This window comes from Coregonus clupeaformis, chromosome 18 (genome assembly GCF_020615455.1).
Source record: "Coregonus clupeaformis isolate EN_2021a chromosome 18, ASM2061545v1, whole genome shotgun sequence".
Lineage (NCBI taxonomy): Eukaryota > Metazoa > Chordata > Actinopteri > Salmoniformes > Salmonidae > Coregonus > Coregonus clupeaformis.
Genome location: NC_059209.1, coordinates 10,465,825 through 10,596,597, shown reverse-complemented (window position 1 = coordinate 10,596,597; position 130,773 = coordinate 10,465,825). Strand labels below are relative to the sequence as shown.

The window sequence follows — 130,773 nt, the reverse complement described above, 5'->3', positions numbered from 1 at the left end:
GTGTCCCGTCCTACATGTCTGCAATTGCTATCGTGTAATTAGTTACGTTTTCTTGTCTTTGTATTTTTGTTATCAGTCGAGTACTTGTAAAAAGTGTATATATTTGTTTTCTTACAGTAATTGCTTTAGAAATAACAGAAATGTTTGGTATGTCTTTTACATGGAAAATATCTAACCAGGAAAAAACACTAAATGGTCTTAATGCTAGCTAATATAAATCAATTGAAATGTCTAGACAATAAATGTTTGTTTTTTCTAACAAACGTATTTTCTCTGGCTTCCAAAGTAGTGAACTGTAACATTCTTGTTCTTGGTGAGGTCATGGTCTTTCATCCAACAAGGCCAGTATTCAAAAACGACATGGGCTAACTCATATGTAGATGAGACTGATCAGATATGGGTGAGAATGTCAAATGGCACTCATTGCTGTAGTCATAATCTAGATTTTCTTAAAGCTCATCAATGGTAGAGAGGTGATGAGGTTAACATTGAGAACATAGACGTCTGAATGGTGCCTCTGGGAGGTTCATTAGCTGAGCACGGCAGAGCAGACGGTCACAGGTGTTGAGCAGGTCCATTCACACAGTAGTAGTGATTGTGGGTTAATGCTAACGCAATTATCATTAATGCTGCGGTGTGGAGGTTAATTTGCAGGCTAATGACCATTAGCGGAGGGCTTCCAGGGGGAAGTGGAGGCGGTGCTGCTGCTACTGAAAAATGAGCTGCTCTACGCAATGAAACTGGCTACATCCGCAATTGGAGACTGTGTGCATGTGTTTGTGCGGTTGCATGTACACGTGTGTACGTCAACATTTATTTGTCATCTGCACAGGATACAGCGAAGTGTGCACAGTACAATTAACAGTACAATTAAATGCTTAGATGTGTGTGTATGTTTGTGTGCTTAGTGCTCTGGACCTTTGCTCTACGTGTTGCATGGTATACCGAATTGTCAGTACTTCTTCGATAAAAAAACAACTAATCGGAATAATTTTTTATACGTTCGGTAAGCTACTTCTGTCAAATGTGTCTCACGTGATTGAGAGGATCAACTCTGTATCAGCGCAGCCCCATTATAGCGCGAAGAGCATAGTGCCAGCTCCACTTATTCATTGCTAGAGCTGTCTGGGCTGCATTGTTAGCTCCCCACTGCACAGAAGTTGTAACACACTTGAATAATTCAATATGGCATGTAGAAATTGAAGCTGTTCACAAGACAATGTCCATGCAGGCTAGAAGTTACACTTTACAATGGAAGACGATACCGGTAGCTTCTAGCTTTAATTGTAGGCTAACGTTCCTTGCTAGCTTACAGCTGAATTCACTACCCTAGTACTTTGTTTGTGATAATATGCAAACCGTAATGCAAAATATGCTGATTTCAAAGCTGATTGTGACTAATAACTTTATTAATTCACTTCGTCTCCCTCGCCACCAAAAATTAATTCACTTAATCTTCCTCGCCTCCCGTCTGGTTTCTACCATAATCACCATAATAATACCATAATCACAAAGTCAGATTCCACAGGCACATCAAAGACAGTACAGTATGAAGATAGGCAAAAACTGCTTCTCCAATAGAAATCCCCGATCACACCTGTAGGCAGTGTCATGGCGACATTATTAAGTTGTTTTTGACCATTTCAAACGTGTCAGTTTGTCACTTTCACAAGGTTGGAGTAATAACATGATCAACTACTTAAGGCATTGACTCGAATCTAGGTTGTGGCTTTTTAGATTTCGAGAAAATGAACAACTAAGGAATAATTTTTCACTTCTCAATAACTTCTCAAACCCTGGCCTGGACTACTTGGTATGTTTCCCAGAAGTCTCGCGGTGTTGCGCCTCGGTTTAGAAACACTATGGCCACATTCTGCCTCACCAAGGGCATCATTACTTTCTTAAAGAGACAGCGCACAGTTTTATAAAAGAAGCGATTGCTTCTTTTATGAAAATGTTGACCAATACAATAAAATATGTTCTCATAGCAGTTGCCAATAAAACAAGTCTTAAATGGAAGGGATTGTTTGTCATCTGTAGCCCTGTGAAGTCAGCTAAAACAAGCTCAATAACTCAATGCATGCACACACTCCTATTGAATAATATGCATTCACCTGTATTGTGAGTAGATTGGCTACATTTTGATTTACCCAGTTTATCAGTAGAGATTTACCATTCAAATAAATGATTAGTGAAAACAAAGCCAAATTGATTGTATAATTGATTCATTAATGCATTACATGGTTGTCTAAAAAAAATGGACATAAAAATGTTCAAATGTAATGACATTGAACTCAAAAGATGCCCAACAATTGAACAGAGCAGTAGCTGAGTTTATCTGTCTGGATCAAGTGCCATTCTGTGACTTTGGCTAATATCACTTTTCTTTTGCTGTGGTATCGTTTTGGTATCATTTTGGTATCGAATATCGTGATGGTATCGAGTATTGTGATACTAAACCTGGTATCGGTATCGAAGTAAAAATGTTGGTATCGTGACAACACTACTTTGTACAGATGTGTGGAGTCGTACACATGGACGTAGGCAGGGCAAACCCGTTTTGCGGCTTTCTGGTGGTTTGAACAGCGACTGTGTTCTGCTGAAACTACCACAACTCAAAAACCACATGGAAACTGGAGATATTTCTACATCACCTGCAGAACACAGTTCCTCTCTCATGTGGTCTATGCGGTCTGTGTGTATTTAACCTAACATAGCAGGCATAAAATATCTGTATATAATGACGAGATGCTCATGCCTATGCCCTAACAATGGGAGTCGTGGTCCCAAAGGTGGGAAGGTAGGTGACAAGCTTAGGTCCAAAATAAGCCCATAGAAACGCATTAGTTTTTTTGGGACGGATTTTGGTGAAAGTGAAACCTCTCGCTTCACCTCTTCCTCTCTGATATATTGGCCGGGGAAAAAAACTGTTGGAATGGATTGTGGTTAATTACCATGTTTCTACTCTGAACTAGGTTGAATATTTGCTTAATGAAAACTACAACTCCCTTCAGCCCAGCGTCCCAAATAGTTGTTGACTTGATTTCTCAGATTTCTCTTGTGAATGATTTGTTATGTAGCACTATATTAGATCATTCCAATATGGTATCCTTCGCTTGGCAGGATACATTCCGAGTAAGAATTTCAGATTAGTACCGGGTAGTGCTGCGGCTGACTCCCTTAAGTAGCTGCCGCCGCACTACACCCACCTCTTCCTTTTCTCGGCTCATTCCAGAGAGGATTCGCTTGGTAAGAGCTTTATGTTAGAGTGTATAAGCGCAGAAGTATACCCGCAGCTATTCAATAGATTGGAGCAGCTAGCTAGCTAGCCTCTCCACCTGGGTGCTCTGCTGTCCCCCCACTCGGTTTGGCTTGTGCCATCTCGTTTGGGTTTTGTCCTTGTTTTTAATTACTTGTGACAGTGTACCAACCTGGGCGATACTCTGTTTGGTCGACCAGTATTGCGGCGCTGAGGGTTTGTCCTAGTTGTCTGTGTCTTGTCTGTCCACCGGAACCCTCCCGGTTAGCCTTCGGGCTCGGGGACCGCGCCTATCCCCGCAAGATCGGGAGTCTGTGTATGTTTCGCTCCGGCGGGCTTGCAGTTCTCCCCGGAGAGTGAGTCATGTGTCGCTAGGCGCACCACGCTTATCTCTCACAGGGTGCAGCCATCTTGCCTAGACTCTTGTGTGTTCCATGGTGAACGAGCTATGCAGTAGCTATCTTAACGAGAGCAGACCACTGCAGGACTAAGCACACTCCCTACATTTGCCAACACCCCCACGTATAGTAGAATAAACTATAACGTGGCGTGAGTTACAGCCGACCCACACATACAAGCTAAGATTGAGCTAAAGTATGTGAGTTTGTGTGCTCTGCCCCTCCCACACGATCAGGCAGTTCACACCCAGTTCACGTCTCTTCTCATTCAGATAGTGTATGAGACTAAGGCTGGTACTGTAGGTCTGTAGTATCTGACTATTACAGTATTGCGCAGTGTATACTATAGACACACTAGTAATATCACACTGTTGGCTTCACTTTCACAGAGAAGCTAGATACAGTGAGGGAAAAAAGTATTTGATTCCCTGCTGATTTTGTACGTTTGCCCACTGACAAAGACATGATCAGTCTATAATTTTAATGGTAGGTTTATTTGAATAGTGAGAGACAGAATAACAACAACAAAAATCCAGAAAAACGCATGTCAAAAATGTTATAAATTGATTTGCATTTTAATGAGGGAAATAAGTATTTGACCCCTCTGCAAAACATGACTTAGTACTTGGTGGCAAAACCCTTGTTGGCAATCACAGAGGTCAGACGTTTCTTGTAGTTGGCCACCAGGTTTGCACACATCTCAGGAGGGATTTTGTCCTGCTCCTCTTTGCAGATCTTCTCCAAGTCATTAAGGTTTCGAGGCTGACGTTTGGCAACTCGAACCTTCAGCTCCCTCCACAGATTTTCTATGGGATTAAGGTCTGGAGACTGGCTAGGCCACTCCAGGACCTTAATGTGCTTCTTCTTGAGCCACTCCTTTGTTGCCTTGGCCATGTGTTTTGGGTCATTGTCATGCTGGAATACCCATCCATGACCCATTTTCAATGCCCTGGCTGAGGGAAGGAGGTTCTCACCCAAGATTTGACAGTACATGGCCCCTTCCATCGTCCCTTTGATGCGGTGAAGTTGTCCTGTCCCCTTAGCAGAAAAACACCCCCAAAGCATAATGTTTCCACCTCCATGTTTGACGGTGGGGATGGTGTTCTTGGGGTCATAGGCAGCATTCCTCCTCCTCCAAACACGGCGAGTTGAGTTGATGCCAAAGAGCTCGATTTTGGTCTCATCTGACCACAACACTTTCACCCAGTTCTCCTCTGAATCATTCAGATGTTCATTGGCAAACTTCAGACGGGCCTGTATATGTGCTTTATTGAGCAGGGGGACCTTGCAGGCGCTGCAGGATTTCAGTCCTTCACAGCATAGTGTGTTACCAATTGTTTTCTTGGTGACTATGGTCCCAGCTGCCTTGAGATCATTGACAAGATCCTCCCATGTAGTTCTGGGCTGATCATTGCAATCATTGCCGTTCTCATGATCATTGCAACTCCACGAGGTGAGATCTTGCATGGAGCCCCAGGCCGAGGGAGATTGACAGTTCTTTTGTGTTTCTTCCATTTGCAAATAATCGCACCAACTGTTGTCACCTTCTCACCAGGCTGCTTGGCGATGGTCTTGTAGCCCATTCCAGCCTTGTGTAGGTCTACAATCTTGTCCCTGACATCCTTGGAGAGCTCTTTGGTCTTGGCCATGGTGGAGAGTTTGGAATCTGATTGATTGATTGCTTCTGTGGACAGGTGTCTTTTATACAGGTAACAAGCTGAGATTAGGAGCACTCCCTTTAAGAGTGTGCTCCTAATCTCAGCTCGTTACCTGTATAAAATACACCTGGGAGCCAGAAATCTTTCTGATTGAGACGGGGTCAAATACTTATTTCCCTCATTAAAATGCAAATCAATTTATAAAATTTTTGACATGCGTTTTTCTGGATTTTTTGGTTGTTATTCTGTCTCGCACTGTTCAAATAAACCTACCATTAAAATTATAGACTGATCATTTCTTTGTCAGTGGGCAAACGTACAAAATCAGCAGGGGATCAAATACTTTTTTCCCTCACTGTAACTATTTAGGTGTTTAATTAAATTTTTTAAACAATTTTTATTGGTGTTTTCTTTCACAGTTACAGTAAACAATGCTTGAAATACAGTACATTGCACATGTGGTTTTATACATTCGATATACCATGGGAACATGCTTTTTGAATGAGGAAGGAATGTATATGCCCATACAAAATATAAAATACTTAAGTAATACTTTCATAACAAAACATACATTAGAAACAACAAAGTGCACACAAAAGAAACATGGCTAGTCTTCAAAACGAATAGAACAATTATAATAAGACAGGATAATATTAAACACTCACAAAGGTATATCAATTAAATACAAAGCCTAGGTAGGCAGTTTACTGTAGAGTAGAGGGAAATTGCAGTGTCTCTACATAGGTAAAGAAAGGTTGCCACATTCGGTAGAATTTGTCAGAAGAACCCCATAGGGTATATTTTATCTTCTCCAATTTACTAAAGTGTAAGACATCTTTAATCCACACAAAATGAGAGGGAGGAGAGGATTATTGCCACAGAAGTAAAATCAACCTTCTTGCCAACAAACTCACAAAGGCTACAAAGTCAGATGTGTATTTTGGTAGTGTTATAGTATCAGGTATTATCCCCAATAATGATGTTATGGCAGTAGGAGCAAAAGGAACTTGTAATACTTTAGATATCGTATCAAAGATAGCAGACCAATAGTTATGTAGAGAAGAGCAGGACCAAAACATATGTATCAATGAAGCAGGAGCTTGCCGACACCTGTCGTAAACAGGGTTGACATCAGGATAGATCTTAGAAAGCGTGAGTTTAGTCCAGTGAGTGCGGTGGAGGATTTTGCATTGGATCAAACCATGTTTGGCACAAATAGAAGAGGAGTGGACACGGTACAGAATATCTTCCCATGTGTCATCAGTAAACTCATCACCTACATCCTGTTCCCATAAAGTTTTAATAGCTGCGAATGAAGGATTGTGAAGAGAGTAAATGTTATCATAACTATAAAAAATAATACCTTTTACTGTTTGGGATGGTGTGAAAAATGCATCATTGGGAGGGCCCACAGGAAGAGTGGGAAATTGAGAGGTCATGTCATGGACAAAGCTGCACACTTGTAAATATCTAAAGAAATGACTTATCGGAAGGTGGAATTTAGCTGAGAGTTGTTGGAACGATGCAAACGTGCCGTCGATATACAAATCATTGAATGATTTGATGCCAAGGCTTAACCACATGGAGAAGGCTCCATCTACTAGAGATGGATGGAAAACGTGATTTCTAAGTAGAGGGACCCTTAATGAATAGGTTTGCAAACCAAAGTGACGTTTAAACTGGTTCCAGATCTTGAGAGTGGTTTTTACTAAAATGTTTTTGGTATAACTTGAAGTAGCAGAATGAATAGGGGAATGTGCCACAGCAGCCAGTGAGGATGGCATACATGAGGAAGATTCTATCTTCAACCATGCTGGAATTATATGTGGGGTATCTGCACGGATCCAGTACTGAATTACACGGAAGTTGGCAGCCCAATAATAGAACTGGAAATTAGGTAGGGCCATGCCCCCTAATTTCCAGTTCTATTAAGGGTTTAGGCCTTTGCAGGAACACCTTGCGGATCCATGGATTTTTTTTTATTCCAGATGAAGTGTGAGATAGTCCCATCGAGTTTGCAGAAAAAAGATTTGGGAATAAAAATAGTAAAAAGAGGTAGGAGAATTTAGGAAGGGTATTCATATGAACCAAAATCATTTGACCAGCTAATGATAGGGGGAGTAGTGACCATCGTTCAAAATCTTTCTCCACCAGAGTAAGGAGAGGAGTAAAATTAGCCTTAAAAAGGTTATCAGATTTGTCTGTGACGTACCCCCAAGTATGTAAATGTTTTGAGAACTACTCTGAAAGCCAATGTGTGTAATGGGTAGTTACGAGCTGCCGCATTTAAAGGGAAAAGCTCGATCTTATTCAGATTTAACTTGTAACCAGAGACTGGGCCAAATGCATTAAGAACAGATCGCACAATGGGTAAGGATACATCGGGGTTTGAGATATAGAGAAGCAAGTCATCAGCATAAAGTGAGACCCTTTGTTTGATGTCGCCTCTGAACGCTCCTGTTATATGTGGGTTGGATCTAAATACAATTGCGAGGGGCTCGATGGCGATGGCAAAAAGCAAGGGAGACATTGGACACCCTTGTCTAGTGCCTCTGAAGAGAAGGAAATAATCTGAGTGGGTGTTATTCGTTCTGACAGATGCAAGTGGGGAAGTGTATAGTAACTTGATCCAAGCAATACATTTTTTGCTGAAGCCCAATTTTTCTAAGGTATGAAAAAGGTAGCCCCACTCTATCAAAAGCCTTCTCAGCATCTAGCGAGATTAGAATCTCGGGGAGATTTGAGATAGAAGGATTATACATAACATTAAACAGTCATCTGATATTTGAGAAAGAATGTCTATTTGTTATAAAACCTGTCTGGTCAGAGGAAATAACAGATGGTAAGACCTACTCCAAACGCATAGCTAATAGTTTAGCCAAGAGCTTAACATCCACATTGGGAGTGAGATTGGACGATAGGACCCACAGGAGAGAGGGTCTTTATTATTTTTCAATATCAATGAAATGGAGGCCTGTGTTAAGGATAGAGGGAGAGAGACTGATTCAAAGGATTCAATAAACATATTAATCAAGAGCGGGGCTAATTTATCCAGAAACTTCTTATAAAATTCTATTGGGTACCCATCTGGTTCAGGACATTTACCACCTTGCATTGCACATGCCGCCTCTGAAATATCTTCCATGGTGATAGGTTCCTCCAATTGAAGCTTGGAGACTGAATCAATTGTTGGGACAGTTAGGGTATTAAAAAATGTATCAAGAGCAGAGGGGTCAGCAGACTGTTTCGAAGTGTATAAAGAGGCATAGAAGTCCTTAAACTGGTTATTTATTAGCTGGGGATCTGTTGTTGCACCTGTAGGTGTTTGAATTTGAGACATTTGTTGAGCAGAGGAAGATTGGCAAAGTTGATGAGAAAGCAATTTACTTGCCTTGAGTCATCCTTTGAAAAAAAAAAGAAAATGAGTGTAGCCTTTTAAATGTAAGCAGAAGAGTGTCTTCCCAAACATGACACGCACATCCCCCCTAGTATATAAGCTCCTAAATACTCTCCAGGAAACATAGTGGTTCCAGCAGCTAGGCTAAACTCTTACCAAGTGGAGCGTTGTGACAATTATATTAATAAAAGAGAAAAAAATATTGTATTTATTTTATTTATTGAAAGCACAGTTTACCAACAGTGCCAAGTAAAGTGACAACAGTGTGTTAAATCAAATAACATAGGCAGCATGACAGCTTATGGCCTCGACAAAATAAAAGGGAACCTGTTCCACAAGCCTACATAGAAAACAATGACAAAATAATGAATAGAGGCTTACTATTTCAGCCAACAATGAGGAAAATGTACATATAATGCAAATAAAACACAGGAGGCCTTACATGTGTCGGGCCTTACCTATCAAACACTGCCCTGCAGATGGGCTAAATATCCATCTCGTTGCTCCGGTCAGTCTGGGGGAGCAGTTTCCTTCAAGTTCTTGTTGATAAAGAAAATTGCAGCAGTCGGGTCATTGAACTTGTGAAGTGCTCCGCTTGGTTGTGTGATCCTGAGCTCGGCTGGGAAGAAGAGGCTAAACTTGACTCCCGGACAGGTGTGCAGAAGCCGCTTTGCGTTACCAAACGCCACTAATTTCTTGGCCACGGAGGCATTAAAGTCTGGGAAAATGGACAGTCTCTTGCCTCAGTACAGTAAGGGTGATGCTTCTCCAGCTCGGCGCATGATCTGGTTTTGGACGTGGTAGCAATGCGCTCTAATGACGAAAGGCCATGGGGAGTCACCCTCTCTGGGTCTAGCTCGCAGTGACCTATGGGCACAGTCTAAGAGGGGATTTTCTTCAAGGTCAAGTCCTCAGCAATAGGACTCCTCAGCAATACCCCCAGGCGTATATTGTGGCGGCGTTGACGTCCTTCTAGGTCCTCACATTTTTCTTTAAGCGCTTTAACATCAGATGAAAGCTAATTCACTGTGGCCTGAAGGGTGGTTAGGTCTTCACTGTAAGACACAGCAGAGCGCTCTAGTTCAACTATGGTAGTGCCCTGTGTACTCACTGTTGCCTGTAGTGTAGCTACAGATTATTTCAGTTCTTCCTTAATTAAGGACATTTCTGAGCTGAGAGTTGTGGAGAGAGTGTCGATTTTCGTGTCAAGTTTATCATATATGTCTCTTTTGAGCCCATCCAAAGCTTCTGTGAACTTCCTCAAACTAAGGGCAGCATCCTGGCCATCACTGTCCTCCTTCCACCCTGGCGAGTTGCTTGGCAGGGTTGCAAGCCTGGGGCTTTAATGGGGCCTCCTTTGGGAGGGTCTCTTTTAGAGCAAGTGTCTCTTTTATCTGCCATTTCCGGAATTTGTGGAACAGTGAAGAGTCAGATTATGTTTTGGAAATGAAGCTCAGCAATAGAAGTCAAGTTGTAGACTAGACTGTAGTTTTAAATAACAGAAATATGACCGTTTATTCAATTAGCGGCTGTGCTAGCTTGCTGACGAAATTTCGGTATGTCAAGTCGCGTTTACACCGATTATATCGATTTTTTCACTGTTATGAAGAGAAAAGAGATGGAAAACCTTGCTTTGGATATTCTGCCGACCAAGGCAACTGAAACTGTGTCAAGAGCAGACAAATATGCCCGCCTCTCCAGATGCTAAATCGTTCAGGAAAATTCAAGGCTTTGCTGCAGCCTCCTTTAGCAATCTTCCATTCAGCAATTCACTGCCATTATTACCGTTCGGAAGAGCAACGAGATATGAAACTATGTAAGCAATACTTAGTAAAGCTAAATTAATTAAACAATAAATTAAACTGTGATCTAAATTAAATAAAGTTTGTCACAACTTGGCAGAGCTCCGGGAAATGTGTGTTACGTCATTCGTACCCCTGGAGATTTTGCCATTACTCTCCTCATGGTGTTTCATTGTGAGAGATGCGGGGTACCCCTGCCTACGGGGGATGCACACTCTGCCTGCATGACCTGTCTTGGGTTAGTGATATTATGTGTTTTACACAGGATTTGTTAATGTGTTTGATATTACGTGTAGGACTTTGAGGATGAGGACATTCCATTTATTTATGTCACTGGTGGGTGCCAGAAGGTATGCGTGCCAAGGAGGTCTAAGGGGCCCACTTGTGTTAATCTTAGAATGAGTACGTGATGGAATGTCCTGACTGGGGTGCAAGCAGACTGGGTTGCAAGATGATACTATTGTAGTTGGGAGTGACACCCAATAATGGTTGGCAACTGTGGGCTAGAATTGGATGGCAAAGCATTATATAAACTGAGAGATTTTCTATGTCTATTCATTCAAATGGGACGAGGCAATTGACTTGTGTCTTGTTATGTTGAATCCGGTACCGTATCAATTAAATACTTTGTATCAACTCTCCATATAATTGTTTAAGTATAGTCTTGCATCCTGAATTATTTGATACCAGAGAAACTCATCATAACAGATTGGCTTCTTAACGAACAGGATACAGTCAACGGCCGAACCAACAGGTAAGCAGACTTTCAATTTTTTGTTGTTGATTATGTTAAAATTTGCTTATCTGTGGTAAAGCTGAACTGAAAAGAACGTTAAAATTCAATAATTTTGAGGGGGAAGATGAGTTGTATTGAGTTATTTAATGGGATGTGAGGAGAAATATCAAATTAGACAAAGACATGGTGCTATGATTAAAAACAGGGTGCGTTCAGATTAATGTGTAAGGCATTATAAAGAGGATAAAAGATTGGGCGCAGGAACCCTTAATGTGTAAGGCATTATAAAGCGGATAAAAGATTGGGCGCAGGAATCCCTTAATGTGTAAGGCATTAAAAAGAGAATGATGGGTTTGAGTCCCTTAGTAGGTTTGAGTCCTTTGGTGTGTTGAATCATCATAAAGTGTTAGGTTTGAGTCCTTTGGTGTGTTGAATCATCATAAAGTTGTTAGGTCCAGAATGAGTCCTTTGTGAATTACTCAAAGCATGTTGAATCATGGCACCAATGACTAAATAGACACACTTTTCGTGTCAAGAGAGGACCAGAGGACATTTCTCCAAAAAGTATGATATTTGTCCCCATGTGCAGTTGCAAACCGTAGTCTGGTTTCTCTATGGCAGTTTTGGAGCAGTGGCTTCTTCCTTGATGAGAGGCCTTTCAGGTAATGTCAATATAGGACTCATTTTACTGTTGATATAGATACTTTTGTACCTGTTTCAGCCACCATCTTCACAAGGTCCTTTGCTGTTGTTCTGGGATTGATTTGCACTTTTCGCACCAAAGTACGTTAATCTCTAGGAGACAGAATGCGTCTCCTTCCTGAGCGGTATGACGGCTGTGTGGTCCCATGGTGTTTATACTTGCGTACTATTGTTTGTACAGATGAACGTGGTACCTTCAGGTGTTTGGAAATTGCTCCCAAGGATGAACCAGACTTGTGGAGGTCTACAATTTTTTTTCTGAGGTCTTGGCTGATTTCTTTTGATTTTCCCATGATGTCAAGCAAAGAGGCACTGAGTTTGAAGGTAGACCTTGAAATACATCCACAGGTACACCTCCAATTGACTCAAATGATGTCAATTATCCTATCAGAAGCTTCTAAAGCCATGACATCATTTTCTGGAATTTTCCAAGCTGTTTAAAGGCACAGTCAACTTAGTGTATGTAACTTCTGACCCACTGGAATTGTGATACAGTGAATTATAAGTGAAATAATCTGTCTGTAAACAATTGTTGGAAAAATTACTTGTGTCATGCACAAAGTAGATGTCCTATCCGACTTGCCAAAACTATAGTTTGTTAACAAGACATTTGTGGAGTGGTTGAATAACGAGTTTTAATGACTCCAACCTAAGTGTATGTAAACTTCCCACTTCAACTGTATTTGGCAAAGGTGTACGTGAGGGGTGGGAGACAATAAATAAAAAAATTCTGAGTTGGTGCGGTTTATGGATCATTTGATAGAGATAAGGTTAAGCATTGTATGACTGTCTACAAACTAGGGGTAATAGTCTTAGAAACTGATTGGCGTATGTGTAACGATCCCGGCTGTCTGAGTCGGGTCCTGGCTGGTGACTAGTGTTCCTGTTCGTAATCTCCAGTTTCCCGAGGGTTCGGGAACGCTCCGGGGAGCGCTCTTGTTTTCCGCACCTGCATCCCATCAGCAATCTGCACACCTGGTCCTGATCATCACCCTTCTTAGGCTCTGGCCTAACATCCAGTTCCTGCCGGATCGTTAGCTATGAACAGTATGTTTGTCAGCGTATCAGCCTCTGAGCCATTAGTGTTAGTTTTGTTGTTTTGCACCTTGTGACTTGCTGTGTACTGACCTCCGTTTTTGTTCTGTCTGCAGTCTCTCACCCGGAACCTTCACCCAACCTCTGCCTGATGGTCGGCGGCTGCCGAGCCAGTACCGGACCAACCACTGCACCCTCAACAACCCATCCACGCCACCCGCTCTGTTCCCTGGATTATTCAGCCTCACTCGGTATCGATTAAATAAACACTCACCTTTCTCTCAACGTACCTTGTCCTGGTCTGCTTCTGGGTTCGGGCTTAGTAAACCGTGACAGAACGATCCGGCCAGTAATGAACCCAGCGGACCTGGACTCTGTTCGCCATGCTATTACCCAGCAGGAGAAGATGTTGGGCCATCATAGCACGGTACTACAGGAGATCGCGTTGTCAGTTCGGAACCTTTCTACCGGTCTGACGGAGGTCCAGAACCAACGCAAGTGTCCGGTGGAGGATCCACTACCGGTTTCACCCATCTCGCCTGCCGCTTCTGAAGCTGTGTCCATCCGTGAGCCCAAGGTTCCGACGCCGGATAAATATGAGGGGGAGCTGGGAAGATGCCGTTCCTTCCTTATGCAGTGTGGATTAGTGTTCGATCTACAGCCCTACTCTTATGCCACAGACAAGGCTAGGATAGCCTTTGTGATTGAGTTGCTGCGTGGTCGAGCGCTGGAGTGGGCTTCAGCCGTTTGGGAACGACAGGATCCCTGCATGGCTTCATACCAGGGGTTCACGGCCGAGATGAGGAAGCTCTTCGACCATTCCGTCCGAGGGAGGGACGCAGCTAGGCGCCTGTTTTCGCTTCGCCAAGGAACTCGCAGCGTGGCCGACTTCGTGATCGAGTTCAAGACGTTGGCTGTGGAGAGTGGGTGGAACGAGGAGTCTCTGCAAGCGGCCTTTTACCAGGGTCTGTCGGAGCAGCTCAAGGATGAGTTGATCTCCTATCCGGAGCCTAGTGACCTGGACAGCTTGGTAGCCTTGTCTATTCGGGTGGATAATCGAGTCCGAGAGCGAAGGAGGGAGAAGCAATGGGGTCCGTCCAATCGATCAGCTTCTCAGTTCCCAGTCGGGTCGGGTGGTGGACCAGAACACGTCGATCATTCTCCACCACAATGGATTAGTGGAGAGGTCCTCTCTCCCGATTCTGAACCCATGCAAGTGGGGCGGCACGGGTTAACCAAGGAGGAGCGTCAACATAGACGTAAGACCAACTGCTGCCTCTACTGTGGTAGCTCGGGACATTACATCTCCACTTGTTCCCGGCGGTCGTCAAACTGCCCGGCTCGCTAAAGTTGGGAGGACTTTTAGCGAGCCAGTTTCAACCTCTCAGTACCTCTGTCAGACCCCGTTTCCCGGCTACCCTTGTGAACAGGAATCAGAGCTTAGCGCTTAACGCCTTTATCGATTCAGGTGCCGATGGAAGCTTTCTTGATGCCGAGTTGGTGGAACAGCTGGGGCTTTCCAAGGAGCAATTGCCGGAAGCCATTGAAGCGACCACTCTGAACGGCAGTAGTCTGGCACGTATCACGATGAGGACTGAACCGGTTAAGATGCGGTTGTCGGGGAATCATTCTGAGATGATTTCATTCTTCATTCTGCCGTCTTCCCATGTTCCTCTGGTCCTTGGATACCCCTGGCTGAAGGAACACAATCCCACGTTCGATTGGGTGACGGGCAAGGTAACGAGTTGGAGCCTTGATTGTCATGCTAACTGTCTCAAGACTGCCTGCCCCCATTCGGTTCCCAGTCAGGTGATTGAGGCTAAACCCCCAGATTTGTCCCTGGTTCCCGAGACATATCACGATTTGGGGGAAGTTTTCAGTAAGCAGAAGGCTCTGTCACTCCCTCCCCACCGACCATATGATTGTGCCATCAACCTGGTCCCTGGAGCTGTCTACCCCAAGGGAAGGTTATACAGTATCTCCCGACCTGAACGTGAGGCGTTGGAGACCTACATCAAGGAGTCCCTAGCTGCTGGTCTCGTTCGTCCCTCGTCATCACCCCTGGGGGCAGGATTCTTCTTTGTGGGTAAGAAGGATGGCTCTCTTCGACCGTGTATTGATTATCGGGGGTTGAATGACATCACGGTCAAGAACAAGTATCCCCTGCCCTTGATGAGTTCTGCCTTCGACTCCTTACAGGGTGCTACGGTGTTCACCAAGCTAGACCTACGCAATGCGTATCACCTGGTCCGGATCAGAGAGGGGGACGAGTGGTTGACGGGTTTCAATACACCGATGGGTCACTTCGAGTATCAGGTGATGCCGTTTGGACTGACCAATGCTCCAGCGGTATTCCAGAGTATGGTGAACGACGTCCTGAGAGATATGATCGGTCTCTTTGTGTTTGTTTACCTGGATGACATTCTGATCTTCTCGAAGGAACCTTCCGACCACGTCCAGCATGTCCGGCAGGTTCTGCAGCGATTGTTGGAGAATCGCCTGTTCGTGAAGGCCGAGAAGTGCGAGTTTCACGCCCACACGACATCCTTTCTCGGGTACATCATCTCCAGGGGAGAGATTAGGATGGACCAGGAGAAGGTTAGAGCGGTTCTGGAATGGGCCCAGCCCGGTACGAGATTGCAGCTCCAGAGATTTTTGGGGTTTGCGAATTTCTACCGCAGATTCATCCGGGATTACAGCCGTGTGGCCGCTCCGTTAACTGCCTTGACTTCCAGTATCAGGACCTTCAAGTGGAATCCGGAGGCGGATCGAGCGTTTCTGGATTTGAAGAGGCGATTCACCAACGCACCGATTCTCTCTCAACCAGACACGGCCCGTCAGTTCGTCGTTGAAGTGGACGCGTCTGATGTGGGAGTTGGCGCCATCCTGTCGCAGCGATGCTCCACGGACAGTAAACTCCATCCCTGCGCCTACTACTCTCGTCGCCTTTCGCCTGCGGAGAGGAATTACGATGTGGGTAACCGGGAGCTTCTCGCGGTGAAACTTGCCTTGGAGGAGTGGCGCCACTGGTTGGAGGGGGCGGAGCAACCGTTTATTGTCTGGACTGACCACAAGAATCTTGCTTACGTGCAATCGGCTAAACGTCTCAACTCCCGCCAGGCCAGGTGGGCGTTGTTTTTCGGACGATTCAAGTTTGCCCTGACGTTCCGACCTGGATCTAAGAACGGCAAGGCGGACGCCTTGTCCCGGATGTTCTCCAAGACGGAGGAGAGTGGGTCCAAGACCGAGACAATCCTCCCCCGGAACTGCGTCGTGGGAGCAGTTATGTGGAAGATTGAGGAGGAGGTGCTGGCGGCCCTTCGGACTCAGCCCGGTCCCGGTAACGGTCCACCCGGTCGGTTGTTTGTGCCTGAGTCGGTTCGTCCTGCTGTCCTCAAATGGTCCCACGCCAGCAAGATGGCTTGTCACCCTGGCGTGGCTCGGACAATGGCGTTTCTTCGCAGACGCTTTTGGTGGCCTGCCATGGCCGAGGATACTCGGGGTTTTGTTGCTGCCTGTCCAGTGTGTGCGCAGAATAAGAGTACCAATCGGCCCAGCTCTGGACTACTTCACCCCCCTTCCTATTCCCCGCGACCATGGTCGCATCTGGCCCTGGACTTCGTCACTGGGTTGCCCGCTTCTGAGGGGAACACGGTCGTTCTGACTATCGTGGACAGATTCAGCAAGTTCGCCCACTTTGTGCCAATTGCCAAGCTTCCCTCTGCCTCGGAGACGTCCGAGATCCTGGTTAGGGAGGTTTTCAGGGTCCACGGTTTGCCCAGTGATATCGTTTCCGACCGTGGCCCTCAGTTTACCTCTGCTGTCTGGAAGTCCTTCTGTTTGGCCATTGGAGCTACAGTCAGTCTCACATCTGGTTTTCACCCCCAATCCAATGGTCAGGCGGAGAGAGCCAACCAGAAGATGGAATCCACGCTACGCTGTCTGGTCTCTTCCAACCCCACCTCCTGGGTCTCTCAGTTGCCTTGGGTTGAGTATGCCCACAATACTCTTCCTACATCTGCCACTGGGATGTCTCCCTTCCAGTGCCTGTATGGCTACCAACCTCCCCTGTTTCCTTCTCAGGAGAAGGAGCTCTCAGTGCCTTCTGTTCAGGCCCATATTCGTCGTTGCCACCGGACCTGGCATCGGGCCAGAAAGGCACTCCTTAGAGTTTCGGACCGGTATCAGCTCCAGGCGAATCGTCGCCGGATCCCCGCTCCCACCTATACCATCGGAGATAGGGTTTGGTTGGCCACACGGGATCTTCCGTTACGGACTGAGTCTAGGAAGTTGTTACCGAAGTTCATTGGTCCGTTTGTGGTGGAGAAGGTGATCAATCCAGTGGCAGTTCGACTCAAACTACCGAGGACGCTCAGAGTCCATCCCACCTTTCATGTCTCCTGCCTCAAGCCTGTCTTCCTCAGTCCTCTGTTGCCTCCTCCGCCTCCTCCTCCTCCTCCTCGGATGATCGGAGGTGGTCCTGCCTACACGGTGCGTCGCATCATGGATTCCAGACGGCGGGGCCGGGGTTTCCAGTATCTCGTGGACTGGGAGGGGTATGGCCCTGAAGAGAGGAGTTGGATTCCGCGGCGACAGGTCCTAGATGCGGACCTCATCAGTGACTTCTACCGCCTCCATCCTGGCGCTCCGGGAGTCCGCCCGGTGGCGTTCGTCGGAGGGGGGGTACTGTAACGATCCCGGCTGTCTGAGTCGGGTCCTGGCTGGTGACTAGTGTTCCTGTTCGTAATCTCCAGTTTCCCGAGGGTTCGGGAACGCTCCGGGGAGCGCTCTTGTTTTCCGCACCTGCATCCCATCAGCAATCTGCACACCTGGTCCTGATCATCACCCTTCTTAGGCTCTGGCCTAACATCCAGTTCCTGCCGGATCGTTAGCTATGAACAGTATGTTTGTCAGCGTATCAGCCTCTGAGCCATTAGTGTTAGTTTTGTGGTTTTGCACCTTGTGACTTGCTGTGTACTGACCTCCGTTTTTGTTCTGTCTGCAGTCTCTCACCCGGAACCTTCACCCAACCTCTGCCTGATGGTCGGCGGCTGCCGAGCCAGTACCGGACCAACCACTGCACCCTCAACAACCCATCCACGCCACCCGCTCTGTTCCCTGGATTATTCAGCCTCACTCGGTATCGATTAAATAAACACTCACCTTTCTCTCAACGTACCTTGTCCTGGTCTGCTTCTGGGTTCGGGCTTAGTAAACCGTGACAGTATGTCAATTTTTTGGAAAACATAGGTGTAACTATTAAGGTTTAAGGGATTTTGTCTGTCCGGGTACAACATGTAAGAAAAAACTGCCATAAGGTTTGGAAATTAACTATGTAACTTATAATGTAGTACAAGTCCAATTTAGGGTTTCCATCAAACTAATTATCATTATGGAGCTAATGTAATTGGGAAATGAGAATGTAGAATTGAATTGTTTGGGTAGACTGGAATGACAATAATGTTTGCTAACAAGGTGAATGCAAATATGCTATTAGTTAATGGTGGTTTGGGGATAGGCTTTACTAATGCCATGTTTTACTCCGCGGGTGAAAAAGAGTCGTGCTCGCTGGGCTATATCGAGATGTAAAGGACGTAGTGGGAGATTTGAAGCAGAGATCTGAATAGTTGAATCAGGATTTTAAAAAAATAATTTCTAATTATTATTACTTAATTCTATAGTTGCGTAACACCAGTGATTGATGCAAGCAGTTACTGAATTCTAAAGATGATAATCTGTTTCCGTTACGTAGAACAGTGGAGTGCAGGTAGTTTTGACTATTACGCTGGTAGGGCAGCACCAACTCTTTGAAGGTTCTAGATTTGTTAATCAAAAGGTTTATATTTTTACTAAATCAATGCAACAGCTTGTGATGATTAGATTACCGGAAAGGGGTTATGGGTTTGTTTGTTTAGATGGTGTATATTCCACTTAATGGAACATGTTATTATCTGATGTGTCTTGAGTGAGATTCTTTCTTTTCCAGGACAGGTGGAAGTCCCTTACAGTAGGTATGTTAAGGGAAACGTAGGATACCACTTCTCAAACAATTTTTAATAGGCGCCGGGGATAAAATATCACCTGATTCCTTACGCGGAGTAATTTATTATATTTGCGACTGAATAAAATATGACATTTAGAAGGGTGACAGGAACAATCTAAGGCGAAACAGCTATTTCCTATGTCGTTGATCCAGTAACGATACCACAATAATTTGACATGGGAGCAAATGGAGACGATTTTGGGGTTGAATAATCCTTGTGTGAATTACAGACAGTTGAGTCTAAAGGGTAATCAATTAAAAATAATTGCAAAATCAGAGAACCTTGGGTGGTTTTCATCTTGTGAGAGATTTTAGGTCATCTTATTCTGGAGTAGTAACGAGGAATTAAATTTGAACATCGATTAAGATATGAGGGAAGATAGACGAATTATCGTCGTCATGATTGTTACTGAATGTTAACAATATGTATACTTTTTCTTACAGGAGAAGGGGGTTTCATTATATTTTTCAGATGTTCCCGAGTATGTGGTCTTGGGGAGAGATGTTAGTTAAATTCAGCAGTTTTATAAGTATTAAGATATCCGGAGTAGGCAGTGAAGGGAGCTACCAAATAAAACAAGGCCTGACCATTTTATTTTATTTTATTTTGTTTGTTTTGTTTACCATATGGTTTGCAAATAACCACACAATACACTTGTTATGTATATTTGGTAGTGGCGTTAAAACGTGTTTGACTCACTGAGTGGACTATTTCATTTCGTTTAGTGGGTTTTCACGGGTTAGTGCCAAGGTATCTTAAAGGGACTTTTTTGAAGTTTTATTTTCTGAGTGAGTTTTAAGTAAACATATGTGATTTCTTTTGAAAAGAAGTACAGACTAAGGACTTACTGGACACTTGGGATATGAAATGTTTTGTCTGTTGTTAATGATTAGTCTACTATAGCAGGAAACACTTCTTTGAAGGATTTGAATGACCTCTGACCTCTGTTCTGACTTTCTGGTGGGATTTGATCACCCTCACTAGAGAGCCTAGAAACATTGGGAGACAATTAAATATAATAGGTAAACACTAATGATTAGGAAGAAGTTTATAATTTGGCAATAGTCCTACATATGATTCGGACCATGACAAGGACATTTACATTTTAGTCATTTTAGCAGACACTCTTATCCAGAGCGACTTACAGTTAGTGAGTGCATACATTTTTCATAAGGACAGAGAGAGAGCGCTAGCCCTGAATGAGGGACATATGTCGCTAGTCAATTTTACTATTCCTTGAATTACATTATGGGATACAATTAAGTTAAGATATTATCAAAGGTTGTCATTCTAATTTAATGTATTATTTTGGTTTAACAGGCAGTGTTGTTGTTGTTGTTTTGGGCTGCATGAATCATGATGTGAGTCATGTGTACAAAGGGGGGAATTACTGGTCACCTGGGGCCTTTTGGTAAATATGCACATTTTATTAAGAAAATGAGCAGTAGTAATTAATGTGTTATGGGTTAGATTGAATGTTTTATATGCAAATGTATTTGTGGCAGGAGATAAAGTACAAAGGGGACCTGTCTCTGAAACTAGTGGACTGCAACAAGCTGCAAGAATGTGCACTTCCTAATCTCAGGGCTTCTCTTGACTGAGAAGAAGACATGGTACAGTAGTATTATGTGTCTCACCTAACAATGTTCTTAAGACTTTCTTCCCATGGGTGAAGGCTTCTATGCGCAACCTAGCTGGAGAATCTGGGCATAAGCTGTGCCCTGGAGACTTTGTGACAGTAAAAGATTCCGGATCATGTGACTCTACGGTGTAGCTGATAGGGTGATAAGGGGAGTATATTAGAAATTGGTATTAAGAATAATTGGTAAAACATAATAATTTGTCATATAGTCAATGCTTATATAGATTTATTGGATTAGAAATGAACTCAACTAAACTGTTGTGATCTGTCCTCTCTCGAGATAACTACAGATAGTGTCTGGAATGCATAGCAGGGATAATTCGGTGAAGAACGGTTTGAACCTTAAAACCCCTTCTTAACCAGCTGAAGATAGTCCTGTCCAGCAACACTTCTACCTGCAACTGGTGTACAGCATACAATCAAAGCTATCAACTGCTTTTCTCTCATGCTTTTCTCTGAGGAGTGTGACAGGAGTCCATGTGGAGTGGGCATGGAGAGAGAACCATTCAAATATAACATTTCTCATGTTGCTGGTATACTGGTTGGCAAATGGACGAGACAGAATGGGGGGTAGAGATGGTAGCTACTCGGATGAGACATTGAAATTAGAACATTGTCATGGGCAATCCAAGTTGAACTATGAAACTGTCTGAAGAACATAATGAAGATACGCCAGAAGATTGAGTGCCGGGGAAGGACGGGGTTGATCAGCTGTGTCTATAATTGATTTGGATTTATCTAAATTTGATAATTTTGGGATGAGGTTGATGTAGGAGGTATATACACTGCTAAATGTATAGTAATTTGGACTAAGAATGCACTGAGATAATGATCTGTAGTTATTCTCATGATGAGGAAGGTAATTCTAGAATTCTGGATAGTTATACTGTATGGTAATATAAGTGTACATTCTGACAGTGGTAATGTGTGCTAAGCTGAGGGTTTTTAACTGTGAGTGGTATGACCAATGTGAAGCACTAAGAATTATCATTGTAAATTTGGTTTGGGTAATTCATTTGGTTTTGATTATGAGTTATAAGATGACTGAGTGATGTCAATAAGTCTTTAATAATAACTAAATATGTTGAAACTATTCTCAGCATGCCATGGTATTGCTTATACAATCGCAAGATAACTGTTTTAAATGGATATTATGGTTAAAACAACGATACATTATTTTTAATGTGTTAGGACACACTTATATTGGTTATTTCGAGTAGAAACCTCTGAATCTTACTGTTTGGAAAATATAAAGTTGATGCAAGGATTGGGCCTTATATCACAAACATGTTATTAGGTTACTGTATTCATATATTAGTCACTATATACATTTTAAGTATTTGGATGTATTGATATGGGACCTATGAAGTCCCACAGATGGGGGATTGATGTGTATTTGACATTGATGTGGATTTTTAGATTGGTACATATGTGTTGCTAGGCAATAACTTAATTGGTTCATATAACTGGGGTTGGTGTGTGAAAGAGGAATGTTTGTTTTCTATCTTTATCTGATCTGACCTAGGGTTGAATTCCTCACTACTACCTAATCCAAGGCTGTCCTGATTTATCAGTGACTGAAACCAGAGTGTTATCCTTTGTCTCTATCATAAGGCATATTACTGGAACAGAGTCAGGGTTGAACAGAGTTCAGGCTAAACCTGGTACCTACTAACAGTCATGAGTTTTCAAGCAATTGGCTCTGAAATGGCACTCATTAGACAATATGCAATTGATAATTGCATAGCATTGGATGCTATAACAGCAGCTCAAGGGGGAGTGTGTGCGATTGTAGAGGGAGATACATGTTGTACATACTTACCATCAGAATCGGAAGGTCTTGGGAATTTAACTAAAGCTATGGGAAATATTAGAGAAATATAGGATGGGATTAGGAATACGAATAGGGATGCAAAGATAGTAGGGGGATATAGCAATGTGATCGCTATTGAAGTCTTTTCAAGGTTTTTTAGTGGTAATTCAATAGGAACATGGATGGCAAGCATTCTAGGTCCCCTAGTGGCCATAGTAATTATTGTAGCCATGGTCATGGGGTGTTGTTTTCCCATATTTCGGGGATGATTTTGAGATCTGTACCAACGATTACTAACATGCCAATGATTATAGCTACAGTCGTGGTCTAACATTTTGAGAATGACACAAGTATTGGTCTTCACACAAAGTTTGCTGCTTCAGTGTTTTTAGATATTTTTGTCAGATGTTACTATGGTATACTGAAGTATAATCACAAACATTCCATAAGTGTCAAAGGCTTTTATTGACAATTACATTAAGTTTATGCAAAGAGTCAATATTTGCAGTGTTGACCCTTCTTTATCAAGACCTGTCAATTAACTTCTGGGCCACATCCTGACTGATGGCAGCCCATTCTTGCATAATCAATGCTTGGAGTTTGTCAGAATTTGTGGGTTTTTGTTTGTCCACCCGCCTCTTGAGGATTGACCACAAGTTCTCAATGAGATTAAGGTCTGGGGAGTTTCCTGGCCATGGACCCAAAATGTTGATGTTTTGTTCCCCGAGCCACTTAGTTATCACTTTTGCCTTATGGCAAGGTGCTCCATCATGCTGGAAAAGGCATTGTTCGTCACCAAACTGTTCTTGGATGGTTGGGAGAAGTTGCTCTCGGAGGATGTGTTGGTACCATTCTTTATTCATGGCTGTGTTCTTAGGCAAAATTGTGAGTGAGCCCACTCCCTTGGCTGAGAAGCAACCCCACACATGAATGGTCTCAGGATGCTTTACTGTTGGCATGACATAGGACTGATGGTAGCGCTCACCTTGTCTTCTCCGGACAAGCTTTTTTCCGGATGCCCCAAACAATCGGAAAGGGGATTCATCAGAAAAAATGACTTTACCTCAGTCCTCAGCAGTCCAATCCCTATACCTTTTGCAGAATATCAGTCTGTCCCTGATGTTTGTCCTGGAGAGAAGTGGCTTCCTCGCTGCCCTTCTTGACACCAGGCCATCCTCCAAAAGTATTCGCCTCACTGTGCGCGCAGATGCACTCACACCTGCCTGCTGTCATTCCTGAGCAAGCTCTGCACTGGTGGTGCCCCGATCCCGTAGCTGAATCAACTTTAGGAGATTGCTTGCTGGACTTTCTTGGGCGCCCTGAAGCCTTCTTCACAACAATTGAACCTCCTTGAAGTTCTTGATGATCCGATAAATGGTTGATTTAGGTGCAATCTTACTAGCAGCAATATCCTTGCCTGTGAAGCCCTTTTTGTGCAAAGCAATGATGATGGCATGTGTTTCCTTGCAGGTAACCATGGTTAACAGAGGAAGAACAATGATTTCAAGCGCCACCCTCCTTTTTAAGCTTCCAGTCTGTTATTCTAACTCAGGGGTGTCAAACTCATTTTAGCTCAGGGGCCACATGGAGGAAAATCTATTCCCAAGTGGGCCGGACCGGTAAAATCATGGTATATATAACTTAAAAACAACAACTTCAGATTGTTTTCTTTGTTTTAATACTATCAACATAAAACATAAAGCTGGAGCCTGAGGACAGTGTGTCCAAAATAGTACAAGCACAACATCACTATTAATCATAAAACACGTCAAGTTTGTTTGAAAATTCTAAAGAAAAAGAACACACAAACACACAATGCCTCAGAGATTAACAGAACTGTTTCACAGATCACAGAACTATATCAGGGTGTCATTTCTCAGGCAGAAATGTAGATAAAAATAATGAAATCCTGTTCCCCAAACAAGTGCAAGAACCACAGAGTCAAGAATAGGTTAAATATACAAATAAAATAAAATCAATTAAAAACAATAGCACATCAACATAAAAACATATAAACATAAATCTGAAAGCATTGCTCAAACTCCCTTAACAGTCCCGTTATTTTATCTTTGAACCGCTGCCACATGTTGGGTCGCGCACACATTTTTCAGACAGGGGAAGTGAGCTGCATTACCACCGGCAAGTTGCGTCTCCCACAATGACAGCTTCAACTTGAAAGAACGTATGCTGTCATAATACTGCGTGACAACTTTGTTGCGCCCTTGCAGCTGTTTGTTCAAGTTATTCAGGTGCTCTGTAACATCCACCATAAATGCAAGGTCCTGCATCCATTCTGCGGAATGAAATTCTAACACTGGTTTGCCCTTTTCTTCCATGAACTGTTCAATTTCTTCTCGTAAATCAAAGAAACGCCTCAGCACAGCACCTCGGCTTAACCATCTTACCTCAGTGTGGTATGGCAGGCCATAGATGTGGTCTTTCTCTCTGAGAAGGCTGTCAAACTGACGGTGATTCAGGCTTCTGGATCGGATGAAATTAACAGTTTGGATGACCACCTTCATGACGTTATCCATCTTTAATGACTTGCAACACAAAGCCTCCTGGTGCAAAATACAGTGAAAAGTCAAAAAATCACGTCCTCCATTTGCAGATTGCACTTTCTCTCTGAACTTTGTCACAACGCCTGCTTTTTTCCCGATCATTGAGGGCGCACCATCTGTAGCCAGGCTGACAGCGCGGGACCAGTCCACTCCGACCCTGTCCAGCGCGCCCGATGAGTGCGGTAAAAATATCAGCTGCTGTCGTTGTATCTGTCATCGGCACCAACTCCACGAACTCCTCGGTGACGGTCAATGTGTCATCAACTCCGCGGATGAAAAATGGCCAGTTGTGCAACATCTGTAATGTCCGTGCGTTCATCAATTGCAACCGAAAACGCAATAAATGACTTTACTTTTTGCTTCAACTGGCTGTCCAAATCCACTGAAAGATCGGAAATCCTGTCTGCAACTGTGTTTCTTGTCAGGCTGATATTTGCAAAAGCCTGCCGCTTTTCAGGGCACACAATCTCCGCTGCCTTCATCATGCATGTTTTTACAAATTCACCCTCACTAAATGGTTTTGAAGCCACTGCGATTTCATTAGCAATGAGGTAGCTAGCTTTCACTGCAGCGTCACTGATGTCTCGGCTGTGAGTAAACACAGACTGCTGTTTCTTCAGACCCGCCAACAGTTCATTCACCTTCTCTCATCTCCGCTGTCCTTGAAAGTTGTCATATTTGTCGGCATGAAGACTCACATAGTGGCGACGAAGGTTATATTCTTTCAGCACTGCAACATGCTCTGAACAAACCAAACATACAGCTTTCCCATTCAATTCCGTGAATAAATAGGATGACTATTTTTCTTGGAACACTCTGCACTCTGCGTCCACTTTTCTCTTTTTTGACAGAGACATATTGGGGCAATGAGGGTGCCAAAGCACATAATGTTAAAAGTAGAAGCCGTAATAAATATCGCGGGCAAAACAAAGTAGCTCATTGGCTGCATGTGCTTGACCTACTTGCTCTGCCCCGGTATAAACAGTTTGCTTGCTTAACACAATTGCTATTGCGCCATCAAGTGGACGCAATTGGAACAGCAGTTTATTTTATTGAAAAATTGCAGCGCATTTTTATACTTAAAAAAAATAATAATAATAATAATTTGGGGTTGTTTTTTTATTATAATTTTTGGGGGGAAATCATCTCGCGGGCCGGATTAAACCCGTTTGCGGGCCTGATCCGGCCCGCGGGCCGTACGTTTGACACCCCTGTTCTAACTCAATCAGCATGACAGAGTGATCTCCAGCCTTGTCCTCGTCAACACTCTCACCTGTGTTAACGAGAGAATCACTGACATGATGTCAGCTGATCATTTTGTGGCAGGGCTGAAATGCAGTGGAATTATTTTTTTGGGATTAAGTTCATTTTCATGGCAAAGAGGGACTTTGCAATTAATTGCAATTCATCTGATCACTCTTCATAACATTCTGGAGTATATGCAAATTGGCATCATAAAAACTGAGGCAGCAGACTTTGTGAAAATGTATATTTGTGTCATTCTCAAAACTTTTGACCACGACTGTAGAGATTTATCAGTCAACATTAATGTAAGGAGAGAAAGTACAAATTCTTCATCTATATCATCTTATTCAAGTATAGAGTCCATTGATAATGTTGATTGAGAATTTGGGAATGTGATGTGAATGGTTTAGTTTAAGTAATGTTATGTCTGGGGACTTTTACTTACAACAGATAAAGAGAGAAAAGGGGGGATTGATATGACGTGTTTTACACAGGATTTGTTAATGTGTTTGATATTACGTGTAACATAGGATTTTGAGGACATTCCATTTACAGTGAGGGAAAAAAGTATTTGATCCCTGCTGATTTTGTATGTTTGCCCACTGACAAAGACATGATCAGTCTACAATTTTAATGGTAGGTTTATTTGAACAGTGAGAGACAGAAAAACAACAAAAAATCCAGAAAAACGCATGTCAAAAATGTTATGAATTGATTTGCATTTTAATGAGGGAAATAAGTATTTGACCCCTTTGCAAAACATGACTTAGTACTTGGTGGCAAAACCCTTGTTGGCAATCACAGAGGTCAGACGTTTCTTGTAGTTGGCCACCAGGTTTGCACACATCTCAGGAGGGATTTTGTCCCACTCCTCTTTGCAGATCTTCTCCAAGTCATTAAGGTTGAGGCTGACGTTTGGCAATTCGAACCTTCAGCTCCCTCCACAGATTTTCTATGGGATTAAGGTCTGGAGACTGGCTACTCCACTCCAGGACCTTAATGTGCTTCTTATTGAGCCACTCCTTTGTTGCCTTGGCCGTGTGTTTTGGGTCATTGTCATGCTGGAATACCCATCACGACCCATTTTCAATGCCCTGGCTGAGGGAAGGAGGTTCTCACCCAAGATTTGACGGTACATGGCCCCGTCCATCGTCCCTTTGATGCGGTGAAGTTGTCCTGTCCCCTTAGCAGAAAAACACCCCCAAAGCATAATGTTTCCACCTCCATGTTTGACGGTGGGGATGGTGTTCTTGGGGTCATAGGCAGTATTCCTCCTCTTCCCAACACGGTGAGATGAGTTGATGCCAAAGAGCTCGATTTTTGTCTCATCTGTCCACAACACTTTCACCCAGTTCTCATCTGAATCATTCAGATGTTCACTGGCAAACTTCAGACGGGCCTGTATATGTGCTTCTTGAGCAGGGGGACCTTGCGGGCGCTGCAGAATTTCAGTTCTTCACGGCGTAGTGTGTTACCAATTGTTTTCTTGGTAACTATGGTCCCAGCTGCCTTGAGATCATTGACAAGAGCCTCCCGTGTAGTTCTGGGCTGATTCCTCACCATTCTCATGATCATTGCAACTCCACGAGATGAGATCTTACATGGAGCCCCAGGCCGAGGGAGATTGACAGTTCTTTTGTGTTTCTTCCATTTGCGAATAATCGCACCAACTGTTGTCAACTTCTCACCAAGCTGCTTGGCGATGGTCTTGTAGCCCATTCCAGCCTTGTGTAGGTCTACAATCTTGGCCATGGTGGAGAGATTGGAATCTGATTGATTGATTGCTTCTGTGGATAGGTGTCTTTTATACAGGTAACAAACTGAGATTAGGAGCACTCCCTTTAAGAGTGTGCTCCTAATCTCAGCTCGTTACCTGTATAAAAGACACCTGGGAGCCAGAAATCTTTATGATTGAGAGGGGGTCAAATACTTATTTCCCTCATTAAAATGCAAATCAATTTATAACATTTTTTACATGCATTTTTCTGGATTTTTTTGTTATTCTGTCTCTCACTGTTCAAATAAACCTACCATTAAAATTATAGACTGATCATTTCTTTGTCAGTGGGCAAACGTACAAAATCAGCAGGGGATCAAATACTTTTTTTCCCTCACTGTATTTATGTCACTGGTGGGTGCCAGAAGGTATGCGTGCCAAGGAGGTCTAAGGGGCCCACTTGTGTTAATCTTAGAATGAGTACGTGATGGAATGTCCTGACTGGGGTGCAAGGAGACTGGGTTGCAAGATGATACTATTGTAGTTGGGAGTGACACTCAATAATGGTTGGCAACTGTGGGCTAGAATTGAATGGCAAAGCATTACATAAACTGAGAGATGTTCTATGTCTATTCATTCAAATGAGAAGAGGCAATTGACTTGTGTCTTTTTATGTTGAATTCGGTACCGTATCAATTAAATACTTTTTTATCAACTCTCCATATAATTGTTTAAGTAAAGTCTTGCATCCTGAATTACTTGATAACAGAGAATCTCATCATAACAGTTAGATTACGCAAGGAGAGCGGTTAGAGAACTCAATAGTTGTTTGGTCTGCGCTGCCTTTGGAGAACGCATGTGCTTAACACGCCTGGAGGGGATGAGGGCCACAGTACCTTCCTCCCCATCTGATGACCGCATTCCCCCCTCTGGGGTGATGCGTCATCGCGGCAGCACCCCTTCCATGGCTTTGGGCCCTCCCCCCACTCCAAACTCAGTACGGCGGAGGAGTTGATCCGCCTCGAACGTCAGGCGGAAAGCCTGCTGGAAGAAGTGGACACTTTACGGGATGATGACGGTGACGACGCCCTCTCTCTCCACGCTGGAGATGAGTTGGAGTTGGGTAACAGTGCTTCAGTGTTCTGAGCACATCAGGGATCGACCCAGTCCACAGCGCCATCTGTAGCTGGGAGCGTTGCTACGGAGGCACCCCCTGTGGTGATGGAGTGGCAAGCACATAATGTGCTGGAGCTCAGGGCGGTTCACCTGGCACTCCAACAGTTCCGGCCCTACTTGGAGGGGAAGCATGTCCTGGTCAGATCAGACACAAGGGGGGACTGAGATCGTGGCACCTCCACGAAATGACTCGGGAGCTCTTGCTGTGGGCTCAGACCTGCTTAGTGTCACATTCCCGGGGTCTTGAACCGGGCAGCAGACATTCTTTAGAGAAATGGCTCGCCGGAGGGGGACTGGAGTCTACACCTTCAGGTGGTATTACAGCTGTGGGAAATTTTCCAGATTGACTGACCTTCATGTCCTAAAGTAATGATGGACTGTCGTTTCTCTTTGCTTATTTGAGCTGTTCTTGCCATAATATGGACTTGGTCTTTTACCAAATAGGGTTGTCTTCTGTATACCACCCCTACCTTGTCACAACACAACTGATTGGCTCAAATGCATTAAGAAGGAAATAAATTCCACAAATTAACTTTTTACAAGGCACACCTGTTAATTGAAATGCATTCTAGGTGACTACCTCATGAAGTTGATTGAGAGAATGCCAAGAGTGTGCAAAGCTGTCATCAAGGCAAAGGGTGGCTACTTTGAAGAATCTCAAATATAAAATATATTTTGATTTGTTTAACACTTTTTTGGTTACTTCATGATTCCATATGTGTTATTTCATCGTTTTGATGTCTTCACAATTATTCTACAATGTAGAAAATAGTAAAAATAAAGAAAAACCCTGGAATGAGTAGGTGTGTCCAAACTTTTGACTTGTACTGTACCTAACCTTCGATTTCTCTCTAGAGAAAAGGCGCGTTGGGCTCACAAAAAAACTAAACTAAACGGAATTCAAGTAATTGAACTGACGTCGGTCAATTAGTTGTTTAATAACCGGCAAAAGAAAAGTTGATTCATCGCTCAGAACTACAATTTGTAGAAGACAGCTTTTTGAAATTTGCATTTTGATTCAAGTGAATCGCCAATGCGGTAAGGGTAAAGCTCAAATCACACAGAGAAACGCTGTCAATGGCTTAAAAATTTGCACGCAAGAGTAGAGAGCGTCAATTCACATACACTGCATAGTGTATGCCAACTTAATTGTCACGAGAATCCATAATAAACTGTTGTATTTGTTATGTTCACTATGTAGCCCTTTATTTTTGACTCACCTTATGTCCTACGGGAGCCACCCTTCCTGCCTGTGAGGAGAGTTGTAGCTAATACACCCAAGCAGTTTATAAAGAATTTCGCTTGTCTCGTTCTTTCTACTAACTGTATTCTCTCTTGAAATCGGATTTCCTCGAGTTTCCCAACCGTAGCCTGCCTAGGTTATATGCCTGTGATCGAAGTCAACACAGGTAGGCATAACGTTATTATTTTCAAGTATGTATTATTGGTTCTGGCAGTTCAACTTATCGACACTAAATAGACACTTTTTAACTATACATGTCACAATTTCAGACATAACAATGCCCAAACAGTATATTTCCTGGCAATTTATCCACAAATTTACAAGCATTGCTTCGTGTAGACGCGAGAAAAATAGACTTGCTATCTAATTTGGTGTTTTTCCTATTTTGTTGCATTACAACCTGTAATTTAAAATGAATTTTATTTGGATTTCATGTAATGGACATACACAAAATAGTTCAAATTGGTGAAGTGAAATGAAAAAAATAAGTTGTTTCAAAAAATTCAAAAAAATAAATAACGGAAAAGTGATGTGTGCATACAGTGGGGAGAACAAGTATTTGATACACTACCGATTTTGCAGGTTTTCCTACTTACAAAGCATGTAGAGGTCTGTAATTTTTATCATAGGTACACTTCAACTGTGAGAGACGGAATCTAAAACAAAAATCCAGAAAATCACATTGTATGATTTTTAAGTAATTAATTTGCATTTTATTGCATGACATAAGTATTTGATACATCAGAAAAGCAGAACTTAATATTTGGTACAGAAACCTTTGTTTGCAATTACAGAGATCATACGTTTCCTGTAGGTCTTGACCAGGTTTGCACACACTGCAGCAGGGATTTTGGCCCACTCTTCCATACAGACCTTCTCCAGATCCTTCAGGTTTCGGGGCTGACGTTGGGCAATTCGGACTTTCAGCTCCCTCCAAAGATTTTCTATTGGGTTCAGGTCTGGAGACTGGCTAGGCCACTCTAGGACTGTGAGATGCTTCTTACGGAGCCACTCCTTAGTTGCCCTGGCTGTGTGTTTCGGGTCGTTGTCATGATGGAAGACCCAGCAACGACCCATCTTCAATGCTCTGACTGAGGGAAGGAGGTTGTTGGCCAAGATCTCACGATACATGGCCCCATCCTTCCTCCCCTCAATACAGTGCAGTCGTCCTGTCCCCTTTGCAGAAAAGCATCCCCAAAGAATTATGTTTCCACCTCCATGCTTCACGGTTGGGATGGTGTTCTTGGGGTTGTATTCATCCTTCTTCTTCCTCCAAACACGGCGAGTGGAGTTTAGACCAAAAAGCTCTATTTTTGTCTCATCAGACCACATAACCTTCTCCCATTCCTCCTTTAGATCATCCAGATGGTCATTGGCAAACTTCAGACGGGCCTGGACATGCGCTGGCTTGAGCAGGGGGACCTTGCGTGCGCTGCAGGATTTTAATCCATGACGGCGTAGTGTGTTACTAATGGTTTTCTTTGAGACTGTGGTCCCAGCTCTCTTCAGGTCATTGACCAGGTCCTGCCGTGTAGTTCTGGGCTGATCCCTCACCTTCCTCATGATCACTGATGCCCCACGAGGTGAGATCTTGCATGGAGCCCCAGACCGAGGGTGATTGACCGTCATCTTGAACTTCTTCCATTTTCTAATAATTGCGCCAACAGTTGTTGCCTTCTCACCAAGCTGCTTGCCTATTGTCCTGTAGCCCATCCCAGCCTTGTGCAGGTCTACAATGTTATCCCTGATGTCCTTACACAGCTCTCTGGTCTTGGCCATTGTGGAGAGGTTGGAGTCTGTTTGATTGAGTGTGTGGACAGGTGTCTTTTATACAGGTAACGAGTTCAAACAGGTGCAGTTAATACAGGTAATGAGTGGAGAACAGGAGGGCTTCTTAAAGAAAAACTAACAGGTCTGTGAGAGAACTGGAATTCTTACTGGTTGGTAGGTGATCAAATACTTATGTCATGCAATAAAATGAAAATTAATTACTTAAAAATCATACAATGTGATTTTCTGGATTTTTGTTTTAGATTTTGTCTCTCACAGTTGAAGTGTACCTATGATAAAAATTACAGACCTCTACATGCTTTGTAAGTAGGAAAACCTGCAAAATCGGCAGTGTATCAAATACTTGTTCTCCCCACTGTATGTATTCACCCCCTTTGCTATGAAGCCCCTAAATAAGATCTGGTGCAACCAATTACCTTCAGAAGTCACATAATTAGTTAAATAAAGTCCACCTTTGTGCAATCTAAGTGTCACATGATCTGTCACATGATCTCCGTATATATACAGTGGGGGGAAAAAGTATTTAGTCAGCCACCAATTGTGCAAGTTCTCCCACTTAAAAAGATGAGAGAGGCCTGTAATTTTCATCATAGGTACACGTCAACTATGACAGACAAAATGAGATATTTTTTTCCAGAAAATCACATTGTAGGATTTTTAATGAATTTATTTGCAAATTATGGTGGAAAATAAGTATTTGGTCAATAACAAAAGTTTCTCAATACTTTGGTATATACCCTTTGTTGGCAATGACACAGGTCAAACGTTTTCTGTAAGTCTTCACACACTGTTGCTGGTATTTTGGCCCATTCCTCCATGCAGATCTCCTCTAGAGCAGTGATGTTTTGGGGCTGTCTCTGGGCAACACGGACTTTACATTTACATTTTAGTCATTTAGCAGAGCGACTTACAGTTAGCGACTTATCCAGAGCGACTTACAGTTAGTGAGTGCACACATTATTTTTTTATTTTTTTCATACTGGCCCCCTGTGGGAATCGAACCCACAACCCTGGCGTTGCAAACGCCATGCTCTACCAACTGAGCTACATCCCTGCCGGCCATTCCCTCCCCTACCCTGGACGACGCTGGGCCAATTGTGCGCCGCCCCATAGGTCTCCCGGTCGCGGCCGGCTACGACAGAGCCTGGATTTGACCCAGAATCTCTAGTGGCACAGCTAGCACTGCGATGCAGTGCCTTAGACCACTGCGCCACTCGGGAGGCCACGTTCAACTCCTTCCAAAGATTTTCTACGGGGTTGAGATCTGGAGACTGGCTAGGCCACTCCAGGACCTTGAAATGCTTATTACGAAGCCACTCCTTCGTTGCCCGGGCGGTGTGTTTGGGATCATTGTCATGCTGAAAGACCCAGCCACGTTTCATCTTCAATGCCCTTGCTGATGGAAGGAGGTTTTCACTCAAAATCTCACGATACATGGCCCCATTCATTCTTTCCTTTACACGGATCAGTCGTCCTGGTCCCTTTGCAGAAAAACAGCCACAAAGCATGATGTTTCCACCCCCATGCTTCACAGTAGGTATGGTGTTCTTTGGATGCAACTCAGCATTCTTTGTCCTCCAAACACGCCGAGTTGAGTTTTTACCAAAAAGTTCTATTTTGGTTTCATCTGACCATATGACATTCTCCCAATCCTCTTCTGGATCATCCAAATGCACTCTAGCAAACTTCAGATGGGCCTGGACATGTACTGGCTTAAGCAGGGGGACACGTCTTGCACTGCAGGATTTGAGTCCCTGGCGGCGTAGTGTTACTGATGGTAGGCTTTGTAACTTTTGTCCCAGCTCTCTGCAGGTCATTCACTAGGTCCCCCCCGTGTGGTTCTGGGATTTTTGCTCACCGTTCTTGTGATCATTTTGACCCCACGGGGTGAGATCTTGCGTGGAGCCCCAGATCGAGGGAGATTATCAGTGGTCTTGTATGTCTTCCATTTCCTAATAATTGCTCCCACAGTTGATTTCTTCAAACCAAGCTGCTTACCTATTGCAGATTCAGTCTTCCCAGCCTGGTGCAGGTCTACAATTTTTGACAGCTCTTTGGTCTTGGCCATAGTGGAGTTTGGAGTGTGACTGTTTGAGGTTGTGGACAGGTGTCTTTTATACTGATAACAAGTTCAAACAGGTGCCATTAATACAGGTAACGAGTGGAGGACAGAGGAGCCTCTTAAAGAAGAAGTTACAGGTCTGTGAGAGCCAGAAATCTTGCTTGTTTGTAGGTGACCAAATACTTATTTTCCACCATAATTTGCAAATAAATTCATTAAAAATCCTACAATGTGATTTTCTGGATTTTTTTCTTCTCAATTTGCCTGTCATAGTTTATGTGTACCTATGATGAAAATTACAGGCCTCTCTCATCTTTTTAAGTGGGAGAACTTGAACAATTGGTGGCTGACTAAATACTTTTTTCCCCACTGTATATGTGTTTATATATATGTATGTGTATATTAATATGTGTATGTATGTATATGTGTATATATATATATATATATTTGTGAAAAACAAGCATACAGTGAGGGAATAAAGTATTTGATCCCCTGCTGATTTTGTACGTTTGCCCACTGACAAAGAAATTATCAGTCTATAATTTTAATGGTAGGTTTATTTGAACAGTGAGAGACAGAATAACAACAAAAAACTCCAGAAAAACGCATGTCAAAAATGTTATAAATTGATTTGCATTTTAATGAGGGAAATAAGTATTTGACCCCTCTGCAAAACATGACTTAGTACTTGGTGGCAAAACCCTTGTTGGCAATCACAGAGGTCAGACGTTTCTTGTAGTTGGCCACCAGGTTTGCACACATCTCAGGAGGGATTTTGTCCCACTCTCTTGCAGATCTTCTCCAAGTCATTAAGGTTTCGAGGCTGACGTTTGGCAACTCGAACCTTCAGCTCCTCCACAGATTTTCTATGGGATTAAGGTCTGGAGACTGGCTAGGCCACTCCAGGACCTTAATGTGCTTCTTCTTGAGCCACTCCTTTGTTGCCTTGGCAGTGTGTTTTGGGTCATTGTCATGCTGGAATACCCATCCACGACCCATTTTCAATGCCCTGGCTGAGGGAAGGAGGTTCTCACCCAAGATTTGACGGTACATGGCCCCGTTCATCGTCTCTTTGATGCGGTGAAGTTGTCCTGTCCCTTTAGCAGAAAAACACCCCCAAAGCATAATGTTTCCACCTCCATGGTTGACGGTGGGGATGGTGTTCTTGGGGTCATAGGCATAATTCCTCCTCCTCCAAACATGGCGAGTTGAGTTGATGCCAAAGAGCCCCATTTTGGTCTCATCTGACCACAACACTTTCACCCAGTTCTCCTCTGAATCATTCAGATGTTCATTGGCAAACTTCAGACGGGCATGTATATGTGCTTTCTTGAGCAGGGGGACCTTGCGGGCGCTGCAGGATTTCAGTCCTTCACGGCGTAGTGTGTTGCCAATTGTTTTCTTGGTGACTATGGTCCCAGCTGCCTTGAGATCATTGACAAGATCCTCCCATGTAGTTCTGGGCTGATTCCTCACCGTTCTCATAATCATTGCAACTCCACGAGGTGAGATCTTGCATGGAGCCCCAGGTCGAGGGAGATTGACAGTTCTTTTGTGTTTCTTCCATTTGCGAATAATCGCACCAACTGTTGTCACCTTCTCACCAAGCTGCTTGGTGATGGTCTTGTAGCCCATTCCAGCCTTGTGTAGAATCTGATTGATTGATTGCTTCTGTGGACAGGTGTCTTTTATACAGGTAACAAACTGAGATTAGGAGCACTCCCTTTAAGAGTGTGCTCCTAATCTCAGCTCGTTACCTGTATAAAAGACACCTGGGAGCCGGAAACTTTCAAGTTGAGAGAGGGTCAAATACTTATTTCCCTCATTAAAATGCAAATCAATTTCTAACATTTTTGACATGCATTCTTCTGGATTTTTTGTTTGTTATTCTGTCTCTCACTGTTCAAATAAACCTACCATTAAAATTATAGACTGATCATTTCTTTGTCTGTGGGCAAACGTGCAAAATCAGCAGGGGATCAAATACTTTTTTCCCTCACTGTATGGGGGATTGGAAGTGATGCAGACAATTACATTGATGGAAGTTACAATCTATCTGCAGTATTAAAGCTGATCTACCTCCTAAAATAAAAGAATAAAAGGCATATGACAGCCCGCTTGTAGTTTGCCTAAAAGCACCTAAAGGACATATCATGAGAAACAAGATTCTCTGGTCTGATGAAACCAAGATTGAACTCTTTGGCCTGAATGCCAAGCGTCACGTCTGGAGTAAACCTGGCACCATCCCTAAGGTGAAGCATAGTGGTGGCACCATCATGCTGTGGGGATGTTTTTCAGCAGCAGGGACTGGAAGATTAGTCAGGATAGAGGGAAAGATGAACGGAACAAAGTACAGAGAGATCCTTGATGAAAACCTGCTCTAGGGGGCGAAGGTTCACCTTCCAACAGGACAACGACCCTAAGCACACAGCCAAGACGACGCAGAAGTGGCTTCGGGACAAGTCACTGAATGTCCTTGAGTGGCCCAGCCAGAGCCCGGACTTGAACCCGATCGAACATCTCTGGAGAGACCTGAAAATAGCTGTGCAGCGACGCTCCCTATCCAACCTGAGAGGATCTGCAGAGAAGAATGGGAGAAACTCCCCAAATACATGTGTGCCAAGCTTATAGCGTCATACCCAAGAAGATATGAGGCTGTGATAGCTGCCAAAGGTGCTTCAACAAAGTACTTATGTAAATGTGATATTTCCGGGTTTTTTTAATTATAAATTCATTATGGGGTATTGTGTGTAGATTGATGAGGGGGAAAAAAACAATTTAATCAATTTTAGAATAAGGCTGTAATGTAACAAAATGTAGAAAAAGTCAAGGGGTCTGAATACTTTACGAATGCACTGTATTTCTCACTAGTTTAACCATTTTGAGATGTTACATTTTTTTACCGTAAATGTAAATGTAAAAAATGCTCTTATGCACAACTCTCTAGAAAGAGCTCCCCGTAGTGACTTCCCTAGATGGAGTACTAGGTGCCCTAAAATGAAACAATCTGTGTAAATGGAATCCATGTTAAATGGAGACAAATCTGCTGCTAAATAGTTACAACCATGGCAACTAGACTAAATCAGCACTGTACAGTATTTGGTCAATATCTGACAATTACACAGGACAGGGTGACACAATTCCACTGATTCTCCGAGTAAAAATAGAAAATGTCAAGCCTAAATTCCATCCATCTGTATTCTGAGAGAGAGTGTTCTCTTTTGATCTGCGCCAAGGCTGCCCTTCTCTAGTATCTGGAAGGATTATTCTCTAAATCTCTCTCAAATCCGTAATCCCATTTATCCCGACGGCACACCAAAGGTGTTCTCACTGCGTGTGTGTTTGTATGTGTCCGTGTCAGTCTCCAACTGCTTGTGTCCAATGTATGTCTCAAACAAAGAACAGTAGCACAGTATTTGATGGGGCTCAGCATCACTTTCACAACATTCTAGGAACATGTTCTCCTAGATATTACATCTTCGATGCTACCCTAAATAGACAGAACAGAACCCATTAAACGTCTAGATGTACAGTGGGGGAAAAAAGTATTTAGTCAGCCACCAATTGTGCAAGTTCTCCCACTTAAAAAGGTGAGAGAGGCCTGTAATTTTCATTATAGGTACACGTCAACTATGACAGACAAATTGAGAATGTTTTTCTCCAGAAAATCACATTGTAGGATTTTTTATGAATTTATTTGCAAAGTATGGTGGAAAATAAGTATTTGGTCACCTACAAACAAGCAAGATTTCTGGTTCTCACAGACCTGTAACTTCTTCTTTAAGAGGCCCCTCTGTCCTCCACTCGTTACCTGTATTAATGGCACCAGTTTGAACTTGTTATCAGTATAAAAGACACCTGTCCACAACCTCAAACAGTCACACTCCAAACTCCACTATGGCCAAGACCAAAGAGCTGTCAAAGGACACCAGAAACAAAATTGTAGACCTGCACCAGGCTGGGAAGACTGAATCTGCAATAGGTAAGCAGCTTGGTTTGAAGAAATCAACTGTGGGAGCAATTATTAGGAAATGGAAGACATACAAGACCACTGATAATCTCCCTCGATCTGGGGCTCCACGCAAGATCTCACCCCGTGGGGTCAAAATGATCACAAGAACGGTGAGCAAAAATCCCAGAACCACACGGGGGGACCTAGTGAATGACCTGCAGAGAGCTGGGACCAAAGTAACAAAGCCTACCATCAGTAACACACTACGCCGCTCAGGGACTCAAATCCTGCAGTGCCAGACGTGTCCCCCTGCTTAAGCCAGTACATGTCCAGGCCCGTCTGAAGTTTGCTAGAGTGCATTTGGATGATCCAGAAGAGGATTGGGAGAATGTCATATGGTCAGATGAAACCAAAATATAACTTTTTGGTAAAAACTAAACTCGTCGTGTTTGGAGGACAAAGAATGCTGAGTTGCATCCAAAGAACACCATACCTACTGTGAAGCATGGGGGTGGAAACATCATGCTTTGGGGCTGTTTTTCTGCAAAGGGACCAGGACGACTGATCCGTGTAAAGGAACGAATGAATGGGGCCATGTATCGTGAGATTTTGAGTGAAAACCTCCTTCCATCTGCAAGGGCATTGAAGATGAAACGTGGCTGGGTCTTTCAGCATGACAATGATCCCAAACACACCGCCCCGGGCAACGAAGGAGTGGCTTCGTAAGAAGCATTTCAAGGTCCTGGAGTGGCCTAGCCAGTCTCCAGATCTCAACCCTATAGAAAATCTTTGGAGGGGAGTTGAAAGTCTGTGTTGCCCCAGCGACAGCCCCAAAACATCACTGCTCTAGAGGAGATATGCATGGAGGAATGGGCCAAAATACCAGCAACAATGTGTGAAAACCTTGTGAAGACTTACAGAAAACGTTTGACCTGTGTCATTGCCAACAAAGGGTATATAACAAAGTATTGAGAAACTTTTGTTATTGACCAAATACTTATTTTCCACCATAATTTGCAAATAAATTCATAAAAAATCCTACAATGTGATTTTCAGGATTTTTTTTCTCATTTTGTCTGTCATAGTTGACGTGTACCTATGATGAAAATTACAGGCCTCTCTCATCTTTTTAAGTGGGAGAACTTGCACAATTGGTGGCTGACTAAATACTTTTTTCCCCCACTGTAGGATAGTGGTGCTCTGAGCTGTTGTGCTGTTTCCTCTCCTCACCTTCCCTCGCTCTACTCTCGTCTTTCCCAGGCATATGTATGGCCCTCTCTGCTGTTGTGTTCAGTCAGTAGTACTGTGACAGTGGGAGTGTTAGCAGGCTAGTGAGCTTCCCTCTGTCTCCCAACCTGAGGCGTTGAGCCATACTGGGCCTGATCAGCACTGTTTGAGCTGCAGGTATCTGACAGAAACACCTGCCTGGCTCTGTACACCTCTGTCTTCCATCCCCTCCACCTCCTCCCTCCATTCCTGCCACCACACCTCACCACACTGCACATGGCAGATGGCACAACTCAGTCCTGTCAACACACAGGATAATCAGCAGCAGGGGATTCTGGGTAAACCGTAATAATCCCTCACATGGAAAATGGAAAGCATCAGAGTTATTCAATAGGATAGAGATAAAGGTGGAAAAACTACTGTGTGTGTGTGTGTGTGTGTGTGTTACTGTCTGGCTGCTGGGTGTGTGAAGGGAGAGTGTGTGTGGTGTGTTTTTGTATGTGTGTGCACCAGATGTGTGTATGTTCATGTGAAATTGCCAACAATATATTTCATGGAAATAAAAAATGTTGTAAGCAGAGCCCTCCAAATCCCAGAGAAGCTACCACTGCTCGACACCCTTCAACAATAACATCCTCTTAATTTTAAATCAATCCCCAAAAGCCTAATTTAGTCAAATGCAACAGATCATTCCCATTTCACATTCTCATCTTAATCAAGCACCTCGGTCTGAGACAAATCTCATGAGCCATATAAAATCATATCTTTATTTGCAGTTTTTTAAGGCTAATTATGATGCCATATACTGTGTGAATGTCGGCTCTTGTGCGAACATTTCCGTGTTAATGACAGTCTGTAAATGTCAGAGAAAAGGAGAGCATCAGAGAGACTGAGAAGAAATAATGCTGATGTGAAATGTTAATGACCTCTTTTCACTCTCTCTCTATCCCTCTTTTCTCCTCTTTCATCTCATCTCTCTTTTCTAATTTCTTCACTACTGGGATGATTAGTGTAATCAGCTGCCCGTGAGAATGATGTTGTCATTAACCGGTCCACTGTCAGGAGGCTTTCTGGAGCAGAGGAGGATTGTGGGAGCAGGCAGGGATTGTGTAGCTTCATTTCAGATAAGTGGCACTCAATACTAATTGCCTCTTTAGAGTCTTAAAGAGGGAGGCTAAGAAATATCTCTTCCCTACACAGGCAAAATGCAGAGAATATCACACAAATACATTGAGCGCACAACACAAACCCCATCACCCTACCATCCCAAATACCTGGCCTTCTATGCCGCTCTTCTCACTCATTGCTACTCATCATGAGTATACTGCCAAAGCCCTGACATACAGTGCATTTGGAAAATGTTCAGACCCTTTGACTTTTTCCAAATGTTGTTATATTACAAAATGCAAAGAATTGCAGGAAATTAGTTTTAAAACTTCAACATTGTCTCTCAGCTCAATGGAAAAATGTGTAGAATTGCAGAAAATGTGCTTTAAAACAGCAAACTGTTCTCTACGCCGCCAAGATACCGTTCTAGCTAATACTATAGATTATTAGTTTACACTTCCTCTTCCAATTAACTGTGGGGAGCTCAAAATAATGAAATTCTCTACCAAATCTATTCATTTTAAAATGTTGATTACATCTACACGCAATTATCATTCAACTGATAAGGCAATACGTGATTCAATTTTTTTGGGCTCCCTGGGTTGCCGGTTTGCCTGGGCGGCTAGGGTCTCTGGGCAAGAAAAGTTTGAAAACCCTTGGTCTAGATCATGTAAAACCTTTGTTAATTATGTTTTGGGAAAAAATCGCCAACGGCTACAGAGCCTGAGCCCAGCAGACCCTCCCCAGAGCCCAGATTTCGAGGGTTTTAATCGGTTGAATATGTGCGCGTGACATCACAAATCTCAAAGTAATCTCAGATACTTTTTATAGGATTGCACACAGCAGCGGGATTATGCCGCCACAGATCAGAACTCATTTCCATAATCCTCTGATTCTGATAAAACAAACATTTGTCCTGTTAAAATAAATGTGCAATTTAATCTTAAACTCCCGTTGCCATTGAAGGGGCAGTGCAGTTAAAAACGTGAGGTCGAAATAACACTCTTATTCTACAGCCTTATTCTAAAATGGATTACATTGTTTTTTCCCCTCATCAATCTACACAAAATACCCTAAAATGACAACGCTAAAACAGGTTTTTAGACATTTTTGCAAATGTATTAAAAATTAACAACTGAAATATAACATTTACATGCAGTACCATTCAAAAGCTTTGACAGACCTACTCATTCTAGGGTTTTTCTTTATTTTTACTATTTTCTACATTGTAGAATAATAGTGAAGACGTCAAAACTATGATATAACACATATGGAATCATGTAGTAACCAGAAAAGTGTTAAACAAATCAGAATATATTTCCTTCTTAATGCGTTTGAGCCAATCAGTTGTGTTGTGACAAGGTAGGGGTGGTATACAGAAGATAGCCTTATTTGGTAAAAGACCAAGTCCATGGTTAAAGACATTATAGTCCACAGACGCTAAGACTTGATAGTCCGACGTCCCATTGACATAGCTACGCGGCTCTGAGACTACCATCCGCGGGAGATGCAATTTCAAAAGAAGTCATATAATTAATTGGAAAATCTTTTGTCATCATTGTGATTTCTCCACTGAATTTTAGCTAGCTAACGTTAGCATTGCTTGCTATTTTTTACGGACTTGGCTAGCTAACGGCAACATTGTTAAATTTGACGACATCATAGTGATGGCATAGTTGTTTCCTACTAATTATTTGCCTACTTCAGCATTGTCATTGTATTTCCACATCACTATAGTGTAATTTAGACGAAACAGTCATTAGATAGTAGCATAGCATAGCTGTTTTAGCAGCAGTAGCATCATCAATGCTTAATTGATAAACTGATGAAATTCTAATTTACAGTTTCAGCCACTTAGTTATAACTTGTTCACTATTTATTCAATTAACCAACTTATCAATATTGAATGGGGGGCTACCCAACCCTCTTGGACAGTTGGCTGGGTTTTCCATGCATCGGCAAGACAGAACAGCTACCTCCAGTAAGACAAGGGGTGGTGGTCTGTGTCTATATGTCAATAACAGCTGGTGTGCGAAATCAAATATTAAATACGTCTTGAGGTTTTGCTCGCCTGAGGTGTAGAGTATCTCATGATAAGCTGACCACACTATTTACCAAGTTTTCATCTATATTTTTCATAGCTGTCTATTTACCACCACAAACCGATGCTGGCACTAAGACCGCAATCGACGAGCTCTATAAGGCCATAAGCAAACAAGAAAATGCTAATCTTAGTGGCCGGAGACTTTAATGCAGGAAAACTTAAATCTATTTTACCTAATTTATACCACCTTTACTCCACACACAGAGATGCGTACAAAGCTCTCCCTCGACCTCCATTTGGCAAATCTGACCATAATTACATCCTCCTGATTCCTGCTTACAAGCAAAAACTAAAGCAGGAAGTACCAGTGACTCATTCAATACGGAAGTGGTCAGATGACTGTTTTGCTAGCACAGACTGGAATATGTTCCGGAATTCATCCGATGGCATTGAGGAGTATACCACATCAGTCAATAAGTGCATCGATAACGTCGTCCCCACAGTGACCATACGTACATACCCCAACCTGAAGCCATGGATTACAGGCAACATCTGCACTGAGCTAAAGGGTAGAGCTGCCGCTTTCAAGGAGCGGGACTCTAACCCGGACGCTTATAAGAAATCCCGCTATGCTCTCCGACGAACCATCAAACAGGCAAAGCGTCAATACAGGACTAAGATTGAATCCTACTACACCGGCTCTGATGTTCGTCGGATGTGGCTGGGCTTGCAAACTATTATGGACTACAAAGGGAAGCCCCACTGCGAGCTGCCCAGTGACACGAGCCTACCAGACGAGCTAAATGACTTCTATGCGTGCTTCGAGGCAAGCAACACTGAAGCATGCATGAGAGCACCAGCTGTTCCAGACAACTGTGTGATCATGCTCTCCATAGCCGATGTGAGTAACATTCACAAGGCTGCAGGGCCAGACGGATTACCAGGATGTGTACTCAGAGCATGCGCTGACCAACTGGCAAGTATGATCACTGACATTTTCAACCTGTTCCCGACAATGTCTGTAATACCAACATGTTTCAAGCAGACCACCATAGTCCCTGTGCCGAAGAACAACAAGGTAACCTGCCTAAATGACTACCGACCCCTAGCACTCACATCTGTAGCCATGAAGTGCTTTGAAAGGCTGGTCATGGCTCACATCAACACCATTATCCCAGAAACCCTAGACCCACTCCAATTCGTATGCTGCCCCAACAGATCCACAGATGATGCAATCTCTATTGCACTACACACTGCCCTTTCCCACCTGGACAAAAGGAACACCTATGTGAGAATGCTGTTCATTGACTACAGCTCAACGTTCAACACCATAGTGGCTTCAAAACTCATCACTAAGCTAAGGACCCTGGGACTAAACACCTCCCTCTGCAACTGGTCTTGGACTTCCTGAAGGGCCACCCCCATGTGGTAAGGGTAGGCAACAACACATCTGCCACGCTGATCCTCAACACGGGGGCCCCTCAGGGGTGCGTGCTTAGTCTCCTCCTGTACTCACTGTTCACCCACGACTGCGTGGCCAAGCACGACTCCAACACCATTAAGTTTGCCGACGACACAACGGTGGTAGGCCTGATCACCGACAATGATGAGACAGCCTATAGGGAGGAGGTTGAGAGCTTCAAGTTCATTGGGTCCCACATCACCAACAAATTATCATGGTCCAAACACACCAAGACAGTCGTGAAGAGGGCACGACAATGCCTATTCCCAATTAGGAGACTGAAAAGATTTGGCATGGGTCCTCAGATCCTCAAAACGTTCTACACCATCGAGAGCATCCTGACTGGTTGCATCACCGCCTGGTATGGCAACTGTTCGGCATCCGACCGCAAGGCGCTACAGAGGGTAGTGCGTATGGCCCAGTACATCACTGGGGCCAAGCTTCCTGCCATCCAGGACCTCTACACCAGGCGGTGTCAGATGAAGACCCTAAAAATTGCCAAAGATTCCAGCCACCCTAGTCATAGACTCTTCTCTCTGCTACCGCACGGCAAGCGGTACCGGAGTGCCAAGTCTAGGTCCAAAAGGCTCCTTAACAGCTTCTACCCCCAAGCCATAAGACTGCTGAACAGCTAATCAAATGGCTATTTGCATTAAATCCCCCCCCCCTTTTTTTTTTTACTCTGCTGCTACTCGCTGTTTATTATCTATGCATAGTCACTTTACCCCTACCTACATGTACATATTTCCTCAATTACCTCGTCTAACCTGTACCCCCACATATTGACTCGGTACTGGTACCCCCTGTCTATATAGCCTCGTTATTTTCATTTTATTTTGTTACTTTGTTTTTAACTTTAGTTTATTTAGTTAATATTTTCTTAACTCTTATTTTTCTTAAAACTGTTGTATTTGGCGCATATGACAAATACAATTTTATTTGATCTTGTTATTTTCCCCAATCATTCTAATTGACATTTTTTTTACAGTGGGGAGAACAAGTATTTGATACACTGCCGATTTTGCAGGTTTTCCTACTTACAAAGCATGTAGAGGTCTGTAATTTTTATCAAAGGTACACTTCAACTGTGAGAGATGGAATCTAAAACAAAAATCCAGAAGATCACATTGTATGATTTTTAAGTAATAAATTTGCATTTTATTGCATGACATAAGTATTTGATCCATCAGAAAAGCAGAACTTAATATTTGGTACAGAAACCTTTGTTTGAAATTACAGAGATCATACGTTTCCTGTAGGTCTTGACCAGGTTTGCACACACTGCAGCAGGGATTTTGGCCCACTCCTCCATACAGACCTTCTCCAGATCCTTCAGGTTTCGGGGCTGTCGCTGGGCAATACGGACTCTATTGGGTTCAGGTCTGGAGACTGGCTAGGCCACTCCAGGACCTTGAGATGCTTCTTACGGAGCAACTCCTTAGTTGCCCTGGCTGTGTGTTTCGGGTTGTTGTCATGCTGGAAGACCCAGCCACGACCCATCTTCAATGCTCTTACGGAGGGAAGGAGGTTGTTGGCCAACATCTCGCGATACATGGCACCATCCATCCTCCCCTCAATACGGTGCAGTCGTCCTGTCCCCTTTGCAGAAAAGCATCCCCAAAGAATGATGTTTCCACCTCCATGCTTCACGGTTGGGATGGTGTTCTTGGGGTTGTACTCATCCTTCTTCTTCCTCCAAACACGACGAGTGGAGTTTAGACCAAAAAGCTCTATTTTTGTCTCATCAGACCACATGACCTTCTCCCATTCCTCCTCTGGATCATCCAGATGGTCATTGGCAAACTTCAGACGGGCCTGGACATGCGCTGGCTTGAGCAGGGGGACCTTGCGTGCGCTGCAGGATTTTAATCAATGACGGCATAGTGTGTTACTAATGGTTTTCTTTGAGACTGTGGTCCCAGCTCTCTTCAGGTCATTCAGGTCTTCAGTTGTTGCCTTCTCACCAAGCTGCTTGCCTATTGTCCTGTAGCCCATCCCAGCCTTGTGTAGGTCTACAATTTTATCCCTGATGTCCTTACACAGCTCTCTGGTCTTGGCCATTGTGGAGAGGTTGGAGTCCGTTTGATTGAGTGTGTGGACAGGTGTCTTTTATACAGGTAACGAGTTCAAACAGGTGCAGTTAATAAAGGTAATGAGTGGAGAACAGGAGGGCTTCTTAAAGAAAAACTAACAGGTCTGTGAGAGCCGGAATTCTTACTGGTTGGTAGGTGATCAAATACTTATGTCATGCAATAAAATGCAAATTAATTACTTAAAATCATACAATGTGATTTTCTGGATTTTTGTTTTAGATTCCGTCTCTCACAGTTGAAGTGTACCTATTATAGAAATTACAGACCTCTACATTCTTTGTAAGTAGGAAAACCTGCAAAATCGGCAGTGTATCAAATACTTGTTCTCCTCACTGGACTACTGTAACTCACTACTCTCTGGCATCAAAACCACCTCCCTTCATAAACTCCAAATCGTTCAAAACTCTGCATCCCGACTTCTCACCCACAGCAAGTCCTGGCAGCACATCACCCCTGTCCTATTACTTTTTCAGTGTAGTGGTTAAACCATGCCCTATAACCGATTTAGTAGGAATTTTCAATGGGTATGGTCTATGTCTATCTGTGTTTGACTGTATGACTATTTGAAGAGACATTTGTAGTGTGTGTAGGGGCAGTGGTCACCAACCATCATCCTGGACATCTATTCTCCTGTAGATTTTCACTCCAACCATCCCATATCACAACAGATTACGCCGAACAAGTTCTTGGTGAGAAGCTAAGTGTAATTGTGTGTGTGCAATACGTGTGCAATACGGAAACTCTCCCACTTTTCCTGTCAGGGATGAGATTATAGTTGTATAGTAATGTCAGTGTTCGAGAGCTGGTGATGACAATGTAAATAAAACCACTACTTTTTTTGTACTTTATACCATCGACGACTACTCTGTTGCTGCACTATACCTCGTATCTGATTATGTTTAGCTAGCAACCTCTTAGTTTCACCATTATCTGTTTTCCTCTTACAACCTTACAGAGCTTGAGCACATGTAAAACAATAACTTAAAGATACTTACATGCCATGACTTTGACTTTCATCTTTTTTGTCCTACGGGAATAATTTTGAGGAAAAAGCTAATGTCTCTACCTATTTATTGATGTCAATATATTCCCGTTCTGACTCCAAGTTCGTCCACTAGATTGCAGTAGGAGATCTCTTGGCTAGTTGCATCTGGTTTGGGTAGTGAGTAACTGTGCCAAAATGTCTGAACAGATTTTCAAGCCTGACATTTTAAAATGACCCTAGCAATCAGGGCTATCAAGTTTATTTTACATTTTTAAATAAGACAAACAGGTGAGGAAACTTCAAACTTCTTGTCCCATTCACTTTTCTTATTGTAAACAAACGAGAGAGTTTAACGGTGCATGTGGAGGATGCATACAAGGTCATGTGGATGGAGAACGAAATGCATTGCTTTACATTGACCATCAGGGTGTACCCTTTTCATGCATACTGAATGTTTGCACTTTTTGTGACTTGACTTTCAAAGATCTGACTGAGTTACAGACAGTTCATATAAGGAAATCAATCAATTGAAATTCATTAGGGCCTAATCTATGGATTTCACATACAGATATGCATCTGTTGGTCACAGATACCTTAAAAATAAAAGTAGGGGTGTGGATCAGAAAACCAGTCAGTATCTGGTGTGACAACAATTTGCCTCATGCAGTGCGACACATCTCCTTCGCATAGAGTTGATCAGGCTGTTGATTGTGGCCTGTAGAATGTTGTCCCACTCCTCTTCAATGGCTGCGCGAAGTTGATGGATATTGGCGGGAACTGGAACACGCTGTTGATCCAAAGCATCCTAAACATGCTCAATGGAGTGACATGTCTGGTGAGTATGCAGGCCATGGAAGAACTGGGACATTTTCAGCTTGGAGATTCTTATGACATTGCCAGCAGTCAGATTTGAGTCAAATTTACAAAAAGACAATGGTTGTAACTTTAAAATGTAACTTTCTATTTTCTGACTAAAATTCGCCGGGCCTGGTACCGGTTCCAAAACAACCGCTCAGAGTTTAATAGGCTAAGTATTTTAAAATGAGGTGATATTAGTGTAGGCAGGGCTCTATTTTGGTTGCATATGCGCCTAGATATTTTGTTGTGCGACCTGACATTTTATTTTGAGAGCACCAGTGCGACCAGGAAAAAAAATACCCAGATAATAATGGTTGTAATGATAGGCTTCACTGCATTTGTTTCCGAGTTCCCCACAGAAAAAAAGCGAGCGCTGATTCATTCTATCCAAAGCCTACATGTAAATAATATTAAAGAAAGCATCAATAATTCGTATTTCTTGCATCTTTATGAAGACAACATCATGGGAATGCCTGTGGGTAGATCTCAATTGCATAGTCCTCAATTGCATGTCCTTTCTCCTCGTCTCCTCAAAACCCATTGGAGGAGAAGGTCAGAGGAGAGGGGCTTCTGGCTTTCTTATCCAATAGGTTTTTAAGAAGGACACGAGGAGAGAGGACACGAGGAGTGTTTGTTTTGCAAACTATGCTGTTTATTGTGCATGCAGTACAGAAACACCAACACCATCAGCCAAACACCAGTGTCTTGAGGTGCGCAATTGAAATTAAATAGCAACTATACTCTTCCAAAAATAAATATTTTCTTCCCCAGACCTCAAAAGTGATCTCCATATGTGGTTTGAACATTGTTGTGTACTTGGAACATCCAATTTTGTTGTTTTTCGATTAAAAAAGTGTGATTATGAGAATGAAAACCTGAAACAAACTGGGGGAAACCCGAAACCTGGAAAAACAAAACCTTGCAAACACATTTTTTTTTGTTTTGTTTTGTTATTATGGTGAATAAATTTAATGGCTGGTAAGATTTTTTCATCTACCTGCCAGAGTGGCTGGTGGAACCAAAAGTTAATTTTCAGGCCCTGTTCATAAACCATGTCGTGGGTCGCTCCAGTACTACTCACGGGGGTTTACACCTTGTTCAGTCATGTTATCTCTTTAGCTAGCACCCTAAATGAGGCGAAGCCCTCTGTTTTCGGTGCCCAACACCGAAAATGATCATCCTGATGATGTTAATAATGACAATCATTACAAGTGCACTAGATCAATTACAACTAGTCAATGAAAATATCTGTATGTTTGTGTGTGTGTGTGTGTGTGTGTTTGCATGCACTAAAGGAGTGCATCTGTGTGTGCATGCATGTCTGCATTTTGATGTCTCTTCGATGAAACTCTTGCGGCCTCTCCACTATCCTCCATTTTCCGCTCAGTGAGTTTAGTGAAATCCTTCGTGTGGAGAAGCGCTGTGATAAACTGGGGAGGACGGCGGGAGGGGAGGGCAGCCCGGAGGCGAGTGGGAGGGGGCACGCTCTGCTGACTCCATCACTACTGGAGTGGGGGGAGTAGGGGGGGGTCAGGAGTAAAGATGGGTGCAGACCCTGGGCCTGCCTACAGTCAATGCTCCATAATCATCTGCAATCTTTCTCCATCTCTCTCTTTCCACTCCCCTCTCTCTTTATCCCTCTCCTCCTCTCCATTCTCCCTTCCCTTCATCTTCCCCCCCAGTCCACTCTGTCTCCTCTCTTGTCTCTCCATCTCTCTGTCTCTATCTCACTCACATACACAGACACTGCTGCCAGATTAGAGCTGGTGAATTGATGCTGCCTCTGCCCTCAATAAATGCTCTACAAGCTCCATTGGCGTTTCACTGGCCAGTGACGGGCATCTGTTCCACTCTACTACTGCTCTCTCTACCAAATCACTCAATCATCCTCACTTTCTCTCTCCCACTCTGTCTTCCTAATGACCCCAGTCATTTGCTGGCATTCTCTCTCTCTCTCTCTCTCTCTCTCTCTCTCTCTCTCTCTCTCTCTCTCTCTCTCTCTCTCTCTCTCTCTCTCTCTCTCTCTCTCTCTCTCTCTCTCTCTCTCTCTCTCTCTCTCTCTCTCTCTCTCTCTCTCCATAGCTGTTATGTTATTTAGATTTAATGATTTATGTATTACTCACTTCATTGAGTGTGTCATATTTTGCCCACATCTAATAGTGAAACTGTAAGAAAATATTATATTGTATAGTGACATATATTGTATGACCCTAGCAATCAGGGCTTTCAAGTTATTGTATTTATTTTAAATAAGACAAACAAGTGAGGAAACATCAAACTTATTTTCCCATTCACTTTTCCTATTGTAAACAAGTGAGATAGAGCAATGGTGCATGTGGAGGATGCATACAAGGTAAAGGAATTTGCTTTACATTGACCATCAGGGTGTACCCTTTTCATGCATACTAAATGTTTGCACTTGTTGTGACATGACTTTCAAAGATTTTACTGAGTTACAGTTCATATAAGGAAATCAATCAATTGAAATAAATTCATTAGGCCCTAATCTATGGATTGCACCTGACTGGGAATACAGATATGTTGGTCTCAGATACCTTTAAAATAGTAGGGGTTGTGGATCAGAAAACCAGTCAGTATCTGGTGTGACCACCATTTGCCTCATTCAACGTGACACATCTCCTTCACATAGAGCTGATCAGGCTGTTGAATTGTGGCCTGTAGAATGTTGTCCCACTCCTCTTCAATTCATCTAATAGTGAAACTGTAAGAAAATATTACATTGTATAGTGACATATGTTGTAAGTTCTATAATAATAAAAATAAAATAAAAAACGTAATGGCACCGGAGAAGATGGCTGCCGTTTTACAGCCCTCTAACCAATTCTACTATTATGTGTGTTTTTTGGCGTTATTTGTAATTTATTCTGTACATAATGTTTCCGCCACCGTCTGTTATGACCAAAAATAGCTTCTGCATATCAGGACAGCGATTACTCACCTCGTATTGGACGAAGATTTTTTCTTCAACGAGTCGGACGCAAAGGATTTCCTACAGACAACCGACAAGGCCCAAATCCCCGTCATTCGCATGAGAAAGAGACTGAGATATCGTGGACGTAGGTCGGGGTGCCTTGTAAGGATCCGACGGCGAGCGAGTAAACTGCCTCTTCCATCAATCCTATTAGCCAATGTTCAATCATTTGAAAATAAGGTAGACGACCTAAGATTACGGTTATCCTACCAACGGGACATTAAAAACTGTAATATCTTATGTTTCACCGAGTCGTGACTGAGCGACGACATTGATAACATACAGCTGGTGGGATATACGCTACATCGTCAGGATAGAACGGCTGACTCCGGTAAGACAAGGGGTGGCGGTCTGTGTATAAAAATCTAATACTAAGGAAGTCTCAAGGTTTTGCTCGCCTGAGGTAGAGTATCTCATGATAAGCTGTAGACCACACTATTAACCAAGAGAGTTTTCTTCTATAGTTTTGTAGCTGTCTATATACCACCACAAACCAATGCTGGCACTAAGACTGCACTCAATGATCTGTATAAGGCCATAAGTAAACAGGAAAACGCTCATCCAGAGGCAGCGCTCCTAGTGGCCGGGCACTTTAATGCAGGGAAACTTAAATCCGTTCTGCCTAATTTCTACCAGCATGTTAAATGTGCAACCAGAGCAAAAAAAACTCTACACCACCTTTACTCCACACACAGAGACACATACAAACTCTATCCCTCAGCCAGGGCATTGAAAATTGGTCGTGGATGGGTATTCCAGCATGACAATGACCCAAAACACACGGCCAAGGCAACAAAGGAGTGGCTCAAGAAGAAGCACATTAAGGTCCTGGAGTGGCCTAGCCAGTCTCCAGACCTTAATCCCATAGAAAATCTGTGGAGGGAGCTGAAGGTTCGAGTTGCCAAACGTCAGCCTCGAAACCTTAATGACTTGGAGAAGATCTGCAAAGAGGAGTGGGACAAAATCCCTCCTGAGATGTGTGCAAACCTGGTGGCCAACTACAAGAAACGTCTGACCTCTGTGATTGCCAACAAGGGTTTTGCCACCAAGTACTAAGTCATGTTTTGCAGAGGGGTCAAATACTTATTTCCCTCATTAAAATGCAAATCAATTTATAACATTTTTGACATGCGTTTTTCTGGATTTTTTTGTTTTTATTCTGTCTCTCACTGTTCAAATAAACCTACCATTAAAATTATAGACTGATCATTTCTTTGTCAGTGGGCAAACGTACAAAATCAGCAGGGGATCAAATACTTTTTTCCCTCACTGTATATGTAGTAAAGTGGCAGTACCAGTACTATAGTGGGAGTATCTGTAGTATAGTGATAGTGTAGACTGTACTATAATGGCAGTATCTGTAGTATAGTTATAAACTGGGTGGTTCGAGCCCTGAATGCTGATTGGCTGAAAGCCGTGGTATATCAGACCGTATACCACGGGTATGACAAAACATTCATTTTTATTGCTCTAATTACGTTGTTAACCAGTTTATAATAGCAATAAGGCACCTCTGGAGTTTGTGGTATATGGCCAATATACCACGGCTAAGGGCTGTATCCAGGCACTCCGCGTTGCGTCGTGCTTAAGAACAGCCCTTAGCCGTGATATATTGGCCATATACCACACCCCCTCGTGCCTTATTGCTTAATTGCAGTATCTGTAGTATAGTGGCAGTATCTGTAGTGGCAGTGTCTGTTCTATAGTCCCAGTCAATATTAAATACAGTAGAACGTCACCTACGTTACCCCATTGGTCAGCAAATACTGTACTTGACCTTTTTCAAATGCAATTTTCTTTTTGTCTGCTTGTTTTAGTCAATTACAAAACTACATTTAAGAAAAGTACATGTCTAAAGATTACTTTTCAACATTGCCTGCTCCCGAGATTTCTCACTAATTAGAAAAATCTAATATTGTAAGGATTCCCTCATGCCCCTTTTCATGACGGTGCTAGCAGCCACGTGAATGAGTGACTGCTAGCTAGCTACCGACCGGAACATTAAGCTAGCCAAGACCAACAACACAAACAAACTGACTATACAGTAGTGAGTGAAGTTACAAACAGACTATACTAAACAAGTTACAATTCTTACCTGTGATTAAATGTTTTCCACACACATAGCTACAGTTGAAGTCGGACGTTTACATACACCTTAGCCAAATACATTTAAACTCAGTTTTTCACAATGACTGACATTTAATCCTAGTAAAAATTCTCTGTTTTAGGTCAGTTAGGTTCACCACTTTATTTTAAGAATGTGAAATGTCAGAATAATAGTAGAGAGAATGATTTATTTAAGCTTTTATTTCTTTCATCACATTCCCAGTGGGTCAAAAGTTTACGTATACTAAATTAGTATTTGGTAGCATTGCCTTTAAATTGTTTAACTTGGGTCAAACATTTTGGGTACCCTTCCACAACCTTCCCACAATAAGTTGGTGAATTTTGGCCCATTCCTCCTGACAGAGCTGGTGTAACTGAGTCAGGTTTGTAGGCCTCCTTGCTCGCACAGGCTTTTTCAGTTCTGCCCACACATTTTCTATAGGATTGAGGTCAGGGCTTTGTGATGGCCACTCCAGTACCTTGACTTTGTTGTCCTTAAGCCATTTTGAAACAACTTTGGAAGTATGCTTGGGGTCATTGTCCATTTGGAAGACCCATTTGCGACCAAGCTTTAACTTCCTGACTGATGTCTTGAGATGCTGCTTCAATATATCCACATCATTTTCCTTCCTCATGATGCCATCTATTTTGTGAAGTGCACCAGTCCCTCCTGCAGCAAAGCACCCCCACAGCATGATGCTGGCCCCGTTTTTCCTCCAAATATAACGATGGTCATTATAGCCAAATAGTTATATTTTTATTTCATCAGACCAGAGGACTTTTCTCCAAAAAGTAAGATCTTTGTCCCCATGTGCAGTTGCAAACCGTAGTCTGGCTTTATTATGGCGGTTTTGGAGCAGTGGCTTCTTCCTTGCTGAGCGGCCTTTCAGGTTATGTTGATATAGGACTCGTTTTATTGTGGATATAGATACTTTTGTACCTGTTTCCTCCAGCATCTTCACAAGGTCCTTTGCTGTTGTTCTGGGATTGATTTGCACTTTTTGCACCAAAGTACGTTCATCTCTAGGAGACAGAACACGTCTCCTTCCTGAGCGGTATGACGGCTGCGTGGTCCCATGATGTTTATACTTGCGTACTATTGTTTGTACAGATGAATGTGGTACCTTCAGGCGTTTGGAAATTGCTCCCAAGGATGAACCAGACTTGTGGAGGTCTACAACTATTTTTCTGAGGTCTTGGCTGATTTCTTTTGATTTTCCCATGATGTCAAGCAAAGAGGCACTGACTTTGAAGGTAGGCCTTGAAATACATCCACAGGTACACCTCCAATTGACTCAAATGATGTCAATTAGCCTATCAGAAGCTTCTAAAGCCATGACATCATTTTCTGGAATTTTCCAAGCTGTTTAAAGGCACAGTCATCTTCGTGTATGTAAACTTCTGACCCACTGGAATTGTGATACAGTGAATTATAAGTGAAATAATCTGTCTGTAAACAATTGTTGGAAAAATTACTTGTGTCATGCACAAAGTAGATGTCCTAATCGACTTGCCAAAACTATAGTTTGTTAAAAGGAAATTTGTGGAGGGGTTGAAAAACGACTATTAATGACTCCAACCTAAGTGTATGTAAACCTCCGACTTCAACTGTACGTGTAGCCTACTTGGACACCGGGTCCCCACATTTCCCACTCTCCCACGACAAATAGCCTGAAGCCACAGGGCTGTTCTCACAGGCTCTATTTCCCTACATAGGAGCACTGCAAACCATATGTCGGTATTTCTGACCTGGTTACAGTACATTGAACAACACTGCAGCTTTTTGGCATGTTTTGTTATTTTTGTATAACAAAAAATTGACTACAAAGTTGGCTCTTTTGCAATGTGGGTCAATAGCAAAGAATGTTTGTTTTCCCCAATTTGTGAGCGTGGTTGAGGGGAATTCCTTATTATTACGTGAATATCGACTCTGAGTATAGTGGCATTATCTGTAGTATAGTGGCAGCATCTATAGCGTAGTGGCAGCATCTATAGCGTAGTGGCAGCATCTATAGCGTAGTGGCAGTGTCTGTAGTATAGTGGCAGTGGCACTAGTACTATAGTGTCTATGGTGAGATCTACAGTAATAAATAAAAGATGTAACTGTGCGTCTCTAATCGGCCCAGAGCAGCAGAAACAAGGCCGTGACTCATCACTGAAAGAAGAGATAATTGCTGCCTCCTTCTTGTCTTTTCCCCCTGCTTTAATTCCTCTTGCTCTCCAGCCGAGTGATTACCCCTCGTTAAAATCAGAATAATAAGTGTTAGCGCCGATCGTTAGTGCTCTCCTGCTTCTAACACGCTCAGTCATTTTCACTCAGCCTTTCACTAAATGAATGGCCTTTGAGGAATGTTATTCTAATTCCAATTAGCTCTCAAAGCTTGGAGGGGAGCCAAGGTAGGGAAACACAGACGCCTGCGCGCACACACACACTCACACACAAACACACACGTACTGAATTGCACACGTACACACACACAGCCAAGGCACAGGCTCAGAACAGCAGCTAATGGCTCCAGCAAGTCTCTCAGGGAACTCAAGAGCAATTACGCTTTAAACTACACATTGTAAATCCCTCTCCGATTGGTGAATTCACACAGTGCTCCATAACCAGTGTTTATCTGCCACCAATTACCACTCACGGCCACCAGAGACCTTCCTATACAAATTAGCTCTACACAAGCACATATGCACGCACACACACACGTACACAAACACACAGAGGTAGTCTTAACAGCAGATTGCTGGGTGTCTTCTATGTCCATGTTTGTATGACGAGAGGATTTAGTCACATGACCTGAGAGACAGGAGCAGTCAGGCGCCAAACCTAATTTCCACCTTCAAAGAGTCTCTTAGCTCTTCGCAAACAGCTCACCTTGTGTGTGTGCATGTGAGTGACAGAGTGTGTATTAGAGAAAGTACGTTGAGATTTGATGCGGGTGCTGTTTATTTATATATAGTATTGTCAATTTATATACCTTGAATGCGTTTAACAACAAAAATCCATAGGTGTACCCTCTGCCTGTCTGTCTGTCTCTCTCTCTCACTCACTCACTCATTCACTCACTCACACTCTTTCACACATACACACACACAAGCCAAGGTCCCAGGGTGTGCTGTCTCCCACCACTCAGCTAGGGTTGCCAGGGTGATGTATAACGGCTCCTACTGTGGTCATCTAGCTCAGCACGATCACTGTAGCGACTCCAACTGCAATCTTCCCAGCCAATCAAACGGTTGTGCTGACCTGTGGAGAGCAGTGCGCCAGCCTGTGTCCTGGCCTTCAACGCTACACTAATCAGAAACGTATTAGGATAATCCAACAGAGCTCAACTATAACACCACACAGACCAGACGGCAATAAACAGCATTTTTAATAATAAACACAGACAAGCATAAGAAGATTTCTGATGTATGACAACATTATACTGTCAACATCCTATAGCTGTGCTCTGATTTAAAAAATGTTTTTTGCCAGTATATTATGTTACAACAACCTTTGTCTGTGATAGGAGGTAGATAATCTACAGTTGAAATCGGAAGATTACATACACCATAGCCAAATACATTTAAACTCAGTTTTTCACAATTCCTGACATTTAATCCTAGTAAAGATTCCCTGTCTTAGGTCAGTTAGGATCACCACTTTATTTTAAGAATGTGAAATTTCAGAATAATAGTAGAGAGAATGATTTATTTCAGCTTTTATTTCTTTCATCACATTCCCAGTGGGTCAGAAGTTTACATACACTCAATAAGCATTTGGTAGCATTGCCTTTAAATTGTCCCTCCTGCAGCAAAGCACCCCCACAGCATGATGCTGCCACCCTCATGCTTCACGGTTGGGATGGTGTTCTTCGGTTTGCAAGCCTACCCCTTTTTCCTCCAAACATAAGAATGGTCATTATGGCCAAACAGTTCTATTTTTGTTTCATCAGACCAGAGGACATTTCTCCAAAAAGTAAGATCTGTCCGCATGTGCAGTTGCAAACCGTAGTCTGGCTTTTTTATGGCGGTTTTGGAGCAGTGGCTTCTTTCTTGCTGAGCGGCCTTTCAGGTTATGTCGATATAGGACTCGTTTTACTGTAGATATTGATACTTTTGTACCTGTTTCCTCCAGCATCTTCGCAAGGTCCTTTGCTGTTGTTCTGGGATTGATTTGCACTTTTTGCACCAAAGTGCATTCAACTCTAGGAGACAGAACGTGTCTCCTTCCTGAGTGGTATGACGGCTGCGTGATCCCATGGTGTTTATACTTGCGTACTATTGTTTGTACAGATGAACGTGGTTTCTTCAGGCGTTTGGAAATTGCTCCCAAGGATGAACCAGACTTGTGGAGGTCTACAATTATTTTTCTGAGGTCTTGGCTGATTTCTTTTGATTTTCCCATGATGTCAAGTAAAGAGGCACTGAGTTTGAAAGTAGGCCTTGAAATACATCCACAGGTACACCTCCAATTGACTCAAATGATGTCAATTAGCCTATCAGAAGCTTCTAAAGCCATTACATCATTTTCTGGAATTTTCCAAGCTGTTTAAAGGCACAGTCAACTTTGTGTATGTAAAGTTCTGACCCACTGCAATTGTGATACAGTGAATTATAAGTGAAATAATCTGTCTGTAAACAATTCTTGGAAAAATTGCTTGTGTCATGCACAAAGTAGATGTCCTAACCGACTTGCCAAAACTATAGTTTGTTAACAAGAAATTTGTGGAGTGGTTGAAAAACAAGTTTTAATGACTCCAACCTAAGTGTATGTAAACTTCCGACTTCAACTGTACCTACCTTGCCCTGCTGTGTGTGTGTGTGTGTGTGCATGTCTGAGACAGAGCGTTAAGGTGTCAGAGATGGCTTCAGTGTTTTGATCCAGGGTGCCACAGAGCAGTAGGAAGTAGGAGGGGATTGTGATGCTCTGGCATGTGTTTACCAAGCTCTCCATACGAAAATGAAAGTTATGCTAATGGTTAATGACTGGTAGTTAAGGCATTCTGTGGTGAAGTTGATCGCTTTAGGGATTAAAGTCATTAATGGAGCATGAAGGCCTAATCCTGGAATAGTGTGCCGTCAGTTGACTAAAATACTCCAGAGGACTTAAATCATTCAGTGTGGTTGTTTGATCTGTGGTGAGAATAGGAGGCCACTTCATTTATAGATAAATACTGCTCTCTGGTGGTCAAGATGGACAGCTTTTCATCCTGTCTTGAGCCAAACACAAATACATGCAAAGCAATCTTGTCTTTCCATTTCACTTCATTAACCTGCACAAAGGAGAATTAATGAAAATTCTGATTGAAAACCAAAAATATGCACAGTATTAATGAGTTTCCCAAGGCAGTTGGTGACTTCAGCAATTGCTTGATAACCACTATTATGTTCTATTCTAACTATCCCTGCTCCAGGTTCACGTTTTTCAAAGGCTCCTCCTGAATGTTCCATTTTCACGCAAAGGGCAAGAGAGAAAAATAAAAGAGTCAACAGTGCCCACCAGTGGTTAACAGAGCACATCGTTTTTGTCACACGCCAGTGGTGCAGTACAATACATCTCAATTCAATTTGATATGGAAAGATATGAAACGTGATAGGGTTTAGAAATAAAACACTTAATCTTACAATATATATTTTTTTTACTATTCAGCCAACCATCCTAAAATCTCATTAGAAATTAGGTGTTTTTGGTGTAACAGTAATGTTATAGGCCTGCTACACTATTCGGTTCTGTTATATAAAATACTTATTCATCGTTATGTGATCTTGCAAGACATTGATTCAGCTTTGATCAAAATTTACTAAACAAGCACCATTGAACAGCCATAATATCAATAATTTTGGTGTGGTGTATTCATGCATCTCAATAAACTATAACCTAAATGCATTATTACCTCCAACTTGGCCCAATTCACATTTCCAATTACCCACCCTGACATAGCCTACTCTAACGGGTCCTGCATCTCAACCAATAGTCAATATAGGCTAAAGATCCCAAGTAGGGCTACTGCAACTTCCAGAGAGGGTCAGTCTCTTGGGCTTTATGGTGGACACTGGTTTGGGTGTCCTCGACAGAACGGTGTTGCTGTAACTAAGTGGTCACATATCGTTCTCTGTTCCACTGCACAAGAGCAGGTCAGTGGAGTCTTCTGAAAATCAAGGCAGACAGGTGAATTTTCATTTTTGTACGTTCTGAAGTTGTCAAGCCCCCAATGGGCCTCTGCAGTGCACACATGTAGCCTACAGTTCTTCATCATTCGCCAGAGACAAGACTGGGAAGAAACCACCATTTACCTTCCTCTGGGCTGCTGTAGCCTACATATTTATTTGGTTTGTCATTCTATCGTTTTTCATGGACTTTTTGTGGTAATTAATTATAATTTATTTAGAATTTATCAGAATTAATGTTCCATGTATTCTCAAATTGAAAAAAGTGACATTGTAGAATAATAGTGAAGACATCAAAACTATGAAATAACACATATGGAATCATGTAGTAACCAAAAATGTGTTAAACAAATCAAAATATATGTTATATTTGAGATTCTTCAAAGTAGCCACCCTTTGCCCTGATGACAGCTTTGCACACTCTTGGCATTCTCTCAACCACCTTCACCTGGAATGCTTTTCCAACAGTCTTGAAGGAGTTCCCACATATGCTAAGCACTTTTCCTTCACTCTGCGGTCCAACTCATCCCAAACCATCTCAATTGGGTTGAGGTCGGGTGATTGTGGAGGCCAGGTCATCTGATGCAGCACTCAATCACTCTCCTTCTTGGTCAAATAGCCCTTACACAGCCTGGAGGTGTGTTGGGTAATTGTCCTGTAGAAAAACAAATGATAGTCCCACTAAGTGCAAACCAGATGGGATGGCGTATCGCTGCAGAATGCTGTGGTAGTTATGCTGGTTATGTGTGCCTTGAATTCTAAATAAATCACCGACAGTGTCACCAGCAAAGCACCCCCACACCATCACGCCTCCTCCTCCATAATTCACGGTGTGAACCACACATGCGGAGATCATCCATTCACCTACTCTGCGTCTCACAAAGACATGGCGGTTGGAACCAAAAATCTCAAATTTGGACACAGACCAAAGGACAGATTTCCACCGGTCTAATGTTCATTGCTCGTGTTTCTTGGCCCAAGCAAGTCTCTTCTTCTTATTGGTGTGCTTTAGTAGTGATTTCTTTGCAGCAATTTGACCATGAAGGCCTGATTCACACAGTCTCTGCTGAACAATTGATGTTGAGATGTGTCTGTTACTTGAACTCTGTGAAGCATTTATTTGGGACACAATCTGAGGTGCAGTTAACATTTACATTTACATTTTAGTCATTTAGCAGACACTCTTATCCAGAGCGACTTACAGGAGCAATTAGGGTTAAGTGCCTTGCTCAAGGGCACATTGACAGATTTTTCACCTAGTCGGCTCGGGGATTAGAACCAGCGACCTTTCGGTTACTGGCACAACGCTCTTAACCACTAAGCTACCTGCCGCCCCAGGTTAACTCTAATGAACTTATCCTCTGCAGCAGAGTTAACTCTGGGTCTTCCTTTTCTGTGTCAGTCCCCATGAGAGCCAGTTTCATCATAGCACTTGATGGTTTTTGCAACTGCACTTGAAGAAACGTTCAAAGTTCTTAAAGTAATGGACTGTCGTTTCTCTTTGCCATATTTGAGCTGTTCTTGCCATAATATGGACTTGGTCTTTTACCAAATAGGGCTATCTACTGCATACCACCCCTACCTTGTCACAACATAACTAATTGGCTCAAACGCATTAAGAAGGAAAGAAATTCCACAAATTAACTTTTAACAAGGCACACCTATTAATTGAAATGCATTGCAGGTGACTACATCATGAAGCTGGTTGAGAGAATGCCAAGAGTGTGCAAAGCTGTCATCAAGGCAAAGGGCTACTTTGAAGAATCTCAAAAAATATAAAATATATTTGTTTAACACTTTTTGGGTTACTACATGATTCCATATGTGTTATTTCCTAGTTTAGATGTCCTCACTATTATTCTACAATGTAGAAAATAGTAAAAGTAAAGAAAAACCCTTGAATGAGTAGGTGGGTCTAAACTTTAACTGGTACTCTATGTGCATGGGATGTATGACTACAAATTAAGTTGTTGTCGCTGTATGTAGTATGTAGAGTAGCGGTATTCTATGTAATTCTCATTCCTGTTATTATTATGTTATTACTGATATTGTCTGCAATGATGATGGTACCTGGCGCCAACGAAGATGGCGGCCTCACGACTAGCTCTTAGGAAACTTTGCGTATTTTGTTTTTTTTATGTATTATTTTGTACATTATTAGCTCAGAAAGTTTGCAGGTGGAGGAGAGGCACTCGGAGCGGCCTACTCGTTCGTACCGCTTCCAAGTATATTACTCGCTAATGTTCAGTCTTTAGATAACAAAGTCGACGAGCTCAGGGCAAGGATTTCTTTCACGGAAACATGGCTCTCTCTGAATATTCTGTCGAAATCGCTCCAGCCACATGGGTTCTCAGTTCATCGCGCAGACAGAAATAAATATCTCTCCGGGAAGCAGATGGGCGGAGGTGTGTGTTTCATGATTAACGACTCACGGTGTAATTGTAGTAATATACAGGAACTCAAGTCCTTTTGTTCACCCGACCTAGAATACCTCACAATCAAATGCTGACCGTATTATCTCCCAAGATAATTTTCTTCGGTTATAGTCACGGCCGTGTATATCCCCCCTCAAGCTGATACCACGACGGCCCTTAAAGAACTTCACTGGACTTTATGCAACCTGGAAACCACATATCCTGAGGCTGCATTTATTGTAGCAAGGGATTTTAACAAAGCAAATTTGAGGACTAGGCTGCCGAAGTTCTATCAACATATCAACTGTTGTACTTGGGCAGCTAAAATTGTCGACCATTGCTATTCGAACTTCCGGGATGGTTATAAGGCCCTCCTCCGCCCTCCTTTTGGCAAATCTGACCACGACTCAAACAGGAAGTACCCGTGCTAAGGACTATTCAACGCTGGTCTGACCAATCGGAATCCACGCTTCAAGATTGTTTTGATCACGCGGACTGGGATATGTTACGGGTAGCTTGCGAAAATAATTTTGACGAATACACTGAAACGGTGACTGAGTTTATCAGGAAGTGTATAGGAGTTGTTGTACCCACTGTGACTATTAAAACCTACCCTAACCAGAACCCGTGGATAGATGGCAGCATTCGCGCAAAACTGAAAGCGTAGACCACCGTATTTAACCATGGCAAGGTGACTGGGAATATGGAAGAATACAAACAGTGTAGCTACTCACTCCGCAAGGCAATTAAACAGGCAAAACATCAGTATAGAGATAAAGGGGAGTTGCAATTCAACAGCTCAGACACGAGACGTATGTGGCAAGGTCTACAGACAATCACGGACTACAAAAGGAAAACCAGCCACGTCGCCGACACCGACGTCTCGCTTCCGGACAAGCTAAACACCTTTGCCCGCTTTGAGGATAACACAGTGCCACAGACGACACAACAGTAGTAGGCTTGATTACCAACAATAACGAGACAGCCTACAGGGAGGAGGTGAGGGCTCTGGGAGTGTGGTGCTAGGAAAATAACCTCTCACTCAACGTCAACAAAACAAAGGAGATGATCGTGGACTTCAGTGGAGAAGGTGGAAAGCTTCAAGTTCCTTGGCGTACACATCACTGACAAACTGAAATGGTCCACCCACGCAGACAGTGTGGTGAAGAAGGCGCAACAGAGCCTCTTCAACCTCAGGAGGGTGCACAATTGAGAGCATCCTGTCGGGCTGTATCACCGCCTGGTACGTCAACTGCACCGCCCACACCGCAGGGCTCTCCAGAGGGTGGTGCGGTCTGCCGAACGCATTACCGGGGGCAAACTACCCGCCCTCCAGGACACCTACAGCACCCGATGTCACAGGAAGGCCAAAAAGATAAATCAAGGACATCAACCACCCGAGCCACTGCCTGTTCACCCCACTATCATCCAGAAGGCGAGGTCAGTACAGGTGCATCAAAGCTGGGACCGAGAGAATGAAAAACAGCTTCTATCTCAAGGCCATCAGACTGTTAAAATAGCCATCACTAGCACATTAGAGGCTGCTGCTGCCTATTGAAATCACTGGCCACTTTAAGAAATGGAACACTAGTCACTTTAATAATGTTTACATTTCTTGCGTTATTCATTTCATATATATACTGTATTCTATAATATTCTACTGTATCTAAGTCCATGCCGCTCTGTCATTGCTCGTCCATATATGTATATATTCTTAACTCCATTCCTTACTTAGATTTTTGTGTATTGGGTATATGATCTGAAATTGTTACTTATTAGATATTACTGCACTGTCGGAGCTAGAAGCACAAGCATTTCGCTACACCCGCAATAACATCTGCTAAACACGTGTATGTGACAAATACAATTTGATTTGATTTGATTTGCTCGTGTGTTTTCCGTGCCATAGCCTACTCTTTGTATAATATACAGTCCTTGCCATTATTCTTACTGTGCTATTGCCATGCTAGTCATTAATCTGGTGTTACTATGTAATACATGGTTGTTTGGTCAATATTAGATACAGTCCTTGTTGTTCAATCCCATATCCCATTATATCGGATTATATTATATCAAATTCCTGAGGTTCAAGTACAAGGTAGCTGTTCCAGAAGGACCTAAGAACTGAAGCTGTGCGCCAGAAGAGGAAATAACTTATCCCAGCAATGAAAGCTGCCAGAGCGCGTGGGGACATTGCTTACATCCGCTATGACAGGCTCATTGTCCACCCTCCCTCCCAGAAGCCTGGAAGGGATGAGAGAGCCAAACCTATGGGTTCGTAGCTTCAACCCCACAGCACACAAACACCAATTGATTAATGGACTGCTGAATGTATATTTTTATCTCTTGCTTTGTTTGCTCTTTTCAGTATTATGTCTATCTCTGATAAGCTACCCAGGAAAGGGCTGAAAATAGCCCACATTAATATATGTAGCCTTAGAAATAAGGTTCATGAAATCAATAACTTGCTAACATCAGATAACATTGATATATTAGCCATTTCTGAGACTCACTTAGATAATTCATTTGATGATACAGCAGTAGCAATACAAGAATATAACATCTATAGAAGAGACAGAAATGCTTATGGGGGAGGTGTTGCTGTATATATTCAGAGCCATATCCCTGTAATGCTTAGAGAAGATCTTATGTCAAGTGTTATTGAAGTGTTGTGGTTGCAGGTTCACTTGCCACATCTAAAGCCTTTTCTTTTGGTGTGTTGCTATAGGCCACCAAGTGTGAACAGTCAGTATCTAAATAATATGTGTGAAATGCTTGATAGTGTATGTGATGTAAACAGAGAGGTCTACTTTCTTGGGGACCTGAATATTGACTGGTTTTCATCAAGCTGTCCGCTCAAGAGGAAGCTTCTTACTGTAACCAGTGCCTGTAATCTGGTTCAGGTTATTAATCAACCTATCAGGGTGTTTACAAACACTACAGGAACAAGATCAGAGGTGTAAAGTACTTAAGTAAAAATACTTTAAGGTACTACTTAAGTAGTTTTGGGGGGTATCTGTACTTTACTTTACTATTTATATTTTTGACTACTTTTACTTCACTACATTCCTAAAGAAAATTATGTACTTTTTACTCCATACATTTTCCCTGACACCCAAAAGTACTCGTTACATTTTGAATGCTTAGCAGGACATAAAATGGTCCAATTCACATACTTATCAAGAGAACATCCCTGGTCATCCGTACTGCCTCTGATCTGTCAGACTCACTAAACAAAAATGCTTTGTTTGTAAATGATGTCTGAGTGTTGGAATGTGACCCTGGCTATCCATAAATTTTAAAAAACAAGACAATTGTGCCGTCAAATTTTTAATATTCATACTTTTACTTTTACTTTTGATACTTAAGTATATTTAAAACCAAATACTTTTAGACTTTTACTCAAGTAGTATTTTACTGGGTGATTTTCACTTTTACTTGATTCATTTTCTTTCAAAAGGAGTGGCTAATAAGTCTGGCTGCACATCTGACTGGTTGACTTACTGCAAATTTAGAAATTGTGTGACTAAACTCAACAAAAAGAAGAAGAAACTGTATTGTGAAGCCAAGATCTGTGAAGATTAGAGAGGATTTCATGTTAAATACTGTTGAAGTAATATGGCTACAGGTTCATCTGCCTCCCCTAAAGCCCATTCTGGTGGGAAGCTGCTATAGACCACCAAGTGCTAACAGTCAGTATCTGGATAACATGTGTGAAATGCTTGATAATGTATGTGATATCAATAGAGAGGTATGCTTTCTGGGTGATTTAAATATTGACTGGTTTTCATCAGGCTGCCCACTCAAGAGAAAGCTTCAAACTGTAACCAGTGCCTGCAACCTGGTTCAGGTTATCAGTCAACCTACCAGGGTAGTTACAAACAGTACAGGAATTAAATCATCAACATGTATTTATCATATCTTTACTAATGCACCAGAGATTTGTTTGAAAGCAGTATCCAAATCCATTAGATGTAGTGATCACAATATAGTAGCTATATCTAGGAAAAACAAAGTTCCAAAGGCTCGGCCTAATATTGTGTATAAGAGGTCATAGAATAAGTTTTGTAGTGATTCCTATGTTTTTGATGTAAATAATATAATTGATGTTGGTCCATGGTGTGTAATGAGGAGCAAACAGACACTGCACTTGACACATTTATGAAATTGCTTATTCCAGTTACTAATAAGCATGCACCCATTAAGAAAATGACTGTAAAAACTGTTAAATCCCCGTGGATTGATGAATAATTGAACAATTGTATGGTTGAGAGGGATGAGGCAAAAGGAATGGAAAATAAGTCTGACTGCACAACCGATTGGCAAGCATATTGCAAATTGAGAAATCTTGTGACTAAACTGAATAAAAAGAAGAAGAAACTACACTATGAAACAAAGATAAATGACATAAAGAATGATAGTAAAAAGCTTTGGAGCACCTTAAATGACATTTTTTGGGAAGAAGGCAAACACAGCTCCATCATTCATTGAATCAGATGGTTCATTCATCACTAAACCAACTGATGTTGCCAACTACTTTAATTATTTTTTAATTGGCAAGATTAGCAAATTTAGGCATAACATGCCAGCAACAATTGCTGACAATACACATCCAAGTATATCTGACCAAATTATGAAAGACAAGCATTGTAATTTTTTATTCCGTAAAGTGAGTGTGGAAGAGGTGAAACAATTATTGTTGTCTATCAACAATGACAAGCCACCGGGGTCTGACAACTTGGATGGAAAATTACTGAGGATAATAGTGGACAATATTGCCACTCCTATTTGCCATATTTTCAATTTAAGCCTACTAGAATGTGTGTGCCCCCAGGCTTGGAGGGAAGCAAAAGTCATTCCGCTACCTAAGAATAGTAAAGCCCCCTTTACTGGCTCAAATAGCCAACCAATTAGCCTGTTACCAACCCTTAGTAAACTATTGGAAAAAATTGTGTTTGACCAGATACAATGCTATTTTACAGTAAACAAATTGACAACAAACGTTCAGCATGCTTACAGAGAAGGACATTCAACAAGCACAGCACTTCCACAAATGACTGATGATTGGCTGAGAGAAATTGATGATAAAAAGATTGTGGGGGCTGTTTTGTTAGACTTCAGTGTGGCTTTTGACATTATCGATCATAGTCTGCTGCTGGAAAAAACGTATGTGTTATGGCTTTACTCCACCTGCTATATTGTGGATACAGAGTTACCTGTCTAACAGAACACAGAGGGTGTTCTTTAATGGAAGCCTCTCCAACATAATCCAGGTAGAATCAGGAATTCCCCAGGGCAGCTGTCTAGGCCCATTACCTTTATCAATCTTTACTAATGACATGCCATTGGCTTTGAGTAAAGCCAGAATGTCTATGTATGCAGATGACTCAACACTATTCATGTCAGCTACTACAGCGACTGAAATGACTGCAACACTTAACAAAGAGTTGCAGTTAGTTTCAGAGTGGGTGGCAAGGAATAAGTTAGTCCTAAATATTTATAAAACTAAAACCATTATATTTGGGACAAATCATTCACTAAACCCTAAACCTCAACTAAATCTTGTAATAAATAATGTGGAAATTGAGCAAGTTGAGGTGACTAAACCACTTGGAGTAACCCTGAATTGTAAACTGTCATGGTCAAAACATTGATACAACAGTAGCTAAGATGGATAGAAGTATGTCCATAATAGAGAGCTAATATTAATAATATGCATGTCAATCTCTCCTGGCTCAAAGTGGAGGAGTGATTGACTTCATCACTGCTTGTGTTTATGAGAGGTGTTGACATGTTGAATGCACCAAGCTGTCTGTCTGAGCCCATGCATACCCCACAAGACATGCCACCAGAGGTCTCTTCACAGTCCCCAAGTCCAGAACAGACTATGGGAGGGGCACAGTACTACATAGAGCCATGACTACATGGAACTCTATTCCACATCAAGTAACTGATGCAAAAAACACCTTATGCAACAGCGGGGACAGTGAAGCAACACAAACATAGGCGCAGACACATGCATATACACACGATAACATACACACTATACACACACGTACACATGGATTTTGTACTGTAGATATGTGGTAGTGGTGGAGTAGGGGCCTGAGGGCACACAGTGTGTTGTGAAATCTGTGAATGTATTGTAATGTTTAAAAAATTGTATGAACTGCCTTAATTTTGCTGGACCCCAGGAAGAGTAGCTGCTGCCTAATAAATACAAATACAAATATAAAGAATGATGGAAAAAAAAACTTTGGAGTACTTTAAATGAAATTATGGGCAGAAAGACAAATTCAACTACATCTTTCATCGAATCAGATGGCTTATTCATCACAAAACCATTTGATGTTGCCAATTATTTCAATGATTACTTCATTGGCAAAGTAGGCAAACTTAGGCAGGAAATGCCAACAATGAACAGTGAGTAATCGTATTCATGCATAAAAAAACAAATAATGAAAGAAAAGAAAGCAAGTTTGAATTTTGTAAAGTTAGTGTGGGAGAGGTGGAAAAATGATTGTTATCTATCAATAATGAAAAACCTTCTGGCATTGACAACTTAGATGGAAAGCTACTGAGGATGGTAGCTGACTCTATAGTCCCTCCTATCTGTCATCTCCTCAGGCCTGGAGGGAAGCCAAAGTAATTCCGCTACCCAAGAATGGTAAAGCAGCCTTTACTGGTTCTAACAGCAGACCTATAAGCTTGCTGCCAGCTCTTAGCAAACTGTTGGAAAAGATTGTGTTTGACCAAATACAATGCTATTTCTCTGTAAACAAATTAACACCAGACTTTCAGCATGCTTATAGGGAAGGCCACTCAACATGTACTGCACTGACACATATGACTGATGATTGGTTGAAAGAAATTGATAATAAGAAAATTGTGGGAGCAGTACTGTTAGATTTCAGTGCAGCCTTTGATATTATTGACCATAACCTGTTGTTGAAAAAACGTATGTGTTATGGCTTTTCAACCTCTGCCATATCGTGGATTCAGAGCTATCTATCTAATATAACTCAAAGGGTTTTATTTAATGGAAGCTTCTCTAATGTCAAACATGTAAAGTGTGGTGTACCAAAGGGCAGCTCTCTAGGCCCTCTACTCTTTTCTATTTTTACCAATGACCTGCCACTGGCATTAAACAAAGCATGTGTGTCCATGTATGCTGATGATTCAACCATATATGCATCAGCAACCACAGCTAATGAAGTCACTGAAACCCTTAACAAAGAGTTGCAGTCCATTTTGGAATGGGTGGCCACTAATAAACTGGTCCTGAACATCTCTAAAACTAAGGGCATTGTATTTGGTACAAATCATTCCCTATGTTCTAGACCTCAGCTGAATCTGGTAAAGAATGGTGTGGCTGTTGAACAAGTAGAGGAGACTAAATTACTTGGCGTTACCTTAGATTGTAAACTATCATGGTCAAAACATATAGATTCAATGGTTGTAAAGATGGGGAGAGGTCTGTCCATAATAAAGAGATGCTCTGCTTTTTTGACACCACACTCCAAAAAGCAAGTTCTGCAGGCTCTAGTTTTGTCTAATCTTGATTATTGTCAAGTCGTGTGGTCCAGTGCTGCAAGGAAAGTCCTAGTTAAGCTGCAGCTTGCCCAAAACAGAGCATCACGTCTTGCTCTTCATTGTAATCAGAGGGCTGATATAAATACTATGCATGCCAGTCTTTCTTGGCTAAGAGTTGATGAGAGACTGACTGCATCACTTCTTCTTTTTATAAAAAAACATTAATGTGTTGAAAATCCCAAATTGTTTGCATAGTCAACTTACACACAGCTCTGACACACACACTTACCCCACCAGACATGCCACCAGGGGTCTTTTCACAGTCCCCAAATCCAGAACATATTCAAGAAAGCATACAGTATTATATAGAGCCATTATTGCATGGAACTCCATTCCATCTCATATTGCTCAAATAAACAGCAAACCTGGTTTAAAAAAACAGATAAAGCAACACCTCACGGCACAACGCCTCTCCCCTATTTGACCTAGATAGTTTGTGTGTATGTATTGATATGTAGGCTACGTGTGCCTTTAAAAAATGTTTTATGTAGTTCTGTCCTTGAGCTGCTCTTGTCTATTAATGTTCTGTATTATGTCATGTTTCATGTTTTGTGTGGACCCCAGGAAGAGTAGCTGCTGCTTTTGCAACAGCTAATGGGTATCCTAATAAAATACCAAATACCAAATATCGTACTTTGTAAATATCTATTCAGGCAAGTGTATTTATCTATTGTATAGCATATGTATTATCTCTCTGTTTCTGTCCATTACAGAACTATACCCAAATTAATTGTGGTAGAAAATTCCCATGACGTTCTTATTCATAATCAGCTTTATTGTGGCCATGGAACCTTTGGGCCAGCATAGTGCCCACCAAAATTCTAATGACAAACACCATACGAGAGCTTTTATACCTAAGCCCTACTTTCAGCATTGTACACTTTTGTAATTACTATATCCTGTGGGAGCAGCCAGAACATTTTGGTACTGAAGTTGAAAATAGCTCTAAAAATATGACAGACCAGGGGCACAAATGAGACCTCTACAAAAAATACCAGATATACCACATTGGTACACATTATTGAAATTAGGACAGGGATTGGTGTGTTTTACTTGCGTTTTACTGAGCCAAAACCAACTGGAAAATGGGCTTTATGCTTCAAGTTACCCTTTGAAATGTCGAATTTAGCGAAGTTTAGGATGAGGGGGATAAAGTCGTTGATGTTGTCTGGCAGCCTGGCAGCGTGGGATTGGTGCCAACAGCAAAGCAACTTCCCCTAATGTATCCTGGAGAGAAAGAGAGAGAGCATGTGGCAGTGGAGGGATCGTTCAAATGATGTAAAAGGCATGCAGTATTCTAACACACAGGTAACAAGTAAATAGCCTGATGTGGACACCAATTCAGAGGCAAACTATGTGAAAGTGACTAGGAGTCATCTATAGGTAATATAACACAACACGAGAAAGAGAGACACCTTGAGAGCATCATGCCAAACAGGAAGCGTAAGAAAGGGGCTTTCCTTGAAAGACAGGGTGGGAGAGGAGGGTCTCAGCTGAGGTCCAAGCATTCTGATATATTTTGTCCAGTTGTCCCTCAAACAGGCATGTAGGTGCCATCAACCAGCTTGAGGATGATAGAGAGAGAGAGAGAGAGAGAGAGAGAGAGAGAGAGAGAGAGAGAGAGAGAGAGAGAGAGAGAGAGAGAGAATCACTGTTGAGGATTCTATTTTTTAAAATAGTGTAATACTGTTCTAGAGTCAGATTGTCTCAGCAGGTAGGGTACAGCAGGGTTAGAGAGATATGCAAACTTACCATCATGGGGCCAGGCTTTTTGCTTCTCATCTGGGTGTTGTAGGAGGAAGTAGTGTAGGACCATGAGAGCTTCTGGATAGGGCTGAGTGACTGGACTTCGTGAATGGTCCTGTGAATGAATGAGAGAGAGGGAGAGAGGGTGTGGGGGGAATCTGTCATTAAGTAATATCAGACTTTCTCCGTATCATTGATCATCAGCCCCCCTGTAAGGTGGTTGGTATACATTCAGAAATTTACCCACACCAATACATATGTGAATTATACCCACACCAATTTTAACTTACTGTAATGGCTGAAGTAACTGGATGAAGTTCATGATGATCTGCTCAGATGCCCTTCTCCTGCGGACACATTCTGAACCCACACACTATCAGCATTGACTGTAGCTTAACTGGATATTGTTGTATTGAATGTGTAAGGAATAGCTTGGCAAAGGGCCAGATAGGTAACCATTTACAGTAACTGCAGTTCATTATTAGCCTACTCAGTCAATAAGCACCAGCCAGACAGAAGATCTAGCTAAGAAAGTAACATAGAAATCTCACCTTTCTGCAGCAGGTACCTCTGGCTGGGCCGCTTCATCTTGTAGCAGGTTGAGGGACTGACGTTAGCTTCTACTAGCTAGCTAGTATGAGGGACTAACTTACTTCCACTAGCTAGCATGACTATAGCCAGTAGCCAGGTGGGGCCTGCTAGCTAGTCAGCAGGAACGTTAGCCAGCTAATGCTAGCTAGCTAGGTAGTTCAAGCCAACTTTGTTCAGTTGTTGTTTGAGTTCGTTCTATTGGCATGCTAACTTCAAGACATGTTAAGCATCTTACTTAACATTACTATTTTTATCTTCTTGTCACACAAATGTCTAATCCTTTCTCTTTGCTGCCAACACTGCAGCTCCACCCAGACTGTAAACACACCCACTAGGCGTGTTCCGGAGACATTTAAAACCCCACCTCTTTAAGGAATACCTGGGATAGGATAAAGTAATCCTTAAACCCCACCCAGGTCCTGCCGTGTAGTTCTGGGCTGATCCCTCACCTTCCTCATGATCATTGATGCCCCACAAGGTGAGATCTTGCATGGAGCCCCAGACCGAGGTTGATTGACCGTCATCTTGAACTTCTTCCATTTTCTAATAATTACGCCAACAGTTGTTGCCTTCTCACCAAGCTGCTTGCCGATTGTCCTGTAGCCCATCCCAGCCTTGTGCAGGTCTACAATTTTATCCCTGATGTTCTTACACAGTTCTCTGGTCTTGGCCATTGTGAAGAGGTTGGAGTCTGTTTGATTGAGTGTGTGGACAGGTGTCATTTATACAGGTAACGAGTTCAAACAGGTGCAGTTAATACAGGTAAGTCTGGATCATCCTTGGGAGCAATTTCCAAACGCCTGAATGTACCACGTTCATCTGTACAAACAATAGTATGCAAGTATAAACACCATGGGACCACGCAACCGTCATATCGCTCAGGAAGGAGACTCGTTCTGTCTCCTAGAGATGAACGTACTTTGGTGCGAAAAGTGCAAATCAATCCCAGAACAACAGAAAAGGACCTTGTGAAGATGGTGGAGGAAACAGGTACAAAATATCGACATAACCTGAAAGGCCGCTCAGCAAGGAAGAAGCCACTGCTCCAAAACCGGCATAAAAAAGCCAGACTACGGTTTGCAACTGCACATGGGGACAAAGATCATACTTTTTGTAGAAATGTCCTCTGTTCTGATGAAACAAAAATAGAACTGTTTGGGCGTAATGAACATCGTTATGTTTGGAGGAAAAAGGGGGAGCTTGCAAGCTGAAGAACACCATTTCAACCGTGAAGCACGGGGGTGGCAGCATCATGCTGTGGGGGTGCTTTTCTGCAGGAGGGACTGGTGCACTTCACAAAATAGATGGCATCATGAGGAAGGAAAATTATGTGGATATATTGAAGCAACATCTCAAGACATCAGTCAGGAAGTTAAAGCTTAGTCACAAATGGGTCTTCCAAATGGACAATGACCCCAAGCATACTTCCAAAGTTGTGGCAAAATGGCTTAAGGACAACAAAGTCAAGGTATTGGAGTGGCCATCACAAAGCCCTGACCTCAATCCTATAGAAAATGTGTGGGCAGAACTGAAAAAGCGTGTGCGAGCAAGGAGGCCTACAAACCTGACTCAGTTACACCAGCTCTGTCAGGAGGAATGGGCCAAAATTCACCAACTTATTGTGGGAAGCTTGTGGAAGGCTACCCAAAACGTTTGACACAAGTTAAACAATTTAAAGGCAATGCTACAAAATACTAATTGAGTGTATGTAAACTTCTGACCCACTGGGAATGTGATGAAAGAAATAAAAGCTGAAATAAATAATTCTCTCTACTATTATTCTGACATTTCACATTCTTAAAATGAAGTGGTGATCCTAACTGACCTAAGACAGGGAATTTTTAGGATTAAATGTCAGAAATTGTGAAAAACTGAGTTTAAATGTATTTGGCTAAGGTGTATGTAAACTTCCGACTTCAACTGTACTTCCCAATCTGTTTGACTGTGATCCTGGCTCAGTTGACATGTCGGTAAGTGAAATCGAACAGCTGATCGAGCTGTCATGTGACCAAATGCTGCAGACAACGCATTCACGGGTCACTATGGAGGAGTTTTGGTTCTTGACTCAAAGGGAATACCCTGTTGTCTCCCTCTGAGCATTAATGGCGCGTTCAAAACAACTGGGAAGTCGAAACTGGGAACTCGAAACTGGGAACTCGGAAATCTCCGACTTCCGACTTCAGTGCGTTCAAGACAACTGTGAACTCGGAAAGAAATTGATTTTATTAATTTTTTATTTAACCTTTATTTAACTAGGCAAGTCAGTTAAGAACAAATTCTTATTTACAATGATGGCCTACACCGTCCAAACCCAAGCTCCGACTAGGAAAAATCGTTTTGAACGGTCATCCAACTCCGAATTCCAACTCGGGAACTCTTTCTAGGGCTCCGACTTTCCCACCTAAAGATCACTGACGTCATGATTTGACCTTATATTTTTCAGAGTTCGCAGTTGTCTTAAAAGCACCATAAAACTCATGGTAGGCTACCCTTCGCCAACTCATATCTGTGTGAAGCTGGATTCAGTGCTCGCGTCAGCATTAAAACCAAATATCAATCCAGGTTGGATGTGACAGCTGAGATGAGGTGCACACTGTCGACCACGCTCCCCCAACTTTGAGAAGCACCGACACAACATTCATCAAGCACACCCATCACTAACCCCTTCAGAGAGGACACAGGGTACACAGTCTGCTTCCCCACCTCCTACACACACAAACACACACACACACACACACACACACATCTCCTCCCTCCTCCCTCATCTTACCAGTAACGGCTGTACCACAGGGAGTGTTGTCAATAGCTCCATAGCTTTGTGCATGCAGTATAAGGGCTGCTCCCCGCTCTGGTCCTCTCCACAGTCACCTTGAACTCTCCCAGCTCCCGGCCAACCCCTCAGACACTGTCACCAGAGAGTCTTCATACACACCGCTGCATCTCGGCAGCCCCTACACACACTTGAAGTAGCTAGCAAGCTAACACATCATCACATATTAGCCTATAGGCTGTGTATGATGGTTAGTACAGAGACACACAAACTCTTACTAACATTCAAATCAAATCAAATCAAATGTTATTTGTCAAATACACGTGTTTAGCAGATGTTATGGCGGGTGTAGCGAAATGCTTGTGCTTCTAGCTCCGACAGTGCAGTAATATCTAACAAGTAATATCTAACAATTTCACAACATATACCCAATACACACAAAACTAGTAAGGAATGGAATTTAAGAATTGATAGCATGTAGCAAGCCTACCGTTAACGTTACAGTAGATGAATTAATAATTAATAATAGATTAATTAATAGATAGTAGATTAATCAAAAAAAGTTAGAAGGGTTAACTCTTACTTTGAAGGGATAGGAAGTACTGGCTGTGCATTTGGCCCATGACAGACATTCCACATTTAACCCCACCCACTTGTGAAAATCGAGATATCACGTTTCAAGATAACAGAAAAACAAAAACGAAATAGCCACAAAAAGTGCATTTGTTTTTGTTTATGTGCACACAAAAAAGCGAAAAATAACAAAAATAACATTCATCTGGCAAAAACGAGATACCAAAAATCGAGGCGTTTTTTGTAAAAATAAAAGGAGAAAATGTAAGTTTTCACGTTGCTGACAATGCCGTCTTACATCAGAAAACCATTAGCCACGATATACAGTGGGGGAAAAAAGTATTTAGTCAGCCACCAATTGTGCAAGTTCTCCCACTTAAAAAGATGAGAGAGGCCTGTAATTTTCATTATAGGTTCACGTCAACTATGACAGACAAATTGAGAAAAAAATATCCAGAAAATCACATTGTAGGATTTTTTATGAATTTATTTGCAAATTATGGTGGAAAATAAGTATTTGGTCACCTACAAACAAGCAATATTTCTGGCTCTCACAGACCTGTAACTTCTTCTTTAAGAGGCTCCTCTGTCCTCCACTCATTACCTGTATTAATGGCACCTGTTTGAACTTGTTATCAGTATAAAAGACACCTGTCCACAACCTCAAACAGTCACACTCCAAACTCCACTATGGCCAAGACCAAAGAGCTGTCAAAGGACACCAGAAACAAAATTGTAGACCTGCACCAGGCTGGGAAGACTGAATCTGCAATAGGTAAGCAGCTTGGTTTGAAGAAATCAACTGTGGGAGCAATTATTAGGAAATGGAAGACATACAAGACCACTGATCATCTCCCTCGATCTGGGGCTCCACGCAAGATCTCACCCCGTGGGGTCAAAATGATCACAAGAACGGTGAGCAAAAATCCCAGAACCACATGGGGGGACCTAGTGAATGACCTGCAGAGAGCTGGGACCAAAGTAACAAAGCCTACCATCAGTAACACACTACGCCGCTAGGGACTCAAATCCTGCAGTGCCAGACGTGTCCCCCTGCTTAAGCCAGTACAGGTCCAGGCCCGTCTGAAGTTTGCTAGAGTGCATTTGGATGATCCAGAAGAGGATTGGGAGAATGTCATATGGTCAGATGAAACCAAAATAGAACTTTTTGGTAAAAACTCAACTCGTCATGTTTGGAGGACAAAGAATGCTGAGTTGCATCCAAAGAACACCATACCTACTGTGAAGTATGGGAGAGGAAACATCATGCTTTGGGGCTGTTTTTCTGCAAAGGGACCAGGACGACTGATCCGTGTAAAGGAAAGAATGAATGGGGCCATGTATTGTGAGATTTTGAGTGAAAACCTCCTTCCATCAGTAAGGGCATTGAAGATGAAACGTGGCTGGGTCTTTCAGCATGACAATGATCCCAAACACACCGCCCAGGCAACGAGGAGTGGCTTCGTAAGAAGCATTTCAAGGTCCTGGAGTGGCCTAGCCAGTCTCCAGATCTCAACCCCATAGAAAATCTTTGGAGGGAGTTGAAAGTCCGTGTTGCCCAGCGACAGCCCCAAAACATCACTGCTCTAGAGGAGATCTGCATGGAGGAATGGGCCAAAATACCAGCAACAGTGTGTGAAAACCTTGTGAAGACTTACAGAAAACGTTTGACCTGTGTCATTGCCAACAAAGGGTATATAACAAAGTATTGAGAAACTTTTGTTATTGACCAAATACTTATTTTCCACCACAATTTGCAAATAAATTCATGAAAAATCCTACAATGTGATTTTCTGGATTTTTCTTCCTCATTTTGTCTGTCATAGTTGACGTGTACCTATGATGAAAATTACAGGCCTCTCTCATCTTTTTAAGTGGGAGAACTTGCACAATTGGTGGCTGACTAAATACTTTTTTCCCCACTATATATAGCCTTGCTATTGTTATTTTTATTGCTGCTCTTTAATTATTTGTTACTTTTATTTAGTGTTATTTTATATTGTATTTTTGTGTGTGATTTTTTTTGGTATTCTTTCTTTAAACTGCATTGTTGGTTAAGGGCTTGTAAGTAAGCATTTCACTGTAAGGTATACACCTGTTGAATTTGGCGCATGTGACAAATAACATTTTATTTTATTTGTTAACTAAAGGGAAAAACTCTAGAAATTTGAGTGAAGTTCAATCTCGTGCTTCTCTGCACGTGCTGATATTTCTTCTGCGCTGCAGTCCCGGGGAGCTCCGCGCCCACGCACTCCCGCAGTTTAGAGGGAACATTGGTTATGGGGTGATTGGTGGATGTCATGGTTACCTGCAGGAAGTCCCCAGAGTGCTGTGCATAGAGGAGAGCCAAGGCAACCTACTTGGAACAGAATGGACTCCTGTATCTCCTGTCTCTGTCAGTTGAGCAGAAAACAACTTCACCACCACATATTAGTGACAGTTATCACATCTTCATTGCAATCAGATTGTATCTCAAAGTATGGTTAGCGGTTTACAATATTGGCTATTATTTGGTTCAGAGCCTGACCTCTCTTGGCTCCCCCTCTTCAATCACTGACCTCTTCCCCAGTGAGGGTCTTCCCTGTCTGTTCTCACCCTGCCTCTCACCCTTCTTCTGCCACCCAGTCATGCTGGTCTTCCAAGTCCTCCTCCTCTACTAAACCCCTCCTCAACTTAGGTACAAAGCTCTTAATTAAACCAAAGATGGTATAGAAAACTAAACCACTTTGGCTTTGGTTAAACCACAAGGTTAAACATTAGCTAACGTTAGTTAGCTAGCTGACGTTAACCTAGCTTGCCTCAATAGCCTGCTTTAATGACAGCAGAACAAATAACTACTTACTTCAATTTCAATATTGAAATCATATTTGATTAGCTAGCTAGTTGGTCAGCTAGTTTCTCTACTGAAAAACTAATCGAACCAACATCTTTATTATTGTCAGCCATCGTTCACCTTTCACCATCCCCTTTCATCTCAATGTAAGAAAATCAGGTTAGAGAGCAGTCAAGCCGTGATTGGTCCAAAACCTGACCAATTGCATTTCAGTAGACTGCTACAGGCTATGTGCATTGGCTAGAATGGCCCCCTGCTATACAATTATAGTAAGCAGTTGAGAGAACAAAATGGATTTTGGAGAGCAAACTGGAAAATTGGTGTGAGAGTGAGAAAAGACATCTGTGTGTGGAGTCGGGATGCATGCAGTCATTTCTGAGTCTTGACATGAGTCCTGCGCTCACGGGACCTGTCCTCTGCTCGCTCGACCACATTTCTTCTCTCTCGACTCAAGTGTTTGCTCGCGCAATGATGATTAATCTCGCTTGCATGCGCCATCTCTAGCCCGTTCAACTTTTGAATCAGATTTGACACCATACTATTCACATCGTTTATCAGTGCAATTTTGACAGCCAACTAGCTGAAACAGTTAGAGAGGATTTATTTAATGTTCCCTCGTTAGATTTTAGCTCATCTCGCTCTGGCTAGCATTAGTTGTTGATCTTGTTGTTGTTGATGTGCATAACTGAGGGAGAGACAGCCTACCTTCTGATGGTTGTTTGATCAATAAGTCTGTAAAGTTCCCAAATGTAATAGAACTCCCATGGTATTTACATATTTGCAGAAATCCATTCAGGTATATTTTGTGGCTTTTGGCGAATGCGTTCTAATGATCTAAAGTCGCGCTGTTGCTACTGCCTGTAAACATAGTCCAGTTCAAAGTGAATGATGGCAGGCCCATGTGGCAAATTGCTTATTTGCATAAAGGCCTACTGTAGCTCTAATTGGCTATGGCACACCAGTCTGTTCCTTGATGAGACAGATGTTTTTTGGGGGTTTTATTTACCGCAATGTCTATTAATTGTCAAAACGCATGGCCGCTTTCCCACTCTATATTGCTATAGAATTCTCATAAATGCCTTGGGCTACTCTACGTCATTCCCAAACAATGTATGAATTTATGAAAACGTGAAAATGACCATATACTGTAGAAGTGCTCACTTGTAAAAAATAATAATAATAATAATTTAAAAAATATATATAATAATAATATTTTTATTGTCATTCTTCCTGGGGGTGTATTTGAACAGATTGTTTATACGATTTCATAATGCTAAAACGCTGTCAGTTCCACTTTAAACACACACGTTCTGTAGTAGGTCCACGTGCTGATCTCTTTGGTCATGTCTACACTTGACACTTACATGCGACTTCTGCTATCAGAATACAAAGGTCACATTTAAAAGACTGGTCTAGACCCACAAAAGTCGCTTTGTGGTCTGATTGTGTTCAGATCTGTGTGCGGATTTCTCCTCAGTCTGGAAGTCACGTTTGCAATCATATCGCGTGAAACAATGCACGAGCCGGCAGCACGGTCATGGCTAGATTAAATGTTTTGCATTTTAGCTAAACCTCACCCTTTTCCTAACCTTAACCTAATTCTCTGAACCTGCTACCTTAATTCTCCTAATCTGTTACAAAAAGTCAAATCTGACTTTAATTTTACAAAAGCTGTATCCCTTCTAGCCATGACCGGCAGCGCAGGAACTCTAGTCAGGGTGGAATCGCCCATTATAAATATGAACCAGTCCATGGGTGATTAATGACACTTGTTTCTACTATTATGAGAAAAACTTGGATTGTATTAATATTGATATGAAATGTATGTATATGTAGGGAAATAAATTATTGATCTATTATGAGTTAGTATTCGGCTGAATGGATTAATTTACTTTTTTGGAGGCCTATTTTTGCCAACAATGTGGCCTCAACACCCCTGAGTCAATACTTTGTAGAAGCACCTTTGGCAGCGATTACAGCTGTGAGTCTTTTTGGGTAAGTCTCTAAGAGCTTTCCACACCTGGATTGTGCAACCTTCGCCCATAATTCTTTAATAAATTATTCAAATTAGCTGTTGATCATTGCTAGACAACCATTTTCAGGTCTTGCCATAGATTGTCAAGTAGATTTAAGTCAAAACTGTAACTTGGCGACTCAGGAACATTTACTGTCTTCTAGGTAAGCAACTCCAATGTAGATATGGGTTTGTGTTTTAGGTTGTTGTCCTGCTGAAAGGTGAATTCATCTCACAGTGTCTGGTGGAAAGCAGACTAAACCAGGTTTTCCTCTAGGATTTTGGCTGTGCTTAGCTCCATTCCATTTTTAAAAAACCCTAAACTATTACAAGCATACCCATAACATGATGCAGCCACCACCATGCTTGAAAATATGGAGAGTGATACTCTGTAATGTGTTGTATTGGATTTGCCCCAAACATAACACTTTGTATTCAGGAGAAAAAGTGAATTGTTTTGCCACATTCTTTGCAGTATTACTTTAGTACCTTGTTACAAACATGACGCATGTTTTGTAATATTTGTATTCTGTACAGGCTTCCTTCTTTTCACTCTGTCAATTAGGCTAGTATTGTGGAGTAACTACAATGTTGTTGATCCATCCTCAGTTTTCTCCTATCACAGCCATTAAACTCTGTAACTGTTTTAAAGTCACCATTGGCCTCATGGTGACATTCCTCATGGTGACATTCCTCTCCGGCAACTGAGTTAGGAAGGACACCTGTATCTTTGTAGTGACTGGGTGTATTGATACACCATCCAAAGTGTAAATAATAACTTCCCCATGCTCAAAGGGATATTCAATGTCTGCTTTCTTTATTCTTACCCATCTACCAATAGGTGCCCTTCTTTGCGAGGCATTGGAAAACCTCCCTGGTATTTGTGGTTGCGTCTGTGTTTGAAATTCACTGCTTGACTGAGGGACCTTACAGATAATTGTATATGCTGTGTACAGAGATGAGGTAGTCATTCAAAAATCATGCTTAATTAATTAGTACAAATTTCAAAAAACATTATTACACTTTGACATTACGGGGCATTGTGTGGAGGCCACTTCCCAAAAATCTATATTTAATCAATTTTAAATTCAGGCTGTAACACAACAAAATGTGGAAAAAGTCAAGGGGTGTGAATACTTTCTGAAGGCACTGTATATATGCACTAATGCAGCATTGAGACCTGAATATCACACACATATCATATTGTTGCAAATAATTAATTTAATACAAATAGTCAGCATGTTCATGACATGCCCAAGAGGGCAGAGGACAAAGAAAGGTAAAGAAGAATACTGATTGAGATACAGGTCTTCCATGATGGATTCATATAAGTACTTCATAGGAGACAACCAAAGAAAATAAAACATGGAACAGAAGAGGCAGGATTAGTAATAAATAATACAAGCAAGGTATTGTTTTGGTAGAGCCATTGCCCTTCTCTGCTGAATTCATTAGGGAAGATATACTGTATATAGTGTTTCTCAAATGGCACACTATTCCCTATAAAGTGCACTATTTTTGACCAGGGCCTCATTTATAACCATTGCGTAAAATTTTACACTAAATATTTGCATGCGCTATTTCTGAAAATACTGCGCACGCACAAAAAGATTGAGATTCATAAACTTGGCGCACGTCATACATACATCTTTCCCTTTATAAATCCGACCTGTCTTAAAAATGTGAGCGTGAACAAGCATTATAACTCCTGAATAATGCCCATCATTCACATTTTATGGTGACAATAATGCCCTTATTTGCTGTATACGTTGGAAGCATTGGAATTAGGCCACAACAGTATATCTAAAGGAAATATCAATGGAAAACTTGATCAAATGTCTTTGGTGGTGTTGGCAGAATGTTTTTTTTTGTGTGTATGACATGTGCTGTATCTGACCGTTTCTGAAACACAAAAACAATTGCAAATTGTTGTGGACCTGTTAACAGATCATTAGAATTCAATCATGTTTTGCATTTACTTTTTCCCCAACCTAAATATGCTGCACTGCCCGCGGATTCTGAAACATTGTCTACTCTGATATATATATATATATATTTTAAACTACAGTAGGCCTACTTACTGTGGTAGCCTTCACGCGTCAATACAAAATATCAACGTTTTGTTCAACTGTTAAATTCTACTATATGTTACAAACCACACACTTTTGGATGCATAGAGCAAAAACTTGAAATTATAATAGCCTATCTATCTAATAGGCCCAATGAAATGAGAGATGTGCATGTTAATTTGTTGTATGGCTACTTCAGGAATATTAACTCATGGCCAGAAAAGGTGCAATGGTTATGATATATGTATTGTTTATAAATTAAATATTGTTAGGCTACTCGAGAAGTTTTACAATACAGTATTCAGACGTATCCTTCAAACGTCAATGGAAAAGCTGCACCGTCTGTTCTACCGTTAAACTGCGCTTGGATCAAGCAAAATACTTTCAAAATACTGGTAGCTTATCTATTTACTACTGTGAAGTGGGTCCAATTAAATGAGATGGGACAAATGGTATCATATCTTTACTTGTTGTAGGCCTATAGGCTATTTCGCGATTATGAAACCATCACAATCAGGAAAGGTGAATAATTTATTCTGCAATGATCATGGAAATTAAATAATCAAATTATTTTAGAATGCAAAGAAAATAAAGATTTTCGCTCTTCTCACTAATAGAAACTGATTGCATCTTGTTATATTTAGCTACCAGTTTTTTTTGTTATGAATAAGTCATATTTCCCATTTGCACAAGGCTACTAGGGTACTTTTGCCTTTTTGCAATGCAATACTTCAACCACTAGAAACTGTGCGTCTAAAGTTTGCGGGAGAATAAACACACTCTCACGTCAAGTAGTTTTTATAAATGCCAACTTTTCTGTGAAAACTGGCGCATGAATGTTTTGGGGGATATTTTGTGAGTATGCAACATTTATAAAATGAGGCCCCTGGTCAAAAGTAGTGCACTATATAGGGAATAGGGTGCCATTTGAGACATAGATACAGTATAGCTAGAGGTCAACATGTAGGCCTATAGGGGCTGCCTGCATCTGTGGATCTACAGCAGATATGTACAGTTTCTTAAATAATTCCCTATTTCTTCTCAAATAAGTTGAAATTGAAAAAAACTGTCCCCAAACTTTATTATTGGATTTTCAACATTGCAGAACCAAATGTATTTTTGTAAACTTAAGTTTACAATTTTAACTGAGAAAATAAAGACAAATGGCATGGACAAAATTGGCACCACAGAGCTAGTACTTGGTGGCACAGCCTTTGGCCAAGATAACTGCCAACAAATGCTTCTTGTAGCCATCAATGATCTTGCTGCACCTTTCTACTGGCAATTTGGCCCACTCTTCAGCAGAAAACGTATCTAGTTCTTCAATGTTTGAAGGGTGCCCTCTGCCAACTGCTGTTTTCAGCTTTCGCCATAGGTTATGGATGCGATTTAGATCTGGACTCGTCACTGGCCACTCCAGAAAAGTCCAGCGTTTCTTCTCGAAACATTCCAGGGTGATTTCTGTGTGTGTTTGGGGTTGTTGTCCTGCTGGAAGACCCACAATCATCAACAGACTGTTTCTTGGCACTGGGTTGAACATTGCACTCCAAAACACGTTGATAATCTGCTGATTTTATGTCGTGCACACATTCAAGGACCCAGTACCAGAAGCAGCCTAAAACAACCCCACAGTATCATCGAAGCTCCCCCATAATTGATTGTAGGGAGGGTGTTTTTTTATTTGAACACTTCATTAAGTCATTGGTAAACATAGGAAGACCCCACTGCTGAAGGAAACAAGAAAGCGTGATTGAACTTTAAAAAACCCCACCTAATCAAGCCTAAATCCTGGGGGAAATGTTCTGTGGACAATACAACTAAATGAAATCACTAGCCTCTCTCTTCCAGCTGTTCCCATGCACAACAGGCTATTGCAGGGGTAGACAGCAGTTTGGGGGACAACTTCAGCATTGATTCATATGCCTCCAAACACACAGAAAGTACATGCTTACACACACACAAAGGCTTGCAGTCATTGCTTTGATCAAATATGAATTTAGGACAACAGTCGAACAATAAGACAATATGCATTTACATTGCAACCAACCCTTGCTCAATACACTTGAATGTTAGTTGACATTTTTATGGCCAAACAGGGAGTCAATGCATTCAGCACATCGATTAAGAAGAAAATCTAAATAATTAGGAAATAAATGTTATGCGCAAATAATGCTAAGACTTTAGTCCATGGGAAGGTTCAATGTATACATTTGAGAATGTTAAACAATTTTAATAGATATATCATACATACCAGTAACAAATAATCAAGTACTGTACTAGAGAACCTACATTGCATCTTTTTTATCAGTCTTCTCTAAGCTCTGGACCACTGGAACACAACAGCGAGAGTCCATGTTAGCCATAAATAAAACTTACATACATAAATATACACTACTAGACCAAAAGTATGTCGACACCTGCTCGTCGAACATCTCATTCCAAAATTATGGGCATTAATATGGCGGTAGACCCCCCCTTTGCTGCTATAACAGCCTCCACTCTTCTGGGAAGGCTTTCCACTAGATGTTGGAACATTGCTGTGGAGATTTGCTTCCATTCAGCCACAAGAGCATTAGTGAGGTCCGGCACTGATGTTGGGCGATTAGGCCTGGCTCGCAGTCGGCGTTCCAAATAATCCCAGAGCCATTCAAGTTCCTCCACACCGATCGACAAACCATTTCTGTATGGACCTTGGAAGCACAGAATCGTCTAGAATGTCACTTTAGCGTTAAGATTTCCCTTCACTGGAATTAAGGGGCCTAGCCCGAACCATGAAAAACAGCCCCAGACCATTATTCCTCCTCCACCAAACTTTACAGTTGGCACTACGCATTCTGGCAGGTAGCTTTCTCCTGGCATCCGCCAAACCCAGATTTGTCCGTCGGACTGCCAGATGGTGAAGCGTGATTCATCACTCCAGAGAACTTGTTTCCACTGCTCCAGTATCCAATGGCGGCGCGCTCTAGACCACTCCAGCCAACGCCTGGCATTGCACATGGTTATCTTAGGCTTGTGTGCATCTGCTCGGTCATGGAAAACCCATTTCATGAAGCTCCCGACGAACAGTTATTGTGCTGACGTTGCTTCCAGAGGTAGTTTGGAACTCGGTAGTGAGTGTTGCAACCGAGAACAGACTATTTGGACCAACTCCATACTAATGCCCATGATTTTGGAATGAGATGTTCGACGAGCAGGTGTCCACATACTTCTGGCCATGTAGTGCATTTAAAACATGTATATGTATGTTTATGAATGTAAATACAACATATGTACAAATTATGCACATGCTTTAAATTACTATTGCACATTATGTAATAAAGTTGACTGTTGCTGATATCTAGATTGAAGTAGAGCAGCTTCAAGGTACAACAGCAGTAATCTCAGTGAACCATTGGCGCTAAACAGGAGAACCTCACACTTCCACTGAGGTCCCTCTCCCTACCCCCTGGACCACTTACCACCCAGTGGGTGGACAACCCAAGTCAAGGCCTAGTTCCTCTGTCTGCTTTACAGATCCATACTGTTCAACTGACAGAATGATCAAACATTAGGCTTCATGGTCAAAAATAAGGATTTCTTTGTGAAATAAATACAATTTGTAGCATTGTTAAAAAGGTAAAGAAATAAGAATCAAATGAAATAAAAACGAGTGAGATTAAAACACATCACGTGGACATCCTGGACAAGCAGCTTATAAAAATTCCATCCAGTGGGTTACAGAATTATTTATATTTTTGTGATTTTCTCTTATTTTTTACAAAAATATATAAGGATTGTTTTTCCTTCGCAGTCATTCATAAAAAAATATATATAGTGCCGACAAGGCCTCTTTTGAATATATCTACAGTTGTACAATAGTCTTGCAAGTGAGTTCATAAAAAAATCCTATAGTTTTAGCGTGTCAATTTACATAAAAATGCTTCTTTACAGTCATTGGCTTAAAAACGGTTAGAATAAACGATACAAACGGAGATAGAAATAAATCACTTGCTACTGAGAGTCTTGTAAATGTGTCTTTTCCTCTATGGCCTGTTTCACTATTTCAGCCAACTTCAAGCGATCCACTTTGTCAGAGAAGGCCAGTCCTACAATGGAGACCAAAGAAAGAAATGTTGACTAGAACCAGATTAAAGGGAAATTCCACGCTTTTTCAACATCAACTTCATCTCCAGCACCATCCAACATCAACACATTTCAAAACGTTGGTTTTCTATGTTTTGTAGTCAAAAAGATTTAAAATAAGTGTTTTCCCATGACATCATCCAGAGACACTGATGACATCATCTGGTGTGCATCATGTGATTTTAACCAAGAGCAGGCAAAGGGTACTAAACTGAGGAATTAGAATTTAGTGTTGAAAAAGGGTGGGATTTCCACTACAGAAATTAGTGTTGATGTACAGTGCCTTCGGAAAGTATTCAAACCCCTTGACTTTTTCCACATTTTGTTATGTTACAGCCTTATTCTACAATTGATATTACTTTTTTTATCCTCAGCAATCCACACACAATAACCCATAATGACGAAGCGAAAACAGGTTTTTAGAAATGTTTGCAAATGTATAAATAAAACCCCCAGAAATACCTTATTTACGTAAGTATTCATACCCTTTGCTCCGAGACTTGGAATTGAGCTCAGGTGCATCCTGTTTTCATTGATCATCCTTGAGATGTTTCACCTGTGGTAAATTCAATTGCTTAGACATGATTTGGAAAGGCACACACCTGTCTATATAAGGTCCCACAGTTGACAGTGCATGTCAGAGCAAAAACCAAGCCATGAGGTCGAAGGAATTGTCCGTAGAGCTCCGAGACAGGATTGTGTCGAGGCACAGATCTGGGGAAGGGTACAAAAACATTTCTGCAGCACTGAAGGTCCCCAAGAACACAGTGGCCTCCATCATTCTTAAATGGCAGAAGTTTGGAAGCACCAAGACTCTTTCTAGAGACTCATCCAAACTGAGCAATCGGGGGAAAAGGGCCTTGGTCAGGGAGGTGACCAAGAACCAGATGGTCACTCTGACAGAGCTCTAGAGTTCCGCTGTGGAAATGGGAGAACCTTCCAGAAGGACAACCATCTCTGCAGCACTCCACCAATCAGTCCTTTATGATAGTGGCCAGACGGAAGCCACTCCTCAGTAAAAAGGCACATGACAGCCTGCTTGGAGTTTGCAAAAAGGCACCAAAAAGACTCTGACCATGAGAAACAAGATTCTCTGGTCTAATGAAACCAAGATTGAACTTTTTGACCTGAATGCCAAGTGTCTCGTCTGGAGGAAACCTGGCACCATCCCTACGGTGGAGCATGGTGGTGGCAGAATCATGCTATGGGGATGTTATTCAAAGGCAGGGACTGGGAGACTAGTCAGGATCGAGGCAAATATCAGCTAAGTACAGAGAGATCCTTAATGGAAACCTGCTCCAGAGTGCTCAGGACCTCAGATTGGGCCGAAGGTTCACCTTCCAACAGGACAACGACCCTAAGCACACAGCCAAGACAACACAGGAGTGGCTTTGGGACAAGTCTCTTAATGTCCTTGAGTGGCCCAGCCAGAGCCCGGACTTGAACCCGAACGAACATCTCTGGAGAGACCTCAAAATAGCTGTGCAGCAACGCTCCCCATCCAACCTGACAGAGATTGAGAGGATCTGCAGAGAAGAATGGGGGAAACTCCCCAAAAACAGGTGTGCAAAGCTTGTAGCGTCATATCCAAGAAGACTCAATGCTGTAATCGCTGCCAAAGGTGCTTCAACAAAGTACTGAGTAAAGGGTCTGAATACTTATATCAGTTATTTTATTTTTAACACATTTGCAAAATTGTTTTTGCTTTGTCATTATGGGGTATTGTGTGTAGATTGATTAGGGAAAAAAACAATTTAATCAATTTTAGAATAAGGCTGTAACGTAACAAAATGTGGAAAAAGTCAAGGGGTCTGAATACTTTCCGAATGCACTGTATATGAGCTGCCATTGCACACTGTATGCCGTATATAGTGCTGTGTTGTGCCTACCATCCCAGCTGAGGCCCTTCAACCCGTCTCGCAGTAGTTTGCAGTCTCGGTTGAAATGCCACGCCTCATGCATCACCTCATTCAGTTTCTCTTCCTCATTCTCTCCTGCCACACACACACACACAGTTAAGTGTCAAGTGTCTGTGCTGTATACCAAGTAAATGCGTAAGTGCATGTATGTCTGTGTGCTTGTCAATGTACATCTGTATTGGTTGACGTGAAGTGTGTGTGTGGTGTGTGTGAGACTGACCAGCCTGTGGGAGGATACACTGAGCAATGACGTCTCGGAGTTTCTCCAGGGCCACGTTGGAGTCCTCGCCGCCGTTCTCTGGGTCGTGGATGAAGAAGCCATCACTCTGCTTGCTGCTGTAGCACAACACACACATACCAGACACCAACCGCACACACACATATTTGGTTTAGCAGTGCTGTTGAAAGTCACTCCCCACTATGGGCTCTACAGTCAGACAATGTGAAGCAGATCCTAACCAACTACAAAGAGGCAGAGAGGCATGTAACAAGAGAGATAGGCAGGCAGACAGACAGGCAGACCAACGGACCCTAGGAGTTTCCTCTTCCTCAGGATGGGGTTATTGACTGAGTTGAGTGGCTTGAGGCTGACGTTGAGGTCCTGTATTCTCATGTTAGCCAGCTGTTCAGCATGGGCCTGCTGGATCCCTGCTACCATCGCCTGGCAGAGGGACAGAGGGAGGGAGAGAGTTGGAGGGAGGGAGACAGGAAAGGAGGGAGGGTCACAAGGAAAGTTTTACACCCTGAACATTGAAGTTATTAAGGCAGGCAGCAAAAGTTTGGTCCCCGGAATCCCGCAGCCCTGTAGTAAGTATGACTGGATCTATGTAATGCTTTGAGACAGAGAGCTATATAAATGCTCTCCATCCCCGTCCATCCATCCAGGCCCACCTTGTCCATCATCATCTGGGCGGAGGGCAGCACGTTGTCCAGGGCCTCTGTGCAGTTGAGCCAGGGGTGTTCTAGTACACCCTCAATGGTCAGCCTCTCCTCAGGCTTCACCTTCAGCAGCCTACAGAGGGAGGGAGTAATATTAGTGAACTGGATTCCTCCTACTCAATCCAAACAATACAGCACTAGAGCACCGTTTGCGGTCCAAATTGGTTTTGCCTAACAAACACGTCACTCGTGAACCATTTCATCTGTTTAGAATTTGGAGATACCCACAAGCCCTGTTGGGGATGTATTTGAGGACAATATCCTTGACGCAGACACACACACACAGTAAGACCTGCTGTAGGGACGTACTTGCGGACAATGTCCTTGGCCATTTCAGAGATCTGGCTCCACTCGTCCTCGGGGAAGTCAAAGCTGGCCGTCATGATCTTCTTGCGCATGTCCTTGGGGATGGTGCGGCTGTGGTGCTTGGAGTAGAAGGGAGGGTAGCCACACAGCATCACGTAGATGATCACCCCAATGGACCACAGGTCACAGCTCTGCACGCACAGCAAGGGAAAGGGAATGAGCCAGGCCATTGGGATAGAGAGGAGAGAGGAAGGAGAAGAGTTAGCTCAACACAACCCTGCAAACACTGATGTCATTCAGTGGAAATATGTTGCAGCATGTGAAGATGCTTGTGAGATGTTTCTGTAAATCTGGGATGCTGCCATTTGTGGGATAATGGTTTGTCGTGGCTGAGGTAGGGCAGTTGCTCACCTTGTTATAGGTGTAAGGGGTGGGTGAGGTAGGGTAGTTGCTCACCTTGTTATAGGTGTAAGGGGTGGGTGAGGTAGGGTAGTTGCTCACCTTGTTATAGGTGTAAGGGGTGGCTGAGGTAGGGTAGTTGCTCACCTTGTTATAGGTGTAAGGGGTGGGTGAGGTAGGGTAGTTGCTCACCTTGTTATAGGTGTAAGGGGTGGGTGAGGTAGGGTAGTTGCTCACCTTGTTATAGGTGTAAGGGGTGGGTGAGGTAGGGTAGTTGCTCACCTTGTTATAGGTGTAAGGGGTGGGTGAGGTAGGGTAGTTGCTCACCTTGTTATAGGTGTAAGGGGTGGGTGAGGTAGGGTAGTTGCTCACCTTGTTATAGGTGTAAGGGGTGGCTGAGGTAGGGTAGTTGCTCACCTTGTTATAGGTGTAAGGGGTGGGTGAGGTAGGGTAGTTGCTCACCTTGTTATAGGTGTAAGGGGTGGGTGAGGTAGGGTAGTTGCTCACCTTGTTATAGGTGTAAGGGGTGGGTGAGGTAGGGTAGTTGCTCACCTTGTTATAGGTGTAAGGGGTGGGTGAGGTAGGGTAGTTGCTCACCTTGTTATAGGTGTAAGGGGTGGGTGAGGTAGGGTAGTTGCTCACCTTGTTATAGGTGTAAGGGGTGGCTGAGGTAGGGTAGTTGCTCACCTTGTTATAGGTGTAAGGGGTGGGTGAGGTAGGTATTATTCCAGACTTTTCCTTTTGGTGTCGCCTTTGAGCCTCAAGTACCTAGGGTGAGAGGAGAAGATGATGTTGATTGAAGCAGGACTTTTTTTTAAACGCTCCCCAACCTGGTGTCATATCTGAGCAGAGCACCCATCCTTACCTGAGGTGCAACGTAATAAGGAGTGAACTGTGGGGTCATCAAATCCCCCTGGTCAATTTTCGCAACCTAACCTGCTGTCAGATCTGAGCAGAGCACCCATCCTTACCTGAGGTGCAACGTAGTAAGGAGTGAACTGTGGGGTCATCAAGTCCCCCTGGTCAATTTTTGCAAATCCAAAATCGCACAACTTCACCGGTGCATCCTTGAACATGAAAAGGGAGAACGTCAGAACATATTTCTCAAATAGGAATTTCCTAAAAAGGTGAAAGGCTTCGCCTCTTGCAACTTGCTTGTTGTAGCCTACTACTAGACAGCTGTATTAAGAGCAGTGTGTGCGTGCACGCTTCCCGTAAGCCCTTCTGTCTCCTCACCAGGGAGTTATCCTTGAAGAGCAGGTTCTCTGGTTTCAGGTCTCGATGTGCAATATTCAGTGAGTGACAGTGTTCCAGGGCCTGGCCGATCTGACGGGGGGGACAGAGGAAACTCAGACACAGGCTCAACTACACTACGTTCACAGGAAGTCATGTTATTAAAGCACGGGTGCATTAGAAGCCTGGGTGGAGGAGGAGGAATACAGAGGAATTTGTCACGTTTGAATGTGCATAAATGTAAAATATAATTACGCCATTTAGCAGACGCTTTTATCCAAAGTGACTTAGTCATGCGTGCATTCATTTTCCATATGGGTGGCCCCAATGGGAATCGAACCACCGACCATTGGTGTTGCAAGCACCATGCACTACCAACTGAGCCACAAAGGAATTTTAACAGGCAGGCAGGGTTACCTGTTTGGTGACCTGGCTGGCCATCTTCTCTGTGAAGTGTCTGTGCTGACTGATCCTGTGGAACAGCTCGCCTCCCTCCATCATCTCCATGACGATCAGTAACCTCGCTCTGCAGGTAAGTGGGAAATTTTCATCTACTCAAATCTGTGAATGTCATAGTTACCCCTTGTTACATTTAGACAGATACGCGTAAACTAGGTGCAGGAGCATAACACGGGTAAATACACCATGTAGCAATAGAACAATAACATTCACATATATGTTTCAATGAGCCCGTCGATGACGTATGTGCTGGTACATTGGACTTGCTCCTCCTCACCTTGGACTGGATTCGTGAGGAAACTGCACACTGTTGGCGTACACCTCCATAATCTGCACGATGTTGGGGTGTGTAGCGCACATCATGTGGAGCCGCACCTGAATCATCATGGACAGAACAGGGAGGTTAAAGGAAGACTCAGTAAGATGACAGACACACAAAGTAAAACAGTAGTAGTGGGTCAATTTGCACAACAACTAAAAGCTACTTTGGTCCCGCAGCTACCACGTTGTAGCAGCGTGAACAGAACCCGTGCACGTGCGCAAATACACTGCTCAAAAAAATTAAGGGAACACTAAAATAACACATCCTAGATCTGAATGAAATAATCTTATTAAATACTTTTTTCTTTACATAGTTGAATGTGCTGACAACAAAATCACACAAAAATTATCAATGGAAATCAAATGCATCAGCCCATGGAGGTCTGGATTTGGAGTCACCCTCAAAATTAAAGTGGAAAACCACACTACAGGCTGATCCAACTTTGATGTAATGTCCTTAAAACAAGTCAAAATGAGGCTCAGTAGTGTGTGTGGCCTCCACGTGCCTGTATGACCTCCCTACAACGCCTGGGCATGCTCCTGATGAGGTGGCGGATGGTCTCCTGAGGGATCTCCTCCCAGACCTGGACTAAAGCATCCGCCAACTCCTGGACAGTCTGTGGTGCAACGTGGCGTTGGTGGATGGAGCGAGACATGATGTCCCAGATGTGCTCAATTGGATTCAGGTCTGGGGAATGGGCGGGCCAGTCCATAGCATCAATGCCTTCCTCTTGCAGGAACTGCTGACACACTCCAGCCACATGAGGTCTAGCATTGTCTTGCATTAGGAGGAACCCAGGGCCAACCGCACCAGCATATGGTCTCACAAGGGGTCTGATGATCTCATCTCGGTACCTAATGGCAGTCAGGCTACCTCTGGCGAGCACATGGAGGGCTGTGCAGCCCCCCAAATAAATGCCACCCAACACCATGACTGACCCACCGCCAAACCGGTCATGCTGGAGGATGTTGCAGGCAGCAGAATGTTCTCTACAGCGTCTCCAGACTCTGTCACGTCTGTCACATGTGCTCAGTGTGAACCTGCTTTCATCTGTGAAGAGCACAGGGCGCCAGTGGCGAATTTGCCAATCTTGGTGTTCTCTGGCAAATGCCAAACGTCCTGCACGGTGTTGGGCTGTAAGCACAACCCCCACCTGTGGACGTCGGGCCCTCATACCACCCTCATGGGGTCAGTTTCTGACCGTTTGAGCAGACACATGCACATTTGTGGCCTGCTGGAGGTCATTTTGCAGGGCTCTGGCAGTGCTCCTCCTGCTCCTCCTTGCACAAAGGCAGAGGTAGCAGTCCTGCTGCTGGGTTGTTGCCCTCCTACGGCCTCCTCCACGTCTCCTGATGTACTGGCCTGTCTCCTGGTAGCGCCTCCATGCTCTGGATACGCTGACAGACACAGTAAACCTTCTTGCCACAGCTCGCATTGATGTGCCATCCTGGATGAGCTGCACTACCTGAGCCACTTGTGTGGGTTGTAGACTCCGTCTCATGCTAACACTAAAGTGAAAGCACCGCCAGCATTCAAAAGTGACCAAAACATCAGCCAGGAAGCATAGGAACTGAGAAGTGGTCTGTGGTCACCACCTGCAAAACCAGTCCTTTATTGGGGGTGTCTTGCTAATTGCCTATAATTTCCACCTGTTGTCTATTCCATTTGCACAACAGCATGTGAAATGTATTGTCAATCAGTGTTGCTTCCTAAGTGGACAGTTTGATTTCACAGAAGTGTGATTGACTTGGAGTTACATTGTGTTGTTTAAGTGTTCCCTTTATTTTTTTGAGCAGTGTACAATTTGTGACTGTGTGAGAGCAATGTCTTGCATAGCACTCATCGTAATATCTGCCGTGCTGCTCGTGGCAACGTAATAACGCTAAGTCTACCTCTAAACAAGTTGGGTGAGACGGACCACGTCTGGCTGGGTAGAGGCACACGGTCTTGTCTTTAAAAAGGTTGACAAACAGAGCAGATAAACATCGGCCAAACTACGGAAACAAACTTTAGAGTCGACAACAACGAGGACATGTTGCGCTGATGGGAAGCTGTGCTGCTGGGGGGGCGGCAGAATGTGGCTGCATTGCTCGTTTCGACTTCACCTCACACAGCTGATCAACTGCAGTTAGTGGAGGTGCTTTATATGGGAAGTAAGTATTGGGCTGGTGATGACATTGAGTGGGTGAGTGACAGACAGACACAGCCGACCCTGAGTATTAGTTGAGAGGCGATAAGACAAGAAGACACACAATGACGCAAATGGAACACTATTCCCTATGTAGTGCACTATTTTTGAGCAGAGCCCTAACGGCCCTGGTTAAAAGTAGTGCACTACATAGGGAATAGGATGCCCTTTGGAACGTAGACAAAGACAACACAGGAGACTCAACGCTGACCAAACACAAACACCTACAGTGCAGACAACAGACAAGGGCGTGCAAAAGACAATCAGAAAAGCAAAACAATGGTTCAAACCTCATTTCGGGCCTTGGGACGATCAATTAGGATTTTCAGGGCCAATCGTTCCTGAGTCGACTTCTTCACACAAACTCTGTGGAGAGTAAAATAAATACTTCAAGAAAAAAAATAGGACATTATAAAAATACTAGAGGCAGCTTTTCATGGTGGTCCACTCCATTATTAAGTTAAATGTGTAATATGCAAAAATCGCTACGCCATTTCCTGGTTGCAAAAATTTGAATAGTTTGCCTACTTTCAGGTTTGTGACAAAACAAGCAGTCGTGTAGAGAATCATTGTACCATCTAAACCGCTGTGAAATATATTTTCCATAATAACAAATACTGTATTTTCAGCTGATGTACAAAACTGAAAGTAAAAAAGACGCTAAAACTTAACGGGAAGCATAGATATGGCGCACCTTGATCATATCTACCGCTTCTTAGACTTGCTTTCAATGAGAATGACAGATCTAGAACTCACATTTCAATGTGAATTTGGTCAGATCGCCCAAAAAGTGACATTTTACAGCTTTAAATAAAGGTAGGCCTAATACCAGTACTAGGCTAGTAGGCTACAACTTGTTCCTAGAATCAAACAAAGACAAATGGCTCCTTAAAATAGCATTCCATTCTCAACCCCATAGCAGAGTGCTGCATCATGTCCATTTCTATTTACAACAAGACCTATAAACACGTGCAGCAATGGATATTAAAGCCAGCAGAACCTCAAACCGCCCACCCCCAAAAGGACCCAAACATTCAATCAAAACCTTATCCTATGCTCCTAAACTCAGATTACACTAAGAATAAATCCTGGAGAAACATTGTGCTTCAACCAAAGATCAGTAGGAGTGAAATACCAAATGCATCAGAGACTGAGCGAGACGGACAGACAGCGAGACAGACACCAATGTTACAGGAAGTAGTCCACCTGTTAGAGGTACTAGGTCCCCACCTATTGGCCTTCAGGTGTACTGCACCTTATTTATGTACTATGGTTGCATTCTGGGCCATCCCGGCATTCCATGTTAACATGATGGAAGTATTTTCTCAAAGCTCTGACTACGAACCATTATTATCACACAAACATGGTGTCAGAAGTAACTGAACCCAAACGTTGCTGGTGTCTGTAGTGCACTGTTGTGAGTACTTTAGGATCTTGATAGACAGCGCATATTCAAGGTTTTGCCATTAGCATTAGCAGCAAGCTAGTTTATTAGCTAGCATACAGTGTCAGCATGGCTACCAACATCCCGCCGCCAGATGAAATGAAAATGGCCGGCGATTTAGGCAATAACTGGGTTCATTTTAAGGCAGAGTTTGAAGACTATCTGCTAGCCTCTGGATTATACGAAAAATCTGCTGAAGTGCAGGCAGCAACACTGAGAAGAGTGATGGGCAGTGAGTCTCTTCCCATCTACAAACATCACTTGGGTATAAAAGCAGATTGGGAAAAGGACAGGGCAGCTATTCTCATTGCCCTCGAGAGATACTTTAAACCAGCATTTATTTTTCTTTGAACGCTTCATTTTCAGCACCTGCAGACAACAGGAAGGTGAGTCAATTGATGCGTTTGTGACTCGATTAAGAAAGAAAGCAGCTTCTTGTGACTATGGACAATTAAAAAGATGAGCTGATAAGGGACAGAGTGGTGCTTGGGATTGCTGTTGAGGGTGCGCGCCGCCACCTCCTCTGAGAACGTGATCTCACTCTCGCCTCTGCCATTGAGATCTGCCGGGCTGCAGAGTTGACAGATAGGAGAATGAGACCAATGACGCAGGACTGATCAGGGGACAACAGCATCAACGCCACAGACCCCAACGGCGGAATCCAACCAAAGCAAGAAAAACCCTAACATCAATCCAGCACAGCAGGGGAAAGCCCTAGGACATGCAGATTCATTGGTAACAACCACAGGCGTGGACGGGAGCTATGCCCAGCCTATGGTAAGGCTTGCAGTCTGTGTGAAACTGCAAATCAATTTGCTTAAGTGTACATGAAGAAACAAGCCTCACACCAACTAAAACACAGTGGATACCCCAGCCCTGGAAGAGGACCTGGAGAATGGAAATAATGGACATATCTATTCAACCAGGAGCATAGGCGCAATGCATGCACAGGGGGATTTTATTTATTTATTGTCAACCTACAACTGCACAATGGAGAACAGCGGTGTCAATTAAACTCAGGAGCAACCAGTGATGTGATGAACATAAAAGACAAGATTAAACTGGCACCTGAGATTAACCTCATCTCCAGCAAAACCAAACTGAAGCTATATTCAGGTGAGATAATGAACTCAGTAGGGCTGTGGAGAACAGAGTGTGGTCAGGGGGAGCACATATAGAATTGACTTTGAGATTGTAGAGGCCAAATCAGAAACCCCTATTGTCAGGCTCAATATGTAAGCAAATGGGGTTAATGCACTTCACTATCCCTGCAGCGCTGCACAAAGGTATACCAGGGAGGTTAAGGGACTTTAACTAAGCAGCACCTTGTTACTGCATACCAGGATGTTTTCAATGACCCCCGTAGAGTCACTACCAGGTGACATCCACTTCGAGCTCGACAACAGCATCACACTGGTGCAGTGTGCCCCAAGAAATGTCCCAGTGGCTCTGAAGGCAGCGGTTAAGGCACAGATGGACAAACACGAGAGGGACGGCCACTGTCACAGAGCCCACCGACTCGACTAGCAACATGGTGATTGTCAAATAGCCAGACAAGCGCTGAGTATGCCTTGACCCTAAGTCCCTCAATCAGGCTTTGAAGAGGTCCCACTACAGTGCATTTGGAAAGTATTCAGACCCATTGGCTTTTTCCACATTTTGTTACGTTACAGCCTTATTCTAAAATTGATTAAATAAAATAAAATCCTCAGTCTACACACAATACCACATAATGACAAAGCAAAAACAGGTTTAGACTTTTTTGCAAATGTATTACAAATAAAAACAGAAATACCTTATTTACATAAGTATTCAGACCCTTTGCTAAGAGACTCGAAATTGAGCTCAGGTGCATCCTGTTTCTATGAGACTCGAAATTGAGCTCAGGTGCATCCTGTTTCCACTGATAATTCTTGAGATGTTTATATAACTTGATTGGAGTCCACCTGTAGTAAATTCAATTGATTGGACATGATTTGGAAAGGCACACACGTACGTCTATATAAGGTCCCACAGTTGACATTGCATGTCAGAGCAAACACTAAGCCATGAGGTCGAAGGAATTGTCCGTAGAGCTCCGACCAAAATGAGCAATCGGGGGAGAAGGGCCTTGGTCAGGGAGGTGGCCAAGAACCTGATGGTCACTCTGACAGAGCTCTAGAGTTCCTCTGTGGAGATGGGAGAACCTTCCAGAAAGACACCATCTCTGCAGCATTCCACCTATCTAGCCTTTATTGTAGAGTGGCCAGACGGAAGCCACTCCTCAGTAAAAGGCACACGACAGCCCAATTGGAGTTTGTGAAAAGGCACCTAAAAGGACTCTCAGACCACGAGAAACACGATACTCTGGTCTGATAAAACCAAGATTGAACTCTTTGGCCTGAATGCCAAGCGTCACGTCTGAAGGAAACCTGGCACCATCCCTACGGTAAAGCATGGTGGTGGCAGAATCATGCTGTGGGGATGTTTTTCAGCCGCAGGGACAGGGAGACTAGGCAGGATCGAGGGAAAGATTAACGGCGCAAAGTACAGAGAGATCCTTGATGAAAACCTGCTCCAGAGCACTCATGACCTCAGACTGGGGCGAAGGTTCACCTTCCAACAGGACAACGACCCTAAGCACACAGTCAAGACAATGCAGGAATGGCTTCGGGACAAGTCTCTGAATGTCCTTGAGTGGCCCAGCCAGATCCTGGACTTGAACCCGATCGAACATCTCTGGAGAGACCTGAAAATAGCTGTGCAGCGACGCTCCCCATCCAACCTGACAGTGCTTGAGAGGATCTGTAGAAAAGAATGGGAGAAACTCCCCAAATACAGGTGTGCCAAGCTTGTAGCGTCATACCCAAGAAGACTCGATGCTGTAATCGCTGCCAAAGGTGCTTCAACAAAGTACTGAGTAAAGGGTCTGAATACTTATGTAAATGTGATATCAGGTTTGTTTTATTTAATAAATTAGAAAGAAATTCTAAAAACCTGTTTTCTCTTTGTCATTATGGGGTATTGTGTGTAGATTGATGACTGAAAAAAACAATTTCATCAATTTTAGAATAAGGCTGTAATGTAATAAAATGTTGAAAAAGTGAAGGAGTCTGAATACTTTCCAAATGCACAAAAATAAAACGCAACAATTTCAAAGATTTGACTGAGTTACAGTTCATAGAAGGAAATCAGTCAATTGAAATAAATTCATTAAGCCCTAATCTATGGATTTCACATTACTGGGCAGGGGGCGCAGCCATTGGTGAATGGTGATCCAGGCCCAGCCATTACAGAGATAAATACTCCTCAGCACCCCCCCCCCTGTTGCCAATTCTCTGGCAATAGCTCTGAACAGGCCGTGGCTCAGGGGGCTGAGGTCCTTGATGATCTTCTTGGCCTTCCTCTGACACCAGGTGCTGTAGATGTCCTGGAGGGCAGGCAATTTGCCCAAGGTGATCGGTTGGGCTGACCGCACCACCCTCTGGAGAGCCATGGGGTTGTGGCCGGTGTAGTTGGCGTACCAGGCGGCGATGCAGCCCTACAGAATCCTATCGATGGTGCATCTGTAGATGTTTGCAGTATCGAATCGCCATATATAGAATAGTGAGAATCGCAATACATATCGTATTGGCACCTAAGTATCGTGATAATATCGTATCGTGAGGTCCCTGGCAATTCCCAGCCCTAGCACTGTAAACACACTGAGTGACACCACCTTTAACACTAGTCCCATCCAGTCTAAGGGCACTGGACTCCTCTGCAGGACCACTCTTCAACCTCATCTGCATTTAGGCCTAAAATACAATAATTTATGCATCTCCTACATTGCACAAATGAGTTGGTATCCTAGGGCAAACTAGGCAAAACTCTATGATAGAATAATGCTCACCTAACAGGTCCACTGATCCCTGCCCCGAGCTTCTGTGTCCAGTTAATGTTGTACTCTTCCAAGATGGAGGTCTCCTAAGAGAGGGAGAGGAGGACAAACAAGAGATGGATATGGGGAAAATGTCACACACTAAACAAGTGTAGGCAGCTGCATCCCTGTTCACAGTTAATATTGGCTATTCCCTCGCTTTTGCTAGGTCAAGCTCGTGTTGTGTTGACACTTGCTGGATGGAATCGTAATGCATACAAATTACTCAAGAGGCTTTTCTTGGACCAGAGAGGACCTATCCCTTACCTCTGGGCTCTGCTTCCACCATTTCTATCCTATGACTAGTGAGGGCATATTTGACAAGCAGCCAGGGAAGAGTTGTTTTTAAAATGCCTAAATGCTTATGGTAAACTCAATAACTGTCACTTGAAGCATTCCCTTTTCAGTCTAGTGGACTGTTCTGGGGCTTTTGGTGCGCAGTCAGGCTCAAGCTGTGTTCCAATTCTCAGTGCTAGGCTATTCCAAACACCCACCCTCTCTCCCTCCTCCCATCCTTAGCACATTCTGACCCAGCCGTGTGAGCAGGGGTCACTTGGATCCAGCTAAAAGCATCTGGTAGGCTAATTAGTCTATAATACCCTAGCCGAAATTTAGGCACCTACATTAATTATACCGAACATGGATTCCAAGTAGAGGAAACATGTCCACGCAAAGCCAGAACAAAACATTGCCATCCATATTAGATTGCATAGGAGTTGCATAGTTTCTTGTTCATCAGCAATGCAACCATTGCCTCTCCAATCAGAACCTCCTAACGATTATGAATTGTGGTTTTGGACATTGTACCTGCTAGCAGCATGTCCTGTCATTAGACCATAACTTATCTCACAAGCTGTCGCAATGGAGTGCCCTTAGACCCCGTCTTATGAATAAATGAAATCATTCATTAAGCTGTCTAAATTTGGGCTACCATTACCCGTACTGCCTTGAGCTTGAGGGTGCTTGATACATTTACATTTACGTCATTTAGCAGACGCTCTTATCCAGAGCGACTTACAAATAGGTGCATTCACCTTATAGCCAGTCTGACCATCACATCACATTCCAGAGGTTGAATGTCACACTTAAACTGAATCTATTCCAGAAAAAGGACCATAGTGTAAAAAGCACAAAACATTGTCCTGATATGTAGCAAATGAAAAACTGAACTAAACACATTTATAGATGGGTCATTGGTAGGGCTGGGCAGAACACCGTATTTTACTATATACCGGTATTGATGCACGGACCGGTTTGGGTTTTGAATTTACTTTCTATAACGGTATTTCAATGTTTGGTTTGTTAAATGTGATACGCAACTCAGGCACATACAAAGTCAGTTTTTATAGTTTACTCCTGTTTGCTTCTTGAGTCATCTCTCTCCCTCTCCTGCTGCTGCATGCCACCAACTACACCAAACCCTGCCCCCATCACTCAAGGAGAGCAGTTGCTCGACCACAGAGTCACTAGCACTTTCTTGCCGTTCACTCCGCATGGTCAGATGGATGCAGCAGTGTTGGTGACATGCTGCTTTCCACAAGCATTCTATAAATTACACTATTAGTTTGTGTATCTTACTGTGTGCAAACTACTGTTTGCTAGTTTGTCTTTTCTTAGCAAGGTGTTGTGAAAATGTGTTAGCTGCTAATGCTAATCGCTAGTTAGCTGGCTAGCTAGCTTGCTAAATATACTCAAATCAAATCAAATTTTATTGGTCACATGCGCCGAATACAACAGGTGCAGACATTACAGTGAAATGCTTACTTACAGCCCTTAACCAACAGTGCATTTATTTTAAACAAAAAAAGTAAGAATAAAACAACAACAAAAAAGTGTTGAGAAAAAAAGAGCAGAAGTAAAATAAAGTGACAGTAGGGAGGCTATATATACAGTAAAATAAAGTGACAGTAGGGAGGCTATATATACAGGGGGGTACCGTTGCATAGTCAATGTGCGGGGGCACCGGCTAGTTGAGGTAGTTGAGGTAATATGTACATGTGGGTAGAGTTAAAGTGACTATGCATAAATACTTAACAGAGTAGCAGCAGCGTAAAAAGGATGGGGTGGGGGGGCAGTGCAAATAGTCCGGGTAGCCATGATTAGCTGTTCAGGAGTCTTATGGCTTGGGGGTAGAAGCTGTTGAGAAGTCTTTTGGACCTAGACTTGGCACTCCGGTACCGCTTGCCGTGCGGTAGCAGAGAGAACAGTCTATGACTAGGGTGGCTGGAGTCTTTGACAATTTTGAGGGCCTTCCTCTGACACCGCCTGGTATAGAGGTCCTGGATGGCAGGGAGCTTTGCCCCAGTGATGTACTGGGCCGTACGCACTACCCTCTGTAGTGCCTTGCGGTCAGAGGCCAAGCAGTTGCCATACCAGGCGGTGATGCAACCAGTCAGGATGCTCTCGATGGTGCAGCTGTAGAATTTTTTGAGGATCTGAGGACCCATGCCAAATCTTTTTAGTCTCCTGAGGGGGAATAGGCTTTGTCGTGCCCTCTTCACGACTGTCTTGGTGTGTTTGGACCATGATAGTTCGTTGGTGATGTGGACACCAAGGAACTTGAAGCTCTCAACCTGTTCCACTACAGCCCCGTCGATGAGAATGGGGGCGTGCTCAGTCCTCTTTTTTTTCCTGTACTACGAGTCAGAGCAAACGTAGCTAGTTAGCTAATACTGCCTGGTACCAGTGCTGGTGTAGGCCTAGATAAGCATGTTTATGCAACAGTATCTTATCAGAGAGGAATAGGCATGAATGTTGGCTAGCTAGCTACATGAAGTATGAAAACATGTAATGTAACATCTAATTAGGGTCACCTGGAAACACTGACGAAAACTTTGGTTGCTATCATGTCAATAATTCCTCACTGGCTTATTAATTTGTTGTAATGTCAAACAACGTATTCAAGGTGCTGCCCATTATATTCCAACTATAGAATTAGAATAATCATTTTATTCCATGATTCCAACAGTTCAATTAACTACGCCTAGATTGTTTTGCCCATATCATGCTACAGTGTGGAAATTATAATAAAAGTGCAGGAAATGCAGAAATTGATGAAAATAATTTTTGTTTGGAGTTGGATTGAACAGTATAAAATGGAGAAAGCCACATTGAAATCACTTATAATTTATGTGTTGCCACCCTAGGGTCATGAACTACTCAGAAAGCATATTTAGAACTTTAATTATTAAAAAATATAAAATACCATCAAAAATATGTCTATATCGCCCAGCCCTAGTCATGGTCATACAGTGTCTTCAAAAAGTATTCACACCTTTACTTTTTCCACATTTTGTTGTGTTACAAAGTGGGATTAAAATGGTTTTAAATTGTAATTTGTCAGCGATCTACACAAAATACTCTGTAATCTCAAAATGGAAGATTCTTTTTTTACAAATGTTAGAATTCATGTAAAATAAAACACTAATATATCTTAATTAGATAAGTATTCAACCCCCTGAGTCCATACATGTTAGAATAACCTTCACCAGCGACTACAGCTGTGAGTCTTTTTGGGTAAGTCTCTAAAAGTAACATGCTGACTAGACCGGGCACCAGCGTGCGCCATTGCACGCATGTTGATTTTGTCCAGCCACACCAGACATGATCAGGATGCACAGGTTGAAAATTCTAAACGATCTCTGAACCACCTATATTATATTTGGGGACAGGTCGAAACGCAAGAAACATTCATAGCCATTTAGCTAGCTAGCTTGCTGTTGCTAGCTAATTTGTCCTAGGATATAAACATTGTGTTGTTATTTTACCTGAAATGCACAAGGTCCTCTACACCGACAATTAATCCACAGATAAAAGGGTAAACCTAGTTTGTTTCTAGTAATCTCTCCTCCTTCAGTCTTCTTCTTCTTCTTTGGACTTTATATGGCAGTTGGCAACCAACTTTATGGTGCATTACCACCACCAACTGGATTGGCGTGTGGACCTCAGTTCAGCTTTCAATCACCCACGTGGGTATATGCTCCTAAAAACCAATGAGGGAATGGGAGAGGCGGGACTTGCAGTGCGTCACATGTAAAAAATAGAACCAAGTTCTATTTTAGCGCCTGGCTACGCAGACGCTCCTTGACGCGCACGAGCAGTTTGGATTAAATGATTGAACAACATGTATACATTTATTTTAAAATTGTTCAAGCTATGTCAAGTTGGTTGTTGATCATTGCTAGACAGACATTTTCAAGTCTTGCCATAGATTTTCAAGCCTATTTAAGTTAAAACTATTACTAGGCCACTCTTGGTAAGCAACTCCAGTGTATATTTGGCCTTTTGTTTTAGGTTATTGTCCTGCTGAAAGGTGAATTTGTCTCCCAGTGTCTGTTGGAAAGCTGACTGAACCAGGCTTTGTATTCAAGACATGAAGTATATTTCTTTGCCACATTTTTTTGCAGTTTTACTTTAGTGCCTTATTGCTAACTGGATTCATGTTTTGGAATATGTTCTATTCTGTATAGGCTTCCTTTTCACTCTGTCAATTAGGTTAGTATTTTTGTTTTCATACATTTTTACGATATAGCCAATTTTGACTTTGTGATTGTGGAATCTAGTGGAAGTCATTTGCTATCCGCACACGGGCTTGAAAATCACTGCACCAGTTTAAGCGCTGCCTTCGCCCCATTTTCTGATTTGTCCAAAAAGAAATCTATGACGAAGCCCAAAACAAGGAACTACTGCTGCTCGTAATCACAGAATTCTACATGAGCCTTGACAGATTGTCACCATTTCATCTGTCTACAAGAGATTAATTGTGGAGTAACTACAATATTGTTGAGCCATACTCAGTTCTCCTGTCACAGCCATTAAACTCTGTTTTAAAATCCCTGAGCGGTTTCCTTCCTCTCCAGCAACTGAGTTAGTGTCTATTGTAAAGCAGACTGAACACCTGTATCTTTGTAGTGACTGAGTGTATTGATGCACCATCCAAAGTGTAATTAATATATTTTACCATGCTCCAAGGGATATTCAATGTCAGCTTTTTCAATCAATAGGTGCCCTTCTTTAAGAGGCATTGGAAAACCTTCCTGATATTTGTGGTTGAATCTGTGTTTGAAATTCACTGCTCGACTGAGGGACCTTACAGATAATTGTATGTGTGGGGTACATAGACGAGGTAGTCATTCAAAAATCATGTTAAAAACTATTATTGCACACAGAGTGAGTCCAGGCAACTTATTATTATGTGACATGTTAAGCAAATGTGTACTACTGAACTTATTTATGCATGCCATGGCAAAAGAGGTTGAATACTTATTGTGTGCAGGCCAGTAAAAAAAATGATATTTAATACATTTTAAATTCAGGCTGTAACAACAAAATGTGGAAAAGTAAAGGGGTGTGAATACTTTCTGAAAGAACTGTAGATGGGCCATGCTATTGAATATCCATGGTGGTGAGAGCTAGAGGGTTATTTTACTAATCACAAACCTTTTATAACGTTCAGCAGAGTTCAGGCAACTTAGGGCAGAAAAAAAATTCCACCCAAAAACTATCTTTTGGTATTTGTTTCATTAGTCCATTGTTGACATACTCCCAAAATGTTTTGCTTGTCAGCAATCAAGTTAAGAAACACTCTATCTACAAAAGTATGTGGACAACCCTTCAAATTAGTGAATTTGGCTATTTCAGCCACACCTGTTGCTGACAGGTGTATAAATTCGAGCACACAACCATGCAATCTCCATAGACAAACATTGGCAGTAGAATGGCCTTACTGAAGAGCTCAGTGACTTTCAACGTGGCACCATCAAAGGATGCCACCTTTCCAACAAGTCAGTTCGTCAAATTTCTGCCATGCTAGAGCTGCCCAGGTTTTGTGAAGTGGAAACGTCTAGGAGCAACAATGGCTCAGTAGCGAAGTGGTAGGCCACACAAGCTCAGAAAACGGGACCGCAGAGTGCTGAAGCGTGTAAAAATGGTCTGTCCTTGTTTGCAACTCTCACTAACGAGTGAGAGTAGTTCCTTCCAAACTGCCTCTGGAAGGAACGTCAGCACAATAACTGTTCGTCGGGAGCTTCATGAAATGGGTTTACATGGCCGAGCAGCCGTACAAAAGCCTAAGATCACCATGTGCAATGCCAAGCATCGGCTGGAGTGGTGTAAAATGCCAAGCATCGGCTGGAGTGGTGTAAAGCTCGCCACCATTGGACTCTGGAGAAGTGGAAATGCGTTCTCTGGAGTGATGAATCACGCTTCACCATCTGGCAGTCCGACGGACAAAACTGGGTTTGGTGGATGCTAGGAGAACGCTACCTGCCCGAATGCATAGTGCCAACTGTAAAGTTTGATAGAGGAAGAATAATGATCTGGGGCTGTTTTTCATGGTTTGGGCTAGGCCCCTTAGTTCCAGTGAAGGGAAATCTTAACGCTTCAGCATACAATGACATTCTAGACGATTCTGTGCTTCCAACTTTGTGGCAACAGTTTGGGGAAGGCCCTTTCCTGTTTCAGCATGACAATGCACCTGTGCACAAAGCGAGGTCCATACAGAAAGGGTTGTTTTCGAGATCGGTGCAGAAGAACTTGACTGGCCTGTACAAAGCCCTGACCTCAACTCCATCGAACACCTTTGGGATGAATTGGAACGCCAACTGCGAGCCAGGCCTAATCGCCCAACATCAGTGCCCGACCTCACTAATGCTCGTGGCTGAATGGAAGCAAATCCCTGCAGCAATGTTCCAATATCTAGGGGAAAGCCTTCCCAGAAGAGTGGAGGCTGTTATAGCAGCAAAGGAGGGACTAACTCCATATTAATGCCCTGCCTAAATGACTACCGCCCCGTAGCACTCACGTCGGTAGCCATGAAGTGCTTTGAAAGGCAGGTCATGACTCACATCAACACCATCATCCCGGAAACCCTAGACCCACTCCAATTTGCATACCACCTCAACAGATCCACAGATGACGCAATCTCAATCACACTCCACACTGCCCTTTCCCACCTGGACAAAAGGAACACCTATGTGAGAATGCTGTTCATTGACTACAGCTCAGCGTTCAACACCATAGTGCCCACAAAGCTCATCACTAAGCTAAGGACCCTGGGACTAAACACCTCCCTCTGCAACTGGATCCTGGACTTTTGTCATGTAGTGTTTGTAACTTTAAAAATACACAAATCATCCCCTATGATGCTGCAAAATGCATCATACGGGAATGATTTCAGTATTTTACAAGTAAAATGCATCATACGGGGATGATCTCTGTATTTTTAAAGTTACATATCTTGAAAACTTGATTGCTGACAAACAAAATATTTTGGGACTATGTCAACAATGGACTGATGAAATAAATACCAAAATATAGTTTTGGGTGGAGTTTTCCTTTAAGTGGAAAACCAAACCAGGCAAGTATCATGTGAGATGAAAGAAAAAGTTCACTTTACAAGACATGACATCAGATGTGTCATTTGAAATTAGTATGAGAGCATGTCATGCATTAAACATTTCTTCTAAAATAAAACAATGTCATACCAAGAGGAACTAAATGTGTCAGCAATAGAACTAAACAACTGACATTTGTCTTTGAAGTACAATCTGACACTTATCAGTCAAGTGACACTTATTTCAATGCATTATGTAGTGATGGGAGGAATCGATACAGTTACATATCGGGATATTATTTCTGACGATAAATCGTATCGTATCATTTTGACAAAATCATATTATTTTTGCGCTACCTACATGCACCAAAACTCCAGTATTTTTCCTTAATAGCTGGTTCTACATTTTCTATTTAAATATGGAGCCAATTTGTTTTCAACACTTATTTCCATGACTGATAAACTCGTTTTCTCATGGCTCTCTCTTGTCCCTCTGCAGCAGACATATCGTGAGAAATATGTTTGGAACATCGAATCGCAGTACATATAGCTAGAATCGTAAGAATGGCAATACATTTCGTATCGGCACCTAAGTATCGTGATAATATCGTGAGGTCCCTGGCAATTCCCAGTCCTAGCATTATGATAACATTAGCAGCATATCCAACATGCAAACAATTGTTCTGTATTCAAATAAATCACCATTACCTTGATGAATTTGTCTGCGTTGTTATCCTCCGACATGATGTTCCACAGTGGTAGAATAACTTAAGGAGTTCTTTCACAGTTTACAAACAAAACAAAGGGGATGCCCTTTAACAGTATCGTTAATGTTAAATAGCTAATGTTTTTCCTGCCGGGAACGAGCTACTGGTGACAGGCCAACGCCATGGATGACACTTAATGTTCGGCCAAAAAGCCACAGTTGAATGCGTTTACTTTGGTAACCCCCCGACTTGATACACCCAGCCGGAGAGAGATGCCTCATGCCAGCTCGTCTCACAAACTACAGTGCCTCCAACCTCTTCCGATCGTCCTGACTTGGCTGTGGCGACCATGTAGAGCGACAAAGTCCCAACTGGTTGTCTGAAAAGTCGTAAGGCGGACGGGCTCTAATAGGCGAGCTCACCACTGTTGGTGGGGTGCTGAGTGGGGGACAAAGAGTGGTTTATTTTTAGCCAGCATTGAGTGCTATGCTTGAGCACTTAGCTACAGTAGCAAGATAGCCACAGGACACGCACCAAGCACCGGTCTAATGAGCTGCTAACGTTAGTTAGCGTGACCCTTCGTCTCGGGGTTCATTGCTGTTAAATGCAAGCAAACATGCTAAGTAAAATGTCCAAACAAGCGTTGTTGAGACCTCATGTGAACATGAAGCGACGGGGAGGAGAAAACGGTACGCCGAGTACCAAAACTCGTCGACGCTTAACTTGCTTAGCTAACTAAAAGAGCCTGGCTTGCTAGCAACCCGTCACAACCATAATTTACCAGCGAGTGTAAAAGTGAATAGTCATCCACGTTAGATATCACTTAGCTAAACGATAAAAGATTAATCATATTTTATCTGACCAGTTAGTGACTTCAACCCTAGCTAGCTAGCTACGGTTCTTGTCAAAGGAAAAATACAGTGGCTAACTAAACAAGAACGGTCTATAACGAAAGCCTGATGAAATGTATACATATTTGAAGACATTACAATTCCAAATATTTGAGGATTGTCACCACTACAACTTTCAATGTCATAGTAAAATATGTTAGTAGCATTGATCCCGGTTCACTTATCACATTTTCGAAGTATTTTTGAAAACAGGCAGGAAAAAGACCGCCATTTATTGGGCCTTGGGGTCCATCGTGTTCAATTCGAGAACAAAGAGGCCGTGCTCTGTTTCTGGCCGTGTTCGAAAGGATCAAACCCGTACTGTATCAAGGGTAAATTGTGACTGTGTCTGACCTACAAATAATAATGAGTAGTTATTTATGATGCAATGTTCTTTGTAGATCAGTCAGTTGGCAGTCGCCTGCAATGACGTCAAACAAGGCCAGATATTGGGTATTGGGCACATTCCTCTGCCCAGGCGCTTCTGGCGCATGCTAGATTTTACAACGTCTGAATAGGTATTTTACATATCAGCTAACCACATCATATGTTATAACATTCTGTCAGTCAATGACCCAGTCGATAATGTGGTACGCAACTTATGGGCGCGTTGTTCTGCCCAGGCGTTGCTGATGCATGCAAGATCGTACAACGCCTTGATAGGTATTTTACGTATCAGCTAACCGCAATCTGTCAATCGATGACGTCACACTCAACCATTGGTTGATGCATGCAACGTCTGAGCGGTGGAACACAGCCATTTTTACTGGAAACCGTAAAAACACCTGACTTCAATATGTCTATGCCCTGACTTTTCGTAGCGGGTTAGGAGAGCATTTTCTCTAACCCTAACCCTTTTCCTAGTCTTAACCTAGGGCTGGCCGATATAGCCAAAATATCATATCACGTCTTTAACGGTATGACAGTATTTTATGTTTTTGAATAAAAAAAGTTATAAATGACCATAGGGTGGCAACAAATACATTATATGTGATTTCAATGGGGCTTTATCCATTCTGATTGTTTTATACTGTTCAATCTAACTTCAACCAAAAATAATTTGCTGCATTTTCATATATTTCTGCATTTCCTACACTTTTGTTATGTAAATAATTGCGTAATTCAAATCTGGTATTGGAATAAGAATCAAGAGATCTTCAATCCAAGCTTAATTTATTATATGCAAAATGTATTGTATGATAAGTATGAAAGTTCGTATACGGGCTCACTGACAAACCACGCAGGGCCGACAGAGAACTAGAATTATTGTTTACAGATTCTTTCTCAAATACTCTGACAGAAAGCCTTCACCTCTTCTGTTGGCCAACCAGAGCAAAGGACTGAGTGTGGTCCAGACTCCATTTCAGCCAATCCGTTGGCGCGGGGGTTGGTCTCAACTCCTTGGCACTCCATTTGTTGCCAGGCAAAGTTGCTATGATAATAACCTGCAGAGTCAGCACCGAAAAGACACCGTTCCACTGTACTCTATGTACCTACGTTTCAAGGACGGTTCACAGATCACAAAGAGGCAGTGAGGTCTAGTATTTTGAGACACAAGTTCTTATCTCCCCCTACTCCCTAAAACAGCTCCTCACATTAATCACAGCTTGTACAGTACAAACCCTTCATGCTTAATCATTAATGCATTCCTTCTAAGCTATTCATCACATACAAATCCAATTATGAGAAAAATAAAACCCAACAATTCCCTCTTTTGACACCCTCTAGGGTGTCACTCATTAAAATACAATACAAACAAAAATAAACACTTTTATTAATAGACAATTTGATAATAAAAGTCCTTCAGTCCTTCCATCGACACCCAACTTGCAAACTGTTACCAGTCATCAAAGAAGTTCAAACCATCACATAAGGAAAGACAAACATTCACATGGCTAACTTGATTAATAAAGCATAAAACACAGGATTAATAGAACACAAAACACAAGATTATTAAAACTCTAGGGTGTGATTAAAGATTTTTAAAGGGAAATTTTTGAATTCCCTCTTTTGACACCATTTATGGTGTCACTCTAAACAGAGTATAATCACCCTTAAGAATAACAGGATATGGAAATTAAATCACAACATTTAATGTTAATAAAAAATAAAAAAATATAATTTTAACCCTCTATTCCTCCCCTACACCTAACATGTACTGAGTTGGCTACCAGCCACCCAGGAATCCTTTACCTTCACATCAGGAAGAATAAACAATCACAGTGGTTAGTAAAAACATAAGGTAATAAATGAGCAAGAACTGAAAATAAATGCGTGTATGTATTTTACTAGGCAAACCATGGATCATCCAGCTTGGTCTCAGAGTCAGTAGCAGAGTCACCCGCATCATCCTGGGCCGGTAACAACAGCATCATACCTGACGCCTGCACCGCTCCTACCACTGACCTCCTGAGACAGGGGACGATGCAAGCAGCACAACACATTAACAGCAAAAACACAATTACTAGGGTCAGAAATCCAGTAACCACCATAGAAGAGTACTCACCAAACCAGTCACTCAGCCAGGAGAACAGCCCACCACTCCCCACTCCAGCCATGCTCTCCATTTCTGCTGACAACTTCTCCAGGCCAACAAGGGCCTTTGTTATGCTCCCGTCAGGGCTAGTATTGTTAGGAATAAACGTACAGCATTGTTCCCCAAACATCTTACAAACACCCCCCTGGTTAGCAAGCAACATGTCAAGTGCTAGTCTATTTTGCCTAGCCACCCTAGAGGTGGCCTCTAGTTGTTCGGACATTCCAGTCAGGGCAGTGCGTGTGTAGTTAACAAATCGCTGTTGGTTATAATATATGTAATTTATCCAAGATCGCTGTTTAGCAGCATCTATGGCAGGACCTATGATTGGCAACAGATGCCACAACCCATCGTTCCTGTTGAGTGCCTGGAACTGTAATGGTACTCCCACAGGCACCCCCAACAGGTTAGAGTGGATCTCCTCTTCTGTTGACCATGGGGCACTACGTCTCCCCCGCCTCATTCTCTCTCTGTCTGAGGTTAGCTGGGCAATCCCCAAAAGTTGGTCTGAGGAAACATCAATAATGGTCAGTGGTATAATTAAACTAGCTAATGCACACGTGCCCTGCCAGTCCCCCTTTAGAATCGGGGTTAGTTTTCTATTTGGTCCACAGATCCACCACACATCAGCCACCCCTTTAGTCTGGGTTTTACCCTCTATTGGCCAAGTGCTGTTCATTGTTACATTCACAGCACAATCCCCGGGTGGTAGCCTACCATAGTTAACACCCTTACCTGTTCCAGTAATGCAACTGTAATTACCTCCATAAGCCTGAACTCCCTCAGGTGCCTTTTGTGGGGGAACCTCAGGGAAAATCAAACTTAGGGCTTTGCACAGGGTGGTGTTTGGCAGTGAATGGTAGAACTCTTCCAATATGCACTGCCATCCTTCCCCTTCTCCTAAAGCGAATGGGTGGGTTGCCAACCCAGGTCTTGCATGCCCACAGATAACACAATTCTGCCTGGCCAGTGTCCTAGCCGTATACCTCATGTATGCCAACCACATATTTTCTTTCCCTTCATAGCCAGTTTCTGTCCCCAATTGGTCGCTGTCCGTTATATCCCTAACATTAATCACCTGAACAGGGTTTGGTACCCTAGTGGGTTGAAGTTGAGCTGGTCCTGGAGCAGGGGTGTGGTCCAACTGGGTCTGTCTCTCCCCAGCTGCAGGTTTGGGTGTGACTGCGATGGTGAACATACCCATGGTGTCTGGTCCGGATCGTACTGCTGCTAAGGTGTACACACCTGCGTCTGTAAGTTTAATGTCTTGAATGGTTAGTAGGATTTCATCACCTTTACATGCACCCCCTTTTGACCCCTGTATACCCCTTATCATTGAAAACCTAGCTGCTTTAGAAGCATCTCCTAATGCATACGGATAGCCTCTACGCCATTCCCAGAAGGTGCCAACATTTGTGATCATATAGTCCCAATATGGACACCACTTTCCCTCACACAGATAAGTACCTCTCTTTAACACATGGGGATTCATTTTGTTACAGTTTCCCTTCTGGTTCCAATTGCAACCAGTGTCCCCAATTCCACTAGCCCTATTCCTCCATGACCAGATCTTACATGGTTCTAGGGACATCACTTGAGATTCCCCTTCCTGTAAGGTAATGACTATGTTATGGTACTGATTGGGAGCTGAGAACACTGTTCCCCATAAGGCGAGCCCCACTCCTAACCACAACATCATCATCACTCCCCTTCTGTTGCCAAGTCCTGTTGTACCTGATCTAGAGTCCTTCCTGGAACTATGTCCTTGGCACAGTGTGTCCTGTGGTACCACACGTCTTTCTTGCTCGTGTTCACCCGCAACGAGTGGCTTGATACCTCTTTTACCCGGAAGGGCCCTTCCCACCTTGGCTCCGTCCACTTTCTGGAATGCACCTTCACTCTCACCCAATCCCCCACCAGGATGTCTCTGTTCTCGTCCGTGGTTTCAACAGCAGGAGTGCGCACTTCCACCACCTGTTTAGACAATCTTTCAACAAGAGAAATTAGCGCTTGCATGTAGTCTGTGTATCTGATTTTTGCAATGTCTAGCCTAGGCATACTAAGATTGTCTGCTGGTGGCCCTGGCATTCTGCGTCCTGTCATAAGCTCATGGGGCGTTAAATGGGTGTCAGACCCAGGTGAGTTTCTCATTGACATTAGAGCTAGGGGCAGCGCATCTACCCACTTCAGTTTAGTCCCGGCCATGATTTTGGCCATTTTTCGTTTCAGCGATTGGTTTGCTCTCTCTACGAGTCCTTGCGATTGGGGGTGGTATACTGACCCGAACTTGTGGGTGATTCCTAGGGCCTGCTCTACCTCCCTCAGGTGTTTGTTCTTGAAATGGGTACCATTGTCGGAACGGACCATTCGCGGGACCCCGAACCTTGGAATGAGGTCCCTCCTCAGCCATTTAATCACGGCCTTTGCATCTTCTCTTGCTGTGGGGATGGCTTCCACCCATCTGGTGAATCTGTCAACCATCACCAACAGGTATCTTTTTCCTTCCACTCTGTTGTCCTGTCCCATGTCCGTGAAATCTATGCAAATGTCTTGAAATGGCGCGTCAGGTATTGGGAAGCTGCCTATCACTGCTCCAAGTGACACTTTGTTGTTGTATTGTTTGCACACTTCACAGCTCTCTGATGTCTCTCTTGCCATGTCCAACATGTGTGGATGCCACCATGCTCTCTCAACTGATTTTGCGACACTTTTCCATCCTCCATGAGCCTTCTCATGCTCTTCCCTTAAGATTGATCTGAGGAGTTTTGCAGGTCCCACTGTTTTTCCTGTGTGAGATCTCCAAATCCCATGATGGTCTTGCCTTGCTCCCTGTCTGCTCCATACGTTCTGTTCGTAGGCGCCTGCTGCTTCTTGCAACTGTCTTACTGTGTCTGTCGTCAACTCCTCCTGTCCTTGAGTGGCTCGTTGCACCATCTGCTGGGCAGTGTATCCTCCTGCATCCTTTGCTGCTTGATCAGCCCGATCATTTCCTTCACGCACTCTGTTGCTTTCTCTGCTATGACCTTTGCACTTCATTATTGCCACTCGTTTGGGAAGCTGGATTGCATCAATTAACTTCTGTACTTCAACCTTGTGTTTGATGGGCTCATTTGAGCTGGTCACAAATCCTCTCCTCATCCACTGTGGTCCATCAATGTGTGCAATCCCATGTGCATAGGCAGAGTCTGTATAGATGTCCACATTCTTTCCTTCACTTAGTTGTAGAGCTCTCCTCAATGCCCTAAGTTCAGCTAGTTGTGCTGAACTTTCATTGGGATTCAGTCTTTTTGCTTCAACAACTTCGTGTTCTCCTTCCTTGTCTTGCTTTACCACAGCATAGGCAGCAACATTCCCTTCCTTTGGGTCTTTTGACCTGTAGCAGCATCCATCTGTGAACAGGGTGGTCTTGTTGCCATCCAGAGGTGAGTTCTGTAGGTCCATTCGAACCTTGATTTGTTTGGCTGCTCTGTCTTCACATACATGTGGTTCTCCCTGACCCATGCCATCAGTCATGTTGGTTGTGGTTGTCACATAGGTAATGTGTTTTGCAGTGATGGCCTTTGTTATGTTGGATTTTCTTTTGCTGGACAACGTGAAAAGTTTAGAGCCAATAAAAGCTGTCACTCCATGGTCTGTGTTGATTTCAAGTGGATGTCTCATTACAATGTGAGCTGTTTTGCCTACAGCTTTAGCAATGGCAGCCATGTGTCTGGCACAGTCAGTTTGTCCTGTCTCAATGTTGTCCAGTTTTGCACTGTAGTAGTGTAAGACTCTTCTTTCCCCCTTTTGTTTCTGATACAGGATGGAATGCACATAACCATCCCTTTCAGAAACATCCAAACAGAATGGCGTGGTGTAATCAGGTAAAGACAGTGCTTCAGCCTGCGCTAGCGTCTGTTTGAGTTGGATAAAAGCTGCCTCTGCCTCTGTAGTCCACTTAAGGACAGCTGTGAGGTTTCTGTTTCCTGCTTCTCTCAAGATTGCTCGCAGTGGTTCCACCTTAAGACAGTATTCTGGCACATGCGTTCTGCTGTATCCAGTAAGGCCAAGAAATGACAAAAGGTGTTGTACAGTAGTGGGTTTGGGATGTTCCAAGATTGATGTCCTCTGGGCCGTAGAGACAGCTTGTCCCTTTCCTGACAGTATTCTCCCCAGGAACTGTACACTTCTCCTACAGCACTGCACTTTCTCTTTCTTCACTTTGTACCCTTTCTTAGCTACCAAGAGGAGAAGGGACTTGGTGGCTTGCAAACAAGACTCAGCAGTTGGTGCTGCCAACAGGAGATCATCAACGTATTGAAGCAGTGTCACCCCTTCTGGTAATGTTAACTCCTCCAAGTGACTTTTCAGGATAGCGTTGAAGATTCCTGGGGAATCACGATATCCTTGTGGAAGACGAGAATAGGTGAATTGCTGTCCTCTGTAGGTGAATGCAAATAGTGGTTGAGACTCCGGGTGTAACGGAATGCAGAAAAATGCATTAGCAAGGTCCACCACTGTAAACCAGTCTTGGGTAGGTGAGATGTTTTGCAGGGCCAGATATGGGTCTGGTACAGGTCTAACGTCCGGTACAGTTACTTCATTGATTGGTCTGAAGTCCTGCACCATCCTCCATTTTCCAGTGTCACCTTTCTTTACTGGTAAAATTGGAGTGTTCCAGTTGGAGCAGGTTGGATATATTACGTGCCCTTTTTGAAGTCCTGATATTGTAGGCTCAATTCCCCTTGTCTTTTCTTCACTGAGAGGGTATTGGCGCTTGCAAACTGGAATAGTAAGGCCACTGTCTTTTCTAACTGAAACTACCACTGGTTCTACATCAACTAGTCCCACATCCTCTGCAGTTAATGTCCACAGCTGTTCTGGTAACTGGTTGAAGATGTTGACTGTGTCTGGATGGTCAGTCATTTCTCTTCCATGGTAACGAGATCTTCTCACCACTTCAGGTTTTCCAATGTCATCCACGTTTAGTAAGATTCTCCAAACCTGATTTCCATCCATGACTGAGCTTTGTATCTTGTAACAGGCGCTCTTGCTCCACTGCAGGCAACTTGCCTTCTTTACTGCTGGTCCCAATGATCTTGCCTCATAGCCAAACCCTACTAGGAGAGTAACATGTGGCACAGAGTCACCAGGAAGTGCGTACCATTTGTCTGTCAGTACCACATCTCCATCCATTACCATGCAACTGGTTGCCACTCCTTCTTTGAGTATGTACATGTGATTGCTTGTCACACTTGGTCGTCTGTCCTCCATTTCTTCTTCCCATGCTTCATCATATGCTTCATCCAGGTCCCTGGTGTAGTTCATTGTGACGTGTGGAGGGTCCTCAGGCGGGTAGTATGCGTTTAAAGTCTGTATCCATGCCTTCCATAGCTGGAACTCTCTGCATACTCTAGGAGCATCAGGGTCAGTATCCATTAACTTCAGCCAATACACATATGTTTCTTCTTCCTCCTCTTCTTCTGAGTGTGTTCCCATGTACAACATGCGTGGGGGATCAGAGAGTTCCTTCATGAGTATTGGCATGAGTTCATCAATAGGTGTGATAGAAGCATGCAGTCCCTCTTGGTTACAATAGATGCTGCATCCCAGCTTGGAGAGCAAGTCCCTTCCCATTAACCCCACCGAACACTCTGGATTGTAGAGAAACTGGTGAGTTACTTGCAGGTCATCCCATACAACTTCCAATGGAACTGTATATGGCTTTCTCATAATTGCCCCAGAAACCCCAGAGAAAGCTTGTGTCTTGGTAGTGAGTGGATATGATGCTTGTACAGAAGACCATGTGCATCCTGTATCAATCAGCATATTATGTTTTCTTCCCCCAATTAAACATGACACTACCGGTTCTGATCCTGGTGGAAATGAGTAGATGTTGGTGGTGAGGTTATATTGGGTTTCTGGGCAGCTTCATTGGTGGGTGGGGTCGTTTCCTCCCAGCCATGACATGCTTGGTAGGAGTGCTGCATTTGGGACCGGGTCTCCTTCTGGGAACGGTTGTCTCGGATGTTGTTGGTGATGTTGGTCAGTGAAATGAAGAACTTGAGGTCTTCCACTCTGCCAACCCCCCTTTCCTTGATGTCTTGGTGCCTGCCTTCTTGAAAACCCCCTTCTTCTTTGTTGACCTTGTCTGTGTCCTTGGGGACAGTTCCTCGCATAGTGTCCCGGTTGTCCACAGTTAAAGCATGCATCCCTCTGTCTTGGTCCATATTCTTGCTGTGGTATTGGGATGTACACCCCCCCTGGCCCCATTGGTCCCATCATCTGGGGAACCATTATTCCAGACATGGCTTGTACAACAGCAGCAACTGCAGCAGCTGAGTCACTTCCTGCCGTGCCTCCAGTGGGTGGTGCAATCCTAGGTGTACTGGTAACCACCATCTGTTTCCCTGGTTTGTCTTCTGTCAGTTGCTTTTTTAGGACTTTCTTTTGTAGCTGTTTTATTTCATCCTCTTCCTTCCTTTTCCCTTCCCTCCAGCGTTCCACATGGTGCTGAGCTATTTCAGTGAACTCGGGAATAGATTTAGCAGTGATTGCCACCACTTTCTCGCATTCCACTCTCGCCTGGTCTGGAATTCCTCCCAAACAATTTGCCAAGAACAAGGCCTTCATAGCATCTTTTCCTGGTTCATCATTCCATGCCTGTCTCCATAGGCACTTAGCCCTCTTCATGTATGCTGGTATAGTTTCATCCTCCTTCAATGTCAGGGTTCTCATCAACTCTGGTCTTGCTTGAGTAGGGTACTTCCTCCTTATGGCGTCCCATACGTCAGCACGGAAAGGATCGAAGCCTGTACTTGATCCCACCTGTCCTCTCAAACCTGCTGCTGTCAGTACGTCCCTGCATTCTTGGTCCCCCATACATCTATTCATTACAGCCACCATGTCGCCTATGGTGAGTTCATCTGCTGCAGTGAGGCTCTCGAAGGCCTTAACCCATCTATGCCCTGATTCCTCAGGTTGGGGCAGACTGTCCACTAGGGTTTGTACATCTCTGTGTGCCCAGGGCTTGTAGACGGATACCCCCCCAGGGGTTTCCCTCAGAGGGTACTGCCCTTTCCAGCTATCTCTTCTGTTTTGACTCTCAGTTCGTGTGGGATGTGCTGGCCCTTCGTTCCATATGTCCCCTTTAAAGGCTCCATATATCATCTTTGTCTGTTCTGATTTTTCCCATTCTTCGTCCGGCTCCCCTAAGTCGATGTAGGGGCCTCTCCTGAGCTTAGGTTTTCTCTGCTTCAGTGTCCGTTTCAACTCTTCTTCTCCTTCTTTCACTTCCTGCTCCAATTTTCTTAGCTCCCACTGTAAGTCTGGGTCTTCCCCATATTTGACTCCTCTTCTCTCTCTTCTCTCTTCGTCCTCCCTCTCACTTGTTCTGCTTTCTCTCTCTGATCCTTCACTCTCTGGTTCCAGTCTGCTAAGCTGGGCGATTCCGTCCTTCATTTCTTGTGTAGCTTTCAATAGGGTTTGTATATCCTCATGTTGTCTGTTCACGTCTTCTCTCCTTACCCACGTTTCACTTGACCCTTCATCTTTTTGCTGGTAATGCACCTGTCCTGCCAATTCTAACACTGGTGCCATTGTTTTGGGACGGTCATCATATGGAGGTGGAGCTGTCGGCAGGGGTGGATATAAGCGAGTCCGTACCTTTTGTCCTGTCTTCTCCTCCCATATTTTCTTCAATTTTTCGAGCATGGCTAAGGCAATCCGCTCCTTCAGCCTTGCTTTCTCCATTGCGTCTTTGGTCTTCCCTCTGCGGGGTTCTCCTTCATTCTTCCATTCACTTACTGCCTTTCTGGTTTTTTTCTTCATGGCTTCCATGATTGCTCCTGGTTCTCCTTTCTCCGGAATTCCATCCTCTGCCATTATGCATCCATCTTCAATCCATTCTTTATACAATTTCTCTCCCCTTCTTTTCCACTCCTTTCCTTCCTTTCCTCCATTGGTCTCGAGGGTGGATTTCAATGCTTTAATTACTTTATCTGTCATTTTAGCCAATGTTGTTGTATCTATACTTTTGTTTTAAGAACTTTATTATTTATTCTTGATTTAAAACCTTACTGACTTCAATATTTTGTATAAAAAGTGCTTTTAATGTTATTGGTGTAATATTTTTAGTTTAAAACGCAAATGGGTAAAGGTAATATTATTAGACCACTGAATTTAACTCAATGACCAAAAATACAAATATAAATGATACAGATATCCCCAGTCCTAACCCATCAATAATTGTTTGTATCAATCTAAATCACCCCCCTTCTCTCTCTCTCCTGACTCTTCAAAAGCCACACTCTCGCTGTCTCCAGCCCCTCCTCTCGCAACTCTCTCTCCCTCTCCTCTGGGAGCAGGTTCCTTCGAGGAGCTGTGTTAGTGTTTCCAATATTCTGTGGTTATTTAAAGTACTTTCATCTAGTTATTTAAATCAAATTATTCCCACCTAATTAGTTAAAGTTGGTGCATGTTTATATTTAAATGATAAACCGAATTATTTCAGTCTAATTGTTTAACCAGTATTTTGCAGGGTCAAACATTAAACGTTAAATCAAATAATAAACCAAAAAGCTTCAACCCAAACACCTAGAACCAGTATTATGCTATGTCAAACATCAAACACTGAATCAAATAATAAACCAAATTGTTTCAACACAACTATTCAAAACCAGTTCAGTCACACAATTAATCACTTTAGCTTTATGTTCCCAATTGTTATTGATGGGTTATATGGTTTAAACAATCACGAACCCAACAGTTATCCCCAAATTACACAGTTTGGACAGCCACAGACGTTTTAACTTCCAATTAGTTTTCTAACAAAGTATACAGGTTTGTCATTCACACTCTCATGCATACGACAACACTCGCACTGTCTAACTTTTAAAGTACCAACAATAGGTACGTTGCCACGCCCTTACCCCTTTCGTTTAACCTACTCTATTTCTTATGTTCCCATTTGCACCCTATTGGTGCAAAGACAATAAGTTAATACTCTCTACTAATTTGCAGTATCTACCCATGTTCCCAGTTGTCCCGGACAACGACAAATGGCGATTTATACTGTCTTCTAGGTTTTTAGGAGTGCTGTCCTATGATCCCAACTATATTCAAACTATGTTCCCAATTATATCCATCCCAGACCGATACAATGACAATAGATTTTTATAGAATATAGTGACAAATAGCGTACACACTCGAGTGCTGTCCTATGATCCTAACTATATCCAGACTATGTTCCCAATTATATCCAGCCCAGACTGATACAATGACAATAGATTCATTAGTCTATGTTCCCAATTATATTCAGCCTAGACTGATACAATGACAATAGCTTTTTATGGAATATAGTGACAAATAGCGTACACACTTTTATCCAATAATTCCCTATATCCCCAGCCCACCCCTGGTGGTACCTAGTCTGGGGATTTCAGTATTTTCCCAGAACCGCTCTTCTGTGGAACAATACTCAATATACCATGGCTTTTAACCCTCACATTTATCAAACATTTGCATAGTATATTATGAAATCGAAATAGTATACTGTAATCGTTATTTATAGTACAATAGGGTTCACTTACATCAAACAGGTGCTTCACAAAATTAATTTGGATAAAGCCAATGTGCAAAACTTCAGTTATATTACAATAGGTGTTTTGCTTACCTTTATAGAAGCCCGGGCAATTTGTGAAACACAGTTCGATGACAGTGATGTCCAATAGGCTGGGTGAATTCCAGCGAAGTGAAGTTCCGCTACCAGATCACAGTCGGAGGTCACCAATTGTAAATAATTGCGTAATTCAAATCTGGTATTGGAATAAGAATCAAGAGATCTTCAATCCAAGCTTAATTTATTATATGCAAAATGTATTGTATGATAAGTATGAAAGTTCGTATACGGGCTCACTGACAAACCACGCAGGGCCGACAGAGAACTAGAATTATTGTTTACAGATTCTTTCTCAAATACTCTGACAGAAAGCCTTCACCTCTTCTGTTGGCCAACCAGAGCAAAGGACTGAGTGTGGTCCAGACTCCATTTCAGCCAATCCGTTGGCGCGGGGGTTGGTCTCAACTCCTTGGCACTCCATTTGTTGCCAGGCAAAGTTGCTATGATAATAACCTGCAGAGTCAGCACCGAAAAGACACCGTTCCACTGTACTCTATGTACCTACGTTTCAAGGACGGTTCACAGATCACAAAGAGGCAGTGAGGTCTAGTATTTTGAGACACAAGTTCTTATCTCCCCCTACTCCCTAAAACAGCTCCTCACATTAATCACAGCTTGTACAGTACAAACCCTTCATGCTTAATCATTAATGCATTCCTTCTAAGCTATTCATCACATACAAATCCAATTATGAGAAAAATAAAACCCAACAGTTATCATCTCCACATTGTGCCACGTAGAGCTGAATGATAAAAAAATACGGGTAAACAATCTAGGCCTAGTTTATTGGTGAACTGTTGGAATCATGGAAATATAATGATTATTGTAATTAAATAGCTGGAATATAGTGGGCAGCACTTTGAATACATTGTTGTTTGACATGACAACAAATGAATAAGCCAGGGAGGAATTATGGGTTCAGTGGTTCAGCCTAATGGTTCGGTTCTAGGCAATCTTGTATCTATTCCAATTCAAGCCAACCCCATGGTATTTTCTAATAGGGGGTTACCTGCTGAGCATGGCATGTTCTTATTAGAGACTCCGTCTGATCTGAAATCCCGCAGCTGCAGCTTTGGGGAAAATTGATTTTATTGTAACTGGCTTCTGTACCAACACGGACATTCTAGTTATAACTGAATCTTGATTGAAGGAGTCTATGCCGGACTCTGGTGTGTCTCTGACTGGTTATAATGGTTTTTAGTCTGACAAAGTTGGCAGAGGAGGGGGTGCCGCCATATACATAAAGAGCCCTTTAAATGTTTCTGTATCCATTACCACCTCTGCCCAAAGCAATTTGAATGTCTCGTCCTAAATGTGGGCCTTGGTGATAATGCCTGTCTGATGCTAGTGGGAATTTATCGTCATAAATTGTTATTTATGATGCAAGGTGATTTGTAGATCAGTCAGTCGGCAGTCGCCTGCAATCGTTTTGATGCTATCGAACCCTGCCACTCTTTTAACCTGCTGCGTAAGTTCTCCTATCCTCTCACAAAAAAGTCACTTCCGTATCAAAGTGGCATTAAAATAGTGTTTCCCGTCTACCATAGCGCCCTTCACATAGCCATGGGAATTAGGGGTGCTGAGGGTGCTGTAGCACCCCCTGAAAATATTTTTTGGGGAAAAAAAATATTTTCACAAAAGTAGTGCACTGGGCCTTTAATAGTCCTGTATAGTTCCCCCTCCCCCACTTGGATCATAGTAATAACTAATTTCATGATTCATTGTATTTATTGTGTTCTGTAGGAAGTTCAAATGTCATATTGGGTGCAAGGACGGACCACTCCATGACTATCTTAGACCACATTTTGCCAAACATTAAATATAAATATCACCAGTAAATACAAAATTCACTGTAAGTGTTTTGTTCACAGAATATTCACACATTGTTTTCATCAGAAGAGAAATGTGTGCAATTGTGTTCACTGTTTCCAGCAACCAGTAAATACGGTACTTCTTCACGACATTCTAAACCATCCCATCAGTGTCATACCATGTACAATATATGGAAATATCTAGGCAATGGGGACTGTCTAATTTTTATGATTTTTTACAATATTGCGGACATGCAGAGAAACAAGTGGGGTTACTTATACGTAACTTTAGGTTACTCTTAAGTCATCATCTCCAACAATGTGAACTTCCAATATAGAGCTTTGCTTTGGTATGGATTGAGGCCTATACAGTTTTCCTACATTGTATTCACCTTTCCTAATTTCTATTGTAGATTGTTTTTCTGTAAACCAATGGAAAGTCTACAAAACCAAACCAACCTTTGTATTGAATAGATGGAATTTGATTGTGATGATACAAATGTGACATTCTTCACGTTTGGTTCACATTCATTTTACTTACACTAATATGTCTTTATTAACCTACATCCAATGGAGCTGGACTGCAGACACTGAATATACAGTGCATTCGGAAAGTATTCAGACCCCTTGACTTTTTCCACATTTTGTTACGTTACAGCCTTATTCTAAAAATGGATTAAATACAAATGTTCCTCATCAATTTACACACAATACCCCATAATGACAAAGCGAAAAAACAGAAATACCTTATTTACATAAGTATTCAGACCCTTTGCTATAAGACTCGAAATTGAGCTCAGGTGCATCCTGTTTCCATTGATCATCCTTGAAATGTTTCAACAACTTTATTGGAGTCCACCTGTGGTCAATTGATTGGACATGATTTGGAAAGGCACACACCTGTCTATATAAGGTCCCACAGTTGACAGTGCATGTCAGAGCAAAAACCAATCCATGAAGTAGAAGGAATTGTCTGTAGAGCTCCAAGACATGATTGTGTCGAGGCACAGATCTGGGGAAGAGTACATCAACATTTTTTTGTAGCATTGAACGTTCTCAAAAACACAGTGGCCTCCATCATTCTTAAATGGATGAAGTTTAGAACCACCAAGACTCTTCCAAGAACTGTCCGCCCGGCCAAACTGAGCAATCGGGGGAGAAGGGCTTTGGTCAGGGAGGTGACCAAGAATCCGATGGTCACTCCGACAGAGCTCCAGAGATCCTCTGTGGAGATGGGAGAACCTTCCAGAAGGACAATCATCTCTGCAGCACTCCACCAATCAGGCCTTTATGGTAGAGTGGCCAGACGGATGCCACTCCTCAGTAAAAGGCACATGACAGCCCTCTTGGAGTTTGCCAAAAGGCACCTAAAGGAATCTCAGACCATGAGAAACAAGATTCTCTGGTCAACCAATCAATCAATCAAATTTTATTTATAAAGCCCTTTTTACATCAGCAGATGTCACAAAGTGCTATACAGAAACCCAGCCTAAAACCCCAAACAGCAAGCAATGCAGATGTAGAAGCACGGTGGCAAGGAAAAACTCCCTAGAAAGGCAGAAACCTAGGAAGAAATCTAGAGAGGAACCAGACTCTGAGGGGTGGCGATTATCCCAGTACATGGCCATTAAGGCCAGATTTTTTTCCAAGGTGTTCAAACATTCATAGATGTCCAGCAGGGTCAAATCATTTTTCATAGCCGGGCATTTAGAGGTTGAAATAGCAGGTGCAGTAGAGAGAGAGAGAGTTGAAAACAGCAGGTCTGGGACAAGGTAGCACGTCCGGTGAACAGGTCAGGGTTCCATAGCCGCAGGCAGAAGAGTGGAAACTGGAGAAGCAGCACGACCAGGTGGACTGGGGACAGCAAGGAGTCATCAGGCCAGGTAGTCCTGAGGCATGGTCCTAGGGCTCAGGTCCTCCGGGATGGGAGGGAGAGAGTGAGAGAGAGAGAATTAGAGGGATCATACTTAAATTCACACAGGACACCGGATAAGACAGGAGAATAACACCAGATATAACAGACTGACCCTAGCCCCCTGGCACATAGACTATTTTTTTATTTTATTTTTATTTCACCTTTATTTAACCAGGTAAACCAGTTGAGAACAAGTTCTCATTTACAACTGCGACCTGGCCAAGATAAAGCAAAGCAGTGCGATAAAAACAACAACACAGAGTTACATATGGGGTAAAACAAAACAAAGTCAAAAATACAACAGAAATACATATATATACAGTGTGTGCAAATGTAGCAAGTTATGGAGGTAAGGCAATAAATAGGCTATAGTGCAAAATAATTACAATTAGTATTAACACTGGAATGATAGATGTGCAAGAGATTATGTGCAAATAGAGATACTGGGGTACAAATGAGCAAAATAAATAACAATATAGGGATGAGGTAGTTGGGCGGGCTAATTTCAGATGGGCTGTGTACAGGTGCAGTGATCGGTAAGGTGCTCTGACAACTGATGCTTAAAGTTAGTGAGGGAGATAAGTGTCTCCAGCTTCAGAGATTTTTGCAATTTGTTCCAGTCATTGGCAGCAGAGAACTGGAAGGAATTGCGGCCAAAGGAGGTGTTGGCTTTGGGAATGACCAGTGAGATATACCTGCTGGAGCGCAGACTACGGGTGGGTGTTGCTATGGTGACCAATGAGCTAAGATAAGGCGGGATTTGCCTAGCAGTGATTTATAGATGGCCTGGAGCCAGTGGGTTTGGCGACAAATATGTAGTGAGGACCAGCCAACAAGAGCGTACAGGTCACAGTGGTGGGTATTATATGGGGCTTTGGAGACAAAACGGATGGCACTGTGATAGACTACATCCAATTTGCTGAGTAGAGTGTTGGAGGCTATTTTGTAAATGACATCGCCGAAGTCAAGGATCGGTAGGATAGTCAGTTTTACGAGGGCATGTTTGGCAGCATGAGTGAAGGAGGCTTTGTTGCAAAATAGGAAACCGATTCTAGATTTAACTTTGGATTGGAGATTCTTAATGTGAGTCTGGAAGGAGAGTTTACAGTCTAACCAGACACCTAGATATTTGTAGTTGTCCACATACTCTAGGTCAGACCCGTCGAGAGTAGTGATTCTAGTCGGGTGGGCGGGTGCAAGCAGCGTTCGGTTGAAGAGCATGCATTTAGTTTTACTAGTGTTCAAGAGCAGTTGGAGGCTACTGAAGGAGTGTTGTATGGCATTGAAGCTCGTTTGGAGGTTTGTTAACACAGTGTCCAATGAAGGGCCAGATGTATACAAAATGGTGTCGTCTGCGTAGAGGTGGATCTGAGAGTCACCAGCAGCAAGAGCGACGTCATTGATATACACAGAGAAAAGAGTCGGCCCAAGAATTGAACCCTGTGGCACCCCCATAGAGACTGCCATAGGTCCAGACAACAGGCCCTCCGATTTGACACATTGAACTCTATCTGAGAAGTAGTTGGTGAATCAGGCGAGGCAGTCATTTGAGAAACCAAGGCTATTTAGTCTGCCAATAAGAATGCGGTGGTTGACAGAGTCGAAAGCCTTGGCCAGGTCAATGAAAACGGCTGCACAGTACTGTCTATTATCGATCGCGGTTATAATATCGTTTAGGACCTTGAGCGTGGCTGAAGTGCACCCATGACCAGCTCGGAAACCGGATTGCATAGCGGAGAAGGTACGGTGGGATTCGAAATGGTCGGTGATCTGTTTGTTGACTTGGCTTTCAAAAACTTTTGAAAGGCAGGGCAGGATGGATATGGGTCTGTAACAGTTTGGATCTAGAGTGTCACCCCCTTTGAAGAGGGGGATGACCGCGGCAGTTTTCCAATCTCTGGGGATCTCAGACGTTACGAAAGAGAGGTTGAACAGGCTAGTAATAGGGGTTGCGACAATTTCGGCGGCTAGTTTTAGAAAGAAAGGATCCAGATTGTCTAGCCCAGAAGATTTGTAGGGGTCCAGATTTTGCAGCTCTTTCAGAACGTCAGCTGTCTGGATTTGTGTGAAGGAGAAGCGTGGGGGGGCATGGGCAAGTTGCAGCGGAGGGTGCAGAGCTGGAGGCCAGGGTAGTGGTAGCCAGGTTGAAAGCATGGCCAGCCGTAGCAAAATGCTTGTTGAAATTCTCGATTATTGTAGATTTATCGGTGGTGATAGTGTTTCCTATTCTCAGTGCAGTGGGCAGCTGGGAGGAAGTGCTCTTATTTTCCATGGACTTTACAGTGTCCCAAAACTTTTTGGATTTAGTGCTACAGGAAGCAAATTTCTGTTTGAAAAAGTTAGCCTTTGCTTTCCTAACTGCTTGTGTATATTGGTTCCTAACTTCCCTGAAAAGTTGCATATCGCGGGGGCTATTTGATGCTAATGCAGTACGCCACAGGATGTTTTTGTGCTGGTCAAGGGCAGTCAAGTCTGAGGAGAACCAGGGGCTATATCTGTTCTTAGTTCTGTAGTTTTTGAATGGGGCATGTTTATTTAAGATTGAGAGGAAATTACTTTTAAAGAACAACCAGGCATCCTCTACTGACGGAATGAGATCTATATCCATCCAGAAAACCTGGGCCAGGTCAATTAGGAAGGCCTGCTCGCTGAAGTGTTTTTGGGAGCGTTTGACAGTGATGAGGGGTGGTCGTTTGACCGCGGACCCGTTACGGACGCAGGCAATAAGGCAGTGATCGCTGAGATCCTGGTTGAAGACAGCGGAGGTGTATTTAGAGGGTAAGTTAGTCAGGATGATATCTATGAGGGTACCCATGTTTACGGATTTAGGGTTGTACCTGGTAGGTTCGTTGATAATTTGTGTGAGATTGAGGGCATCTAGTTTAGATTGTAGGATGGCCGGGGTGTTAAGCATATCCCAGTTTAGGTCACCAAGCAGTACGAACTCTGAGTATAGATGGGGGGCAATTAATTCACATATGGTGTCCAGGGCACAGCTGGGGGCTGAGGGGGGTCTGTAGCAAGCGGCAACAGTGAGAGATTTATTTCTGGAAAGGTGGATTTTTAGAAGTAGAAGCTCAAACTGTTTGGGCACAGACCTGGATAGTATGATAGAGCTCTGCAGGCTATCTCTACAGTAGATTGCAACTCCACCCCCTTTGGCAGTTCTATCTAGACGGAAAATGTTATAGTTGGGGATGGAAATTTCAGAATTTTTGGTGGCCTTCCTAAGCCAGGATTCAGACACTGCTAGAACATCAGGGTTGGCGGAGTGTGCTAACGCAGTGAATAACTCAAACTTAGGAAGGAGGCTTCTGATATTTACGTGCAGAAAACCAATACTTTTACGGTTACAGAAGTCAACAAATGATAGCTCCTGGGGAGTAGGAGTGATACTGGGGGCTGCAGGGCCTGGGTTAGCCTCTACATCACCAGAGGAACAGAGGAGGACTAGAATAAGGATACGACTAAAGGCTTTAAGAACTGGTCTTCTAGTGCGTTGGGTACATAGAAAAAAGGGGGCAGTTCTCCGGGCGTTGTAGAAAAGATTCAGGGCATTATGTACAGAAAAGGATATGGAAGGATATGAGTACAGTTCAGGTAACCCTAAGCGTTGGGTAACAATGAAAGAGATAGTGTCACTAGAGGCACCGATTGAGCCGGTCTCGGCGTGTATGGGGGGTGGAACAAAGGAACTATTTGAGGCAGTTTGAGAGGGACTAGGGGTTCTACAGTGAAATTGTATAATAAGAACTAACCCAAACAGCAATAGGCAAGGCATAATTGACATGGGAGAGAGGCATAAAGCAGTCACAGGTGTTATTAGAGAGAGCTAAGACAACAACTGGAAATAGCGATAACGTTTGGGCTGAGGTTAAACAGAATAAACAGGACAGGGTACCGTGTAAAGGAACAGTCCAGCAGGCATCAGCTGTGCAGCTGAGTGATCATAAGGTCCAGTGAACAGCAATATGTGAGTCAGAGAGCAGTTCAAATTGGTGCTTCAGCACAGCTAGCAGGGAGCACAGTTGTAGTTTGCGTGTGCTAGCGGGCCGGGGCTGGCAGATGGATCTTCGTGGTCGTCGCAACAGGAAGCCTGTTGAAACCACATCAGACTATTTCGTCGGCAGACCAGTCGTGTTGGATCGGCGGGGCTCAGTGTCAACACTAGGAGGTCCCGTCCGGTTGACAGAGAGGTAGATAGCCGGGAGATGGGCCTGAGGCTAGCTCAAGGCTAACTGGTGCTTGCTATAGGGCAATGGTAATCAGCCAACAACAGGTTGCAGCTAGCTAGCTGGTTGCGATGATCCGGCGCTAGGGTCCAGTGATTCCGGCAGAAAGTCCAATAAGCTCTGGGTCGATAGCACGCTGGGTCGATAGCACGCTGTGCAGACTGGCCGACGAATTGTCCAGGCTAGAGCTAGAGCTGGCTGGTGGATAGTGTAGGCCACGGACAGTGGTGAAGACGCTAACGGTGACTAATAGTAAGTAGCCATTCAGTTGCAGCTACACTATTTTCAGCTTACGGTTCTTGATGAAAGTTATAAAGAAATAATAGAATCCTTTCCACGTTGGGTGAGGCGGGTTGCAGGAAAGTATATTTAGTTAAAGAATGAAAAGTAAAAATTGAGAAATATATACAAAATAGACAAAAAAACAAGAAACGGGATATTTACACAGGGACAATGAATAAAAGCGACCGCACTGCTACGCCATCTTGGGACCAAATTGCAGCATAGATACTGGAGGCTGAGACGGGGGGGGTCGGGAGACACTGTGGCCCCGTCCGACAATACCCCCGGACAGGGCCAACCAGGCAGGATATAACCCCACCCACTTTGCCAAAGCACAGTCCCCACACCACCAGAGGGATATCAACAGACCACCAACCTACTACCCTGAGACAAGGTTGAGTATAGCCCACGAAGATCTCCTCCACGAGCCCGAGGGGGCGACAAACCGGACAGGAAGATCACGTCAGTGACTCAACCCACTGAAGTAATGCACCCCTCCTAGGGATGGCATGGAAAGCACCAGTAAGCCAGTGACTCAGCCCCCGTAATAGGGTCAGAGGCAGAGAATCCCAATGGAGAGACAGGAACCGGCCAGGCAGAGACAGCAAGGGCGGTTTGTCGCTCCAGTGCTTTTCCGTTCACCTTCGCACCCCTGGGCCAGACTACACTCAGTCATATAACCTACTGAAGAGATTAGTCTTCAGTAAGACTTAAAGGTCGAGACCGAGTCTACGTCTCTCACATGGATAGGCAGACCATTCCATAAAAATTGAGCTCTATAGGAGAAAGCCGTGCCTCCAGCTGTTTGCTTAGAAATTCTAGGGACAATAAGGAGGCCTGCGTCTTGTGACCGTAGCGTACGTGTAGGTATGTACGGCAGGACCAAATCGTAGAGATAGGTAGGAGCAAGCCCATGTAATGCTTTGTAGGTTAGCAGTAAAACCTTAAAATCAGTCCTAGCCTTAACAGGAAGCCAGGTTAACACTGGAGTAATATGATCAAATATTTTGGCTCTAGTCAACATTCTAGCAGCCGTGTTTAGCACTAACTGAAGTTAATTTAGTGCTTTATCAGGGTAGCCGGAGAGTAGAGCATTGTAGTAGTCTAATCTAGAAGTGACAATAGCATGGAATAGCTTTTCTGCATAATTCTTGGACAAAACGTTTCTGATTTTTGAATGTTACGAAGATGGAAAAAAGCTGTCCTTTAAATATTCTTGATATGTTCGTCAAAAGAGAGATCAGGGTCCAGAGTAACGCCGAGGTCCTTCACAGTTTATTTTGAGACGACTGTACAACCATCAAGATTAATTGTCAGATCCAACAGAAGATCTCTTTGTTTCTTGGGACCTAGAACTAGCATCTCTGTTTTGTCGGAGTTTAAAAATAAAACATTTGCCACCATCCACTTCTGGATGGGTTGGGGTGAGGTGTGACCCAGGTGCGGTGCAGGATATACAGTAAGCATTGGCAGAGATGGTGAAACAAGGATCTTTACTGCTGGTCCCGAAGCCAGAATCAAAATAACGGACTTATCACGATAAAAGAAAGGCGGAGCAAATAAGTCTCCAAAAACCGTCTGACAGCCAAAATAGGAAATACTACCTAAGACAGAAACAAATAATGAAACAGGGAGAACACTTCTCAAGTAGCTGTACATAGGTCTCCAATCAGACACTGAGTATTACTGCTGGACATAGAGAAACTAGCAGAGAAAACTGAGCAAGGGAACACAGGGAAGTGAGGGCATAAATACACAGGTGAACAGATAGACACAGGTGACACCAATAGGATGATGATTAGTCCAGACTGTGAGTGAGGAGGTGCCTAAGGTTGTCGGAGAATGACACCTAGTGGGTCGCTCCGGAACTGCGACCCCTTCCTGTAACACACTTCCTTATGTCTGAAACACATGCTTCCAGGGTAGGCAATTTTGGGGCTTCACCATGTTTCATCAAAAGAGCTGTGTGTCATCCGCATAGCAATTAAAGTTAACATTGTGTTTCCGAATGACATCTATTTGTCAGAGGACATTTACATTTTAGTCATTTAGCAGACGCTCTTATCCAGAGCAATTTACAGTTAGTGAGTGCATATATTTTCATACTGGCCCTCCGTGGGAAACGAACCCACAACCCTGGCGTTGCAAGCGCCATGCTCTACCAACTGAGCTACAGGACAAACCATCTACAGAGACAAACTAATATCTTTCCAACAGATAAGATCTAAACCAGGCAAGAACTTGTCCGTGTAGACCAATTAAGGTTTCCAATCTCTCCAAAAGAATGTGGTGATCGATGGTGTCAAAAGCAGCACTA

At 43.0% G+C, this 130,773-nt stretch overlaps 2 protein-coding genes and 1 long non-coding RNA gene across 5 annotated transcripts; all 3 read right to left on the bottom strand.

Annotated features, from left to right (window-relative positions):
- Positions 1-70,725: 70,725 nt before the first annotated feature.
- On the bottom strand, positions 70,726-71,384 carry LOC121587252. The gene is made up of 3 exons (XR_006004026.1): positions 71,304-71,384; positions 71,020-71,128; positions 70,726-70,831 (listed from the first exon to the last, which is right to left on the bottom strand). It is a non-coding gene; the product is annotated as an uncharacterized LOC121587252 (long non-coding RNA).
- A 13,625-nt stretch (positions 71,385-85,009) lies between these two features.
- Positions 85,010-108,391, bottom strand: LOC121587494 (MAP kinase-activated protein kinase 5). 3 transcript variants are annotated; one of them, XM_041904472.2, is made up of 14 exons: positions 107,134-108,387; positions 99,066-99,139; positions 94,041-94,116; positions 91,518-91,615; positions 91,199-91,307; positions 90,785-90,874; positions 90,520-90,615; positions 90,236-90,316; positions 89,153-89,340; positions 88,796-88,916; positions 88,435-88,565; positions 88,125-88,240; positions 87,875-87,979; positions 85,010-85,948 (listed from the first exon to the last, which is right to left on the bottom strand). In XM_041904472.2, the coding sequence occupies exons 1-14, from the start codon at positions 107,167-107,169 to the stop codon at positions 85,854-85,856; spliced, it is 1,416 nt and encodes a 471-aa protein (XP_041760406.1). In that variant the 5' UTR covers positions 107,170-108,387; the 3' UTR covers positions 85,010-85,853. The 3 variants fall into 3 exon arrangements, with proteins under 3 accessions (XP_041760406.1, XP_041760407.1, XP_041760408.1); XM_041904473.2 differs by having other exon boundaries at positions 88,125-88,237; positions 107,134-108,385; XM_041904474.2 differs by lacking the exon at positions 87,875-87,979 and having other exon boundaries at positions 107,134-108,391.
- Positions 107,538-120,367, bottom strand: LOC123493119. Its single transcript, XM_045227047.1, has 3 exons — positions 120,211-120,367; positions 110,482-112,545; positions 107,538-107,570 (listed from the first exon to the last, which is right to left on the bottom strand). The coding sequence occupies exons 2-3, from the start codon at positions 112,258-112,260 to the stop codon at positions 107,538-107,540; spliced, it is 1,812 nt and encodes a 603-aa protein (XP_045082982.1). The 5' UTR covers positions 112,261-112,545; positions 120,211-120,367.
- Positions 120,368-130,773: the final 10,406 nt, after the last annotated feature.

What these genes read in the sequence shown, in the direction of transcription:
- LOC121587494 (XM_041904472.2), bottom strand. Translation starts at nt 107,169, where the DNA reads ATGTCGGAGGATAACAACGCAGACAAATTCATCAAG. An exon ending in GTCCCAAGGCCCGAAATGAG is followed by an intron (nt 91,616 to 94,040) that starts GTTTGAACCATT and finishes ATGATGATTCAG; the next exon opens with GTGCGGCTCCACATGATGTG. An exon ending in GAAGGGCCTCAGCTGGGATG is followed by an intron (nt 85,949 to 87,874) that starts GTAGGCACAACA and finishes TCTCCATTGTAG; the next exon opens with GACTGGCCTTCTCTGACAAA.
- LOC123493119 (XM_045227047.1), bottom strand. Translation starts at nt 112,260, where the DNA reads ATGATGATGTTGTGGTTAGGAGTGGGGCTCGCCTTATGGGGAACAGTG. An exon ending in GATTTCTGACCCTAGTAATT is followed by an intron (nt 107,571 to 110,481) that starts GTGTTTTTGCTG and finishes TCCCCCACTCAG; the next exon opens with CACCCCACCAACAGTGGTGA.